The 144,179-nt window shown below is 44.7% G+C and overlaps 3 protein-coding genes and 1 pseudogene across 5 annotated transcripts in view; 2 read left to right on the top strand and 2 right to left on the bottom strand.

Annotated features, from left to right (window-relative positions):
* Positions 1 to 33,959: 33,959 nt before the first annotated feature.
* Positions 33,960 to 90,595, bottom strand: AlaRS (alanine--tRNA ligase, cytoplasmic). 2 transcript variants are annotated; one of them, XM_065444142.2, is made up of 23 exons: positions 90,437 to 90,595; positions 88,059 to 88,206; positions 85,816 to 86,004; positions 85,509 to 85,654; positions 82,928 to 83,119; positions 79,678 to 79,822; positions 77,026 to 77,171; positions 73,522 to 73,630; positions 71,285 to 71,323; positions 71,088 to 71,199; positions 70,294 to 70,418; positions 60,481 to 60,634; positions 60,229 to 60,398; positions 59,732 to 59,848; positions 55,300 to 55,440; positions 50,436 to 50,576; positions 49,724 to 49,836; positions 40,538 to 40,646; positions 39,532 to 39,651; positions 39,097 to 39,216; positions 36,854 to 36,940; positions 36,637 to 36,750; positions 33,960 to 34,257 (listed from the first exon to the last, which is right to left on the bottom strand). In XM_065444142.2, the coding sequence occupies exons 2-23, from the start codon at positions 88,194 to 88,196 to the stop codon at positions 34,081 to 34,083; spliced, it is 2,904 nt and encodes a 967-aa protein (XP_065300214.1). In that variant the 5' UTR covers positions 88,197 to 88,206; positions 90,437 to 90,595; the 3' UTR covers positions 33,960 to 34,080. The 2 variants fall into 2 exon arrangements, with proteins under 2 accessions (XP_065300214.1, XP_065300215.1); XM_065444143.1 differs by having other exon boundaries at positions 90,328 to 90,476.
* Positions 66,006 to 67,187, top strand: LOC139054919 (tigger transposable element-derived protein 4-like; annotated as a pseudogene).
* A 5,031-nt stretch (positions 90,596 to 95,626) lies between the features above and the next one.
* On the bottom strand, positions 95,627 to 111,639 carry ast (protein asteroid). 2 transcript variants are annotated; one of them, XM_065444141.2, is made up of 3 exons: positions 111,406 to 111,639; positions 100,960 to 101,164; positions 95,627 to 98,098 (listed from the first exon to the last, which is right to left on the bottom strand). In XM_065444141.2, coding segments are annotated over exons 1-3 (1,944 nt in total). In that variant the 5' UTR covers positions 111,408 to 111,639; the 3' UTR covers positions 95,627 to 96,361. The 2 variants fall into 2 exon arrangements, with proteins under 2 accessions (XP_065300213.1, XP_065300212.1); XM_065444140.1 differs by lacking the exon at positions 111,406 to 111,639 and adding an exon at positions 108,724 to 109,207.
* A 28,985-nt stretch (positions 111,640 to 140,624) lies between these two features.
* Positions 140,625 to 144,179, top strand: part of LOC135911784 (uncharacterized) — a 7,531-nt gene continuing 3,976 nt past the window's right edge. The window contains exons 1-3 of the mRNA XM_065444122.1: positions 140,625 to 140,698; positions 142,805 to 142,963; positions 143,204 to 143,425. Coding sequence (XP_065300194.1) covers positions 142,876 to 142,963; positions 143,204 to 143,425 — 310 coding nt within the window. The 5' untranslated portion in view covers positions 140,625 to 140,698; positions 142,805 to 142,875. The remainder of the gene's footprint in view (positions 140,699 to 142,804; positions 142,964 to 143,203; positions 143,426 to 144,179) is intronic.

The raw sequence follows: 144,179 nt of genomic DNA, 5'->3' as shown, positions 1-144,179 counted from the left end.
GAAAAAGACCGACTACCTGACGAGTCCAAAGCTAATTTAGTCTTTCACACATTGCCCGCCTACATCCACGACGACTTATTTCTCTGTGCATCGACCATGAAGACATCAGGACCGACGCATGTAAATGCAGGAACGCGTGGGAGACTTCAGTATGAACGCGCTTCTTCTGCTCTTTCGTATATTCCCCCTCTCTTTCAGTAGATGGCGGCGGCTCATGCTACGAGTTTATGAATCATTTAAACCAGCTCGTAATATACTTACGCCATATAATCCGATGAATCTGCATGTGTGACGCGCTGCCTGTAAGAGTGAAAACTGAACGGTCTCGGCGGAGTAAGAAAAAACTACAACGCGAAGGCCAACACGAAGGCCGAATGTGAGATGAGCTCTATCAAAGGAAACATTGTCATACGAACCAGACACTCCCGCCAGCAGTCATTTTATTTTTGTTCTTATCATAAAGGTGTGATGCAGCATGAAAAACAAGCCTTCGCCTTTCAAGCAGCATCGAGTACAACCTCAAAACGCACACCTAAGCAAACAACCTAGAAAAGTTGGAGCAGGGTGCTGCTTCCAATGCGGCGATTTCCCATTACTTAGACCTCTCCCGGCTTCCTGTACACTGCACCTTCCACTGTGGCGATCGTCCATGCACCAAAGTAGAGAGAGAGAGAGAGAGAGCAAGGACAGGAAAGCACCAAAGTAGAACCGGCGACGGGGCAATGGCCTGGAAGTGGGGGTGTGTATCTGTGTGTTGAGTTTATAAATGAACTTGGACATTTACAACTACATACGTGATATTTGCTTTTCTACGTGGCTCAGCAAACAGCAGTAATTTTCACTTGGCCCTTCATCTTATGGAGTTTCATTTGGCGTGGCCGGTGCTTTACGTATGCCGACATGAATGGGACTGATCATATTCCTACTCGCATCAAGATAAAAACATTGCCGCTCTCCAATCCATCTGGCGCCGTCCAACGAGTCGACTGGGCTTAACTTGCCTGTACTTGAGGGCATTTGTCAGGAGATCATATCGCGTTACCTAGAGTTAACAATTAAAGGTGCAGTGCACACGAACGTGGAGGTGGGCAACCGACACCATTTTTTTCCCTCCCTCAACACACAAGCCTCATCTTTCATCCTCACCTTGTGAAATTTACTCACCCTCCATCATCCTCAGCTAGCAAGAATGTGTCCTCCAACCCCCCCCCCCCCTTTTCCCACGCTCAATTTCCTGCATTTAAATACCAATTTACGCGTCCCGCGAGCTAAAACTGCCAATATTCGTTGGCACTGACAAACAATACGCATACTTGATTTTTTGTACTGTTTCTATGAACCGGCTATGGACCGGCCGCGTTCATTGGGCAGGACAGCCGATTAACAACTTGGCGATGGTGATGCGCTGACACGAGTTGCTTACTATACTTTGCGATAAACCTCTACTGCGTTTTGCCGGTACTTGCATAACTGGGCAAGGAAGCGTCTAGCAGCGAAGAATAACATAGTTAAACTTTATACTATAACAGACATAAGGTAATTAGGTTTCGCGCACATCAAAACTGAATGAAATCTGCATACTTTAATGATTTAACGACAATAAGGGTGTAATTAGAGAGTTCTAGATTAGGGTACGCAAGCCTCCATTTGCGTACGCAAGAACCCAAACTTTGATCGGGCCTTGCTGGGATCCAATCACCTCACGTACGCAAGCGGAACTATATATAGGTAGGGTAAATGGTTCGTGGTCCCGTTAGCGCTCAACAACAACACTAAACGAACAAAGATCAATCTGCCCTTTCCATACAATTTGAGACCTCTGCTCCTTTCAGAACATTCTCACTCTTGGCATGTTATTGATGGTCGTGCCAATCACAAGTTCTTGCGGATGTGCCTCGACGTGAGATTCTGCTGCAAGATAGACGCATTAAAGGTCACGCGCACGGATTCCGGCTGTTCTACACGGCGTAGAAAAGAAAGTTATGCAAAGGCTAAGCCGATTATATTTATACAGGTACTCGGTAAATGCATAACAGTAAGTTGCATAAATTCAGTAACTACAGATTGTGCACCCGGTGACATGAGTTAGCTGGTTAATAACGTGTATTAACGGGCAATATGCTTTTGAGAAGCGGTAAAATACATTTTAAAAAAGCGAGTAGCCAAGCCCGTAAAGAAATCAGCGACAACAAACTCACGGCAGCCGCGAGGGCGCGGTGATGCCGTTGTGTCGTTGCACTAGTGTGACTGCAAAATCTTACTGTCTCCCGACCGTCAGAATCTGCCGACGCGGCCGTCGGCGTTTTTGGCGTACAGAAATCGTACTACTCGAAGTGTTTCTCGAAATACTTGTTTTCACCTGTCAACGACACAGTCTCGTTCCGCCTCTCATCGTGGAGGCCCGGCTTTGCGTTTACGAGCAACTGTGCGCGAGGGTTCCAAGCCATTCGCTGTGTATCGACGCTGCTCCGCTGCGCGTTTACGAGCCAGCATGTGCTCGCGTTATAAACCACGCATCGTTGCGTGTTTCCTCGCTCCGCGTGACGCTTCTTCCGATTCTATGTGTCCTCCACATTCAGTAGACGCTTCGGCCTCACTTTGTTTGTGTTGGAGTTCGCGTCCGAAATCGATGCATAATAGCCCTGGTTGTCCCGGGCCACCTCGGTTTGCACTATGCAATGGTGCAAGACAGCAGCTGCAAAGAGCAGGGGGGAAACGCAATAAAAGCTTCGCGTTCTAAACAAATGAAAATGAAAAAGAAAAGGGAACGTAACACGACAATCGGTTGGAATCAATCAGAAAATCCTAGACGGCGGCGCAAACATCGCTGCTGCGGAATCCGAGAGTCGAGGCCCCAGAGGCAAGGGTACCAGGAATTGCTGATCAAGGCCAGGATAGCGAATGGGAATTTCCATAATTCTCTTTTCTTAATGCAGTGAAGCGGCGCATGACAAAAAGGAAGTGATCAATAATCGTGTCCCAATCACAGAAAAATCGCACTGCGCAGCAGCGCACAAACCAGATCCGTGCAGGTAAAAGTTCAAAGATGAAATGCGCTAACGTAAATTGGCGAGGAATACTTCAAGCCTGTGTGTAACGCAATTCACAACGCCAATGATATAATAGGTGCTGATATTCAGGGCAAGCAACGAGTACAGGGTCTGACAACGCTTGCTTAACTGCACGCCGACTCCGGAATCTATAGCCGCAGTGATGTATGCTGACATTGGTAAAGCAAGACATAAAATACGCAGAGATGCCACAGCCAGTGAGTCCGCAGTATCATTCACAGAGCCTCGTATCAAGGCACCCATACTAATTGAATACATTGCCAATACGCCAAGACTAAAGAATGGAATAGCCACAACAGACAGGAGTTGCTAGACGCGGAAGGGAAGAACCCAGTGATAACGAGTCTAAACATAGCAGCTATTGTAGTTGAAGAGTCAAATTTACGAAACGGAAGAACTACCGCTACGCACTCGAAAAAAAACGTGCACACACACACACACACACACACACACACACACACACACACACACACACACACACACACATATATATATATATATATATATATATATATATATATATATATAGAGAGAGAGAGAGAGAGAGAGAGAGAAATGAACGTTGAGGAAAAGACAAATTACTGTTGGGAGCCGAAACCACAATGCCCACATGGCACGACCGATTACCAAATGAGCTACTACGACGGCTGTCCCTCGGTTCGTTTTCTTAGGTATTTACGTAACACTATATATAACATCTACATAGTATCGCCGGTAATAGCTGCCAAAATTTGTGCTTTAGTGCCGCCGCTCTGCTCCCACCGGTGCTAAAGCTTTTTCTTTGTACACCTCTATTTCTGTATTTCTGTATTTCTGTATCTAAAAAGAAAGCGAAGTAAGCGCCCATCTTTAGGTAAATATAACTGAAAAAAAGCCGATTTCCCTAGCATTTCGCAGCATTGCCTGTCGAATCTTTATTGTTGGTACAAATGATCGAGGTGCTAACGCAAGGCGTTGAGGAGGCAGTAGAGCGTATATGGGCCTCAAACATAAGAGCGACGCGCAGGATCTCGGGAAGATGAAGAGGGAATGCTGGGAACACAGCCTCTTATGTATATTTATATAGAACGCTATGGTTGGAAACAGGAAGTGAGCGGTGGGGGGAGGGGGGGGGGGGCTGCATGGAGGCGTACTATAGTAGGCCAAGCCAGGTGAGCTTGTGGCGACTTTTTGACGACATCAAAACGCCTATCAACCCCGCAATGGCGTTCACATATGCTGGATTCGACAATCCTACGGAACGCACAATGGTCATGCCTCTCGCACGAAACGCGCGCCGCGCGCGAGCTCACAAGAACGCCGGCGAAGGCTTACCGAAGCGCTTGCATTTATATTAAATACAGGAACTGCTACTTTTAGAACCGATGTGAGTAGCAGGCACAAGAATCCTAAGTTTGTCGCTGGTATATCTTGTGAAATTTGAAGGTTTGGTTCATTAAAAGAGATTGGAATTACGCGTAATCAGAATGCAGGTGCTTTACATATTTATTAATGCGATTAGTATTCTTTGAGAACTTCATCCAGTATGCGGTACGTTTGTCTTTATAGCTGTCTTGTCCGTATCTAACCTATTTAACGCTACCTTGGGTCACTGAGTATACGGTCTAATTGGTATACCGTCAGGCTGCTATGCGCAAGGAAGCGGGTTCGAATCCAACCGTTGACTGCTGGGTATATTCCGCCAGGGTCCTTTAGTTGAAGGACCTTGGTTTTGCTTTTCCATGAACCACTTTCACGCCAACTTGGGACACTGGGTATGTGCTGCTTTTCAATGAGAAAAACAAATATTTTAAAATTTTATCGGTGCGGGGCGGAATCGAACCTGCGTTCTATACATAGAGTTTACTACGATAATTATTAGAGGGAACTCTGGCGCTGCAATCAATCAGCCACTATGAGAATGAGGGGAAGTGCATGATGGATTTGTTTGATCTTCGTGTTTGAGGATTCAGACGTTCTTGCGGCCTTGTTTATTACGCCTTATATACCTTCATTGGCGTAAATTTCAGAGCATTTTATACTTTTCGATGTGCCGAACACGCTACTAACACGCACAATCGCTACTTATTGCAACGGTTCAGCTTGTCGAGGTGGCTAAATCGAAACGCGCCAAGAGTATCAAGGCACTAGCTTGCCCGCGATAAATTTATGTCGCTTGTCGATGCATGCGTCCGTGGCATAATGGTTTCAATATCACACATCTGTGCTAGAGGTCCTGTGTTCGAATCCTGCCATTGGACGAGTTCAATTATGTTTAAGTAAGGAAGGATCTAAGAGGAAGGAAAACAACAGGTGAAAGGCAGAGAGGCTAACCAGATGAAGTGTCCGGCTGCTACTCTGCACAGGGGGATGGGGTAAGGGGCAGATAAGAAAACAAGAATAAACAAGAGAAGATTTTAAAAAAAGGAGACCATCAGTTTGCACATATTCTATAGTTTTTCAATGAGTCCTGTTTTAAACAGCACAATAGCGCTTCTAAAGCAGTTTGGGCCGACGTCGGCTGGGACCAGGGTCCAAGAATTCCGCCTTCCGTAAGGGGACGGTTGTCAATCATGTCGAGAGTGGTGATGAGGACTTGTCTTTGTGCATTGAAATGACGACAATCCCACAGAAGGTGCGCTATCGTCTCTTTGCACCCGCAAAGTTCACAATCTGGAATTGTGGCCATTCCTGTGAGGTATAAGAGTACGCATTCGTAAAAGCTACTCCAAGCCATAGGCGACAGATGAGAGTTATATCCCGTCGTGGTAAGCCACGTGGAAGGCCGAGCTTCAGATCAGGATCCAGGGAACAAAGGCACTGGTTTTAAAGTCTGCCTAATTACACTGGAGAAAAAAGGAAGCTCGCGAGCAAGCGCACGGAGCTTTCCCGCTGCATCTGTTTTCAACAGCGGAATACCAACGCAATCGGCAATGTTATGTGAAGATCGAGCGGCTGTGTATGCTTGCTCGTTTCCAAGGATGCCACAATGACTTGGCAACCATTGAAACACAATGTCATGTCCTGTCTCAACTGCCCGATGGTAAATTTCTCGTGTACGTGTCCACGACAAATCGCTCGTGGAATGCACGGCGTAATGCAGAGAGCAAACTCTGGAGGGCAGCCTTGGAATCACAGAAGATGGACCATTTCTGGGGAAGTTTCCTGATCGATCAATTGAATTTCTGCGCGCAGAGCTGCAAGTTCGACAGCCATCGTTGATGTCCAGCGCGATGTTCTGAATTTTATCACTGTAGATTTTGCTGAGACAAATACTGCAGCTGCTGAACTGGAGTGCATGACCGACCCAACGGTTTAAAAATGTAAGCGGTCACTGTGGACTTCATGTAATAGCAACAATGCTGCCTTCTTCAATGCTGCTGGCGGCATTTGTGCCTTCTTCACGATGCCTGTAATGCTAAGGCATACTCTAGATGAATGCAGAGACTACAGTGGCAGCGAAAGCCATGCTGCTTGGATGATTTGCCAGGCAGTTAGATAGGGAAATGTGTGAGGCGTATTGCATTTCAAAAGCTGTTGATGAGTGTAAGCGCTCCATCAATGGCGCTCACTCATAAAGAAGTGTTGTATCTTGAGAAGAACCTGATGAATGCTTTGTAATGGCTTGATAAATGCACAACGAAGCCTATCGGCTTCGTTGCGCATTTGGTTTTTTCCTACGTGGCACATTCGTTTATGTGTCTGTCTGCGCATTTATTTGAACATGTGGTGGTTTCTTGCATGTTTTTTTCTGAATAAAGTCTAGCGCTCTGCCCTGTCCCACCTTCTTTTTTCGTTAGTCTTGTTAGCGCTAGTAACTGTGTCACAGTAAATGTAGCTCAATGGTAGCAATGCTCCGTGAGTAGTCGCGACATGGCTGAAACTCGTATGCGGCTTGGTGTTGGCAGGCAAGCAAGATGGTAAAATGGTGCTCTTGCCCCACGTAGAATATGCACTTTTAGAGCATCGACTGCAATGTAGGATGTTATAGGGTAGTCACGCGCTATGGATGCAACTTAGGCTTGTATACTCTGGAGTGCGCAAACGTTCGTTTTACTAGTGCTTCCCAGTACGGACAGTCTGTATCTTAGGAAATCCATAAATCATACATGGTATACAGCTGCAGCATCGATTGCACAGATGCGCCCCAAGCCTTTCTGGCGAAGAATTGGAATGCATGGGCTATTGCAGTCAACCTCCTTTTCATATATGAAATATGTAGCGTCCGAGACAAATCACAGTCGATGATGACTCCAAGAAAACGGTGCTTTGTTTCGTAAGGAATTACTTGCCAATTTACGCGTATAACATATGGAGTCATTGTTTTGCGTGTATATGCGACTAACCGGCACTTTTCTGAGGAGTGTTCAAGGCCTTTCGTATGCAGGTAAGAAGAGCTTTTCGTGACCGCCTTCTGCAGCCTCGCTCGTATCTGCGGACGTATCACGCCGGATGCCCAGATGCCTTCTGCATAGATGGATATCTGTACCATCCTTGGCAATGATCCAACAAGGTCCAACAGTGCTACGTTAAAGAGCGTGGGGCTTAACACTCCGGCTTGCGGCACACCTTTGGTGGTTAGATGGTGGGATATCATGCCATCCTCTGTAAGCACGAAGAAAGACCTGTCCTCCAAATAGCCTTGGATCCAGCGCAGTGCACGGTCTCCAATGCCCACATCAGTCAAAGCATCGAGGATTGCTTGGTGCGCTACATTACCATATGCGCCTTTCACATGAAGAAACATCGCCACCGTTAATCGTTTCATGCTCTTTCGATGTTGAATGGATTTTCACCAAATCGAGCACGTTATCGATGATGGACCGCGCCGGAAGCACGTCATTGCATTCGGATATACGTCATCATGCTCTAAGCACCAATCAAAGCGCGTCAAGACCATCCTTTCCATTAGTTTCCCAACGCAAGTGGCAAGAGCAATGGCACGGTACGCTGCCAGGTCTAATAGAGATTTAGAACTCTTAAGTAAAGGTACTAGGCGGCTGACCTTCCACTCAAAAGGAATCAATCCATCAGGCCAGGATTCGTTGTATCTCATCAAGAGTACACTGCGGGCTTTTTGGCCACGGTTTCCAAGTAACTTGTATGTGATCCCAATGGGCCCAGGCAATGATGACTTCCTACAAGTCGCCAGCGTAGCTTCTAGCTCCTCCATAGAGAATATGAGATCCATGCAGGAGTCCTGGACGCCGCAACATTCGTTGATGTATATACAGACAGTGACGGCAAGCCAGCAATTCTTGCGCAGTAGTCCTCAGCAACGTCGATCTCATGTCGTCCTTGATGCAGGGAAAAAGACTTAAAAGGGTGGCGCTGTTGCGGAGATGACTGTAAGCCACGCAGATTTCTCCATATATGGTACAGAGACTTACGAAGATCCAAAGACTCGCAAAAGGATTTCCACTGTTAAGATTGCAACGTATCGATGTGGCGCTGGATTTTATTTTGGATCTGCCTCGCCTTCCTCAGATCGTGAATACATTTGGTGCGCCTGTATCTTCTTTCTGCTCGTCGGCGAACTGTTCGGAGCCTTTCCAATTCCCCTTTGTATTCTGTACACTTTGGAGAAGGCCTAAAAATAAACTTAGTCTCTTGCAGTGCATTTCGAATCTGATTCTCAAGGAATGACGGGTGGCCTTCTTGACATTCGTCTTCCATGAGCGACCTAAACTTCGTCCAGTCTATTCTACGGAGAGCAGTAGGTAGAGACTTGGCCACTCCCTAGATCTTCAAATAGGCAGCGACGTGATCACTTCCATGGGTTTCTATGTCTCAGAACCACTTTATACTGCTTCGAAGACACCGAGAGACCAAAGTCGAGTCCAGACAGCTGCTGTAGGTCAGTACCCGTAAATATGTTAGGCTGCAACAAAGTTCTTGGACGGAGGCTAATGCTACTAGTGTTCTTCCGTTGGAGTCCATCTCCAAACTCCCCCAGAGCGGGCGGTGTGCATTAAAATCTTCACTAAGAATGCAAGGGCTAGGTGTTGCGGATAACAAAGTATCCAGTCGGTTGCGTGTCAAAACGACTGGTTGGAGAAATATATGCAGCGACAAGAGTGAATGTAATTTCTTTGTTCTCACTGTTAAGCACACATATTGGTCGTCGTCGTGAGGCATAACTGAATGCAGCACGTGAGCTAACATCGAACATAAACGACGACCATGCTGAGGACACTACACGTTGTAGATGAAAAAGCCTCACATCCCGACAGCCGGATTGTAGTTTGAAAGTTTGGTTCGCAGAAGACGACGATAGTAAATTTGTTCAAGAAAATGAGAGGTCAAAAATCTGAAATTCTTGATCTGAGACCTCGAGCATTCCACTGAAAAAGTGATGCTTCCTTGACATCTTTACGTAACGACAGCGGTGAATGATCCATGGCGCTATTCAAGACTTGCAAGTACTGGATTCATCGCGTTCAATACCTGCGTTGCGAGCATTCGAGGTGTTCAAGTTCGTCAATAATGTACGCATAACATTCATGAATGACCTCAGCATGGCGAGCACTTGCAAGTCCTGGCCTTCTATGCGGACTGCTACGAGGTCTGCTGCAGGGCCTGATGTAAGGCCATTCGTAGTTGGTGGACGGGTCATGTCTCGTAGTTCTGCAAGTTGGCGTGGCTTCGGTAGAGGTGGCCATGCTTCACTTGAAACAGCGATGGTGGGTGCCCTTCTCTCATCTGCGCTGGTAATGCATGACGTCAGCGATTGACGACCAGTCTTCGCCGGATTGGGCACTTCCTTAGAACTATCAGTGTGTTTTCTTGACTTGCGGTGCCGGGAACGTCGGCGTCTCACTTTAGTTGCGGCTTCTTTATGTGTCGAATGGTTTCTAATCATCTGCCTCAAGATTCTCTGTTCATTCTTCTAGAATGGACAATCTTTCGAAGTCGCATCATGTGCACCCTTGCAGTTGGAGCCCTTGAAGTCCGCTGCACGACAAGTGTCAGATCTATGCGACTCGGAACACCGTGAGCATATGCCTGGGTTCTTACAGACAGCACTGACGTGTCCAATTTTCTGACAATTCCCACACTGTAGGGGCTTGGGCACGAAAGGTCGCACAGGTGACGAAAATGGCCGACCTTCACGTGCGATGGTAGGCAATCACCTTTGAAGAGGACCTTCACCCAGGTTGATTTGCCAATACGACGAGCTTGTATTATGGTAATGCTGCCTGTCGTTGTTTTGATCAAAATAGGCAGATCACTGTCACTGATTGAGGCATCGATGTTGTAAGCCACGCCTGCAGTGGTTTCCAAGCTCGGTGGAATGTGGCAGTGTACTTTGATGTCATCTAGCTGCGTAATTTTCATCAACGGATCTAAGGCACTCCGGTTAGTAACATCGATTACGAGGAGGTTCTTGCTGTTATTAATTCTGACGTCTTTTATGTCACCTGGAGCGAGAGCCTCCAGATAAACAGAGATGGCCAGTCCATTGAGTCGGTTGAGATTGTCCGCAGCAGTCTCGGGAACAAAAAGAATGGTATGCTCCGGAGCTCTTAGCGTAGGAGTCACAGTCGACTTACTTGATGCGGAGTACCCGCTGACATTTCGTCTCTTCGCTTTCCGACGTGTGTAGACCTCGAAGCTTTCATCGTCCGAAGTGACGTCGCTCAAGGGAGAGTACAGCTCGGTGTCATCGATGTCAGCTTCACTTCGAGGGCAGTTCCTCTTCCTTGGAGTAGCTTCCGCAGACGCTGGCAGGTCTGGACGGTTCACAACCGATTCCACTTCCATCGCCGAAAACGACAGCGGCGTCTCCCAGCAGAAACCAGTGAAAATCTATAATATTCCAGAGAGACCAAAACAGTGATGTGTACAACAACCACTTCGTCGTCTTCCACCTGTTTATGTAAGATTTCGTGCGTAGTATACTTTGTTGAAAATGACGAGTTTACTAAGTCACTAAGCCGTTTGAAGCCAGAAGGACGAAGTTTAGGCAAATCCATGTACTTCTCATGCTGGTTGAACTACCCCTATTGTAGTTCCCGTAGATTCTAGCGCCAGAGTTCCCTCTAGTAATTATAGTATGAAACTCTATGATTATATACAGGGTGTCCCAGCTAACTTTAGCCAGAGTTTAAAGATATGCGAATCCCACGTAGCTGGACAGAACAAATGTTATGTTGTTTTCCGTCGCTTGGAGATACTCAAACTATTCGTTTCATTCCGCCTAATTAGATCATTAGTCTTAATTATTCAACTTCTCAAATATTATAATTAGATTAAAAGTGTCAATGGGAAAATTGCAGAGCCACATGAAAAACTCCCGTTACAGCTTTCTGTTGTTCAATACGTGCTACATAAAACTGTTTTTCCGAGCGTGAAAAAAGCCCGCAAATGTACGCAAGACTGCCGCGCGACTAGCCGCTTCAGGCACTTTTCGTGCATCCACGGGCTGCTTTCACGCTCGGAAAAACACTTTTATGTAGCACGCATTCAGCAACATAAAGCTGTATCGGAAGTTTTTCATGTTTCTCTACAATTTTCTAAATGATTGAGAAGTTGATTAATTCATTAAGACTAATTATCTAATTAGGTGGAACGAAAATATATGGTCTTAGTATCTCCAAGCGACGGCAAACAACATTACCTTAGTTCTGCCAAGCTACGTGGCATTCGCATATTTTTAAACTGGCTAAAGTTAACTGGGCACCCTGTATATTCAAACATGTGCCACGCGCGGACTTCGCGGCGGTGCCGCTAGATGGCTTAGCGTGTCCAGAAGGTAGCGAGAAAGGAGCCCAATTGACGCATGAATAATATGTTTTTTGTGGCGCAAGGGCCAAGTATGGCCGAAGAGCGCCAGACCAGTTTCAATGAGTTTGCAGCGAAGCGATGAATTACGAGAGGTAGACGTGGCTGTAAACGGCTTAAAAAACGGTAGCTGTAAAGTGCGTAAAACCTACAGTAGTAAAATTGTAGCAATGACTAATGAAGTGTACTGTGGACACGAAATATATATTGAGGAAGAATGATGATACACTATGTCACAGGCGAACGATCTGCAAGAATCACTACTGCCTTAAAGTCCATGAAACGCGTTGGCCTGGGGTCACGTGCTACGCAAAATTACTATCACAGCGGCATCCTCTGGAGAGAGGATGCGCTACGAATTTATTCGGCTAATAACATGTAAAACAACATCTCTCAGGAAACCTAGGACTGTGCTGGTATCAAAAAACAATTCTGGACCGAGAAACATTACAAGATGAAGAGGCACATGTGCTGCCGGTAAGCTGGAGGAAAATGTTTCTTTCTCTCAGCTTCGGCAGTAAGAAACTTTGCAAACAGCCGGATCTCCCCGGAGACACTACGCATTCTTCTTGCAGAAGGTCAAGATTGCAAAAGAAAGATATACATGACATGGACACTCGCTCATGCCCTCGCGAAGGACGGCAACAACTAGGCGGCACACGACGCGGCTCAAGGGCTTACGGACCGAGCCGCGGTCGCAAGTGACGCCCCGGTACCCTCCGGACGTGACGATGCGGAAGAAGAGTGGGAGTGGGAGGACAGAATGACCACATGTAGTGACATCACAAAATACTATAGGTTACAGAGGGGTGTATTCCCGCGACCTCACCCAAAATTGACAAAAAAGCAGTCGGTCGCATGGCGGCAGTTACAAACTAGGACGCATCCGAATCCTGCACTCTCGCACATCATATATCCGGATATATATCAAACGGACAAATGCAACAAATGTCAATCCAGATTCACTCTGGAGCATATATTATGATAATGCCGAGGGATATGTAACAAGAACGAGAGCGCGGCCTCTAGCAACAGCCTTCGCACGCACTGGGAGGCCGCGCTGCTCAGCCCCGCCCTCGAGGATCAACTGTGGGCCGTCCAGCGGGCCGAGGATGCCGCCAGGACCCACGAACTCCTAGCCGTCACCTAGGCGGGGCCTCTGGCCCTCCCCACCAACTCGCAGGACATACAATAAAGTTATTTCCTCCTCCCCCTCCTCCGCAGCTTCGGCTTCCCTACACACCAGGAGGACGTTGAGGAGGGTCAGCCTCTCCCCACATCTACCACAGGTTGGAGGTTCATTTCCAGGAAGTAGAAAATTATTTGTGCTATATTTGTGTCCTATTCTAAGACGACAGAATGAGACATCTGTTCGGCGTGATTTTGTTGCAGAGGGCCAGAAACCTAATTGTGGCTTTATCACGTGCAGCTTATTATTTATTTCCGCGTGCCACATGCGTTGTCAGTGGTTTCGCAGTTTTTTTCGGAAGAAAGGCGTCAGATCTGTGACAGAGACAGCTGCGGTAGGATCAACCGCTTGCGATGCAATTGACGTGGCCATCTGGTCCGCCAGAACATTACCCTCGATACCCCTATGGCCAGGTACCCAGCATATAATGACATGCTGGTTAGATATATACGCTCTACACTGAACTGAATAAAGCTCAATGATTTGTGTGTTTACAGTGACATTATCGCTTTTACAACGCTTAGGGAGTCTGTAAAATATAATTGTTTTTTGAAGTTTTGATTTCCTTATATGCTTCACAGCCGACAATAGTGCATAGGCCTCAGCCGTAAAGCTACTTGTTTCTGGGTGCAGTACACCGGATTCCGAGAAGGATAGACCGACGGCTGCATAATATACCCCGGCATGTGTCTTAGAAGCGTCTGTGTAAAACTCTATGCATGAGAGATTGGACTGCAGTTCTAGGAAATGCATTCGTATTTCGAGCTCTGCAGCGTGCTTTGTAACTACTAGGAAAGATATATCACATTCTACCACCTGCTACTCATAAGGTGGTAACAGCTTGGTTTGAGGCATTATGTGATGTTCCAGGAGCAGGATATCCATTTCATCGCTAAGCTCTCTCACACGCAATGAGAAGGGCTGTCTTACAGAGTGACGATTACGAAAAAGTGTAGCACACGTCATACCGTTAACGGTATTAGAACACGGTTGTTCATGACTGGACCGAATTTTGAGAAAATATGTGAGGCTGATGTATGTTCTTTGCAGATGGAGTGTCCACTCATTTGATTCTACGTACAAACTTTCGATTGGGCTTGTTCTGAAAGCGCCAGTGACAAGGCGGACATCTAGATGGTGTACGGGATCTAGCATCTTTGGCGTGCTCTGGGCGGCGAAATTATATACCACGGCACCTCAGTCCAATTGTGATCGTATGAGGCTCTTGTAAAGATTCGTTAAACACTTCCTGTCGCTGCCCCATGTTGTGTGGGATAAAATTTTCGGTAAGTTTATTGCTTTTAGACATTTCGCTTTCAGATATCTTATGTGTGGAATGAAAGTAAGCCCAGAGTGAAGTATAACACCTAGAAATTCGTGCTCTTTGTTGACAGGTATTTGTTGTCCACAGAGTTCTGCACAAGGATCTGGAACGAGGCCTATCTTTCTCGTAAAAAGAACACAATAATTTCTGTGGGGGTTCCTTTTAAACCCGTTTTTGTCTGCCCACTTAGACACCATTTTCAAGCCTTGCTGTACCTGTATCTCGCATACTGCGACGTTATATGATTGGAAGCCTATTTGTATGTCGTTTATGTAGATAGAATACAGAATAGCCGGTGGTAATGAAGCATGGAGTGTGGTCATATTAACGATAAAGGGTGTGCAGCTGAGCCCGCCTTCCTGGAGCACACCAGTTTCCTATAGAAATGGATGTTACAGTACATTGCCGATTTTGAGGCCGTAGGTACAGTTAGATAAATAGCTTTCTGTTAGGTTTAGCATATTTCTACGGATGCCCATTTGCGACAAGTCTCGCAAGATGCCGTAACGCCACGTTCCGTCGTACGCCTTCTCCATATCGAGGAATATCGATAGGAAAATCCGTTTATGTACAAATGAGTTCACGAGAGTAGCTTGTTGGGCTAGTTGATACATGGCTATGCTAGGAGAATGCCAGAAAACTAGAAAAGGGGAAAATATCGCGAGGCAGACATAGGCAAAGCGACAGGAAGCCACCTTCATGTCGCTTTGCCTATGTCTGTCTCTCGATTTTTTTCCCCTTTTTCTAGTTTTCTGGCACTCTCCTAGCATAACCATGTACAAATGCATCACGGATATTTCCTTGAATGCGCACAATATGATCAGTTGTGGACCGACCTACTCTGAAGCCACACTGATAGGAATCAAACATATTGTTCAGTTCAAGGAAATGTATGAGTCGCCGTATAACCATTATTTTTTTTTCATATGGCTTACAAAGGCAACTTAGGAGAGCTGCCGGGCGGCAACTTGCCACCGAGGAAAGGTCTTTACCCTGCTTCAAAACAGGGACCACAATCGCTTCTTTCCATGCGGATGGAACGTATCCGGCAGCCCAAATAGTGTTGGAAAGTGCAAGTAGTATGACTTGTGTGTCAGTGGGTAAGTTTTTGATCATGTCATACATGACTGTCAGGTCCCGGTAAGGAGCTCGTGCATGCGATGAAGGCAGCTCTCAACTCGGCAGTACTGAAAGGACGACTATAGGGTTCGTTCTGTCAGCATTTACGTACGACTAGCTTACATTCTTCTATTTGTTTGTATTTAAGGAAGGCTTGTGAATAATAGATAGAGCTTGACACACGCTCAAAGTACTCCCCAAGAGAGTCTGATTGGTCTTGCAAAGTATTCCCTTGATCGTTCACCAGAGGCAACGGACGGCTTTGTTGCCCTTTTAGCTTTCTTAAACCATTCCACAATTTCGCCTCCTGTGTGTATGAATTTATACCCAAGAGGAACCTCACCCAGCTTTATCTCTTTGCCTGACGCCGTGTCTGCCTACCCTGCGATTGAATGTGTTTACATTGAATGAAATTTTCGGCATTGGGTGATCTACGTAATAAGCCCCATGCCTTATTCTGCCTTTCTCGCGCCTCTCTACAGTCTTCGTTCCCATGGGAAACACGTCGTGTAAGTGAACCACCATTCGTTTGTGGGATAAATTTTTCGGCTGCATCAATAATAAAAGCGGTAAAATGTGGAACAGCATCATCTATATATAATCGTTTATAAAGTCTCGTGGTAAATAAGTTGATTCTTTAGAATGATCCCAGTGTCAGCCGATGCTAATTTTCATCGGGGAATATGGGGAGGGTTGTCATACTGCGTTATCAAGTTTAATGTTACAGCGAAGTGGTCACTTCCAAAAAGACTATTGATGACATTCCATTCCAGGTGAGGCGAAGAGAAGCAGCGCCAATTACTAGATGTACCGATGAATACGAGTTGTGTTGAACGCTGTAATAGGTCAGGCCCTTCTTATTAAACAGGCAGGCACCATAGCCGAGAAGAAATTTTCAGTGAGTTGACCTCTCGCGTCGCATCGCGTCACTCCCCGCAACGTGTCGTGAGCGTTAAAATCACCTACAAGTATGTAGGCGTTAAATCACCTACAAGTCTGTAGGGTAGCTGATCAATGAGGTTGTAGAAAACGGTTCTTCCGAGATGATAGTTTGGGGACATGTATAAGGAAACACGCAGTGGCCAATTTATTAAAAAGAATGGCCCGAACTGACACTGCCTCAAGAGGCGTCCAAGGGCGACGTGTCGACAAGCTACAGACTTGTCTGCAACGATCGCTACACCGCCGGAGGCATTAGCCTCGTCACGCTCTTTCCGGAAGATGGTTTAATTACGAATAAAGTCTGTACGTTTCAGATGTGTCTCTTGAACACACAGCAACTTTGGATTATGTTTGTGTATGAGTTCTCTAATATTGTCGAGGCTATGAATGAGTCTCTAAGAATCTATTGCATTATTGGTGTCTCAATAATGGAGAAAGTGTTTGTGCTGTGTGTTTAAGAGACGAAGATTAGCTCACGGGGCCCTCTCTAGGGACCGTGAAGCGAGTTTTGTCTTTTGGAGCGGTCGAGAAAATCCCGCCGCTCCTCAGGCGCTGACTGCGTCGTCTTAACCGTTATGTCCATCGCCTCTTGTGCTCTTGTGAGGCGATGGACACGCGCTCTCATGAGCGATGTGTTCGCTTTGTGAGCCTCGCTTCGAGAGACGAGACCCTGGAGCTCACCAACCCGGAGGTCGATGGTCCTTCCTTCACGGACGGCGCAGCAGCGCTGGCTGCTATCGCCAAGGGGGCTGGTGGTACAGCCGCAACCACACTCATGTGGGGCGGGCTGGTGCCAGAGTCTGCTGCGACGTTGCCCCCTTACGCGCCGCATCAGCATATCCTGAGCTATGAAAAAAAGAAACACGTTTCCGCGCTTCTTGGAACGAAATGTTTTCTTTTATTTTCAATGTGATTATGTATTTTTCTTTTTTCCATGTGGGGCAAGTTCGAGAGTGCGCTGCGTGTCCACCGTCACAAGTGGGTCAGTGGAGCGTGCCACTATACAGTTGTCGGACGCGTGTTCGTATTCGCCATATTTTGCACAGGTCAGTCGACCTCGGCAGTTTTGCAAGCCATGGCCATATATCACTGACATTTGAAGTATCTTCGGGGATTTGGCATGTAGGGTCCGACACGATTTTTGGTGTAGCCTGTTTCTGGGGTTTCCGGTAGGACACTCGACGCGAAAGTGAGAATCAGATGTTTAGTGGGAATATTGACACGTGTACTTGTTAATCTTTTTCGGGTGACCGCTTTTCACCGTCTAACAAATGTTATCGCTCAGCGCGGGACGCGCCCGCATGTATCAGAAGTTTCTCGAATGTTATCGATGGTTCTTTCTGCTGCCTGTCGTCACCGAAGCTTGCGTAATCTGACTGCACGTGCTACGCGATTGTGTAGAACTTTCTGGAAGGCACGCGGGCACAGCGACTACTCTATAACCTTAGATGGCTCATGTATAAAAGCCAACTTGTTTGACCGGCAGATCAGATCTCGACGATCGCCGACCGTGTTCGCCGCTATCGCTGAGCTTTGAATGTAAATTGCTTTTGTGGGCACAAGTTCGCCCAATAAAAAGTTAGTTTCGTCATTCACAATTTTGCTGCTGTATTATTCACCGTCACTACTACGTGACAATATCCTGGTTGTCTCGCTTGATCTTTATTCTTTGTACGTGGATCACATTGTGCTCTTTCCAGCCCTCCAGAAGCTCTTCCTCGCTTAGGCTCAAGATATCGTCATCGGAGATGACTCCTTGTGTTAAGTGATCGATGTGGGGTGACAGTGATTGGCACATTACGGAATGCTACGAGATTCGAGAGCTTGCCGTGCTGTTGACTGTCGCGAACCTCAAGAAGAAGGTCGCCACCGCTCATTTTCGTCACTTTGTAGCCAGCACCTATAGTGTGTCGGTAAGACAGTTAACCACAGTAAAAGGTGAAATAGTTTCTTTTCGGGATCTTGACTATGCACCACATGGAAGCGGGGGAATTTTTCTTTGCGCTGGCTGAACACCTGATGAAAAGTTTCTTCGGTGCGCCCTCTTTTGAGAAGAGGACGATCGAGAATTGGGGGGTGGGGGGGTGACGTCTTAGCCATACAGAATTTATTTGATTTCGACAGCTACGCCAGCCGCCAATCACCAAGCCCAACAAGGGGACGCTACGAGTCCTGAAAGAAACGTAGGCGTCAGCTGTACGTAGCTACTATAACCCAATATAAAAATACCCAAGGTTTGACATACTACACCAGGTCAACCCTTAATTGTTGCCTGTGAAATCGGAAGTAAAAGGAAGACAGGAGGATACAAGAAAGACTGGAAGTGAGAGAGAAAGACGAAGATCAGATAGGAGGATAGGAAGAGACTACTACCGATTTCCCCAGGGTGGGTCAGCCCGGGGGTGCCGTCTACGTGAAGCCGAGGCCAAAGAGGTGTTGTTGGATCCCACCGATGGCACCGGCTGTTGAGATCCCACCGATGGCACCGGCTGTTGGAATCCTACCGATGGCACCGGCTGTTAGAATCTCAGCGCTGCCACCAGCTGTTGGAACCTCAGTGCTGACACCCGTTATTGCAATCGGACCGCTGGCGCCCGTTGTTGCAAATGGGTCGCAAGCCCCAAGGGTAGCGTTGGCCTGGCGGCCTGGGGCACACTGGAAGCATCCGAAGGTCCCGGCAAAGCATGAGTCGACTGCTAACAGAACAACTTGTTTATTCTAGCATCGCAAAAGAGCGGCCGGTCAGGTCGACCGAAGTGGCGAGACGGGAGAGCACGTTACTCAACAGAAGAAATCGGAGCCTCTCTCTTGGCGTCCGGGAGCAGCTGCTTTTATACTCTTGGCGTCGCGGGCAAGAAGGAAGGTCACGGGATGACACCACGTGACAGCGAGGCACGGACGGACTGAGAGACATGTAGAGACGAGTGTAGTGACGCATCAGCCGGGCCAGCGCCGGTCAGACCTCCTCGCTTCACACTTGAGGAGCTCCTCTCCCCGGCTGCCGCGCTTTGACAAGCGTGGGCACACACACACACACGCACACACAAAGACACGTGGCACTGAACATGCCGGGACGCGCTCGGCGGGGATGCGTCGCGGCCGCTCCGAACGGGCCAAAATGTCCGCCGCTTTGAACGAAGCCCCGCCGGTCCGTAGCATCTGCGCCGGCTACACCGCGCGTCGTAGGCGAAACGTAACAGACCGCCCCGCCGGGGGAAGGAGATCCCGATGGTCAGGGGACTGTATCCGCTGTCCGGAGGGATGTCGCTCGATGATGCTCATAACCGAAGTCGGTCGTCCCTCGGCGTTTCTTGAGCGCAGCGCACCGAGAAGGCTTCGTTCTCACGTTCAGGTTCACACAGGATACTGCAAAGTGACTTCGGGAGAGTTGTCATTTTTCTCTCGTTCCCAGCAAGCGTTAGAACTACGCCGAAACTCAGCCGCTCAGTCAGCAAGCACGGCACAACCCTCACTAAGCCATGCCAGGCTCTTTCCCCTTTTATACTACTGCCTAGTTCCTTACAGTAGTATAGCAGCACTCAGAACGCGTCCACAAATTGGAAAATTGCACTAGAAAGCACATCATCACTTTGAAACACTACACAAAAGCAATATGTTAAAAATCCTGCCTCAGGAAGAAAAACATCAATAACAAACAATTTTGAGGCTGATTCCCACGTTAGGGGCTTCGACTTAAGCCATCGGCGTTACCGTTGAGACTCCCCTTTTTGTAACGCACCTCAAAGGAATGTTGTTGCAAAGCGAGGCTCCAGCGCAGGAGGCGGCCATTTGTGAAAGAGATGGTCTGCAGCCATTGGAGAGGGCAGTGATCCGTCTCAATGATAAACCTCGAGCCGGCTAGGTAGCATGACAATTTCTGAACGGCCCACACGAGACACGCACACTCTTTCTCGGTGGCGCTGTACGCCTGCTCACGACTGGTCAGCTTACGACTAGCATACAGGACGGGGTGTTCTACTTCTCCATTTTCCCGTTGGCACAGTACAACGCCCATGCCTCGCTCACTAGCATCACACTGAACAACGAACCCTTTGGTGTAGTCGGGCGATCGTAGCACAGGCTGGCTTGTTAGGGCGCTCTTTAGGGCGCTAAAAGCTCTTTCCTTTGTCTCGTCCCAGACGACTGTTTGCGGCTCTGTCTTTCTTAGAGCATCCGTCAGGGGAGCCGCGATATCAGAGTACCTGGGGATGTACCTCTGATAGTAGCCGGCGACACCTAAGAACGACCGAATATCGGTCTTCGTGCGCGGTTGCGGAAAGTCTCGCACAGCGGCCACCTTTATTTCAGACGGGCGGCGACGACCCCGACCAATCACGTGACCGAGGTAGACAACCTCGGCCTGTGCTAACTGGCACTTGGGAGCCTTGACTGTCAAGCCCGCTTCGCGCAGGCGGGTTAGCACTGCCCGCAAGTGTGCCATATGCTCAGACCAGGATGCGGAGAATATCGCTACGTCGTCTAAATACGGTAAAGCGAATTCTTGCTGTCCCCGCAACACTTTATCCATGAGGCTTGAAAAACTGTATGGCGCGTTCTTCAAACCAAAACTCAACACTTTAGGACGGAATGTTCCCATTGGTGAAATGAACGCCGCATACCTACTAGCCTCTTCTGTAAGTGGAACCTGCCAATAACCCCTGACAAGATCTAGGGTGGAAATAAACTGAGCGCTACTAACTTTCTCAAGGCGCTCCTCGATGTTAGGGATCGGATAAATTTGATCCTTAGTTATGGAATTTAGCCTGCGGTAGTCGACACAAGGACGAGGTTCCTTGCCCGGTACCTCAATTAAAATCAAAGGGGAGGTATAATCACTCTCACCCGCCTCAATAACACCGAGCTGTAGCATCTTCTTTACCTCAGCCTCCATAATATCGTGCTGGCGGGGTGACACCCGGTACGCCTTGGATCGTACTGGCTCTGGGGAGGTAAGTTCTATATCATGAGTAAGGACAGAAGTCCTACCAGGCCTCTCAGAGAACTGACCTTGAAACTCTTGTAAGAGCTGGTGTAGTTCGGTTTTCTGCTCAGGAGACAGCGGTGCTTTACTGATTAAGTCACTAATGACTTGATCGGTGTCTTCCCTGTTCGTCACTGAGCATAGTCCCGGAAGCTCGACCGGAAGCTCTTCGGGAGCGTTTACCATCATACACACTACTGCTTCCCGTTGCTTATAGGGTTTGAGCAGATTACAGTGGTAAACTTGCTGTGCTTTCCGTTTTCCTGGCAGACTGACCACGTAGTTGACGTCCGACAGTTTTTGAACAATCCGTGCTGGGCCCTCCCACTGCACGTCGAGTTTGTTTTTTAGCGATGTGCGCAATATCATGACTTCATCGCCCACCTCAAAACGACGGGCCCTGGCTGTCCGATCATAATAAACCTTGGCCCTCTGCTGGGCCTTTGCCATTGCTTCACCTGTCAACTCCCGTGCCCTTCTTAAGCGTTCGAGGAGCTTAAGCACGTACTCCACCACGACTGGGTCGTCGCCCCTGCCTTCCCACGATTCTCGAAGCATGCGAAGCGGAGACCGCAGCGAGCGACCGTACACCAGCTCAGCTGGTGAAAACCCCGTAGCCGCATGCGGCGCGGTCCGTAATGCAAACATCACCCCAGGCAGACACAGCTCCCAGTCAGTTTGATGTTCAAAACACAATGCTCTCAACACGCGCTTCATGACGGAGTGGAGCTTCTCAACGGAATTTGACTGGGGATGGTGCACTGAGCTGTGTAACAGCTTTACCCCGCACCTTTCGAGAAAGGCTGTCGTCAAAGCGCTAGTAAACACTGTGCCCTGATCTGATTGGATTTCCGCAGGAAAACCAACTCGCGCAAATATGGACAGTAGTGCATTGACTATCTCAACTGAGCTGAGTTCTTTAAGCGGCACTGCTTCAGGGAACTTTGTCGCTGGGCAGATCACAGTCAAAATGTGTCTGTACCCCGTGGCTGTTACCGGCAGAGGTCCCACTGTATCAATAACGAGCCGTCTAAAAGCCTCCGTAATGATAGGTACCAACTTCAACGGCGCCCTCGATTTGTCCCCTGGTTTGCCCACCCGCTGACAGGTGTCGCATGTCTTCACAAAGTGGTCTGCGTCCCGAAAACACCCTGGCCAATAGTACTCTTGCAAGAGACGGTCCTTAGTTTTCTTAACTCCTAGGTGTCCGGACCACGAACCCCCATGCGACAAGCGCAACAGATCCTGACGGTAGCACTGAGGCACGATCAGCTGATCGAACTCCACTCCCCTGCGGTCTAGATACTTCCGGTACAGGACCCCACCTCTTTCCACAAAGCGAGCATTTTTCTTGGCGATACCTTCCTTGACAATGCAGCGTATGTTTTCTAGGCTGCCATCCTTCTTTTGCTCGGCTATCAAAGCCGACCGGCTGACTTTTAGCAACCTATTAAGTCCGTCTGACGTAGGCGCGATGAGCAAATCTGCAGATTGCTCTTCTAACTTTCCCGCATCGGGAATTTCTTCTCCAGTATCTGGTGCCTTTAACGCTACAGGCTCAATTTTATTCAGTTCGGGCGTGCTCTGAATATCAGCTTGCTGCGCCTCTGACCCTTTCTCATCGTTCGACAACGTCGGTCCCGCAACTACCGCCTTTGCAGCGAGCTCCCGAGCCTTCGATCTGGTTAAGGCCTGAACGCTAGCCTCACCAAACAAAAGCCCCTTCTCGCGCAAGAGGTGATCGGACCTGTTCGAAAATAGGTACGGGTACTGGGGGGGCAGCATAGATAACACTGCCGCCTCCGTCTCAAGTGCTCCGAAAGGTCCTTCAATAAGCACTTTTGCTACGGGCAGACACACGCTGTGAGCTTCCACGGCTTGCTTGATCCATGCGCACTCGCCCGTGAACATATCGGGTTCTACGTAAGAGGGGTGAACTACATCCATCGTAGCTGCGGAATCGCGAAGCACTCGGCACTCTTTCCCGTTCACGAGGAGGTCTCGCATGTAAGGCTCGAGAAGCTTCATGTTCTCGTCAGTGCTGCATAATGACAAAAACACGACTTTTGTTTTTGTTTCTGGACACTGCGCCGAAAAGTGACCCGGCTTTTGGCACGTATAACACACGCGCACTTGCCTCGTCTCGAACCGCTTTCTGCGTTCGGCTTCGGCTGCCGCCGTCTCCTTGCGTTCGGTCGGACTGCTTTCACTCGCATCCGCACTACGTGTGTCCCCCTTTGCTCTCATGGGCGTGAACTTCGGCCTCTCAAACTTGGAGCCAAATTCACCCTTTTGACCATCCTTAGCTCCGCGAGCCCGACGCGTCACAAACTCTTCGGCTAGCTCAGCGGCTCTAGCCACCGTACTAACGTCTGGCCTATCCAAGACCCACTACCGCACGTTGTCAGGTAACCAACTATAAAACTGTTCTAGCCCGAAACACTGCAGAACTTTCTTGTGGTCACCAAACGCTTTCTATTCTTTGAGCCACTCCTGCATGTTTGACATAAGCCTGTAGGCAAACTCTGTATACGACTCACTTTTGCCTTCCTTTCTCATTTTCCCGAAACTTCCGACGGAACGCCTCCGCTGACAGCCTGTACTTTTTTAGCAGACTCGTTTTCACTTTGTCGAAATCATCTGCCTCCTCTCTCTCCAAGCGAGCGACTACGTCGGCCGCCTCGCCGGGTAACAAAGTGAGCAAGCGCTGTGGCCACGTTTCCCGAGAGAACCCCTGCTTCTCGCACGTTCGCTCAAAGTTAACCAGGAACAAACCAATGTCCTCTCCAAGCTTAAACGGCCGCATCAGGTCAGTCATGTTGAACAATACTCGTTCTCCTGCACCGTATGCCTGACTTCCATTACGAGCGCGTTCCATCTCCACCTCGAGACGCTTCATTTCCAAAGCGTGTTGACGGTCACGCTCTTTTTCTTTCTCTTGTTGCACTCGCTCTTTCTCGTTGCTCTCGCTCTTTCTGTTCTTTAAGTTCGCGCTCCTGTCTTTTTGCCCTCTCCTCAATGGTCTCAAGGCATTCCGACAGCTCGTCATCCTCAGCTTCTAACTCAAGAATAGCCCTCAGCAGTTCTGGTTTTCTGAGTTTGTCTGAGACATCCAGACCCAACTCCCTTGCAAGCTCCAACAATTTCGGTTTGCGCAACGACTTCAAATCCATGGCTGCTCTGAATGCTGCTTTCTCTACTGCCTACTATTGTCTTGCCGCAAACTAACCCGGCAGCAACGACAACCACAATTACCAGCTCTGTTTCTGACACTAACAAAAGCCTGGCAAAACTCAGAAGAAGAAAGTCCCGCACTCACCAAACCTCGCAGCCAAGAATTCAGCGCAGTCGTTCCGCTGCAGGCAACCAGTCATCACACAGGGCTCGTTGCACTGCTCCCGGATGGTCGTTGTGCTGCTCAGCATACAGTCAACCGCATATCTTCGCTGCTGGCCTCCGTTGTCGCGATCTCACCGCTGGCAACCAGCTATTGGATCCCACCGATGGCACCGGCTGTTGAGATCCCACCGATGGCACCGGCTGTTGGAATCCTACCGATGGCACCGGCTGTTAGAATCTCAGCGCTGCCACCAGCTGTTGGAACCTCAGTGCTGACACCCGTTATTGCAATCGGACCGCTGGCGCCCGTTGTTGCAAATGGGTCGCAAGCCCCAAGGGTAGCGTTGGCCTGGCGGCCTGGGGCACACTGGAAGCATCCGAAGGTCCCGGCAAAACATGAGTCGACTGCTAACAGAACAACTTGTTTATTCTAGCATCGCAAACACGGAGGAAGGAAACTAAGGAGAGGCCCTACCGCCTCCGCGCGCTAGGAGAAAAGTGTGGCGGAAATGACGTGGTAGGTTCTCATTTTTTTGCTGCTTTTTTATTTTTTTTTTGCTGTATGGCCACGCCTTTTGGGCCACAATGGCGGCGTTGTTCTGATTTTGAGCGCTCACATGTGTTGCTCTGGTAGGGTTTCGTGCCGTGGCAAAGGCGCTGTGTGGGCGGGTTTGCGTTAGTCACCGTGTCTTGTTGCGCTGTGTTACCTGCACCGTGCTCTGCCGGATGTTGCGCGAGCGCGAGCGCTCCGCGCGCGAAACCACGCGCAGCGCGGCGTGGTTTCGCGAAAGATGTAAACAAGAGAGGAGGGTGGCACAAAAGGCGGAGCATCGCCATGAGCAACGCCAACTTCCGGCTTCACTTTTGCTTCACAAAGAGTGACGTCAGGGCCTCTCCTTGGTTTCCTTCCTCCGTGATCGCAAAAGAGCGGCCGGTCAGGTCGACCGAAGTGGCGAGACGGGAGAGCACGTTACTCAACAGAAGAAATCGGAGCCTCTCTCTTGGCGTCCGGGAGCAGCTGGTTTTATACTCTTGGCGTCGCGGGCAAGAAGGAAGGTCACGGGATGACACCACGTGACAGCGAGGCACGGACGGACTGAGAGACATGTAGAGACGAGTGTAGTGACGCATCAGCCGGGCCGGCGCCGGTCAGACCTCCTCGCTTCACACTTGAGGAGCTCCTCTCCCCGGCTGCCGCGCTTTGACAAGCGTGGGCACACACACACACACGCACACACAAAGACACGTGGCACTGAACATGCCGGGACGCGCTCGGCGGGGATGCGTCGCGGCCGCTCCGAACGGGCCAAAATGTCCGCCGCTTTGAACGAAGCCCCGCCGGTCCGTACCATCTGCGCCGGCTACACGGCGCGTCGTAGGCGAAACGTAACAGTGTGTTGCCTCCGCCGAGGGACCATAAACGTCCAATCACCCGGCAGGAGCTTAACCCCTAGGACCCCCTCTTCCCCGGATATGGCTAGGCTGCGCACGGTTAAGCGCAAGAGGGTCCAAGACCCATGTGCACGGGTACGTGGTGTCGCAACACAACAAACGCCTGCTGACGCAGACGCCCCTGCTGAGGCAACTGACGTACGTACACGCCTCACACATGACACGTTTCGGCGGTGGCAATACGCTGTGTGGCTACATTGCTTCAATGCTAATCGCATTAATGTCGACAATCATCCCGAGATGGTTTCTGCCGGAATGTTTTTATCGCAAGACCTGTATATTAAGGTGTAATTACCAAACAAAATTTCGGAGTTTGTTGGGTGGCGAATTGCCTAAAGTCGTACAGACGAATGATACGTAACCAAGCAAGCATCAAGATAGCGAAGAGCAATTTTAATTAGCAATATGCAAGTTATGACTACTCAGTGACTCAAGCTTGGGGACAACAGCGCAAAGACACAGCTACATAACAATATGCTCAGTCTAAAGAAAATAAAGGCTTTATTTTTATTTCAGACAACTCATTTCTTCCAGAAATAGAAATAGACTTTTTTTTCACATTATTCAATTGACAAAGACAATAAAAAAATAAAAAAAGACTTCGCGAGCTTTGTGGTGCAAATGATGACGGTATTAGTTTCCCTGCTTCGTTTTCGTTTTTCTAGAGTTTCCTTGTATTAGTAGGCCCGGTACAATCATACACTACAGCATACCTACACACCTGTGAACCTAAAAATTCGTATGAAGTCCCGTCAACACAACATCAAGAGAAGGGAGGGGTGAGGAGGATGGAGTAGCCCCCCTTTTTAAATTCGAAAGCATTTCTATGCCCACCCAACGAGGAAACCCGTCCGTGCCTCCGTCCGTCCGTCACGTAAGTCGATCGCTTTCAACTAGGACCCGCAGCAGCGAGCGAATTGGCCTACGTGTTGCCTCTCGCTTCAACGAGAACTAAGCGGTGGGAACACAGCGAACACGAAGCTATCAGCACTCGGCACACTCTGTGCCCATCACAGACCGCTTTCAAGATAGGGCCTGCGCGGCCGCGCCTTACGAAGCCGCCGCCGAAGTACGGTTGATAATGGTTCAACGCGGATGGATGAGGTGCTAAAGAGCGTTAACGGCTTATAATGATCGGGACATGATCAGCGCACCTGGCGCCGCCCCTGCACTACTTTGCTTGCGTCATCAATAGATCTCTCCTAGGGCATGTCACACATCGCCGGCGACGTCACAGCATAACGTCACCGGCGCACGTGCAGCGAGCCTGGTTGGCAAAACGCAGCCGCCGCCGGCTTTGTGCGTGGTACAGTCGCGCAGCGCTTGGTTACAGGGAGCTAGAATAGGGATTCTAGCTCACTGTAGCTGGGCGCCACGTGAACGCGTCTTTTTTTTTCTTCTCTTTTTTTACATGAACCTCCACTATTCTCTTGTCAGCCAGATTAGCAGTATTATGTGTCGGAGAACATCGGTGTGTGGTAAACTGCGTGATAAAAATCTGGCGACGCTAACTTTTTTTTCCCTTGCAAACATATCACGTGGTGGTCTGTGATCGATTGTGCGCTGAACACTGGCTTTTCTATGGAAGTGTGCTCCGTTTGTTCTGGTGTGGTAAAGTGTGCGGCGAAAAACAGCCACGTTATCAGCTCATCTTTGCGTAGGGAAACGGACTATGTGTGTGCGTGTACAACGCGATTAGCAATACATCTGGCTTATGAGACTGTAAACGCGCGTTGCGTGCAATAAAGCCCGTCATAGTGATCAGGCGCGGATCGAACTTCAGCAACCGTAGTTTTTGAACAGGTGAGGATGAATGGGGCGCGATGATTAGTGAGCGCATGCATCTCAGTGCCATCTGCGCTGTGCGCCGAAAAAAAAAACAACCTTCGTTTGAGCATAATCTATCGACCCCCTGAAAGGTACGACTATAAATGAGGTTCTAGCATGTTTTGACTACTGCCGAATCTGCGTGTATACATGATTTCACCACAAGGAATGCCCAAAAGGCAAGGCACTTAAATTATCGCGTTTTAACGCAGCTAGACCTCATGGGTCTTAAGTAAAACTTAACTTTCTTATTTTCTCTATTCTTATACTCACCCTCACGGCACGAATTATATGATGTGATGATGCACCTAAACATGCAAAGGTTGGGTCTAATAAAGTTGAGAGCAGCAAAAGGAAGCAGCAGACACTTGGAAGGCATCAGGCATAGCGAAGTTACCGCGCAACGGATTATGTATATATATGTACGCGTTTGCTTTCCACGTTCACTTGATTTATAATTAAAATGAAATTATGGTGTTTAACATCCGTAAGCTGCACATCGGCTTATGGGGATCACTGTAAAGAAAGGCTCCGGAGTATTTTTCACCACGTGGGGTATCTTTTCGTGCTCCTAAAGCACGGTAACAAGTGTTTCTGCATTCCTCGTTCATCTGAATTTAGGCGCCGCCACTGGGTGTGGTTCCACTGAAATGCCGAGATGGGTATGGCTGATAGTTGTAGACGAAGTTCATCTTGTATATCGTTTAACACTACAGTGTAAATGGGGCGCAAATTAGTGCCTTCGCGAGAATGAAATACAAATTCTTGTCCGAAGATCAGTTATTTAAGCGAAGTACCATTTCGGCACCGTGAAAATGAGGATCTTCTGTGATGAAATATTCGCTTTGGAAGAGTAATAAATTATTCTGGCTGTTTGATATACGGAAGAGGCACATTCTTAGGAAACCGCTACATGCTGACTTAAGGGAACCATGCACTCGGCAACAATGCTTCGTGGAGGTGAGCAAGCGGCACAATTTGCTTACGCATACTTAGATAACACCAAGAAGAGTCTCTGCATGAATATTTTAGGTCACAGTGACTTTTGCGTAGACTTTTCCAATGCCGACTTCGCCTGCTTCAGGAACCTGTCAGTACAAACTTGTCCGAAGAAAGTACCCTTTTGGCATCCTTTCACTACCCCAAGACGCCCAACGAAAGTTTCGGGGACCGACGAGCGGAACTTTTTTACGAACACATTTATTGCTTGTAAAACTTGACGCAACATTCGTTAAAGGGACACTAAAGCGAAACATCAAATCCGTTTAGACTAATAAAGCAGTGTTTGAGAATACTGCAGGCAGTCATTTCAAAATAATAGTTTTACTGTTAGATGAGAAAATGAAGGTGGAAGCATCAGTGTTTGAATTTCGCGCCGGAACCCCGACGCCGGTACGTCAGTGTGACGTCAGGGATTCCAAAGTATGTTTTCGCATTTGGGCCGTGTTGGCCGAGTAAAGGTTCCCAAAACTTCCCATGTTTAATATTTGGTTCCTTTAGAACACAATGTAGTCAATCTGTACCGCTATGTAATTAAGTAGGCCGTAGAAAGTGCCATCAAAATCGACGACGTCACAGCGACCAGGTGCGGGAACTTCAAGGTGACGTCGCCACCCGTCTTTCGTTCTTGCGCTTTTTCTGCCTTGCGAAGCGTCTTATCGTAGCAAAAGTGGTGTTTTTGGTGTCCCAGAGAGGTAATTTACTGATGCAGAAGAAATCGTTTTTCTCTTTAGTGTCCCTTTAAATAGTAAGCAGAGCCGAAATCAGTAATTTACACGGAAAAGTCGGGAGTGTTGGCAGGTATGTATAGCATATTCTGCAACGAACGAATTCAGATAGAATAAACGCTGCTCCCATCATACTTTTTTTAAGTTCCTAGAATGTATTTGCACGGCTTTCAGCGAGCGCATTTAATCACGTGAAGTGTTTATTGCTAGAGAGGCGGCTGGAGAATGTGCGGGAGAAGGGTACACAACTAAATGCGGCAGAGTAGTTGCGATCGTAAAGCGAGTGGAAAAGTGGGAAAATGTGTAAACTTTTTACAAGAGTAAAGTGGAAAAAGTTTGGATACACCTTGATTACGCGAGCACGTAAGATGACAAGGTCGACCTTTTAGCGAAAGCATAAACAAGTGCTGAAACTGTGGCAATCTAGAAAATTCTGCGGCTTTGCGTGTTAATCTAAAAAATTGAATTCTGGGTGTTGTGTCAAAACCGCTCTCCGATTATGAAGCACTTCTTTATGGGGGGGTGGGGGGGGGTTCCAGATTAAGCCTTACAACTCGGACTACTTTAGCATGCACCTAAATCTAAGTACACGAACATTTCGCCATCTAAATGCGGCCGCCGCGTAGCCTTATCCCATAACATACAGATGTACAGTCAACCGCAAAAGTTTACAAGACGCAGTATCTGCCAAGAATCTGAATTCTCGCGAAGCGTGGTCACACAGCCTCGAATTAAATGTTCCAGCATGTAGTAGCCTTCACCACCTACACAGTGATTCATTAAATACGAAGTGTCATGCCTTAACAGTCAGGAATTCACACTTGAAGGGGAAACCGCATTCCGCAAACTTTTGCTGTTGACAGTACATCATCAGGTAAGTCAGAATTTTTGTTTTTCGATCTGAATTTTCACTTGCCATGCATTGCCCCATTCGGACAACCTTACCAAGTTGGACTGTATGTACCAACGCAAGCAGTGGCTTCAACAAGATGGCAGCAACGAAAATTTTATTCTTCTGGCGTGGTCGTGCATCGGTACGTGCATTTAATTGGTCGAACTTGCAAACATACATTGTACCACTCCATTTCATGCTTCATGCGTATACGTCGCGGCACCCGTCGTGTCCAAACTTTTGTTCACGACCTGCACGTTAGTAGTAAGCCTTTACCTATAAATGACGCTGTCGTCTGCTGAAAAGCAAAGTGACGAGACTATACATATACTATATATTTCATTCACACACATAGTGAGCACGCTAGCATCGAGCATGCGCTCCGCTCCACCAGTGTTCGGCGAGGTCGTGCAGCGTGGACACGACCAGGGTGTCAACCGAATTTTATGCCGGTTCGGTTCGGGTTCAATGTTTGTGCCATGTGCGTCAACGCACATGGAAGCAAGAGCAGGGATGAACTCAGTGGACGACGAAAGTGGACTGCTGTCCTACTGTATACATGTTCCTAGTTCTGAAAATTTTTGTAAAATGTATTTCACAATTTCTCAATTTTTGTGTTATTATACACTGTTTTATTTGATGCTGGAATGCCACGTATTGTAAATAAAGCATTGACAAAGTAGCGCTGAAGCTTTGAAATGGTTTGAACAGTACCAGCACTAATGGCTGCACACATAGTAACATTGCCAAAATGTGCAACACTTCCGACCTTAGCAAAAGTTCTATTTACAACTTTCTTAAAGAGCTCCAAAAATATCTTGATTTCCATGTCGCGCAGAAGACGACAAGGTAATTTTACAGTGAACGCAGTTTGCCACCTCACGTCAGTTTAAACGGTAAAGAGTGATCATTTGCCTTTTTATGTATAAAAGCTCCTAATATATGATCAGACGGTGGCACACCTAGGATGGCAACAGAAAGCAGCTTTTTACCATGATGACAGTTTTGACAGTGTATTAGACGGGGCTATCACTCCGTGCAATACGTTCCCTTCCTTCTTTCCTTTCCCCCATCAACCTTTAACCGACACCAGTGCCGCTGGAAATAGACGGCAGGGGGTCTTTTCATTATGGCAAGGCTGAGGCCACATGTTGCTCTCTGTCATACCTTTTTCTAAACGACACAAAGAGCAGCTGACTGACTGCACCACTGCCGAGGATTGCGATTATTCACGACAACGGGATTCAGTGTACGACAGCTAAAGCAAATTCTAAATTTAAAAATTTAATTATGGGGTTTTACATGTCAAAACCACGACCTGATTATGAGGCATGCCGTAGTGGGAGACTCCAGAAATTTGGACCAGCTGTGGTTCTTTACCATGCGCCTAAATCAAATGGCATTTTTTTTTTCTGTATGAATTGGAGCTCTGTGTCCGCGTAATGTGCGTACAAATATTATGTTTGTGTTCAATCAAATGCACTTTCTGTATAGCCACTTCGCCGTAAGGCGTTGAACCTTAGCTACGAATTGCTTCTAACAATTTGTTCTCTATATTGGATGCACAGAACTGCTTTAAGTTGTGCAATGCTGTTTTAAATTGAGCAAGAGGTGGTCGTGAAGAGTAAGTTTATTGCAAGTCCTGAAACGGGCGACGAGCATCTTTCAGTATCAATCGGCCGATTCAGACTAATGCATGGTGTCAGGGGCTGCTCTAAAGGAGGGGCAGGAGGGGGGGGGGGAGGGTCATCCCCACCCCCAATATTCTTTCCTACACTGCCGCCCCCCTTATCACCTCCCCCATGCCAACATGGCGTGCCCACCTGCACCCGCAACGAAAATGAAAATTCATGCACTGCCTTGTTTGCAAACAAGCCCATTATTGCAACATGCAAGAGCGTTTGCATTGCTAAAATGTTACTTTTGCATGCAAGTCTGACAATCTCTCTAACAAGGCATTACCAAGCCAAGTTGTGAAGTCCTGGAAAACCCTTGATATGACAGATTTTGAAGCTTAGGGATTCGTGAGCATTCAGGCCAATGTGATAAGCACAGGGTTCCTGCAACCGTTCCCTTCACCACAGCAATGAAAGAAAACGCTCGTCTGTACCACTTATCACACCAATACATATGCTATTTTTACCTGCATACTAATTCATCAGTACAGTTGCCACATAAATGTATTTAGAGTCCCTGCATTTGCACCCCTCAATGTGTGCACAGCTCGTGGTAAAGAATACATAACCTTACCCCAGCACTTATCAATAGTTGACAACCCTAAAAGTTGGCATCCCTTACCTGTAACTGTTAGAGTTTATGTTCCAAAGCTGCACTGTTGTCTATGAAGGACACAATAGTGGCTGGCTCTGATTTCATTTTCCCCACCTGGGGTTCCTTAACATGTGCCCTAAGTCTTACATGCACACACAATATTTTTGCATTCTGTATTCATCAGAATGTGGTCACAGTTCAATGCTATGACATGTTCAGCAGCAGAACTCCATTGCCACCAGGCCACGGTGATGGGTTGCCCATAACCAATATAGTGTGGCCCATAGTATTTACAGAACTTACATAAAGCCACTGATGAGAGCACATCAAGTGCGAATCCACACATGCAACAAGGATTTCTCATGCAAAAATACAATCCCACAAACATCAGCTGTGACATTCTTTTCAAAGCTTTCACAATCAGCTAATTATTGTAATGGCCTTATTGTGCACTTGCTGATGCATGCCAGGAAGTATAAAGCAACGTCATGAAGATGCACAACGCCACAGCTTCAAACATTTTTTTTTTAATTAAATGTTTATGCCAGACCTTGAACCTCACAATACACAAGGCATAGTATTGTTAACATGCATGTTATTGTAACCAAGCATTTATTAGGGACTATTTAGACCCTCCGGAATAGTGAAACACAACTTATAATTAATCACTTTCTTGACATAACAAGACATGCTCCCAAAACTGAACAAATTCCTGAACCATACAAATGTGATTGAAGTAAAAATGGCGAAGGGTGTGAGACACCTAAGACTAAAACATAAAGCATGCCATTCTATTTCTCACAAACATGCTGAACAGACACAAACACACTAAAGCAATGCTATGGAAAAGAAAGAAAAGACCGACAGCAGATCACTTCAATCAGTCTCGGAAAATGAGCACATAGTCAGCAAATGCTCACAAAGGATGCTAAATATTTTAAACTATTTTGCTAAGAATGCAAAATAGCTCTGTACCAAAAGAATATTTGCCAGGGAAAAAGAGTACTGTGTAAGCTGCTAAAAATATTGTGTGTGCTTTCATGCCGTTAATAACTCTGGCTATAAAAAAGACACAATTCTATTTATTACAGAGCAGAACTTTCCTTACTTTAAATACTAGAAACACAATCCAGTAAAAAAAAGATATCTCCCAGCTTCTGTCAGCAGCATCCTGTGCGGCACATCAGCAGGCCAGCTTGAGCTTGGCAAATTCATTGGCCACCTGAAGTGCTTTCTCAAGTGAGCCCACATTGTTTCCAATGGCTTGGGCAGACTCCTCTCGGCCGCCACCTTTGCCACCAATCACTTCGGACACCTCCTTAACCCAGGCGTTGGCAGTAAGACCCCTTGCAACAATGCCCTGCATGACATATCACACAGAAACATTCTTGCAGGTTCATAATATGAATTCAGGATAGTAACAGACAAGCCAAACAACTACATAATGTTTTTTTTTTTGTGCTGTAAGTGTCTAAGAGCAAAGACATTACTGTAAAGCTAAAGTGATGTCCCAGTGGCACATTTCAGGTTGCAAGTGCACCACCCTGCAGCCCAACAAGAGGCACAAAATTATTTATGCTCTTTCTGGTTGTGCACATCTACAGCGAGTGAGAATATCCACTGATGATGACTAGATATGCATCACATCGAGTGCCTAGCTCTCCGCTAAATACTGCATCCCACTTCAGGGGTGGAACTGGGAATGTAGGTTTAGAACTTAGGAGGAAGAGCTGCTTTATGGAGCAAGTTTGGAGCAGCACAAGCATCATATTAGAGAATGTAGGAAACCACCCAAGTAAACATCTTGAAGCCGATACCAAGCACCTATAATCTCACCAAGCAGCAGTGCTAAGGTATGGGGACAGAAACCCAGCCCCAAATTAATCCTTTTCTCAATACACGAAAAGCTACAGTAACAACAAAACATTCTGCACAGTGAAATTTTATGCAAACAAATATTTGCATGAATCCCACTTCCTCTGGATGCTTCGACCCGCTAAGGTCTTTCTTCATTTATTTATTATCTCACAAAGGCCAGTTTAAGACTGAAGCAACTCTAACAAGCAAGTGCTTGTCCATTCAAGATGCACATTGCCATTTCTTTCTTTGGATCAATTTTGTTTTGAAAAGAAACTTAAATGACAATGATAAACATTTGGTAATAAAATTATACCAAGAGCGAGTAGAAAGCCCCTATGTAGCCATCATAAGAGTCAAACTCACTTATAACCACATGGTTCCCTACATCGTGAATTGAGAATAGCTCCATGAAACTCCTACATGAAAACTTGCAGAGTATTTGAAGTCTTGCGTCAAACTTCTCCCCTACCAACTTCGACCATGTGCAACAATGAGCAATCAGAGTGTATATGCTTTGTGAACCTATATGCAGTGACCATGGCTGTTACATACAAAGTAAGTTATTTCATGCCTGCAGTGCTTTATTTGTAACCAGATGACATGTGTTTGTTGCTCCAGCAGTATTCTTAGGCTTGTTGCTCATTCATTCTAGAGCGCGAGTGAGTAAAAAAGTATTGTGACAGCTACAGGTAGATCTAGCTTTGCAAAACTACTGGCCTGTCTATTTGCAAAACTACTGGCCTGGCCTGTTTGTCTGTCTGGCCCGAGTGCTGCATACATATAGGCTCAATTGTCACTTAGCCTTTTTCGCATGGTGTGATTTTCCTTGCGACATCTGAAGTACGGCAAATGGGGCATCAGGTGCATCATAGGTGCATTTTTTTCTGTTTGAGGTGCTGTACTACCCTATAAAATTTCATATGTAACATGGATAAGGAACCAATAATACAAATCGTCACTGTGACCTGCCTGTTATTTTTTGTTTTGACAGGCTAAAGAGTTCGAACATAAAGGTATCCCAAAAATTGTTTCTAGTTAGTCTTACTCTGCTTGCACAGAAGCAAACTAAATAATCCTGTACCAAGAATAATTCATTGTTCCACTAAGTGTTTCACAAACTCAAAAAAGTCACCGTAACCGGTGCATGTGAAACGGCAATGCGAAATCTGCATGTGTGAAAATCACAGCTGCAAAAAATACAGTGCAATATCACTCCATGTGAAATAGGCTATAAGCTAAAGAAGTATCTTATAAGGTGATCAGCAGATACAAGAGCTCCTGTTGCAAAACCATGGGTCCTCTGGACAGAAAAGCATTAAATTAAAAATTTAATTCTCAGGTTTTACGTGCCAAAACCACAATATGATTATGAGGCATGCAGTAGTGAGGGACTAGTGAGTATTAATTTTGACCACCAGGGGTTTTTTAGCACACATGGTACACAGGCGTTTTGGCATTTTGCCCCCATGGAAAAGCAAGCTGCCGCAACCCAGAAAAGCACTGAAGCATGATGCATAATATTGCAATATTGCTACGTATCTTAGCTACATATCAAACATACCATACATATAAAATTGTGATGCATCCAAGAACGGCTTCGTGATGCTCTCAGCTGGATGGCAATTTTCGCTTTCAAGAAATTTCCTCCACCTTACAGATTTCCGTGGAACCCATTTGCCATAAACAACTGTATCATGTAAAGAGACCCTAAATGCACATGCACTTCACAAGCACATATATTCACAAACATGCAGACCAGCAACTGCCTTATTACTTTCATAGACAGGAGTGTTACATAGACAACCTTTTTGAATTAACCACATACATATTCATATGTAAGTACACATTACTTAGCTGAAAGCTCAAAATGACAGCTTACCTTGGGCACTGTGCTTAGGCAGATGACCTTTCCCTTCTCACTGTCCTGGCTGAAGAACATAGCAGCTGCATTGGGTGTCAGCGTTCTCACTTGCTTCAATGCAGCATCAAGTGCCTGCGGTAAGTTGGACAAAGAGAGCAGTGTCTTATGCCCCTGCACAAAAGCAATATACAAAACAACGGCGAGCACTGTAATGCTACCATAACCATTCACTCACCTTTGCGTTGTCTCCAACATCAAGCGTGTGGACAATGTAGTCACAATCTTTTTTATCCTCTAGAAGCTTCTTGACAGTCTCAATTGCCTGTACATTGCAAATATAGAGTGATTTTATTTTTCAATGCAGACAAAAGTGGCAAGAAAAGCACCTCACACAAAATGAAGTTATACTCTAACCCCAATAACAGCATAAGAGAAATATTTGACCGTAATTCACAGGCACCAGCTGGATGCAGTAAAATGTGATGTGTGGACACAACACACAGTGAACAGACTTTTAATCAGCGTGCTGAACCAAACTAAACCTGAACACAGTACACACAGTACAAGTACACCCAGAGAACATGCCAAGGGCCCTGTAACACTTTTCTAACTAATCATACAATGGCATCACTATTAAATTACGTCTGCTCACGAATCTCCTGCTGCAAAAATTTTTCGAATTTTTCAGGCACAAGCAAAGGTAGACGTACCTAGTTATCGGACCGATCAGCAACTTTCTCTCTATCTTAATTTTCACTAGCGCACTGGAAGCTACACAGGGGAGACGGCAAGGAGGCGCAAAAGAGCAACGGCTTGCTGGCTGCACCGAAAGGTTGAAAGCGAGATGGCTCGTAGTGTCACCCTGTGGTGGCTGTAGTATATCTACACTACGCTTGGCATCTCAAAGGATACGCACAGCAGAAGCAGCAACACACAATTGTCATGTTTAGACCTACAGTGCAAAGATGAAATAGTTTTTGTGTTGTTTCGAGATCACAGAAAGGTATATTTTTCATTTATTTAACTCAAATGAGCAGTAATTGTATTACTGAGAATGTTCTCATGATCACGAAATGAGCCAATAGCTGTTGGGGGTCCAGCTGACTGTGGTGATCCTGCATGATGACATTGCGGCAGCGAAAGCAAGCTATTTTTCACTGCTCTTGACACAAATTTGTAATTCCCTGCTGCATGCAGTGCAATAATATTTAGCTCACATATTCGCAGGGGCCTTGTCAACAATCGGCATTGTTTTCTCACTAAGTTCAAAGAGTGTTTCAGGGCCCTTTTAACTAAGAGAGAGAGAGAGACAATTTTATTTATCCCATCTTAAAGGGTAAGGGGCTGCGGGAAGAAGGCGAGGGAGGTTATCCTACTCGCGGTAGGCCTCCTCTACCACCTCAGCCCACCTCAGGATAGCTTCCTGAAGTTCGTGGTTGTAGCTGTGCATGGCAGCCTCCCACAGCTCCCTACTACTTAAAACTCTACAAAGATTAGGAGGAGGGGAGTGGTTCTTGCATTGCCACATAATGTGGTTAAGGTCCGCTCTGCTAGCAGGACAAAACTTGCAGGCTGAAGTAGGGTATACTCCCGGGTGAATTTTGTGACGTAAGGCAAGAGATAGAAAAGTGCGAGTCTGTAGTTTACGCCATAGAACCTCGTGTACGCATGACGACGGAATCATTAAAGGAGGGAGGGTTAGGCAACCTAGGCGGTAATGCCCGCGAATGTATGTAAGTAATCTGTCTTTGGAGGTGAATGCTGGAGGGAGATTATTGGCATCTGAACCGTCCCCTAGTCTAGCCTGTGCTCGGTTCGTGAAAGCTCGAGCACTTAGGTGGGCCACTTCATTGCTGATTATTCTTGCACAATTGTTTAAAGAAAGCTCGCTTAATTTTGACCCTAGCAGCCTGCGCAGCCTATCCTGGGCTGCCAATTTCATGAAGGGGCAGCTGACAACAAAGCCAAGGTGAGCGAACACTGGAGGCAAGCAGGCGGTAAGAGCAGGCAAAGTGTTATCGTGATTGTTCTTTTGTTGCTTCTGCCAATTCCCACAGTCCCAGGCAGAAGATGACGGTCGCCTATAAGCACTGCAAATTCTGGTCTATAGGGGAGTGCAGACTAGGCACGTATAATTTCAAACATTTATTTGTGAAATGGTGTGGCCCTTACACGAGAAAACACAATATTTCAATGTAAACAAAATTTTTCAATGAATTGAAGTAAAGTGGCAATGGTTATTACTATGCATTATTAAGGTTTAACTGTATGCATTCAGATGAGCTTTCCTTGTACGCTCTAGTGCAAGCAAAGCGTGCATGTTCTATCATGGCCCTTTACACCATTGGTGTTATGGCCATATAGTGGTGAAATCAACGAGACATGAGCCAAGTGTTTGGCATTAGTAGTAGTCAGAAAGAGCAGGGAAGAAACCCACAGGACCCCTTTAAAGAAACAAAATCAAAATATGCTGCCTACCAATTGCTGTGCCTGAGCTTTGTTGCTCCGGTCAAGGTCATCAAGCTTCTTCTTGAGGTTCTTCAGTTCTGTTCTTAGCTCATCCTTTTTCCAGTAGGAAATACTTGACTGAGAGATCTCCTGTATAAAATAAAGGGTTGAAACTGCCACAAACAATGCCTAGTAGTGAAAATGAGAAAGAAAGAAAGGCAACAAGTGCCATCTTTCTCTTCATCTCCGTAGCTCATAATTTTTCAACAAAACTGCATCAAAAGACTACATGGTATTTCTTCTATGTCAAGCAAGAGTGACACAACTTTATCAGTTTTCGTACTACTATACCCGAGGATAGCTTTCCCACTAATGTATCTAAATTTGCCTACAAACTGTTGTACCTCAAATGAAACATGCTACTTATCCATGGCAAAAGATGGCCAAATGAAGCAATTTACTGACCTCTGTGAGCTCAACAATTTGCTTGACAAGCTCTTTTCCTTGGACAGCCTGAGTCACCTTCTCCACCTCCGTTCTAAGTCTATTAACTTCATTCTCGTAGTGCTCAGCTTTCTTCACTGCCTGCAGACATGGAGGGACCAGGTAATTACAGCTGGAAAGAAGACTGACAGGCAACAGTGTTGGAGAAGCAAAAAGCAGATATTTCGGCTTTGGCACTTGCTCTTTAGCCTCAGATTTTCTGGCATGTGTTCAAGAAAAAAAAATGTGTATTTGCTTTCTTTTGTTTACCTAATACAATGATTTATTTTCATGCACTCTCTTTTCCAGGCACTAAAAGCAGTGAGCATTGGTTATACTATAATGAAGCCAATTAACTCACATAACTCAAAAGACTAAGTCTGCCCTGAATTCAGATAATCTTCACTGAGATTTCTACAACAACCTGCAGACATTATTTACTAAGGTATAAATTTTTCAGCACTAGATATAAGGCGCGTGCATATTTACTCATCAACAGCTATGCTTACCCATTTTTAAATTTACATTCAGACAGCATTCAGAAGAATTTTGCATTCAGAAAGCAACTGTTCAGCAGTTGCACTAAGTCGACCACTCAGCCAGAGCCACTTCTAAGCATAATGCCTCACCTCCCATGAGACTACATAAATATACTTCCAAGCAAGGCATAGGTGGTGAATTTTTTTATAACCATGTAAGCAGGCAATGACAGACAAGAGAAACAAAATAACCTGAGAGTAGCTGATACAGCTCAACACTACACCTGCACATACAGAGCACAGTGCAAAAGAATTTGCTTGCTGAGCACCAAAGAAAAGCTTTATTGACCACGCACACTGTTAAACCGTGGCTCATGGCTCAACCATAGCTCAACTCAAGAAGCACCAAGAACTCGAGATTATCATGTTCTGTGGCCACAGAGGCACATACAATATAAAAAAGAGATTCCTCTAAGTTAGACAGGCAACATTCCCCCCACTTCACCCACCTTAGTTGCTTCAGGACCAGTAAGAGCAACGATCCTGCGAATGCCCTTGGCAATGGCTTCTTCTGTAGAAATGACAAAGTCTCCAATATGGCCAGCACGTTTGAGGTGACTGCATGAAATAATATTTCATGAAAACCCATACTAGAGCCACTGTCTCCGAAGGTAAAAGTGATAGTGAAAAGCAATATGATGCTGTAATTTTGCATATTACAAACTGAACACAGGGTGCACACACAGCTGCCTTCTGTCATAAGTAGAGGTGTGTGAATAGCAATTTTTGAGACTGAATTGAGTATAAAACGAATAGTGCCAGAAGCAAATCGAATCAAATCGGATACTTTTCTAATATTTTCTAATAATAAGCAGCCATTTTAACAATTGATGTAAAATGGTATTCACATCCTAATATTCATAAGCTTAGCAACTTTCTATCATTACATTGTGCATTATGAGGTGTTGTTTATCAGAATGTACAAAAGGAGCATCAAGAACAATTAGGCAGTTTACATATATGGCACTTTCCATAGAGTGCGAATGATTCTTGTAGTGTAGCCTGTTGCACTACGTGACCTGATGCACTATGCAAGTTCTCAAGTTTTATGCGTATGCTATGCCTACAAGGATGAAAATTATTGTACTTATGCTCCACTTTTATGTTTGATTGCCTACAGTTTACATTTAAAAATATTCAAGAACTCTTCGAAAAATGATTGTATTCACAAATAGTGGCTATTCGATTCAAAGACCGAATCAGATAAACACTATTAGATTCGTTATTCAAAAGTTCCGAATACTTGCACACCCCTAACCATAAGCAATGTCGTTTCTTTTTTTTCTTTTTTTTTATTGAGTAGCTATGCAACAACCTATAAAAAATGTAGCCTGATTTTGTTCACTAAACAAGGCATTCTCAAGGTAGGGTACGCCTACAAAACAGTGCTTGTAGCTAAGCTGCTTAGAAGAAGCAGCACCAAAGATCTACTACTATAATGAGTCTTACCTAGAGCTTCTAGTGAATTATACAATGCCTGCCTAAATAGAGTGCAGAGCCATGACAGCAGGTAAAAGAGCATTTAATGCAATAAAATGAATGACTGGTTTATATGTCAATGTTAAACTTGGAGTTTCCAGGTTTAGGATGCATATCTTAGGAATGCAACTTATTAACAACAACTGTATGATAACTTAAAGCCCCCACATTTCGATAATTAAAGGAGAGAAAATATAAAGGTACACTTAATTTTGTCAAGCAGCAATATACAAAAACACCAAATCAAGGCCCTATCATACATTACCTATATAAAACTTTATCTAATTTCATCACACCACCTAGTTCTCTGCCTTCTCCGACTGCACTTCCCTTTCCTTGGCACCCAACTCTGTAACTCTAATGGACCATCGGTTATCTGCGCTATGCATTACATGGCCTTCCCAACTCCATCTCTTCCTCTTAACTGAAACTAGAATAGCAGCTACATCTGTTTGCTCTCTAATTCCAATCCCTGTCTTTTTAAATCTTAACACTGCATCTATAATTTTTCGTCACATTGCTCCTTGTGCAGTCCTTAGCTTCTTCTCAAGCTTTCTTTGTCAACCTCCCAAGTTTCTGCCTCATATGAAAGCCCCAGTAGAGTGCAATGATTGCACACTTCTCTTCTTTATTTATTTTATTTATTTCTTTTATTTTACTTATACATAATGCAGCCTCAATGAGGCTGCAGTATGCAGGAGTGGGATGAACAACAAACATACAAACATTTATAAACGAGCTTGAACGAACTGTTTCAGTGGTAGTGAACAGATGTTGCCCGGTAATTAATTCCAGACTTCAATTGTTGATGGAAAAAAACAGTAAAGGAATCAGTGCGGGGGAAGAAAGGTTGAGATATTTAGAGCAGGGTGGCTCCTCGTACATGAGGATTTGGAAAAAGTCAAATAGTTATCTAGAGAGGAGAGGCTAGGAGAATTTATTAACATGTGAACGAATTTTAAGCATTCAAGTTGCGATGCTCTGCAAGAGGAGTGAGACCAATTAGGGGAAGAGAGTTAGATAGCGAAAATTCCTTGTCATATCTCCTACAAACAAAACGCACTGCCTTTTTTTGCACCGATTCTAGTTTTTTGACGACACAGTGTTTGTATGCATTCCATACAACGCAGCCATATTCAAGGATGGGGCATATGAGGGTTTTATATGTAAGAAGTTTAGTTTCTTGAGGAGCAAGACGCAGCATACGATGTAAGTAACCTAGTCTTTTAAGGGCCTTGTTACAGGTGACACCAATGCGTTTCGACCATGACGAATCGTGCGTTAGTAGGATACCTAAATACTTAAATTCGAAGTAATATTCTTAAAGGCCTAGGCAACAAAGGAAGGGGATGAGCGTCATGTAAAGGACATGAAAACGGTTTTGGAAAAGTTGATATTCATTTGCCATGCTTTGGACCAGTTACAGAAGTCAGCAAATTAATTGTCAAGGACAACATGATCAGTACGATATTTAATTGTATGACATAAAATGCAATAACCTGCAAAAAGGCATATTTTAACTGAAGTGTGTAGGGGGAGATCATTAATATAAAGCAGGAATAAAAGAGGACCCAGTACTGAGCCTTGGGGAACCCCTGATGAAACAGGCATCAAGGATGAGTTAGTAGAGTTGAAACATAGATATTGCGAACTCTGGGAAAGAAAGTCCAATACCCAGCCAACCAAAGATGCATTTTTTAGTGTAGTGAACAGCTTGTGCATAAGTTTAGGGTGTGAGACAGTGTCGAAGGCCTTTGTAAAGTCTATAAATATAGCATCAATACGGTCACCAATGTTTAAAGAGCTGCTGATGCCATGAACGAATTCTGTCAGTTGTGTTATAGTGCTAAGGCCACGTCTAAAACCATGCTGGAAAATGCATAAAATTTTGGTAATTTCAGGAAGTTCGATAATATGTTTAAAGATAATGTGTTTGAGTAATTTACATGAGTGTGCTGTTAAGCAGATTGGCTTATAGTTAGATAACAATTGAACATTACCCGACTTAAATAAGGGGAAAATCGGAGCAAGTTTCCACGAGGAAGGAAGGGTGGCGGTTGAGAGAGATTTTCTAAAGATGATAGATATCTGCTGCACCAAAAAGAGAATCGAACGAGAAAAACAGTCGGGATACCATCAGGACCACACAACTTCTTGGTGCCTAGGTTTAGGATTAAATTAAGTACACCCTCAGTAGACAGTGATATATCGTCGATTGGAGGGTATGGTTCAGAATCAAAAACAGGCGTTACAGAGTTGTCAGTCATAAAGACAGAGTGGAAGTAGGTTGTTAAAAGAAGCTACTGTCTGTGAATCAGAAACTGCAACATTGTCAATTATTAATGTGTCTGAGGATGACCCAGTTGGTAGGATAGCTTTCCAAAATTTTCGGTGATTAGCCAGCATTTTTTGGCAAGGTTACCTTGTACAGTCAAACTCACTTATAAGGATACTGGTTTTAACAATATAGTATTGGTTATAACAATGAGAAGCTGCTACACCATAGACTTTTGTATGTTTTCCATGGTGAAATAACCCGCTTACTACAATGCCCCGATGCCGCATTATTGGTTATAACAATGAAGTCTGGCTGCTAAGTGTCTGAGCCGAAAGGTAGTGAAGTGCGAAATCCTTGAAAATAAAGAAGAAAACGAGAAATTCAAGCCGCTGCACGATGGGCCGCTGCTCCAACAGCCGCCGCGTGCTCATTTTCCAGCCATCTCGCACGGCTCTCTCCCATCACCCTTTTACCCCTCCGAACACGAATGGGCTGCACATATAGCTCTATGCTGCCTCACCCTCCGAAACACGAATGGACCGCGCCGACTGCGCCGCAAGCAGATTGCTCGCATGTTGCTCGCTGGCTCCTCATTCAGCGCAGTTCTGCGAACAGCTTAATCACTTGCATTCGTCTTTGTTGGTTGCATCGCAGTCGTTCCTGGCCATGCGGTTTCTCAGCCTCACTTGACTCACCACCAAAACGGAAGATGGCCGATCGGCCCGCTGATCATCGATGCGCGACGTTGCCGGTGAAAAAAAAAAAAGCGTACGGCTACAGATTTGGAAACTAAGTGCTTCTAACCGATGAGACGATCGTCGGATAGCAACGGCGACGATGGCAGCCATTCGTACATGACGGCAATGATGAGGCGGTAGGGCAGGTTACCTGAATGTTGTTTTCACAGGAGGCCCGGCAGATGATACAGTACCCTTCTGGGGCTTCGTTTTCGCGAGGAACCTTCCGCTGCACTACAAGGAGCACTTGGATGCCTTGGAGAAGGATGTCGGCAAGCTTCCCGTAAAGCATGCAAGACTGACAGACATAGGCTTTTCTCGTGCAAGCCAGTAAGAAGTACATGGCAAGATGCTTGTGGCGATCTCTCCTCAGCATTTCTTCTGGATTTCTCAAGCTGACAGGCTGCCGCGGCAGCCTTCTCGCAATTTTTAAAAGGCCCCCTTTGGGGCCACCAAAGCGATGCCTTGGCGGTGCTCGCATATCGCTTGCCACGCGTGACATTTGCTTGCAGTTGTTATAGCAGTGCCATTCTTGAACGCCAACAGCCGCGGCTTGTTACACGTGATCAGAGCGCCCATGAAGCAGTTAAACAAGTGAACACAATCAGCAGCCGGGCGGAGGAAGGTGGTGGGGAGCGGCACTCCTGTGGTTCTGAATTTCACCGACTAGCTGTCTGGTCAATGCCGCACATCGCGCACTGTTATTAGTTCAGAAAATAAAGTTGCTCTTGCAGAAAGTAGCTGTTCGTTTTTCAGCTCTCTCAAGCCGGCGAGGTGCTCTTACACAAGCACTACTCGAGACCTAAGAGTGCGCATGTAGTTTCAACATGTCGCGTGTGTCTGGTTGATCATGGCATATTCGCGGCCACTGTCATCAGGTCGTTTTATCCATGTTAAAGGCCCTTCCAGTCAAGTTATATTGGAGTTCTTTACTTTGTAAAGCTTGATGCCCGGGTGCTAGGTAAACAATGCTTAGAGAACCATACCGAGAAAATTTGAGAAGCGTGACAGCTAGTAAAATATGTTTTTTTTTTAAGCTTCGCTAGCTACCTCGATTGGGATGTATGCTGACGCAGCACAACACATGGCACACGACCCCCCTGATTGTTGTCACCTGAGTGATACCTTAATAGAGTTCAAGACTTTACTAATATGTTCAAGGATAGACATACAATAATAACATGTTGTATGTATGTTACGTATCTACAATGTTCAGACTTGACTTGCCTCCTATTTCAATCGCGGCCACCGCTGTGGCAGCACCTCTAGGCTCATTGCCATTTAATATCGAGGCTATACTGAAGCTCAAAGCTTAGTGTCGACACGCCAACAAGTTTCCGAATAGCAAAAACTTGTAGAGACCTCACAGGAGAACGAGAAAACATGCCACTCGTCGTCAACAGCACATTCGCTGTGCACCCTTCAGCGAGATCCCACATACCAGCATGGCACTGTGCCGGACGATAGATAGTGCTGTGATCGCAAAATGACAGTGCCTCAATAAAATGGTCTATATGTTTGCTAGGATATCCACATATCCTTCCAGTACTCCTTCACTACACAATGCCTCCATGACTGCTAGCATCTCTACTGAATCGAATGTCTTTTCATAATCTATGAAAGCCATATACCATATAGAGCATGGTTACATTCTGCAGATTTCTCAATTACCTGATTTATGACATCGATGTGATCCATTGTTGAATGTATGTCATGTATGTTACTGTAGCCAAACCCAGCACAGTTACACTGTTGTACTGATATATGATGGCATGATGTATACTGCAGCAGCTAGCAACAATAAAGCAAGGACATCTTACAAATGCTACTGACACCATAAAAATGCTACTGGCACTATCAAACAATAGAAACGGTCCCTTCTCTGTGCAGCTTGAAGTAAAAGAGGTTTTCACCGCATACTGCACACCAGAAATTTCAAGTCAGTTCCTTTTCGATACTTTAAGAGTAGGTTTCCAGATCATAAACCTTTCTCAAGAAACTCCATTCAAGATTCTCAAGATTCTCAAGAAACTCAAGATTCTCCATGTAGAAGTGCCTGAGCACAAGGTGCAAAAGGGACATGTCTAAAGTGGGCTTATACAAGTGCAACAGAATGCACAGTAATGTGCTTGATTGACCGCCACTTGCTTACACTCCTATAGAGAAAGAGATATTCTAATAAAGTTTGTCACAGCTATTTATTTTCGTGGATGTGTTCCCTTTATAAAGGTCCCAGCGCATGCACACAAGGACTTCAAAGCTATGATGTAAGATTAATTTGATAAATTGAACTAAAAACACTATCTTAAAGGGGCCCTGAACCACTATTTATCAAAGTCGAGAAATGCATTTCAAATTAAATTAAAATTAGACTGCTTAGGAAGTACTTTGGGAAGAAGTTTTACAATGTGTCTAGCAGAAGCAGAGTTATTGGCAATCACACACAGCATTCGTGTTCGGACAGTTTTTTCGCAATCTTTGCAATGCCTATGCTTTGTATATATTTTGGCTCACAGCAACCATAACAGGAGAGCACATGCAGGCATCATGACACTGCTGTAGCAGTGGTCTGAACAGAGAGCATTCAGGCCTGTACGATTTCTACACCTTCAACATTATAAAGGCAAGCCAGTGCGAGCAATACAACAACTGTGCAAGATTTGAAGCCCACACAGCCCACAGTCACTGGGGCTACACTTTTTTCAAACAGATGGTGCAATGCTGAAGTATTTATGTTAGAAAAAGTTAGGCAAGCAGGTATGGACACAAGAAGAGAGAGAAAGGGAAAGCCTTCTTCTTGTGTTCGTGCCTGCACGCCTAACTTTTCTGACAGGAACCCCTACCAACCAGCTCAACTTTGTCATTCTAAGCTGAAATATTGACACTATAATGTAAAAGCCAAGCTAAGCCTCACTTTACGCATTACCCGTCAAAGCATCTAGATCTGCCTCTAAATTGATACTTATTCCCTCACCTTCCCACGAGAACCACTTAATAAGAAAAGATGCGACTCGTTTTTGAGGAGCTGTGCAAGCAAGAATAAGCCCTTAGGCCATGGGTTCTCAAAGTGGATTCCGCGGAACCCAGGGGTTTCGCAGGCCTCTTCTCGGGGTTCCGCAAGCCACTGATAAATTTTCCCTGGTTCCGCACTTGCCAAGTGGTTAAGACGGCAAACCATGCGCATTTCTGCCATTTGCAAATAGGTGTCGCTACCGTGCACACTGATGTATATGTTGGAGGACTAAAAATTAAATGGACAGGCAGCACAACCCAGCTGGTTCCAGTACGGTAGCTCGGCGAGCGTGGAGCACTGCAAATGCACGTTGCAATAGAGCAAAAACGGCACTACTAGTGTCCAACCGAAAAGAAGCGGCGAAGTCTTCATTGCCATAGTCACTAGCGGAAATCGTACATGATACGAGACTGACAGCAACACTGAAACGCTTCGTGCCTAATTGTGCTCTTATGCCTTTATTCTTCCATTTATTGCCGCGCATAAAACCGCGTTGGCGGCTGGCCACGTGCCTTCATAACTCCGTAGTCACCATCCATAAATGCGTCGATATCCATCACGGTTTCATACACAGCGGTTGCGGCAAACAGTAGTTTCATTTTGACTTAGTGCGAGTGTTGGCCATATGCCTTCAAAACTGCATAGTCGCCATCTATGATTACGTCGATAGTGACTTCAGTTTTGTCCGCATTTGTTGCAAAACAAAGAGTAGTTTCATCTTGACTTGGCATGTGCATTGGCTGCCTGCCTTCAGAACCACAAGGCGGGATCCATGATTGCGTTGACAGCAGCCACAGTTTTGTCCGCAGCAAATGCGGCAAACAGTAGTTTCACTTTGACTCAGTGCAGATGAAAAGCATTGGCTGCATCACGATGGACGGACGATATGTTGGTGACCAGCTCACTGGTGAAAAAATAATCGAGATGTGCGCACGATAGTATTGAAATGCGAGTCCTTAGCCGCTGCGAGCGCTAATTAGTCACGAGATGACGAGAATTGCAGCCTCCACATTGCTCTTGTGCAAAATAGAAACAGGATTTGCAGATCCATTTGGCAAATAAAAGCATGTTGATGCAGTAAGCATTGTGATACCCTCGATAATTCGGCATTCGGTTAATTCAGACTTTCTTTTTTTGGTCCTGTAAAATCCGAATTAACGATGTTTTACTGTACACAAAATAGAGCTGGCACTAAGTCTAAGACCTCTTGTGATGAAACGTTATAAGTGTTATCTGATAAGCACTGAAAAGTGTCATTCTTTCTCAGCATGCCTTGGGTGCGATGCTGTCTTGTCTTGGCTCATAACAATTGCACCAAGTTTGGACCACATGGGTTGCACGTCACTGTCAAGTTACCTGCCCAACACCACCACTGGCCCCCAACGTGTTGCACACTATGCCTAGCCTCTCTAGTAGGGGGCGGAGGGGGTTTCTTGGCACTTCATGGAGCTTAGCACGGTTCCTTGGGACCAATATGCTTGAGAACTCCTGTCTTAGACTGCTATGTGTAAGGTGCAAATATGTATAGACATAACAAGCTGCTAAGTAAAAAGCATTCTGGTTCAGATACAACTGCCTTATGCAATCAGTAGAAGCGTACCAGAAATGTTGAGATGAAAACTTACCACTGAAAAGGAAGGCTATAATGAAATGAGGCTTCCACTGTTCATCCCGTTTTTTGCTATTTTTGTTTCTCTGTGATAGCTTAGCAATATAAAAATAAAGAAAGCCGTTGCTATAAACTTTTGCAGCTGACATACTTTTGGTAGCTGCATTGATCATTATGTATAGGTTACTAATGGCAAACCTTGACTGGTCATTTCAGGGAATTCTGGCAGTGCTTCAACGGTTGTGCAAGACAGCAACTAAGCTTCACTGTGACAGTACGTGAGCTCTAATGGTGATGACAGAGCTTTATTGCAGCTTTCAGAGACTGCTTATTCTCATATTATAAATGCTGCACTACACAACCTCTTCATGTTAGCAGAGAATTCTGAAAAGACCAGTTGAAGAGGCCACAGCAACAAGCGTTTATATTTCTGCCAAAAAAGCTTCAAAAACATTCTGAAAATGTTAGTGACCGGGAGACAAGAACAGAGCAGAGTAACACAATGAAGCGGCAACTTACGTTCCTCCACAGAATTCTACAGAAGTTACAGATCCTGCAGGACTTGAAGGGTCTGCGAGCATTTCTTCAACAGGAATGCCAATAGAGACAACACGTACTGGGTCAGGGTATGTCTGCAAATAAACGCACCAATGTACAAGCAGCGACTCCACTCTAATGTGATAGCACTGCACCAAAATTTCTGTCTACTAAGCTTTAGTAGATACTAGCTGCCAACTCAGCAGTCACAATACGTGATCTCAATCTACCAAAAAACACAAGAAATTTACATCATTACCTCACCAGCCTATGTAGCTGCCATAGGACCTCCTCCGACCAATTTTGCATTAAATAGTTTTAAGTTGCCCACACTGCTTTTTAAGATCAAATATTGTGTTCTAGAATGTAGTCATTGCCAATACTTGGCCGAAAGCACCTGGTACCTTACAGTACTTAAGCAACAATGATATTTGTAATTTGAAACCTGGTGGGAATATTTCATATTAAAAAAAGAAGAGAGCTAGCAGTGATTGTAAGAGTGGCCAGCAGACACGAATGGCAGCCATTTTATGAGAAGCAAACAATGATATTTCAGTCAATGAGGAAAAGCAAAACGTAAAGAGAACTTGCAGCCTTTCTTCCATATATAAAGCAAGAATAAAGACTAAAACCAAACTTCACAAAATACCACGTAATTGAAAGCAAATTAGCCAGAAACAAGTTTTATGCTTACCTCATTAAAAACTGCTCTTAGTCCTTGAATGGCTTTTGCAAGAGCAAGAGGTGAATCCTTTGCATATACTACTCCATTCTTCGCAATCATTTCATTTGCATGTTGTTCAGCAGCCTTTACTTCTGCTGGTGACATTGGCTTCTGCATGTAATATATTACGTATGCATTCAAGTCAACTTGGTAGTTTCAATGGTATTTGTTTCAATGGTAATTAATGCTTTTACTGATGGCTAGTGATTAAGAAGACACATTGCTTTAAAGACATTGTTCGAGCCAACAATGAACTGTATGGGAACAAAATATACAGTAAACTCTCGTTAAGATGAACTCGGTTAAGTCGAATTCTCGGATATATTGAACATTGTGGGAATTGTGGGAATGTAAATATAAAGAACTGTACTTTTATCGACAGTACCTTTCAAAAAAGTATTTTCTCACAGCAGACCTAAAGTTACGGGCTTCTTTTATATGTACTGGCAGAGAATTCCAAGCAAGTGCACCGTTAAATTCCATGAGCCTTTTCTCGTACAGATTATGACATGGAGGCAGATTAAAACACAGATTAAATGCAACTCTTGTATTTCGTAAAGGGATTTTAAGCAAAGTAATTGGATCATTGGCTTCGATAATACTATGAATGACCTCAGCGATTTTCAATTCATACAATGCATGCACTAGCAACACATGCAATGAGCTACACAAGTACGTACTGGCTTGTGTACACCTAGAAGAAGTGATAATTCTTACTGCGCGTTTTTGCAGACGGAATACAGGATCAAGGTAAGTTATAAAAGTGTTACCCCATGACTCAATACAATAACATATGTGACTCTGAATGAAGGAAACGTACAGAATGCGTAGGACAGGTTATACGAAACATTTATGAGCCTTAAGAAGAATATAACATCCATAAGCAACCTTGGAATAAAGGTGTTTAATGTGAGTTTTCCAGTGCATGTCTGAATCAAAGAAGATGCCTAAATATTTGTAGGAGACAACTTGTTGTAGTTTTGTACCTCGTAATGATATGTCCAGTATTTCAGTATTGAATTTTTTCTTCCTAGAATGAAAAACTGTATACTTAGTCTCACTAAGATTATGGGTCAGTTCACTGGATGTGAACCACTAACTATCTAACTCTGCATTTATTTTATCCTGTATATCAAGCAGACTATCTCCAGTAAATACAAGAGCGGTGTCGTCAGCATACATGAAAGCCTGTGAATGCCTAAGCTTTGCAGGGAAATCATTTATGTAGAGTGAGAAAAGCGCGGGCCCAAGAAAGGAACCCTGTGGCATGCGAGTTAGTAGGATTTATGAAGTAGACGTATAATTCTTAAGTACTATTACTTGCTGCTTGCAGTTACTGAGGTAGCTTCGAAGTAAGTTCTATTTATGCGAGCAGGCGCGATGCTGCTTGAATGTCCTGCCGTTGCATGCTGTAGAACAACTTGCACATGTTTTAGCTCGTTCTGAGAGAAATTTACACGATGTCAGTTCATACAGGGTAATCAGGAAACCATTGCGTAGGCTTTCAGTGCAGCAGTAACTACAGTATGGAGAAATTTCGCTTAGTTCCGCAAGAATGTTACTTGCATCATCAGGCATGGCCTAGGTGCATGTTGTAAACTAGTTTGGCTGTGTCGTTTTCCGATTTAACAGCAGCAGCGTCTGAGAATTGGAAAATCTTCTCGCTATCCGACCGCTTGGCATGGGAACTAAAACATAAGAGTGCTCATTAACGGTCAATCGAATGCAACCCCGACACATCTAAGTGCCAATCGTTATTAAATATTTGCATCAGCAACCGGCATCATTCTCATGCATGTTAAGTCTAATAGACTTGAACACGCTATGCTATGTCTATGTTAGCCTCCTGTACGAGGTCAGTGGCATTGCTCAGCACAGCAATCATTGCGGTTGGTAAACTAGCATGATACAAATAAGTTTTGAGCTTCAGCATTATCTTTGTCATCTCTCACAAAGAAAAAAAAAGAATGAAAAACAAAACATGCTACAATGAAGCAATTAACACTGCTTCAGACACTCAACCCTTCACAAGTGTGATTCACACTGTACGGTATGTCGTTATTACCAACCAAAGCTATTTTATTCATTGGCAGAAACTACATCCAACAAACGAGGTAGTCACACAATGTATCTACAGATAATAATTTCAATGGTTATCCACTAAATAGCACAACTTATTCCGTAGCAGAACAGTACCCACGCTGTTATGATCATTGCGTATGTTTCTTAACTACTTAGTGCTTCTAAACAACAACTTAGAATTACAGTGACAAAGCTAGTCATCCTTGAGGACATAACTTTCAGTGTGCATTCATCAAATTAGCCAGTAGGTAGAATGTATGTTCACCCGAGGCATCACATTTAAAGTTATGTCACCTGAAAGCAAGAGCATCCCCAAAAGCGAGACAAGAATAATTGTTCCACTGTTCCAATTCTTCCATTACACTTCATTATAATTATATGTATATAAGTTTCTAAGTGCAGCAGATGTTATACACAAGTGTTATTAGCACAGGTTCATGAAGCCTCTTGCCTGCAGGTTCCCATGTGCTATATGTCTAATCACACAACAAGCGAAAATATGTGGAAAAACATGCAAAGGTTTGCCCAAAATCTCGAAAGTGGGTGCTGTCATTTGCCAAGTGTCCAAGCTAGTGGCACAACAACACAGCACCACAGCACATGGAGGCTCCAACAAACCATGAAGTCTCGGCTAGCACAAGTTCGTTAACATGATTGATGAGGGAGAGCATGTATGTGAGCAGCATCGTGTGCAAGAAAAGATTTACCGCCAAGCTTATGTAGTAAAAATGAACTTATCACAAGTCCTTTCAGTTACATTTTTATGCTAAGAGCCTTTAGTTGTTTTTTTCCTATGCAATGACTGCCTATGTTCCATCATACGAAAAACAATGCTAATAATAACTGATGAAGATTAACATCCCTAAGCTGTGCAATGAGCTATAAGAGCATAGGAGGGCTCCACATTAATTTTGACCACACATATATTTTATTGTTTGCCAAGCTTGAGCATACGAGCATTTCTCATTTCTTCACACAACCCCTATTGGAATACAGCCAATGTGGCAGTGAATCAAGCATGTGACCTAGTCATAAACAAAAGTCTGAAATATGAATCCTTGTGGTTCAGATCGAACTGTTTCATACAATCACAAGTACATTAGAAAAAGCCATGGTGATGTCTATACTAATAAAAACAAAGGTCTGAAATGTTGTTACCATCTTTCCATCAACTTGGACTACTGCAAGAGTGACAATACAACTATATTATCTTTCTGACAATGCAGCAGAAGCGCCACTCACAAATCTGGCCTTTAGCCCCTTCCCTTCTGCCCGTTCGGCGCTTCACCGTGCTTGGTGTTCTGTAGCACGTTTTTTCTGCTTCGTAAAGCATGTTCCGCATTGTAAGAAAATTGCTCTAAAATCTGCTACAGACATGGCACTGACAAAATGACCGATTTATTTTGTTCACAAAAGGCTTCCACGTTGGACGCAGTAAAAGAAAACTAGAAAGTGAGCCTAAAAGCAATTTAAAACGTGCAGGAACATGAAGAGCACTGTTGTGTTCTTACAGTCAGAACGCCTTTTGGACTTTTGAACATGGCCATCGAAAATTAAGCACAGCATCGAATGGGTCTGCTTCACAGTTTTCTGTGGTATGTGCAGAAAAAAATGAGGCTACTCAGAAACCTGTATGCTTTTTTTTTTAGCCTGGTACTCTGGTTGCAACAGCTACAACAACAGAGCAGAGTCTGGCGAGCAGGAAGCTTTGCATTATTTTACGGACAACTCCTGCTGGAAGTGTAGTCAGATATGGCCATCTAGGGTGCCAAACCCAAAACAACTAGAAAATAGCCTGCAATGCGCTACCTGCAATGTGCTGCCATCTATGAATAACAGCCTGAAATAGCAGTTCTTTGAGCAGCCGGCTAATCGCTGGCCACTCAGACATTGGCCTTGGCTGTCGCGGCCGGTGGATCGTCGACAGAGAAAGCTCATTAATTCGATCTCCAAGGGGACTGGAAATTTATTAAAATAAAATGGAGTTCAAACTAAGGGGAGCCTGTTTAAATATAGCGCCCAATCAATTGTGCTGTACAGCACACAAAACCAAAACCATCATCAGGCTCGCATTGAAGAAGTCTTATCTTTCCTCCACTAGCACACAACGACATATATGATGTGCTGGAAGTAGTCTAGGTTCTGTATAAAGTCCAAGTGCAATAAGATCACGCTTCACGCTGGTTGCTGTAGATGCTAGGAAAAATGTGCAGTGAGTGCACAGTAATGTGATGAAGCCTGCGCTAGGAGAGAGAGAGAGAAGGTGCAGGCGAGAGTGCTGTAACATGATCAAGTGCATATTGGGAGCTCCTTCCAGCTCATTTTTAAGTCACATGGCAAAGGAGGGCACACACTGCTCATCACTTTTACATGACACATAGAACCTTCACCTTTGGCTTGGGTTTGTCCAATATAAGGCGCATGTGAGTGAAGATTTTGTTCAAAATAACCGTAAAAGCGTGTTTTTTTAGAGTTCAAATTCACAGGAGTTTTTCTCTATTCAAATACATAGTACTCTGCCGGGACCAAAAGAGCAGTTCTAATTATCCGTCAATTCAAATTATCAGGATTTTGCTGTAGTTTCACCTCACCATCCAAATGAATGTTAAAACTGTAGCCTACAGAAGAGATACAAGTCAAAACAATAATAATTTTTTGTGGGCACATAGGTCATTTTAAGTAAGATTACCCCCCTACACACACACAATTAAAATTCAATTAGGAATTACTGTGTATTGAAATGCGAGATCACCTTGTTTGTAAAATCAAAACGCAGCCTGTCCGGAGCAACAAGTGATCCTCTTTGGTCAGCCTCGGCAGTTAGCACAGTGCGCAATGCAAAGTTCAAAACATGCGTCCCAGTGTGGTTGTTCATCAGTAACTTGCGGCGTTCCTGCAAATTGGCAATGCCAGAAATTCCCAAAGCACATTTGTCAAATGTCAAAGCAATAATTTCTCAGATTTCAAACTAACACTTTAAAACAGAATTCACAGTTACATTGCACTTACAGTAAAACCTCGTTAATATGTACCTGTTCATAACTAATTTCGGTTTAAATATAGCTGCCATGAATCCCACATCCTACCACTTATTGATCTTAATGTATTGGCTGACTACTTAAGCAGTAGTTGCTTATTGCATGTAAAATGGTTAGTGCAAGGTATTTATTTCATTTTTCAGCACATACAAGAGCAAAATTGGCAAAATGCCATGAGCACAGGCCATAGATAGCGATATTGCTGCACACGGACCTTTCACGGATTGCAGTCGCTACCGACAGAGACATCAAAACATGGTGGCCATGATGTGTTTCCTGCTCCCATAGCTTCTGGCACTTCCACGTTGTCCACAGTACAACATGGAAATGGATGATAACCCTTCTGTATCTGACGCAGTGCGTGCGTTGACTGTCATGAGAGCATTCGCAGAGAAGTTGGGCCTTATGGAGAAACTGGCTCGCAACCTTGCCGAGTTTGAGGAGTTCGTCGTCGCTGCAAGGCCGCCACAGTGGCAAGTGAATATCACAGATTTTTTGCTGCCTGCTCACAAATAAAACTTGTCTGTGTGTGTTTGAGTGAGAACTAGGACGTACTTCTTTTCTGGCTGGCAAGTCTACAGACGCTCATCTGCCACTATCATTTAATTAGTCATCGCTTAGTGTGTACCCGTCCACGTTCCCTGACAACTACGTATTAACGAGGCTTTACTGCATCAGATTCACACATAAACCAATGACAGGTGGCGAGAAAAAATGTGAAAGATGGCTTGTCTCAAAAAATAAATCCTTATAACATTTCATGTAGTAAGGTCGAACCCCATGATAATGAAAGCCAGAGACAATGAAATTCTTGAAACAATTATTTTTGTATCCACGGCAAATGCCTATAGGACTCAATGTATTTCGTATCTCTTGACAACCAAACATCACTACACCGCAATCCCGCCTTACCAAAACTTGTTGGAATGTTAGTCCCCAAATTATCTACCCGTGTAATGCTAACCAAGTGAAAAGATACTCAAATGCATTTTCTGGCCACTTAAATTGCATAAAATACCGTCACAACAAGCTTGTGTGATCGCCGCCATTTTTAATTTTTTTTGCAAAAACAGCAAAGCACCAGAAGAAATACGCTATTACTGCCATTATTGTTTGTAGATTGTCTGTTTCAAATGGCATGGCCGTATCACCACTGACCTGTAATGACATGTGGTAACAATTTTCATATCATGTGTAGTGCATGCATACTCTGAGGGTCGGTTTGCATTGAAGTTAATTGTGAGGGACAGGGAAAACAAAGTGCAGCGAAAACAAAGAAGTTCATGTCCCACCGTTGTGGTGTTTTGGCGCTCGATGTTGTAGCCACTGCACGGGCTGTCTCGCTCTACAACTGTGATTGAGAACTAGCACCGTATTGTGCCACCGAAAGTGACCGTCTGAGAATGCAGGCCTGACTGAAGCACACCGATTTAGTTTCCACCGAGCAAGCACATCGCCTGAAGATCTGGCATCGTCAAACGGAGGTTTGCCAAAGATGCCTGCATTTTGGGCCGATCACTTTCTGGGATATGATCACTTTTGTGCGACTCGGCACCAGACATATCCGCATCTATGGGTGACAAGGGCAACAGCTTTCCTGGCACTGTGCCAAGACAGCCGTACTTAGCACTGCAGGATCTCTCTTGCTCGTAGAAACCAATACATCCGGTCCAGAGTCGCACGGAATCTCGCAAAGGTTATTGTATCGCCAAAAATTATTGAGAATATCAATCCATACCAGTGTGCCATCGCTGACCAACACATGGGACACACCTTGTGCTGTCAGCAATGCGCAGTTCTGCATATATCGTCGAGCAAGGCTCACCAAAGTAGGCTAATATAATTCTGACAGTAAACTTTCGTATTTTCCATGCATTCTCTGTCTGTGCTGTCTCACTTCACAACAACGAAACTCTTGCGGAAGCAAATCTTCACGCTCTCCCCACTGATTTTATTACTGCGGGGTTCAACTGCATTTACTTCCTCCTGCACAACTTGTTTTGGGTATTTTCTATGTTGTGTGCATGTATTCTAAGCAACTTGGAGTAAGAGTGCTAGCTTCTTTTACCTGTCCACTTAGTCAAAGCGGTTTAACATGCATATTAGTCATGTAGCTTAATGTCCATCAGTGTTCAGCAAAGTTATGTAGTAATCAAGTTATACGACAGTTATATGACAATGATTCAAATTTACCTTTTCAACACGCTTTTGCCTATATGTATGCAGCTATGGCCAAATGCATGGACCCACACGGTGGCACTTGGGAGCAAACTCTAGCAGCCCTAAAATTACAGAACTGATTGAGACTACAGCATATCAATTTTTACTGCAGACAGACCAGACTTGCCCTAAGCATGTAAATTAAGTAGGGGTGTGCTAATACCATAGTATATTTCGACTCTAACATCAAATAGAATAAAAAAAGATTAGTATTGAATCTAATATCAAATATTAGAAGAATTTCCGCAAAATTTATTGCTTACAAATTTAGGGCTGAAAAACACAGTTCTGCACATGCTTGGGAATCAAAATGTAGTAAGCTATGAGTAACTTAGGTACCTAGAAATCAAGATACACAGTATGGTCTACTTTATAGGGAACACAAAATTAGAATTCCAGTACTGATTACAACTCAGTTCTAGTATGTGAAGATCGGGAAAATACTTCTTTATCAGTAGAATTTCTGGTGAATAGAATCAAGTGCTTTTTTTTCCTCTGAAACTAATGACGTTCTGTTGTATTGAATACCATTTAGGTCCTCAGTTTAATAGTGAACCTGTGTTTTGTGGCAATCTTTTATTTATTGCATAGAAACTCTTGCTTTCCAGCTTTTCTCTTAAGTACAGAAGGCCTTTCACAACTTTACAGCAGGATGGGTTAACGTAAGGGCAATCTGTGTGACAGACGATAAGACCATAATTCACGTGACTCAATCACCACTTCGCGCACAGCCGGTGCCGACGGTAAATAACAGGAGCTGTCCACACAGTTTCATTATCAGGGACGACATGATTTGCCATCTGTCAAATATTCTGATATATGGAGGGTCATAGCAAGTTTGGGCGTTGCTCGCTTGCTGCTAATATGTTTGTACGGGTGGCTCATCAGTGATCGGTTCCGAGATCACGTGTGCGAGTTAGACTGACAGTTGTCGGAGCAGCATGAAATTCGTTGCCGCATATCCAAGGCGATCTACGTGCCGCATATCCAAGGCGATCTACGTGCCTGTCAGTGGCTAATCAGCCCGATCTTCACACATACTTTTGCACTTTATGAAATGCTCACTGCTTTTGTTGCCTTCTCTCTGTCTACGTCGCATTATTATTTCAATCGGTCCTGTCAACCCGGACAAACCCCATACCGACAGAAGTGGACCTGGCCAATGCGGCACCATTCTACAAATTGCGGTGTTTGGATGCTGTGTGTGTGATCACCGCATCAGCCCAACGTCGGGGAGCGCTCGCAGTGACGAAGTCCACTACCGTGTCAGCAGGGCCGACCCGTCCACAGCAACGTCGGTGCTCCTTTTGCGCCGAAGACGCTGGGCAGCATCGGGCCCAACAAGATCCATGGCGCACACGACATGTGGCACTGTAAGGGTCTCTACACCAAATATATCAAATATTCGAAAAATCTAATAGTAGATACTCAAGTATTCACACACCCCTAAAATTAAGTTAAGATACTCAAAATTACTGTGCTACTTGTAGTGGGCACAACACTGGCTTACCTCTTCTGGAGAGACGTTTCTGCAAGATACTAAACACGAGTTGAACGGTGATACGTATCATTATGCGAAGCTTTGTATGAAGCAGACAGGTAAGCCATTATGAGCAAGATGAACTTGATGTGTAGACTTTTATGATGCCCTCCCTGCAGCCTATACTGCCCAATTTGGCCACCTCTCTAACGATACTATATTGTTACAGGTTGACATACCAGTTGAACAAAAAACACTCAGGTTGATCAATTGCTGGCAAGCCTTGCACCAGCTAGTTCAGCCTAAAGCTAATAAACAACAACTTATGTTCATCATAGTCACAACAAAAATGTGTCATCGATTAACTCCTACAGCATGACAAGTCACACCTTACCAGTATACACTTTTGCAGCACAGGCTAAAGACAGTAAACTCCTGGTACTAACCTCATCAATGGACAGCTTCAGCTTATCACCCACTTTAAGCATACCACTTCCAAGCCTTCCGATGTGAATAACATAGCCCCCTTGGACATGGACTTCATTTACAGCAAACTCCACATCCTAAAGGACACACAGAACATACACTTAAAATTAGAAAATTGTAGAAAAACTATATGAACATACTGTAGAATCCCCCCTTTCCCACCCTTGCACAGACACAAGAAATCCTGTAGCTAAACATTCACAAGGTGCAAATTGCATTCCTCAATAATAAACATAATGCCACGACCAGCAGCAGCACTAAAGTGACAAAGCCCAGAAAATTTAACTTGTGTATAAAAAGAACCAGATTATCACATAACGAATGGTTGACAGGCTACAACATTTGAACCACATAAATTAGCCGTGTATCTAACAAACAGACAGTCTGTTAGCTTTTAACGCTTGCATAAACAAACAGCTTTTTGCAAGGTATCAAAGTATACATGCAACATACACACCTCATTTTCCTCAGAAGTCATAAACCCAGTGTCACAAGACTGGCCTCCAGATTCTGCATAAAAGCTTGTGCGGTCGAGGATGACACCACACTGATGACCAGCCTCAACTGAGTCCACAAACTTCTTGCACGTTCGTAGCACAAGAACAGTGCCATAGCATGGGGCAAAATCTGCACACAGAAGCATAATTGGACAATATTGTGAGGTATGTGTGATAAAAAAGCAAAATGAGCTAGAGTGTGAGCAACACACCATATGCAGCATCCTTGTCATCCGACTTGGCTGAATAATCATATTTGGGGAGGTCGTCTGTAGGTGGCACACCTTTCTCCTGCAACTCGGATATGGCGTGTACATCGAGCTTGAGCCCAACATCTACTCTGTTGTCTCCACCCTGGGACGCCAACTAGAAAGAGCAACAAAAATAAGCAACTCTCATTTAATTTCTGCTGATGAAAACATGGCAAAGCAGCAAGCCCTTTAGCACACATACTCTTTAAAAACGTGATTGAGTTCTATCAGCAGGGACTGTGGCATGTTCCATAAACATAGCACAAGTGTTGGCCTGTTCTTCCACCCCAGCTTGTATTCCCTTCACACTCACTGTAGAAAGAGTCAACGGCTGTCACTCAGCTGTCACTCTACCCTGTCACTGTCACTCTAGCAGCATAGCTGTGAGGACCAGCATTCCTGCTTTCACAGTATGTCACAGAGAGCTTTGCTTTCACAGCAACATGCCAGGGGTGCCTATTCTGTGTATTTGCCCTTGGCGCAGGGGCCTGTGCTTTTCGGGCCACCTGGGACTGGGCATTTAAATAGTGTTGGGTGTCATCCGAGATTGGGTGTAAATAAACTTGTCCTTCATTAACTTAGGCACTAATCTGTTCCGTAAGTTATGACATTTGGTTGCTCTTTGAAGGCTGAACGTGCACACACAGCAGCCCACCAGATTACACATGAGGAAGCTGATGGAACTGGGGCTTGCTAAGCTTGAACCTGCAGTAGTTGGTACTCCTGTGAGTATTATATACTATGAAGGCTACCACAAACTTGAGACATTTTTGATTTGAACTTTTGATTGGCAACTCCCAAGTTTTATACCATGGCCCAAGGAACATTCTCTGCACTAATATTACAGTTGATAGCCTGCACAATATGAGCAAGACACCCCCTCCCTTCCCCACTTTTCAGCTTTTAAACTGTGTTTGTGGGGAATTCAATGACTCTATTCTTTTCCCTTAATGCAAGTTATGCAGTGCTGTTTCCTAAGTTACGGGCCTTTTAATACAAACCATGATAAAAACACTGCTAGCTGGAAAAAAATAGTTTCTGGAAAAATAAGTGGTGGTCACTTTGCACACAGGAACTGACAACAAATATTGAATCATGTTTGTCAGTCACTAACTACATAGGACACGTGAAAAATGAATCCCTTGGCCCCTCTGGATTCAAACTCAAATACCCCGAGTTTTGAGCCTACTACCTGAAACCACTATACCATGGCACCAACACAATTCCTCAATGCAAGGTTTAGGTCATTTTGTACCTTGATACTACTGCATATTGCCTGTAATGGATTTATACTTGAGCAATTTATACTTTAATCAAGAGTATGATTACTGATTATGATGCAGGATCTCACCAAAAATAAAAAAGATGAAGCAGTGATGCAAAACCTTTTGTCCTTGACTGCTTGTTCTTGTGTTTTCTGCACTACTAGTTACAGAAATGCAGTGCCAATACTCCAATTGCCCTGAAGAACTTGATCTTTTCATGTACAGGTGATGCATCAATAGCAAACAAAAGCGTGCCACATACAATTAACAGACAGTGGAAGTCATATTAAAAGAAATGCTCATCAGAGCGGACAAGTGCCTATAGGTAGAACTTCTTGCATCAAAACTACTGCTTCTTTCATGCATTTTCTGTTTGTTCAGGAGTAAACAGCACCTCAAAATGCCATTGGACCAGACACACTGCTTCAGAAGGGTGCGGTGGCAGCCACACAGGCAACAGCCAGTACAGTAACATTAGCTTTCTACCGCACACAGCACACTGAGGCAGCATTAACAAAATCATCAACCACCCATTGCAGTTGCTTAGTGGCTATGGTGTTGGGCTGCTAAGCACAAGGTCACAGGATCGAATCCCAGCCACCACGACCGCATTTCGATGGGGGCGAAATGCGGAAACAGCTGTGTACTTGGATTAGATGCACGTTAAAGAACCTCAGGTGGTCCAATTTCCGGAGTCCTCCACTATGGCGTGCCTCATAATAAGATGGTGGCTTTGCCAAGTAAAACCCCATAATTTATTTTAATTTTAAATCATCAACCATTCAACTGGTCCAACCATTGTTGGACCACACAAATCAACTCGTTTAGTGACGTACCCTTTACTTTCATCATGAAACCATAAGAATAGACATTTTCAGCTCGCTTTTGAGTGGTCATTCACTCCAAATTAGACAATGCATAATACAAGGCACTTTTTTTCAGTTCACTTGTAGTGGTCGATTACACTTAACTAGACAGCACTTGGCAGACATAATCTATAGTGGTGGTCTGCCCATGTCATGTGCACATACCCACAAACTAGGATTTGTCCCTGCATGCAAACTTGGGTCTAAGCCGAGCATAATCTGGTGTTTGAATTTACTGCCCCAACTAGTCATTTCTCGTGGGCTAAAATTTAATCAAGATGATCACAACTAGGTGCTCTACGTGCATCACTTATCTACTACAGTTCAGAGGATTTCGTTGTCTGGTAGACTAGGCTTCAAGTACAGTCAAGGACAATATTCCCGAAGAGGCGAGAGCAGCGGATCTTACGCCGCCGTTTATTCCAGCAAGATTAAAAGCTCCCATGCCACGCGCCCTCGACCGCCGCACTTCATATTTTTTCTTTTTGCGCAAGCTATTTCTTTGCTCACACAGTGCTACAAGTGCATTTCTAGGAAGCACAATTGTTGTATAGGCCGCATGACTACTTTGCCATTTCCAAGCTTTAGGCAACATGCATGCACAATTCCGTCATTTCCCGTAATGTTCACCAGGACACGTAAAAGTTTCCACCCCAGTCTGACTACAGAGTCATCGTGCACTACGACCCTATTGCTGAAGGCAATAGGGTCGTAGTAGGGATGTCTGACACTGGCATATGAGCGCTTCCGAGGAGTATTGAGAGGAAGCTTTAGCTCGGGTGCTCCAATCTAAATACATGTAAAAAGAGAATTCGTTTTTATCAGCAGCCACTGCAACAAACTTGATGAGGTTTGTTTCATTTAAAACAAAAACTTAAAATCTGGTGACGGTTGGTTTCGAATATTTGATTTCGGTCGTCAATTTTTTGCTAAAGATTGGCAAAAATTGAAAACGAAACTATCAAGTTTACAACTCCGTAACTCAGCAATGAAAAACTATATCACAATTCTGTGAATTGCATCTACTAGTACATCTGAAGCAGACAAAACTTACATGTTACACATGAATCTAAAAAAATTTAGCAATATGTAAATACAGCTTTTGCAGAACCCTTGTACACAACGTAACAAATTTACGTAATATATAAATTGACATACTGAATTTGTCCACTTTGAATGATCTAATGGCTGCCGTTTAAGAAACTGCGATATCCGTTCTTGACGCAAAGCTATCATTTGTAAACTTCGTGCTTCTATTTTTTTCAAACTTTCAAATTTTTGAAAATTCTTTCAACAAAATTAAGGCCCTAAATCGAAATTTTGCTTCTAACAGTCACTAGAATTTAACTTTCTCTCTCAAATGCAACAAATTTCATTAAAATCGGTCCAGGGGTTAGCTCAGAAAAGTGCTTTTGCGTTTCACATGTATTTGAATAGGCCGCGCCGGAGTTGGGCTCGAGCTAAAGCTTCCTCTTAGATATTCCACGTATCAGCGGTTTCAAGTCTTTTTGCATCTCTTGATGCTGTAGAAATATTTATTGAAGCAGCTCAGTATAGCAGCAAGGCACTACGGCTACAGTTTGTAAGTCAGGAATTACTGTCAGTCGCTTGCCATGCAAGAAATGGGCAGGTACCAAGACTTCTGGCTCCTCGGGGGATATGAATATGTCACTGCTCTACTGCTTATGATCACTTCGATTTCTGTTAGGACCGTGCTCATGTGATCATAATCTAGAAGTGACCTTCCTACAACTTTCCGCAAACTGTATTTAACTGATCAGACCATGCACTCTTAGAACCCACCCTGCCAAGGAACACGGTCAGCAGAGAATTTCCACATGATACGATGAGCTCGCAGGTAATCACCACCCTCACATCCCTGAACAGTGTAATACACAGCGCAAAGTTCATGAAAAGCACACTTAAAGGATAGAGCATTGTCAGGGTAAATCACCATGAGAAATCTATGATGTGCAACAATACGCCAGTAAGCTTTAAAGAAACTGTAGGTCGTTGAGCACAAGAGAAGCTCTGGGTGAATAGCACAAACTACTGCACAGTGAACAACACAATGTAGGATTTCTATGAAGGCTCACTTTTCAGGTAGACTGGTCCAGTAAAATCCATACCAACAACGTCAAAGGGTTTCGGCATATTCACTCGGTCTGCAGGTAGTGCTGCCACTGAAGCCGTCACAGGCTTCAAAGCGTGCACACCAAGTACGTTACCCAATCATCACTCTTGTTGCACTCAGTAAAAAGAGGTTTGCCATAGTACCTAAGGGCACACAGGTTATGCGGTAATCACGAACCTGATGCATGTCATATATTCGTCTTGGTGTTTTTTCAAACCTAAGGAACCTCAGAGCATCCCTGTCGCACAGCTTGATTCCAATCTGCAAGAAGGCTTTCTGAACGTCAGCCATGACTCCAAACTGGTGCAGGCAAAACAACAGCACCATCTTCCAACATATTGTTGCTGACGTTCGGCCCTTTTTCCAGGTGGTCGTTTAGCGAAGTCATTTCAGTGCCATGGAACGACACATCAAATCTTGAGCCAACTGACTAGCTTCGGATTTAACGTGAAGTGGCTTAGATAGGTATAGTAATTTGATTAGCAAGTATAGGAGGCATACAAATCCACACAGCAACAGTGGCGCCTGTTGTAAAAAAACACCGACCTTAAAGGACATGCTTTTGCCTGTATCCTGCGGCGGAAGCGATTTTGAGAGCCGGAAACCGGTCATGCACGGCCAGTTTTGGACACCACCTATGAATGCCAAGTGAAGTTCATGACAACCACCATTATCATCAGTTTTGCCTCGGTGTTACAGGTGGTGTCACGCACGTTTCCATCCAGCAGTGATCCGCCAGCTCTTATCCAGTACGGTGCAATTGAAATCATCGCCTGCCATCACTAGCCGCCGTACAACATATTATCGCTATTTCAGTGTGCTGTGGCCATACATTCAGCGAAACGCATGTGTTTTCCACGCCATGGCCCCTGCTCTTCACCCACCTCCCCCGAATGTGTCGAAGAAGCGTGGAAAATATTGGACCATGACGCTGGACAAGAAGGCCGCTATCATCAGGCTTATCGAGCAAGGTCAGACCCAAGTCGACATCGCGAAGGAGTTTAATATCTCCAAACAGACCTCGTCTGATTACATGAAAAACAAAGAAAAGATCTTGTTTGCAGTCAACCAGTCGCACTGCAAAACTACAAAAAATGACCAGAAAGACAACATCCGAAGCTTGAAAAGGCCCTGCAGCTGTGGTTAAAAGGAGTCCTAGCAAAGAACCTCCCCGTTTCGGGCAACATGCTCAAGCAGAAAGCCGAGATGCTCGCTTTAAAAATGGGCATTCAGGACTTCAAGTTCAACGAAGGCTGGATCCATGGGTTTAAGAAAAGGCACGGAGTCTCTTTCAAGTAAGCTTGCGGGGAGAGCGGTGCCGTGGATCAATCTACTGTAACGGATTACCAGACGAGTAAGTTGAAGGCTCTGCGACAAGAGTATGCCCTTAATGACATTTTTAATTGTGACAAGACAGGCCTATTCTTCAAAATGCTGCCGGACCGTTCACTTTCCTTTACTAATGAGGCCTGCGCTGGTGGGAAGCATAGTAAGGAGACAGTAAATGTCATGGTCAGGGCAAATGCGGTTGGCACCGAGAAGCTGCCCCTTCTAGTGATAGGGGAAGCAAAAAACTCGCATTGCTTTAAGGGTGCAAAATACCTGCCTGGGTGGTACAGCGGCAATACAAAGGCCTGGATTACACAAAGCTTGTTCGAAGATTACATCCACCATGTGGGCAGGATGTTTGAGTGCCAGAAGAGGCAAGTGGTAATAGTCGTAGACAACTGCGGGGCACACGGCGCCGTAAACAACCTGCAAGCTATTTGTCTTGAATTCTTGCCGCCGAATACAAGTGTGCTCCAGCTGTTGGACCAAGGGGTCATTAAAACCTCAAGGTGCACTACCGGGCCCATTTACTTGGTCACACACTCATGTGCTTTGACAACGGGAAGACATACTCTGTTAACTTGTTCACGGCACTCGGCATGCTAGCAGATGCCTGGAAGGCTGTTCATGTTCAGCCTTCGATAATTGCAAATTGTTTTAAGCATGCTGGATTTTGCAACTCTGAAGAGCCCATGACCGAAGAGGCAAACGGCACCGTTGATGACATCGACACCGGCGAGCAGCTGATTGCCAACTTGCGCAACAGTGGGATGGACCTTCCCGCTGCCATTACTTTTCACTAGTTTGCCGCGATCGCCAAAACAACATAGAGTTGTGCCCGGAGCTTACAGACAACGAGATTGTGCGCCAGGTGACCGCACCGCCGCAAAGCGACTCCGACGACGACACCTCTGGCTGCCCGCAACCATCAACGCAAGACGTTGTCATGGCTCTAATATTGTTGTCGGTGCATATGACGAGAACATGACGCTTAAACAGATGCAAGCAGAAGTCGTTGCAAAAATCAGGAGTTTAAAACAAGAGAAAATCTGCGACTTTTTCAGTCCAGTTTAGCTGGAATAAAGTTCGGTTTGCGACTCACAGATTTTTCGGACCGTTCTTTTATTCGGACTATTTTTCCGTCCCCTCCAAGTCCAGAAAATCGGTCGGCTACTGTACACAAGTATTTGCTTGCGTGTGCAGGTGAATGGGCTTATCGTTGTTTACGTGTCATTGGAGTGTCCAGCGCAGTACAGTTTCAATTGAAAGGAGTGTTTATCATCCCAAGTGACATTCTTTCTGAATATCTTCCACAATTGTTCTGACCCAATCAATAAGCTAATTCCTTTTTTTTTTTGGTAAATGTTTGGGAAGCAAAGGGCATCAGCCAATCGTCAACCACAATTCTATAGGCCTTTGATAAAATCGTGGTCTTTTGGCACTTCAACAAGGACTTCACAGAGGTGTGCTATTTCTATTGCTTCGATCAAATGATAAACACCGTCAAACTGACTTTCAAAGGTTGCTTCCATTAGTCTTTGACGAGTACTTCGACCTCCACCTTTCTTCCCAAAAACGTTGACAAACGTCAGCCTCTCCTAACAGCTTGAGGTTTATTTTTCTTGAGATATCTTCATTAATGGAAGTGTGCTGGCTACCGTTATCCAGAATACCTCTAAGGTGGCAGGAACTCTTGGCAACCTTTATCCAAGCTCCAAATGTCTGCAGAAGTATGTCTATGTTACTTCACTTAGTTCTGTATGACACAGCATACATGGAAGTACTGCTCGTTGCGTGTTCCAGTGGCATCGTTGCGGAAGCACGTTTAGCGCCCATTCTGGAGAACATCGGAGAAGTGTGTCTTCTTTGACAGTGCGAGCAGCTCAGCGTACATCAAGAGTCCCTAGCTCAGTGTCCCTTGCCTGTACACCTGAAGCAGCAGCCAGCCATCGACAAAAGACGTTTCTTTCTCCAAGTTATTAATTGGTGCATCGCAATCCTGCGTTGAACGTGCCTTATGGCAGAATACGCACGCTTCCTCCTTTGCCATGGCATTGTTATTGAAGACTGCAGCTGATGCCGTTGGCTGACTCTTATGGCTGCCGGAGGGCTGCTATTGACCGTCATTCAAGACACGTTGCTGGTAGGTAGTCTGCTCCCTACACTCCCCCTCAATGCGAAGGTACTTGATTAGTTGCCGAAGTTCCTGTTCTGAGCTTGGCTGGTCACTTGCACTTGACGCCTCAAGTCGACGCTGTCAGTAATATTCTGCCATTATGTCTTGCGGAATTGATTTCGTCAGCACCTCGAGCACAGTTGGACTCCCAAGTCCTATGAGGCCCCTGATATTTAGTTGCACAAAGTCGTAGAGGCTTCTCAGAACACTAATGTGCGCAGAGGTGATGATGAATTGAAGAGTCCGAAGGCTTTCCAAGTATTCTTGTTCAATAATTTGCTCACTTCCAAACAGCTCCTTCAAGATGTAAATGGCACACTCGTAACTGCCATCTGTCGTCAGTATGCCTGCAACAGCCATTGCAGCTGGGCCGTCTAAAAGAGACCGCAGGTAGTGGCACAGATCGACGTTGTTAAGCCGCAGGCTCTTATGTCCCGAGTGGCGAAAGAGGTCCGAAAACAGAAGCCATTTCACAGGGGCATTGTCGGATCTCATTAGGTCTAGCTTAGGAAGTTTCGCTCTGGACACAACGGAAGCTTTTCTCAGGCTTGTTGGACGCAACAAAGATGAGTCAGTTGGTACATTACCATCAGGCCTTGATGTCGCTGAAGTACGGAGGGTTAGCTCCTGGATGTGATTTCATAGAAGACCAATTCTTCCCACAGCCTGGTCCTCATATTCCAGCACAATGTCAATGTCAGCAGCCATCTCGTCATTAGTAAAACCACGACCAACATGTGCTTTTGACGCGCGATGGTCTTGGTGGTAATTTCCTAAATTTCAGACACCTTACAGCGTGCCATTTGATATTCAGACTCCACCTGCTTTACCATGTGACGATTTGGCCACAGAATCAAGCAAAAATAGCAATATTTAGGTTTTAATAAGTTGCCAGCATGGTCCTCAGCCACATCACCGGTGCCTCCTTAAGAACAAAAATAGTAAAGCCAAGTCAATCCAGTAGTCGCCAACCGTACCCAAACTGTAGGCAGCATCGGCTGTTTGTCGTGCGAGTGCCGCACATCCAGAGTTTGTTCCTTTATGTGTTAAATAGCAACACAGTCCTAGGCAACTCCTCCAATCAGTTTCAAGCAGCAGTAACTCCAGCCTCAATGTCTGTGCTGACAAGGGCGGTGTTGAATGAGGGAAGTGTAGGACAACGACCTTGTTAAAGAAACTCACAATCATTCAGAAATCGCACCTCGGTTGACTTCTCTTATGTTGCCAGAGGATGAAGATTTGATACATGCACTGACTGTACTTTTGTCTATCTGTAACGACAGCATGACAATGGTTGAAAAATGGACTGACCAGGTCACAGATAACAGTACGTATATGCAGAAACACTTTAACAAACTTAGGCTGTATTCTCGGATGATCACTTTTGAAGATACTGTTTTCAGTTTCGTAGCACTGGATACTTTGAAGGACAACAGTGAGCCTGGCACTGTAATAGGACAGCGTTATTGGGCACTGTGCCAAGAATGCCGTCGCTCGTAGACACTGATGTGTCTGACACTAGTCAAGCAAAATCTTGCCAACGTGATCATCTGAAAATGCGACACACCTTTTTCAGCCACTCGTGCAATAAGTCACTCATTCTCTGCCAAATCCAATACTTCAAACTCCTAATAATTCAAACATTTAGACGGTCACCATTGAGTCCGAATTACCTGTTGGCAAGTGTAAATCCTTTAGAGGCTGAGTCATGCACAGTGTCTTTGTTTTAATATTTAAAAGCCTGATCAGATTATTTATTTATAGCATGTGCAAGTAATACCATTTCCTGAGTATTATATATTTTTTTACATCTTGTTTTCCACAGTGCTGTGGAAAACATATTAGAGGGGTTCTACTGTATACCTCGAAACCTGCTTAGGCACCCTTTGACAATGAAGCAATCAATCAGACCAGATAATAGGAAGGCATCTTCACCACTATATCCAGCTACCAGTTGCAGAGTACTGTCTCAAGGGAAAGCAAAAAGCACCAATAATATCCCACCTGAGCTGCTTGCTTAGCCTTCTCATAAGACTCCATGTCAACAGCAAGGCCCTTCTCTTCAACCATCAGCTGGGTTAGATCAATGGGAAATCCATATGTGTCATACAACCTCCAAGCCACATCACCTACAGAAACAACAGCCTGTTAGCAACTTACTCACTAAAACAAGCAATAAGTAATGTCATATAAGAGAAGAAAGTGAAATTAGCAGCCCTAAATATTGCTTTATATAACATACAATGCGGCAAGGTTTTAAAGCTATAACTAATTTACAGGTTAAGTTCTGATAAAAGCAGATAACTTGTAAAAGCTGCCACTGCCAAAACAAATTTACAGTGAACAATAAACACACTAATTTCATCTCTAAGCGATGGTTTTTAAAGCAAACAAAAATGCCACAGAGGCAAGCAACAAATGTCACATCTTAAGAGGAAGAATGCAGTGCGATGTTGACAAGGGATATGTAAAGAGCATCAAAATGTTCAACATACTGTCCTAAGACATCATTATGCATAACTTGCATTTAAACATCCATCTACTTACTATATTTATTTAATGTTTACAGTAAGAAAGGAACTAGTATTTTAGTCTGACATCAGTATCCATGTAACTAATATCACAGTGTGCTTCTTATTTAGAGTCTCAGCATAATTCATAGAAGCTTTTGCTGAATTAAAAACACAAATAACGCAAGCTCAACCAGGACACACTTGCAGTATCACGCACACATAGCAATTACATGAAAGCACAATAATATAGGGAAAAGAGGCACAATAATCAATAAGACAGCTTGCCTGGCAAGAACTTCTGGTCCCCTAGCTTGCCCACAGTCTTCTCCAAGAGACGCCGGCCACGAGAAAGTGTCTTCAGAAATTGGTTCTCTTCTTCGTTAATTATGTCCATCACCTACGAAACAAAAATGCTCAGCTAAACAGCTTCTAACATTTTTCTATACACATCATAAATATTGGAAACAACCAATGGCACTTACACCTTCTGGGTCTTTCTTTAGTTCAGGAAAAACGTCGCCCTGTGTTAAGAGAAAAACTAATGTTAAAAAAATTCACTCGGTTCAAGACAAGTGTACCGCATATAGTGCTGTCATCAACATCTCCTGAACATTAACCCTTTCTTAGTCAATGACGTAAATATACAGCGCCGCAAACAAGTCCAAAATAGCCGATGCCGTATATTTACGATGCTGTCTGCACGTTTGAAAAGCACGCCAATTTTTAACTTTTTCTTTCCTAGCATGTGCTACCACTATGCGGGAATGCAGGGAATGGTTTTCTTGCGCCTACCTCAGCTTTCGTTGCATGGTTTGTATGCTCCGGCGCATCTATATACTACCGCTCGCACATTGGTGCACGCGCAGGCAGGCGGCAGTTGGTTTGGGTTTTGTTCCGTGGGCGGTTTCCGCTTCTTGCGCTTGGAAAACTGACAGCTATCTCGTTACTAATCGCTCAAAGGGCGACCGCCTGTTACTCGCTTGTTTATTGCTCACAAGGGCGCGTATATGAAGGATGCCACCGTGCATGCGTTTCTTTTTTTTTTTTCTTGGAGACTCGCAAATACTAATTGCCTCTGGTTGGCGATAAGATGAAGATTAGCAGAAGTTTGTCACATGTTTTGCTTTTTTGACAGACACACAACCACAAAGTTTTCTTGAGTGCGCTCACCTACGCAGTTCGATTACGCTATAGGCGTAAATAGTAAAACGTCGATATATCCAACACGGATATATCGAATTATTGCATATATTGCACACTTTCTATATCACTGGGAAACTTACATGCATTTTAATTTTTTATTTCTTACGGGGTAGGTCGTAAAATGGATATATTGAACTCCACAGCCCCAGATCTCGTACGCTCTGTTGACAGGCGGCGAGCTTTCCCGCAACACCCTCCAAGATAGCGGTGGCGCAATGGGCGTTCTCGACTGATCGCAGCCAAGGGCGCCATTTGAGCTTAGAAGCCTACGCATGCACCGGCTTGGCTAGTTCGACAATGTCAACGACGCATTGCATTTGTCGCACTGACTCCTCCTCGGTGCTGCGCTCTGCACCTGCTGCGCCTTGTGAGGACTGGCGGTTTACATCCACAAAGACACGCAACAGCGCACGCTTACTGGGCTCACTCATGGACCCCTTTGCAGAAACCACTTAATACTTTGTTACTGACAGTGTTTCAAAATGCTTCGATAGACGGACATGGAGATCACTGCAGAAGTAGTGGCCAAAACGAAGACGCTGCCGAGGTTGATTCCGCAAGCCCTGATGTCGCCCCACTCCCGACTTCAACTGAGGCTGCAGCTGCTTTGGCCCTTCTACGCCGCTACTGCAGTGCAATAGAGGGCACTGGCCTATCGCTTGTAGACTCTGTGTTGTAGACTCCATGTTGAGAACTCCGTGTTGAAGACTCCGTGTTGAAGACTCCGTGTTGAAGACTCCGTGTTTAAGCATGCGGCTGCCAATAAGAAGCAGGCTACACTCCTGCAGTACTTTCAGCCATATAAACAAATACTATGTGTGAAGCTTCAACTGAGTATTTACTTCGCCACAATTGGGATGCGATCGGGGATCATTGTTCGGAGCACGCATACGGTTGCGCAGCATACGATTGGTGTAAGCCACACAGATTTCGCGCAACTAACAATGTTGCATGGCCTAGGCTTATTGCGTGCGGCACAATCGACCACGTGTGCACGACTGACGTAGCTGGTGAAGTCTAGGACAATTGCGCGCAGCACAACCAAACACACGCTCCGAACAACAATCGCTGATCGCACCTTTGGTTCATTGATTGATTTGCAGAAGTTTTTGATGCACTTTTTACGTGATTTTATATATCGAATTCTGGTTATATCAGACTATTTCGTGATCACCACGCTGTTCGATATATTGAGGTTTGATTGCATTAGTGTAAGAGCAGGAACATTTGAGACTTGCGAAATATTCTCGGGTACACATATTCTAGGCTTTGAACTATGTGTATAACAATGCATCAAATTTTTTATTATTATAAGTTTATTTCCTTTCTTTATTGTTGTTATTCATGAATAAACAGTACATATATACAATTGCAAAATATTTTTTTTCGAAATAGGTCCCTCTGAAGAATATTTATCTGCAATAAAAGGAATCAACCCTGGGCAGTCGCACATGGCAATAAAAATCTACCCTGAAAGGGTTAAGCATGTTACTTGATGGATGAAAAACCAACTTACCAGAATTCCAACCACAACAGGAACAAGGCGTGCAAATGTTCCAGGAGCAGCATTCATTTTTTCAGTGGCATAACGCACAGCTCGCCTCAATATCCTCCGAAGAACATACCTGAGAAGTGTGTCCCACAAAGAGAAAATGTCTCAAAATTTAAGATTAACTTTAACATTCCACCTAGGTTAATGGGCAATTTTAAATAATGAATACATGTGAGCAAAGTCTCCTAAAAAAATTATTAGTGATCACACAAACCTCTGGTAACAGAGGTCCAGCTAGGAAGTGAGCTTGCCAAGTTTGCCCCATCAATAGTGTATGTATGCAGCATGCAATAATGCAACAACTTTTAAGGGATGGAAACAACCACTTGCTGGTGTTCCCAGCCCCAGAAAAGTGCAACCAGCAGAAGAAAGCCACCTATTAGCAAGGTTGCATAATAAAACACCACAGTTTTTCTTCCATGCGTAGGTACAGTGCCTGGAAACTATCGAGACATTGCGCACAAAACTCCTCCTTCAGTATGGCCTTCTCCTACAGTTAGGCCAAAGTGGTGGCACGACATGTCCCTTCAATTGAAGAAGCATACTTTTAACAACCAAGCCCACCTGACTATTCATCATGTCACTCTCTGCAACACTGTTGTCACTGGAAATGTCACTGGTGCAACACACTTGGCCAATTTTAAATACATATAGCATGCAGGTCATAATCTAAATGCCTTTTATTCACTGATTCACTGGACGGTGCCGTAATCGTGCCTCTGCGCCTATGTATCGTTTTCACAGTGCGATGTTGCTCGTGGTGACATGTGACTTCGAGAATTATTCAAGACAACATCTGTTATCTGTGCGATCTGTTGCTTGAATTGACGAAGTGAAGTTTAGAGAAATCATAAAACACACAAACGGAATGTCTCCGTGTCTTTTGTTTTACTTCACACCGAAGCAAGAGAGATGTACTTCCATTTTGTCTGCTTGTTCCCACGGTCGTGCGGTCACGTGCGCAGGTACTGAAACCATGCCATTTTCTACCATGTTCTAGCGCGTGATCATGCTCTGCGATCCGCTTGTCCTGCCTCAGTATTCGTGTAGCACCGAATTATACCACTAGTCATGTTTCCTTGTGCACAGCGCGCAAAATCTTGCACTGCGCAAACGAGACAACAGCTCGCGCACGATGCCGTCATAGACGTGCCAAGTACCGAAAAAAAAAGTGAGGAGCAAAAAAAAAAAATTGAAGGTGGGGCCTGTGACATATGCGTCACACGATCCTCGAAGTCCAGTATGGGAGAATGCAGGGAAGGAATTTCGCTTGCGTAGGCTAGACGGGGCGAGTGGAAAGAGCGTCTTGCTTGGCAGTGGAGCCCACTTGCTGAAATCATGGGTTCGCGACCCTGAAGTATTCTGTTAATGAGCCAATTTGAAAAATTTTTTGAGGCAGAACGCTCCCGAGAGAACAGGTAACAACTTCCAGACTATGACTAAAATTTCCTATGGGGCCTGGTGAGGGGCCCTTTAAGGTTAAACCACATGCACACTTGCCAGTGCGCGTTCACTCCTGGCCGCTACTGGTTAGACACCTTGGCAGACTACTTGATAGCGCTTGCAAAACATGCAATTTGGAAGTGGTTACCATCTGGCAGTCAAACTGGTGAAGGACAAAGCCGGCCTGCACCACGTAGCATGGTCAGACTAGCATATGAGTGCGAGCATGCACTCAAGCCCTGTTGTGCACAAAGTAAACGCTGCGCATGCGCACTACAGTTGCATGTAGGTGCGGTCTTCTACAAAGCGTAGATACGACGGCCGCAGTGGTGTGCCACCCGGAGTCAATTGGCTAAGCACACTGTGGCTCGCTAAAGACAACCGTGTTTGGCATATGCTTGGCACGTCGTAAAAGCACAAATTGGAAATAGTGGCGTCTACATTAACATCCAAATGAAAATTTGAACTGCACGTCACAGTGACATTTAGACGCAGAGTGTTGTGGGCACACGCCGCCCCGTCGTAGCCTTCACAGTTCAATGCATTGAAGAAGGAATGGGAGCACAGCGGAGAGGATGTTTGATTGCCAATAACTCCGCTTCTGCTGTGTGCGTTAGGATTTCTTAGAGTATTTCTGATTTAGTATCAAGTATTTTTAAAATAGCTTATCCTCACTTGAAATGCATTCCTCCTCTTCGATAAAAAGTTCTTCGGCCCTTTTAATAGTGGACCTGTGTTTTGCAACAATCTTTTATTTACTGCATAGAGTTTTTTTTTTCAGTTTTTCTCCAAAATACAGAAGGGTTATCCCAACTTTACAGCAGGTGGGCTACCATAAGGCCAATCTGCACGACCGACCAAAGGACTGCACACCATGCGACTCTATCATCGATCTGCACGTAGCCGGCGCCAACTGTAAAGGACAGGCACCTTTTAATTGTCAGGTTTGACGTGATTTGCCATTGTCCTCAATTGTGAAATCTGGAGGGTCATAGCAAGCGAACTTCCCCACTTCCCTACTCGTTCATCCGCCGTCTCTTGCTTTCTTTGAAAGGCAATTTGTCGGCTTTCTGAGTGTCGTGTGGCTGCTGCAAATAGAGCTGCATTGATTCAACACCAAACTGTAGCTTTAGTCACTGACGCCCAATGAAGTAGTGCCAATTAAGTTTAACTGCCTAGGCCGTGTGGCTGTTATGAAAATGAATACACACTGCTCTTGTTGTCGTTCCCTCTGTACAGCATTGCATTATCACTTCAGTCGGTCCAGTCGACTGGGAAGAATGTTGCACCAACAAAGACGGCTCCGGCCAATGCTGCGCCGTTTTGCAATGCTCCGACATCGGTAAGCGCATGCAGTGACAAAGTCCGCTACAGTGTCAGCTGGGACGGCCCGTCCGGGGTACGCTTAACAATCCTTTTGCGCCAAGAACTAAGTAGAACACTCGCTTGGGTGGCATCAAGCACGAGAGGTTCTGCGGAGCACACGACATGTGGCACTGCGCAGGTCTCTACACCGAATATATCAAACATAAAAAAATGAATACTAGTAGATATTCTATTCGCAATTCGAATTATACAAACATTGCCTATTCGTTTCGATTCAGTGATATTCGAGCATTTGCACACCCCTACTTATAATCAAGTAACATTATTTTCTTCATATCAGATAATGACATTGGTCAGCCTTCGAAGTGCTGCTACGCCCGAGTAATGAATATCTACTCATAGCGATGACAATATAAAATGCATACAAACCAAATTCCAAAAATTAACATAACAACACAGCAGACTGGTCAAGCTATTTAAATGCCTTGTTACAACTCAATAAGCGGCGCTGCCTCAATTCACATACCCAAGCTTGGCTATGTTGAAAGTTCATCAGGAAGCTTGCCAACATTTAAAAGCTATTACCATAAGACTGTATATAGATTCTTAACCTTCAAGGTAGGCAGAATGCATAACCAAGCTCAAACAATATTGTCCCAATCACAAGCACTGATTTGAGAAAGTGTAAATACCACTCACCCACGACCGATATTGTCTGGCCGTCCACCATCTGAAAGGGCAATCGTCAGAGTGCGCGAATGGTCTGCCAGCACACGATATGCCATGTCAATACCATCAGCATCATCTTTCCCGACTTTGCCAGTGTACGGTCTCACACCTGTAGCCTATGGGCAGCAGCAACAGATACCACAAAACATGTTTGATACCACAAACAAATTGAAAAAGTTGCAAATAATGCTGAATGTCCTCAATTGAAGACACCAGATTATCCTTGCAATGCCCAAGCACAGTTTCCACATCAAGAAAATTTTGAACGACTTGCTCATCTTTATTTTTGGCCATGAAAACAGTAATTAATTAGTAATTGGTTTGCTGAACTATCCACAATTTAAAACTTTCTCTCCAGCATGCCAAAAATGTTACTACAGGCTATGTGTGAATTTTCCAGTTCTTAAATCAGAATTATGAGGCATCAAGCTTAGCATAACATATATGATACATTGGGCATTACAGGGTTAAAACCCACTAGGCCTACAGTTACAAAGTGAGAAAGTATATAATTATTATTTAAAACACCACCTACCTGCCCTTCTCACAGTTTCTAAAGCATACCTCAGCAAGCTTTAAAGAGACACTAAAGAGAAACAATAAATCAGTTTAGGCTTACCAAGTACAGTAGAACCTCATCCACATGTTTAAATAACTTACTAACCGAGAAGGCATACAATCAGAAGTCACAAAAAATTTCACAGACTCAACTGTGGTTGGCGTCTACGTAAGCAGAAGCAATGCACCAATCGTTGCAGCACAAGAAGGTGACATGTGCCGAGTTGAATGGGTCCAAGCAGCTCAAGATGCGCAATGTCGTTTTTGCGGCTTTGGCAAGCTTATGTATGTACGCCTCAAAATTCGGCCTGAATGCTTTAGAGGAAAGTTTTGACATGCTCACTCGACGCGAAGTGAGCTGGTGGGGCTCAAGTGGTGCCAGATGCGCATTGTAATTTTTCTATTGCATGTGTTTTAAGACGGCAACAGGAAACCAAAACGAAATCAAGCTGGTGGACAACGCCAGAGCAAAACATGACACTCACTTCACACTGCCTGCATCAGGAAACAGCGACACATTTGGGTTATCGCCTATTAAAAGCCTGCAGTATGCTTCCAATGGTACTACGCCAAGTATGCTGTGACACAGATAGTTGAAGATGCTTTTCACAACGAGTTGGCAGCGAGAACTGTGAATGCGGTATGCAACAACCCACAAGCAGATTTACTGGTACTGGAACAGAAAACTGAGTGCATGGTGGCATTTTCACATGACACAGGCAAGCGAGCACTGCACGGAAGCTGCTCTGGTCGGCAGCTACTCCCGCACGCCTCATGCCTTTTCTTGTTTATATGGGATCTAGCAACCGGAATATGTATTGTACGATTACAGTTTGGCGATGTACTAAATGTTAGTGCCAAAATACGTTTTCGGGGCTATATCAATCCGTAAAAAAGAAGCGCAGCTATATTGGGTCACATAATGTCATTTAGCAGAAATAAGGGCAGGAAGAAGCCATGTGAGCAGCACAGACTCTCACTTACAACTGAAGTTTAATGAAATGTTTCCATGGAAACAGAGGGGGCACACATGCACAGTCAGGAGGCAGATATAAGGCTATATTCACATGCAAAAGTTCTAAAAGTACTAATGCTTTCTGAGGTAGCTTATTTCTTTATCTGTCAGTGCAACTGACGGGACACTAACACACGTGGCTGATTGTGCACAGATCTGGCTAGCCTGAGTAATTTCCCTTACCAGTCTGTCATTAGACCTGTTTACAATCGTTGCATTGTTAAAAAATGGTGTGCAACCGCAATCTTATATGCACAGGTAGGTGCATACCACCCACTACAGCCTTTAAAGACTACGAGTGCTCCGAGTCGGTCATTATACATCAACTCGTCTGGCCAATGTAAACTTTACCGCAGCTTAGCGGAATCTTGTAAACGACCTCAGTGGCACAAGTCACCACAAAGGGCTTTACATGTCTCTTCTCACATGCATTCTACGAGCTTTTCTTTTCACTCTGATTACTAGGGAGCAAAAAGAACAGTGCTCAAGCAGACACTGTCAAAATCTATGCAGTGCTCAAGCAGACACTGTCAAAATCTATGATCTCATGGCAAGCTAGTGCGGGAACTTCAAAGTGGCATCACCACCAGTCTTCTGTTTCTGGGCTTTTACTGGTTCACCAAGCCTCTTCTCAAAGTCAGAGTGTCTTTTATTTAGCATAATATAGACGAGTAATTTAATAATACAGCTCAAATTATTTGTCTCTTTAGTGTTCCGCTGAGTCCCAATTGAGCAATAACTGTTTTGGGGAATGCATAATAAAAATACAATGCCTAGGTAAGTGGGATTCACCAACCATTACAGAAAGGACGAAATACAAAAGAGGACTCAAGAGAACTACAGCACTTCAAGACAACCAAAAGCTGGCAAGATTTCATATTAATCTTCATCAGTGTCAACAATCACCAAACAAAAGAATCTCAAAGAACACTCCCCAAAGACCACAAAAAAGATTTGCAAAATAAAAAGGGTTAATATATACATAATACCTATATATATTTATATATATATATAATGGTTTTAAATGTAAGAACCAACACTACACCCACCTTCTGGATGGCCTCGAAGATTGGCATAAAAATGTCTGTGTCATAATTTGAAGGCTTGTCCTGAATGACAGACACCAATCGTTCAAATCCCATACCAGTGTCCACATGCTGTTTGGGCAGCAGTCTCAGTGAGCCATCTGTTTCCCTGGAACAGGATGGTAATATGAGTTAGAGATGTTTTTAGTGCATTAGCAAGCAACATGCTGAATAGAAAAATCCTTGGGCCAGCCTTGATTATGTTGAATTTTCTAGCGAGTCTATCCACTCAGCATACTATACAGTTAAATCTTGATATAAAGAACTTTAATGAAACGAAATTCGAGTGTCTCCTCCTCTAGCCTGTGCTGTCACCATGACTGGGCACATATGCACCCACTATCTTGGAGATCATCTGAAGCAGATGCTTTGTATGGGAGAGCCGCGATGGCTGCGGATTCATGTGGGCAGTGTTCCAGCACATGCTGCAAGTCGCGTAATCTCGAGCTTTGCAGATGCATTGAAGCGAGAGGCAGGCGAAGCATTCACTCCCCTCTGCTTGCACTCTTGATCGATAGAGTCGCACAACTGCAGGCAACACTATCAGCCATGACAGCAGAGTGGACATGACAGCTTTGCTTCGTACCGCCAACGCTTCTGAAGATACTGTAACGGCACGAAGCCGTGTTGTTGGTCAATGACTTTCAAATTCAACAAAAGGACAATTTTTTTGCAACGAAATTCATTTTCCCCACTTGCCCGATAACTCAAAAAATTTTACGGACCCTTCCATGTAAGAAAAATCTGACGGTGACTGTACTCATGTGCATAAAAGTTTGAATCACCCCCCCCCCCCAATATAACAAAATTTCAATACAACGAAGCAAGTGATTTTGCTAACTTCATTATATCGAGGTTTAACTGTACTTGGTTTTCACATGACCTATGTAGGCAGTTTAGAGATAATTTTCATGCAATCAGGTCTTCTCGGCTCAACAGAGGAGGAAGTTGTGGCAAATATTTAACTGTGAGTAGAGAAGGCACCTCAGTGCACAGTATCATCAAGTTCCCAGGAATAAAGATCTGTTAATAAAGACCTACATAATTTGAAGCTAATGTGGAAGAAAACAAAAGTAATATGTTATACAATTCAATTCCTGAATAAATATAAGAAGTTATTCCCCAGAATAATTAGTACTTGACGACTAAACTGAACTTTTGATGTATTTAAGTTTTTTGCAACCAAGTTGCCCAGGACTTTAATAAAATTGGCTACTTGTCAGGTTGATGCAATACAATAACACACAAAAACTACTCACAACTTAAGCACCTCAATGAGGGGGTCACTGGGGCAGGCGAGTGTTGTTGCATGTCGCTTTATGACATGTATCCTGATGCACAGAAATTTAAGTTTGTGGACGGGGAGGAGAGGGGAGGGCACGTGCCCAATGCGCTCCCCCACCACCACCCCTCCACCACCGGCTGTGCCTCAGATACCTCGCATTTCAAGCAATTACAGTCAAACCTCGATATATCGAACAGGCATATATCGAATTATTGCGTATATTGAACACTTTCTATATCAACTGGAAAATCGCATGCATTCTCAAATTTTTATTTCGAACGGGTCAGGCGTAAAATGGACCACATGCGCTCCATTGGCAGGCAGTGAGCTTTCCTGCAACACCCTCGAAGATAGCGGTGGCGTGATGGGCGTTCCCGACTCCTGCGGTCGCACTGAGGGCGCCATTTGAACGTAGTGGCGTACACACGCGCCGGCTTGGCTAGTTCGACATCAATGACACACTGCATTTGCCGCACTGACTCCTCTGCGATGCCGCGCCTTCAGAGGACTCACAGTTTGCGTCCACAAAGACACGCGACAGCACGCGCTCACTGGGCTCACTCATAGACGCCTTGGCAGTCACCACTTAATACTTTGTTATTGACACTGTTTCAAAATCCTTCGTTTGACGGACTTAGATATTGCAGCAGAAGTAGCGACCAAACGAAGATGCTGCCGAGGTTGATCCCACAAGTGCTGATGCTGTCCCGCTCGGAAATTCAACTGAGGCTGTAGCTGCTCTGGCCCTTCTACGCCACTACTGTGGCGCAATAGACGGCACTGGCCAATCGCTTGTGGATCGTTTAGACTATGTTGAGGACTCCGTGTTCAAGCACGCGGCTGCCAATAAGAAGCAGGCTACACTGCTGCAGTACTGTCAGCCAAATAAATAAATACTTTGTGTAAAGCTTCAAGTGCGTATTGCCTGCACCAGGATAGGGGCGCAATCGGGGATTGTTGTTCGGAGCACGCATTCGATTGAGCTGCATGCGTTCAGCCTAGGCCGCCTTGGCTTCGCGCGGCTGACGAAGTCGGTGCTGCCTAGGCTAATTGCGCATGGCACAACTGAATGTGTGCTCCAAACAACAATATCTGATCGCGCCCTTGGTTCATTCATTGATTTGCAAAAGTTTCTCACGCATTTTTACATTATTTAATATATCGAATTCTGGCTATATCGAACTATTTCGCGATCACCAAGCTGTTCAATATATATCGAGGTTCGACTGTATATTTCGCTTTGAACTTGCCATACAACATTTTACATTCTTGTGCTGCACATTATTCCTAACGTGAAAAGTGACTGACATTGCCATAACACACACGGTGGCAACTAAACTTGCTTTGACAGGTGGCTGATTTTGCTGTGGCAGGAGTTACTGGTAACTGATTTGACTGTTTCTTCCTATTGGCGCGCTGAATAATATGATGAACAAAGGGTCACTGCATGAAAATAGGAGGCAAATATCGAAAACAATAAAACAGAAAGTGAAATGTGTGAGGACTACACTGCTCAGAAAATGCTCCCACGCACGTGTTCCTGTTATGCATGGTGTCCACTACAGTGGACATTTCAGAACATGTGTTCTGCAGAATGAACTTGTCTTCACTCAGCCACAATATTGACAGGTATGCCTCCGAAGGCTTCTTCCCTCTTACATAGACGATTATATGTACTAAACCACAATGTCATGACAGTTATAAGTAAAAGTTAAGGGACAAGCATGACTTACTCGCAGGAACAACACGACACTATCTTTGAAGCAGAGTTGGGAAAAAACGGTGCTGAGCTGCTATAGAAAACTTATGTTGTCCACTGAAGTTGACAATATGCACAAGAGCTTCTTGGAAGCACTAAAATTGCTCAAAAATCACCAAAGTTTGTCTACTGTAGCGGACATCACGCAGCAAAAGGTTCAAGCTCCTCACCTGTTGTACTGGATGAACACTAGGTTCCAGATTTCAAGGACCTCAGGAACATCAGCATTGACAAGATGGGCAACGTTGCGACCACCAATACGGTCATAGTGAATTTCAGAGCATGGTCCACAAGGGCCAGTCTCACCCATCTCCCAGAAGTTATCTTTCATGCTCCCAGGCAAAATGCGATCCTCAGGAATACTAACAGAAAAAGAAAAGAAACAAGTAAGCAAAGATCAACAAAATGAAAGATAAAGGGCTCAATTGTTATATTAAAGAGGTAAGAAAAACCACACACAGAAAACTATGGAAGTCTGGATCAACCTAATGTAAAAGTAGCAACCACATGGAACATAGTTTAAGTATATTTTTAACAAGGCAGTACCACATCCTCTTTACACTTTCATTATGGCCTAAACAGCAACTTTTTTATTAGAATGCTATTATGGCCAATATTGATATAAAGAAATATTCCCTTTATTCCATATCAACAGCTTTCAGCAGAGATTAGAGCATGGCCACTGCTAAGGCTAAAATGCACATACCAATACCACATGACACCACACGGAAAATATTGTGAAGGAGCGCCAACAAGGAAAAAAGTAAGAGAATGTTTATGTAAAAGTTGTGTACAGATTCAGGTAGGCAAGATGGCCAAAGAGATGCACGTGCAATGTCCTGTTGACCGTCGTCGTCATCTTTCACATCAGAGAATCTCATCACAATATCACATCATCATATCATATATCATCATATATCATCATCATATCATCATTCTCATCATCATATCATGATGAGAATGCTCATCACAATATGTTCTACATAACTGCCACTTAGAAACAACACAATATCCTTGTCTAAATTAAATTCTGGGGTTTTACATGCAAAACCACCATCTGAATATCCTTGTCTTAAAGATTTGTTACATACTGTTCTCAATCGTAAAATTGAAAGTGACAATTACTAAAACCATGAACAAATCTCAATCTGATACTTGCAGAGACATGAACAAACGTAATCAGAGGAACCCAAAGGGCTCAAATGTACTGTCACACATTCGCTTTTAATGACCATGGAAACCAAAGGCCACTGACATCCGTGGGCCTCATTCTATCTCGCACAAAGGCACCAATGAGGCTCGTGTATTTCAATGGTCTTTGGTTACAATGCTCATTGAAAGGAAGTAAGTGGCGGGGATATTAAACAACCTTAAATTCTGGGGTTATAGTACATGCCAAAACTACAATATGATTATGAGGCCCTCCATAGAGGGGGATTCCGGATTAATTTTGAGCACCAGGGGTTCTTTACATGCACCTAATGCATGGTACATGGGCATTCTTGCATTTCGCCCCCACAGAAATGCAATCGCTGCACCTGGGATTTGATCCCGCACACTCGGGCTTAGCAGTGCAACACCAAAGCCACTACACCACCATGGCAGGTGGGTATTAGACAACCACATGATGCTAAGGTAAGCAAAGGGGGGATGCATCCTTACTTTTATGAAACATTTTCTGCATTTAAAAAACAAAGTAATCAGGTCATTCGAAATTTATATTATTTCGAGAGAGAAAAAAAATGAAATAGTACATCTCCTCTAGGCTTTTTTTTTTTTTTCCTTGGCTTCAAGTTCATTATCTGTTCACTTCATATGGCCATTCAGAGTACTTTTGACCCATTTTGTGTGATAAGTACTACACTTTGCAAATTAGTTGAAAGATTTGTTGGCACTGTAATAAGAACCTGCAATGACTTATAATAATCTGGCTGTGCCTCTCTGTTTGTGCACATGCCTGTCTGCATCTGTGATATGTTGAACACTTGCATACCAAAATTTTGGTCTTGGTTGCAACCACAATGCCACTCCTGTGACAATAACTGCATCTGCATTGCTCTGTCCTTGACTAGACCTTACTACCTACCGAATCTCTTGTGTATAACTCTGCTCCAATTTGCATGCCATGCTGCAGTTAAGAACCTTTCCTGCAACTGAAGATCATTTGATCTGCATTCGCATCCCAATGCCAGATCTGAGAAAGCAAAATTCAAATTTTCAACTTTGTTCATGGTTTGCTTCATAACAGTAAGTTCCAACCATTATAGCACACCTTAATATTAAAAGGCGTCCTTGCTGAAATGTCTGCAGTTGTTCATTTAATTGCTTTTGTTGTCATACTGTATCCTTGTATGTGTTGTATTTTCCACTCCTGTAACGGCCCTTCATGGGCTGACAGTATTATTAAATAACTAAAGAAAAAAATGATTAGTAGATTCCAAAATTTCCAAAAGGCGGGGTTGCCCCCCCCCCCCCCCACACTAATCTGCCGGCTATATAAATAAAAGTTATCTCTCTTTCTCTCTCTCTATAGTTAAACATCCCACAGCAATTTTCAGGCTATGAGAGATGCCGTAGTGGGGGGCTCCAAAATAATTTTGAACATCTGAAGTTCTTTAATGAGCACACAAAGCACAGTGCACAAGCAGTTTCTGCATTCTGCCCCCATCATAATGCAGCCACCACGGCTGATATTAACACAGACAGGCTGCATGCAGGATTTTCTAATACATCTGCAGGGCAAGGACCTACCCTAGCTTCTTCCAGATTTCTTTGCACTCAAAATCTGGCTCCAAACCAGCTGTTTCATTGCCTCCAAAGTAGGTAACATAAAGGCGATCTGGCTGTAGCTTGAACACTTCTGTGAGCAGCTCCCACGCCCAGGCACATATTTCTTTCTGCAGCAAAAAGATAGATGTTGCAATTAGGGAGGCTCCTCCCGCTTCCAAAACATACAGAAATTGTCAGCGTGACCAACTAAATGCAAACATAATATAGCGAGCTAGATCAGCAAGAGCAACATTAAATCTAAATCCCTGCTATGCAGAACATGCCTTACCTTGAAAAAGTCACCAAACGACCAATTGCCAAGCATCTCAAAGAATGTGTGATGGTAGACATCCTTTCCTACATCATCCAAGTCATTGTGCTTCCCACCAGCACGGATACACTTCTGCGTGTCCACAACCCGTTTGTACCTGCCTGCTTCACTGTTGGGGTCAACTGTTCCCAAAAAGATTGGCTTGAACTGCATATTCAAATGAAAAAAAGAAAAAGTCAGAAATTGTATCTCGTTTCATCATGAGTAACTACGCAAAAGTATTCTTTTTTTTTTACAGACGCTTAATTCTGAATTCACAGATGCCATGTGATAGTAGTAGAGCAAAATCCAGTCAAAATGTATTTGGATGCAGCGAGTTAGGAATAACACTGAACCACAAGAACTACATGAACATTTTCCATGTTGAATACATATTGCTTAACACAGCATAAACTGAGATCTCAGCACTTGCTTCCACCATAAAATATGCGTGCTTTCACATAAGCTGAGTCAGCAGTGTCTACAAGTGATTCAGCAACACAAGCTCTTGGTCTCAATCAATGATGTGCTTAGCCTCACCTGCCTTTCAAGCACAAATGACACAGTGATGCACACATACACTAAATTTGTAAACTGGCAAGTGCCCATTATTGCAAAGCCACTCTAGTTTTAAATTAATCCATAAAAATTCAAGTATGCTGAATGACAGGCTCTGTATATGAAAACATTTCTCGCTTTATTAAAACTGTTTAACATGAATTTCTTGAATTTGATTTTTCTAACATGGTTCATAATTAGCATGCTCATACATAGCCCTATCGACCTGATATTTAAATATTCAGGAGCTGAGCATGAAAACTGCAAAATCAAAATGAATCTTAGGCAGTAGCTGTGCTCCCAGAAATGTTTTTAGCTTTAGTGGTTGTATATTTATTGTATTCTTTATGTCAAGAAATACTAGTCACAACATGCGCTGCAATATTAAAAATTGTAGCCTGATTGTTGGTCTTATGAGTGGAAGTGATTCAGAATTAATAAAAAATCTCCAGAATATTATTTTTGTGGAAATTTGAAGATTCATCGAAATTCTTACACGTGAAATCATGTGAGGTTGCTGGAAAGTACTGAAAGTAACAGAAGATATAAAATATACAAAATATGTGCATTCCCCATAGTTTCATTTCTCAAAGCTAAACCATACTGAAAACGTTTTGTAGCTTTGGCTATGCAACGAAGTTAGCCACTATGCCTGTGCTATGCAGTGAGGCAGTCACTCCATAATGAAAACATTATTTGTCCAAAAGACATTTCTCCTGCCACTGTCTTCTTGCTTTTATGCAACTATACAACTGCCATGGTAAAAAAAACATCTGCAATCATTCTCGTGATTACCAACTGCTGGATCAGCTCAGTTAAAGGCATGTTGGTCTCACCAAGGACTCTGAGCTAGCACCAGAACTTCCCGACATTGTGTCAGGCGCATCTAATAATCCATCAATAGAGTGACACAGACTGTGACAAAAAATAACACTGGAAGGCCAGACTACACAGACGCTAAGGCTGTCAGCACCATACTCGCATCTGACTGAAAATTGTAAAGGCAGGACACATTAACCATTTGTAGTAGGTATGTTGTGAAGACCCTTATGAAGAAAAGGAACTAGCAGAGAACAGAACTGACATCTGCGCTTCATAACAGTTGAACACAAGGTAAAAACAAAGCTTATCTATGAGTGCATGCTGAAGTTTGAGGTCTCAATAAAACACAGCAGCGGGAGCTGAAAATATGGACAACCTTATACATTATTTTGACTCTTCTCTACAATAACACAGAACACTTGCAGCTAAAGTCCATGTTCCATGCTATTCATTTCAAGAATTGCAATGTAGGTCCGAAGCTAGACTTGGTGACATTTAAGGTCACGATTTCTTTATCAACGCTCCCAAATGTGCTGGAAAACCACAAAAGCAACAAAAAGTGACAAAGTTCAGCCTCCAAGCTGTCCAATGGGTGGTATTGCACGTAGAGAACCATTAACATAAATTCCTTGGAGCATGGAAAGTTCATGAACCAAACAGACTGCTTTTTTATTGCATAATAAGGAAATAGCTAAAGAGTTCTCAGCACGGTCAAAGTAGTCTGCTATGTTTGCACTTGACATGCCATAAGATATACCAAAAATTTCCACAAAGATCATTATGTTCAGAGACAAAAGTGCATATCTACACCTCAGTTTCACACTGAAAGAAATTGCACTAACCTGATTCATGCCAGCATTAGTAAAAAGAAGTGTGGGGTCATCGTGAGGAATGACTGATGATGATTTGACATACACATGGTCATACTTCTGGACAAAGAAGTCCATAAACTTCTGACGTATCTCAGCTGCAGAGGTCATTGTGATAGTTCTGTAAAGAAAAAATTCGCCAGAACCCATCTCACGGTGACTGTCAGTGATAATACGTTTAGCATGGAATCAATAAAGTGATACAATGTATTACCACCATCAAAACCAGTTATGTATCAGGCGTCTACTGCAGCAGGACTCCTCTTTCGCACTTCCCTAAGAACACTCAGCGCCATCTAGCAGCAGCATTGCAAAGCCTGCAAATGGCCTCCGATATGTATGGCGCACCAGTGCGTGCGAACACTGAGAAACGCTTTCTGTAGCAGCCAGGCTCTCCTATCACGCTTCTTTCTGGACACACTGCACCATCTAGTGGCCCTGCCGAGAAGGCCGCGCTTGGCCTCCAAGATGAGAAGCGGGGCACGTGCCAGTGCATGTGAACGCTGTGAAGCGTTCCTTCGCTTTCCATACCCTCTGTGGCGCATACTTAGTCGCCCAAGTTGGCAAGAGGCTCATTGAAGAGCGGTGCATACCCAGTGCCTTCATGGCACAGCTCGCTAAAGCATTGGCTTTCATTGAAGTGGCACATACCCAGTGAAATTGTGGCACAGCCTGCTAAAGTGTTGGATTACTGTGCTTGAGGAACCCTTGTGAAGTGGGTTCAACTCTGCCCAGCATCGGAGAAACTTAAAGGATCTTTTCTGTCAATGTAGAGCAGCACACACCTACTGGCACATGCCCCGTAACACAAATTGCCATGAAAGAGTTTTATTAAAGGCCAGCACAAATTGACTGGCACATATCTAGTGCTCCATCAAAGAGTTTCATTGAAAAGCGGTACTAACTCAGTCCCACATCTACAATGACCCATGTCGGTAAGAAAGAGGCTCGTTGAAGAGCGGCACATATGTACACATTGCTATTCACTCGGTAACTCAAGTCAGTCCGACAGTTGGTTTCGAACCCTGTTCTCTCAGCACAGCAGCCCAATGCTCTAACCACTCCTACACAGTGATCCAGGTTGGCAGAAAAGCCTTATACAATAGCACTTACACCTTTCCTAACTGAGAGCAGGTAGACTTCTGGCGCTTCTTTATACAATGCATTCCATGACGTTGCTGTCACAGTACTACATTTTGGCCATGGGAACAGCTGGGATATCGCTGCGCCTTAAAATTACAGCATCTACACCAGGCGACATCACACCAAATATTTGGCAGAAATACGAAACCACATCACACACACAAAACGAATTAACACTGCATGAGAAATGACATGCAAGCCCTACAGCTAGCTTATCGTGTATTTGCATACTGCAAAATCTAGACACTTTGACTGCCAATAGCAAAATAATAGTTTTGATGAAACACGGTTACGTAGGCATCTCAGATTTAACCCTGTAATACTCGAGCAGTTTCATGTCAAGGAAAATTGGAACAAATTGTTGAAATTTATTTTCGCCATGGAGAATACGTTTGTAGAAAAAAAAATGGATGTTTTGTTTCAGCTATAGCTTAATTCCTGTATTCATGAATGAATTAGTAATTGTCTTGCTAAACTATCCCCCGGAGAAACTTTACTCCCGCTCATATATAGCGCAACTGCGTGCTTTGCATTAAATTTCCCGCGCTTCGACCAGCATTTGAGGCATTACAGGGTTAAGCAACAGTAACAGCTTAAAGAAGCCCACAAGATTGCAATTTGGCACATGCAAGAAGCGGTAACAAACTGATCGCTGACTGTGCAAGCACGTCAAGTCTAATGCCACTTTCGCATATGCCAGCTTGGCAGACACGCCGGCACGATGGCATGATAGCACGTCGAGACCGGTTCTAATGTGAACTTCAAGGTATTGTTCAAGGTAACCCGATTTGAAACTTCCAGGCATGTGTACCTCAAGAATAAATCCCCGAGTCCGCTAATCCACACATGTTCCTCCTTCATGAAAAGCGCAAGACTACGTCATTCTTTTGCGTTAAAATAACTGTTTCGGATATCTTTTTATTGACGTTTTCACAGAAACTGCTTGCATGCGACACGAACTAGTTGTTCTTTGCAATTAACAGCAAGTTGTTGTTGTTGTTGTTACTATGAAGTTAATACACTGTTTTTCAGTAGCCATAAAGCTGTAACAACTTCTCGTTTAATTTCATAGACACGCGTGTTCCATCACTAAACTTACCATACGCTCAGCATGCTGGACAAAATATAGATTACCAGAAGGTGATCAATGTCGCGGTGATCAGAGCAAAAATGAGAAGGAGAGACATAAAAGTTGCTGAAGACCATACCTCTCACGACTGCGGTCGAGATCCCCGTAAAACACACAACACGTGCCTATGACAGTAACCGCACAACTTTAGCGGCTTGAGCGCTTTACAGCCGGGCCTGTGATGTTGATGATGCAACTGGCCTGGCGCGAGACAAGGGAGCACAAGCACACAAGTACATGGCCTCCGAGACCAAACCGCAAAACGGAGTCAATTTTGGGGTCCATACAAGCCAGAGCCGACTAGGAGTGTTTAGCGCCGTTTTGTGGCGCTACAATAGAACGAAGCTAGTGTAGCTTACTTCATAAATGTATTCAAATATTTAGGCACACCATAAAGGTCACAAGAGTTAAAAGGTGGAACTTGGCGACATCCTCCTGCTTCAAAGGGGCATCGAGCACCAACCAGAAAACGCGTTGCCTGCTTCCCCTTAGAGGCGCGAAAATCGAAATGAGCGCAAGTATTAAAAACACGGACGGACGGGCGGACGGAAAAAAGCTTTAATGAGAAAAGGGCCTGCGTGGACCTCAGGCCACCTAGGCATTATGTGCGGTGAGGCATAGCCTTTCCACCGCTGCCCGGGCCCGCTGGATAGTCCATAGTTGGTCGTCTAATTCCGAGCTAGTGAGAGCGCTTAGCCATCGCTCCTCGAGAAGGTCCGGTTCTATGTTGTCGTTTGCATATATTGATCTGATCTCTGTGCACTTCTATAAGATGTGTGCCATGTCTGCATGTTTGTGCTCGCAGAGCTTGCAGCTCGCGTCTGAGTATTGTCATGAATTTACTCTGTTTAAATGTGCTGGGTTTAGGAACGTTCTGGTTTGCAACCTTCTCCAATTCTTTCTTGAGACCTGTCGAGTTGTTTGTGGGGTTGTGGGTATGCTTCTCTTTGTTTCGTATAGTGTGCCAGTATGTCGTGGTACGTGACCAGTCTGTCCCTGTCGTCTTGTATCGCTACTTCGTCTTCGTCGCCTCCTCCGTGTTCTCCATCGCCTCCGCTGCAGTCCTCCCCCTTCACCGGGGGTTGTGGGGTGTTGGGCCGTCACTGTCCGAGCCGCGGTGGGTTAGTTCTCGCGCGGCTCGGTGGGCCTTCTCGTTGAAGTTGGGAGGGGCATTTGTGGTTACTTCTCCAATATGTGCCGGGATCCATTTGAGGTATTTGGGTGTGATTTTGCCGTTCTTGGAAGTCTTCTGCTCTGAGGTTCAGGATTTTGGCCGCGTCGGTGGAGACCCAGCCCTTTGTGAAGTTCCTAATGGCCATCTTGGAGTCGCTGATTATTGTTCTGTCTTGTTGCCGACCGTTGATTACAGCCAATCCGATTGTCGTTTCTTAATTCCGCTGCCTCCGACGATCTGGTCCTTACGGAGCCCGTAGTCACGGTCTTTCCTTTCGTGCATACGACCGCCAGGAAGGCACCCTTGTCAGCGCCGACACCACTATATTTTGTCGTCCCGGTTTCAAGGGTACCGGGCGGCGCCTACGAAGAGCACTCCCTCCCGCGCCCCGTGGTTTTTGAGAATCGTTTTCGTGCGGCATTTTCTTCTCTCGACATTGTGCACGGGGTACATGTTCTTCGGGATATTTTCAGTGTTTATTGCGGCTCGAACGTCTGGGTGAATCTGCGTCTTGGGGCCGTTCATTCCGTGGTAGTTTGTGCCGATCTTTTCCATGATTTCTCTGCCCGCCTTGGTTCCGGAGAGTCTTTCGAGTTGCGCTATCCTCTGAGCTTCCGCGATTTCCACCAGCGTGTTATGGGCTATTATACAAAGTGCAGATTTTTGTAATCGTCGTACTTGATCAAGGTGGCATAATAGTTCTGCGGAACCCCGCAAGGTGGAGAGAAGTAATTAATGAAGGGAAAATCAGACATCCACCCATTCATAGCAATTGCTACAAAGGAAACCCATACAGGTTCCTCGAAAGAAAAGCCTTACAGTTCTCTCCACCTTGCGGGTTTCCGCAAGGTGGAGAGAATTCTTGCCTTTCAAATTCAAATTCTTGCCTTTGCTTCAAGTTGTTGACAAATTTGACTTCGCCCTACCATCTCCTAGCCGCTTGGTTAGCTCAGATGGTAGAGCGGCTGCCCCGGAAAGGAGGTGGTCCTGGGTTCGAGTCCTGGAGCAGGACGAATTTTTCTTCAACTGCGAGGCTTTTCTTTCGAGGAACCTCTATGGGTTTCCTTTGTAGCAATTGCTACGAATGGGTGGGTGTGGCAGGAACAGCACCATGATTCTAAAAATTATGAGGTTTTACGTGCCAAAACCACTTTCTGATTATGAGGCACGCCGTAGTGGGAGACTCCGGAAATTTTGACCACCTGGGGTTCTTTAACGTGCACCTAAATCGAAGTACACGGGTGTTTTCGCATTTAGCTCCCATCGAAATGCGGCCGCCGTGGCCGGGATTCAATCCCGCGACCTCGTGCTCAGCAGCCTAACACCATAGCCACACCATGATTCTATACAGTATAATAAGCAAGTGTACATGCATGAAATAATAAAGGGTGTAAAATAATACATTCTCACTCTCGTAACAATGGGTAACACCCAGATGCACTTTCTCACAAAGCACACCTATTTGGCAACTCCAATGTAAATTCGCATCTAGAACAATACCTACGTAGTTAAATGAGCTATGTGTTTAATCAGACTATTAAGGCTAAACCCCATGAGCGCGATTTTGTGCGCGACAGCGACAAGCGACGGCTTCAAGCGACGGATCGGGCCGTCGCGTGAACAGATCGCTCGGTTCTGCAAATCTAGAATTCATCGCTCGTCGCCCGGAAGTGCTATGAGCGACTAGCCAGTAGCGCGAAGCCGGAACTGGATGTACATAACTCAAGTACTTCCGACTGTCGCAGGGAACGAGCAAACGATTGAATTTTTATACGTGCAAGGATAAGAACCTACAGCAAGACTTTCAGAAATATTTTATGCTGCTTTTTACAGTAAAACAGATCAACTTAAGGTAATAAAGCACGCGTCACGCTAGTTTCGGTGCCTATATTGCTGCCCTCATACCGGCAACACTGAGGAGACGTCGCTCGAAGTCATCGCTCGCACGGGGTGCAACTTGTAAGCGACGAGCAAACGCGACAGCCATCTCCATCGCGTCGCTTGTCGCTGTCGCGTGCAAGATCGCTTGCATGGGGTTTATACTTTACTTGTCTTTATCGCAGAGGTGTGCGACTATTAAAAATTGTTAATACAAATTCAATAGTCCTTGCCTATTTGATTTGTACTCGAGAATGAAAAATCTGACAATTTCCGAGTCACTAATTTCTACTCCATAATTTCCTATCAACTGGTTCGGCCAAGGATGCTTTGCCTTTAGGCAGCCTACAATTTTTTTTTAGACTTTGGCTAAGCAATTGTTTGCAAGGTTTGTATTGCTTCAACCCTTTGTATCCCTTGAGCGTGTGATTAGAGCAAACAAGATTTCCATTTTTCAATTTAAAATATGTCCTAAACGAGATAAAAGGTGTGCTTGCTATAGAGCTTTACAAAGAGTGTACTGGGTGAGAGGCCTCCACAAAAGCACTGCAGAAGTTTCGAAGACCAGGTGGCCTGTCTACCCCTGGTGGAAAGGTCTATAGGTTGACTACTTTAGCTTTTTCTCATTAAAGAAAGGTTTGTACACAATTGTGGAGATCACATCAGTTACTTCATGAGGTCGCTTATGAGGCAACTTACAGCTGGGGCACTGTTAACAGGCAGTTTCACAGACATGATTTTGTATGATGTACCCAAGAGAATCAGGTAAGTCTGATGCTCTGTTTGACACTGCAGTGCTGGAGACTAGTCTTCAGGTCGAGTTTTGATGGTCTATTCTGCCTTCATGAGCGCAATCCTGCATTTCAAGATCTGCATTTGCATAGAATCTTTTACAGCTTTGTACAAAAGTCAGTTCCAGTTATATTCTAATCAAGATTAGAGTAAGAAATGGGGTTGGGAAAGCCATTTAATGCATAGAGCAGATGACTATAGAACTATTACAGTAACAGAATAGGTTCCAAGAGAAGGGAAATGCTGTCAAGGATGGCATAAAATTGAGCAGGGCGAGGAAATGTGGGAATTTGCAGCCATAACATGGAGTTGCAGATGCAAAAGAAAGCAATAATCGGAGATTGCTGGGAGTGTCGTTTGACTTGCAGTGGACTTTAATTAGGCAGATGATGATGCTGACAACAGAAATCGGCTATTGTCTTCTAAGTGACCCTCTTCAAGCTATTACTGTAAAAGGAAGAGAGTCGGTACACCCGGCCTAACCCATAAATACCATTGTTGCAGACCTTGGGTAAGGTGGCTAATGAGGCACACGGACAAACGAACTCCTTGTTTTTGGTTCTTTGATCACGACTACACTCAGACTGGTTTTGTGGTGTGTGCATGTAGGACAACCATCAGAACGCCATTGTCATACCACTGGAATAAGACTATGGGACTGGATTATCTGAACGCTAATTAGAGGACCCATATTCGTCAGACTTCAAGCATTTCTGATTTTGTTACTTTATGTTACAGGTGACACTACATTACAAAGGCGAGTTTAGCTAATGCAGGAGGCAAGCTGAGCTTCTTAGTGGCAACACATGTGGCTGCTTTTTCATTCACTAGTGTACAAAAAACTGCTAATGTCTTTACTCATTAATGCAGCGCAGACACCCTCGAACATTACTTTTTCAAAGTGAGCACAGTAAACTGAAACATTGGCGAAATGAAAAGATAGAGTAAAATCATCAATATTCCGGGAGCACGCTACCTGGCAGACGCGATTTCTTTCCCACATTTCATGACCCGTATATAGGTTCTGCCATCCAAGTAGGCTATATAGGAGGGCCAATGCAGCAAGTTTGTTCACATTGAGATAACAGAGCTCCAATCAGCACACAAGAGCTGTGGTACAGCACTCACAGCAGCACACATTGCTGCTGGGATACAAAGGGTTAAAACTGTGCCATGCTGCAGTATTAAATTTTGCTTCAACGTACGGTGACGGGCGGTTCTAGTGTTTAATTACAATCATTACGATGGTGCACCAGATACAATCACCTTTCAGATGTTCCTCGCCAGACTAGTTGCAATGGCATTAGGTGTAACATTGATGAAAATAAGCCTTCTTATTTTCTATAGCAAATGAACTTAACACAACCATTATATTTTACTTTGTTTAGAAATAACATGAAAACTTTATATTCGATGACCAGGAAATTCTGCTGTTCAAACAACAGTACTTTATTGAAACATGATATGAATGGCACAGTTTAGCCTGTGAAGTGACCCTGCTGCACCCACTATTCAGTTTTCTTTAGGTGTAGAAGGCTGCTTATACAACGCTTTTTTTTTTCTTCTGAATAAGCTTGGCAAGTGGAAATGCTAAGTGTTACACCGAATGATGAGGATTTAAAAAATGCAACCTTGTTGTGAAATTTGAAAGCAAACAAAGCAACAGTAAATGCAATATTTTAAGTTGTTAAATAAAAGTGCAGGTTACAATATAAGGCAAATTAATGGCACTCCTTAAATGCGAAATAATTTTTGCACCACTGTATAAGCAGGTCACAGTCCAGCTGTGTGGAAGCAAGCAAGCCATTGAGATGAAGTCATGAGAAAGCTAAACATAATGACTAATCAGCATAACTATGGTGAACCAGCAACACAAGCTCCTCCAAAAAACACACTTTTATATGACATGTGCACACGAAACATCCAATGCACCCACTACAATGCAGTAGCAATAAAACACCTCTTTTTGACTATGCACTGAACATGAAACACCTTTTCAGCACCTATATTTATTAAAATATAAAAGATGTCACAAGATGATTCAACATGGCAGGGATGCCTTTGAACATATGTACAAATGTACACAAGGTGAAATAGATAAAAGCATTCAACTTGAAGTTTGGATGCATAATGAAGCTAATGTATAGCACACACAGTCAATCATAATCCTTCCTTCAAAAGCCCTTCGAAGCGGTTTGCCAGCAGTCCAAATGAGTCATCTTGCTGTTCCGTCACATCACAACTCTCGGCCTTCTCCCTCTTTTTCCTTCTCTTCTTTCCACCTGCAGCCGCTCCTGCAGTGAAACTGTCTTCTGGCATAAGGCCACGAATCTTCTTGTAGAAGAAAGAAAACTCTGACTCAAGCACAGTTCCTCGTCCCAAATATTCAGCAATAAAAAGATCTGGGTTTACTCGATTATCCAGCTCCTTTGTGAAGTTGTAAAGAAAAGTGCCATTCAGAGTTTTGTGAAACTCAACGTTTTTGCATGGTTCAAGCAACAGCCTGTTAAGAAACCTTGCAAACAAAAGGCACGTCTGCAGTTGACTGACCAAATACACCAGTTCAAAGTCAAAGCGCTTAGCGTGGTTGTGAGTGGGACGAATGAAGAATTTTGAAAAGTTTTTGTTCACGCAACATAGGATGTCCTGACTCAGCTGTTCTTCCACACCAGGTAGAATGTCCCCTACGCCTTCACGGCTTCGAACTGTACAGCCATTCCTGAGGAACTTGAGCTTCTCCGAAGTCTTTCGAGATGACAACTTCGTCCTTGGCAGAAGCTTCAATAGCACAATGCCCAAAAGAAATGAGCGAAAAAGGTTTTCATTAACTCTTAATGTTGAATTTTTCAGCCAGAAGCAGATAACTGTGAAGAGACCATGTAGTGATTCTGGACACTGATCTTGTATGCTTTCAACACCAAATATGCGAAAAAATAAATCCTTACGTCTCTGGTCTGTCAAAGTAGGAATTTCTTCCAACCGTGGAAGCTCCCCATAACCAGCTGCACTTAGGATGGGTTCAACAAAGCGACGAGTGATGTTCCGTCCTTCTCTGTCAAATTCTTCTACTGATGCCAAATCCTTGGACTTCGAGTTCACGCTCAATACTAGGCCATAAAGGACTTGACGCAGGGGCAGTGAGCATGCATAACTACTTTCCAACTCAAAACAATCAATCTGTGTCAAATGAAACACCTTGTGCACGGCTGCAATATTGATTAGGTATGGGTTAAGAATTCCACTAAAGTACAGTTCTGAAAACCATTCTGGGAAAGTGCTGTCTGCTGCATCCGTAAGAACCATTTTGGTTCCATCCTTCAACTTGTCAACAAATGGTGAAGTGCACACTTCATACCGAGACATGGTGTCCAAAATTACTTTGGCAGTGAACTCCCGCCTTGCAGTCTTTAGTGTCTGCATTATCTGGGATAACGCGAGATCAGAACTTGTTGTGCTCAACCAGTAGAGGAGGCCAACCATCTTAGTATGCTGCTTACTGATCTTTAATTTTTTACTCCTGAGTCGAGGAAGTTTGATGCTGTTGAAGAAGCCTTCAAACATTACACCATTGACAAAGTCATTTCCCATCAATGTAGCAAACAATGGAAGCATAGACTTATCAAAGCCTGGAAAATGACCCAATAAGTTGTCTACATGATACCACCTGCAGGACAAAGCATTCATACTTTGACCATTTTCCACAGTCACTGTCTGCAGTGTTGTAGAGATTGAGTCGAGCCGAATAAAGCCACCAACAAGGTTGAATATATAAAAGTCACTATCCTGGCTGGCCACTGGACACTCATAATGGTTAGCAATGGCAGCGATTTCCTCATCAGCCTCAAAGCTGCACTGAAAGACTGGGATGCCAAGTTCTCGCACAACATCCTTGAACACCTGCAGGTAAATAAAAAAAAATTATGTCAATGCAAGCAGGACAGCAAACATGAATGCAACAGTACCAGTTTCTAATGCTATCTATTTCATAATAGCACTCAATTAAATTGCTTAACAATACCTCAAATAAAAACAGCCCTGGATGCTACATATTGTACCTATTGCATAAACTTGTGTAAGGGCCGCACTTTTTTTTCTCACAATTTTGATTAGGTGCGGCGCTTACACGGGACCGAACCTTTTGGTCAAATTGGTGCCGGCGCAGCCAGCGACTTGTGCACACTCCAGATGTAACACTGCATCAGAGTTCAATGCACAGCTCTCACCATCTAGTAGCAGCACACAGAAGTACACAACGCACGGCATTGGGGCACCAAACGTAAGTTCTTTTCTGTTGAATCTTTTTTCTCTCCAAATTTTGGGCTGCTAAGTTGAGGTTACAGCCCTTACACCATCTTAATTTTTTTCCTTCTTATCATTACCTAAGGGGCTGTTACCAGCAATAATGGCATGTGAGCTAACGATGAGGGGAAAAATGTAAAATAAAAGAATCCTTGAAAAATATGGTTCCTGACAATGTAAAGCTTTCATTCAAAGCCAGTAGCTATTTAGAAAGCTATGTAGAAATGTAAAGGTTGTGAAATAAGTGCGCTTGGGCCAGAAGAAGAAGAAGAAGAAGAAAACTCCCTGAACAGGAAGAGGATTTAAGCACTAAGTGTTACTAGAGTCTTCTGATACTTTTTTTTTACTGGACACAAAACTACTCCATCACGCTAGGGAGAGCTTCAGACACTGCCAACAGTGACTGTGCAGTGGCACCACCGTTTCAGATGGGGCATGATGAGGGGTACTCCGTAAGCGGCGTAGGAGCTGGCTGGTGTGTTTGTGTGATTTTTGTAGTGGCTTAATGTGCTCTTTCTGCCTTTTAGCATGTGCAGAGAAGCCCACCTGGTTCTCGGGAGCTTGACAAACAACGTTGAAAACCTGTTGTGTCAACAATGTCATTCCGGCTACAGAGTGGCGGGCAAAACGAGCTTCCAACCTTCATAAAATCAATCTCTGAGAGAAAACATTACACAGACAGTGTGACTGCTGCTGCACCTGTCCTTGTACATATATATTGAGTGTCCTAGCTATTGTTAGCCAAGCTATTAAAAAGAAAGAAAAAGGTAAAAGAAAAGCACACTGCAACATACAATTATGAGACCTATGGTGTTCGGTCATCAGACCGCTTTTCTTTACTTTTGCAGCTTGGCTAACGTTAGCTGAGATACCCTACAGTTACACGCTCTTAAAGTGAGTTGAAATGTGCTTCCGAAGTTGAAATGCACGACTGTCAGCCCTTGCTAGTCATTAAAATAGAGTTTGAGGCTGTGTTGATCCTGTTCAGCAAATGTTGGGCCTAGCTCAGCAAACGAGTTCGTGCACCCACAACCGAGGGACCGGAACTAAAAGATAAGTAATTAAGACAAAGGAAACTGCTTTGTCTGAGCAATTTTAAGTGTTATATGGTGCACGCACAAGAAGCAGGAAGCGACGACATGGCGCAGAGTCAACTTCAGTACATCACCGTTCTTGATAAAAGGCAGCCAGTTGCACTCGCCAGCGCTTCCATCAACGAAATACGACTACATATAGCGGTAGTACTGTATGTATTGTCCAAGACCTATAAAGGAGTTTGTAATATTCTTACACTGATACATTAGTCTGCCTCTTATGCAACAAGTAACAGCTCCCAATAGCGTAGCGTGCCTGGCTCAGTTATGTGAGTATAGCAGGCATTGATGTTTTCAAAGAAAGCTACATGCTCTCTAACTGAGCACTGTACCCACAGGGTTTCCTTTGACAACACTGCATTGAGCAAACTGCATGCATGATCAAGAGTTCTAAAAAAAAAGAAAAGCAAAAACGAGCTATCAATAACAGCCCCCCCCCATCTCCCAGTCGTTTTCTAAGAGGCCCCTAAAGCCGCTGGTTGCTCAAATCATGCAGCTTGTCTCAGCTTGCGTGATGTGAGCGTGCTCATATGCGCAAATTGTTATATCTTGCAATAATTTGTCATTATGTCGCGTCAGTACTGTGCGGTTTACACTGTGTTTGAGGTGAACAACTAGCTGTGGCCATACTTGCCGGTGTGAAAAAATGCAGAGCACGATCTAACCAACCCTTGCCACAAATATATATGCTAAATGTCTTGAGAATGAGTAAAAAAGAAAGAAAGAAAGAAAGAAAGGGGGAAAAGGGAAAAAAAAAAGAAAGGAATAAGAGTGGCACATGAAGGAATCTCCAGCAGAAATTCTACAGCAGCCATGTCAGCGTGGGTGGCCGTTGTATTGTAGTTTGACAACAAAATCATCCAACTTGTTTGCCGATGACTTCACTCCTGCCGACATTGCTATCGGCACAGCACAGCTGTAGCAGGAAGTTGGCAGATCAAAATCGGCGTCACATTGACCTAGTGCTATTGGGCCTAAGCGCATCTAAATTATTCTAAACCACCAAAGCAAGCCGACAACCCCGGTGACCATAGTTTCCTCATCTGCAATGGTGCCCCTAGTGGCAGCTGCTGTCTCTATAGCAAACTTGGCCTGAAGTTTCGAGACCGGTAGAAAAGAAATAAATGACTATGGTGTTACTTAAATTAGGGACTACTATACAATCATTTGTAAAAGAGAAGGCTGATTTACCACACCAATTCATCTATTTAATGCACATAGTCCTGACTCTGTCATTGGACAAATTTTATTATGTGTAATTAACTACAAAAACACTGAGATAAATTTAACAATTTCAATTTTTATTCTATACTTAGCTTTCACCGATTCAAAGTGCAGTCCCAATTACCGGACAGCACAACTTACTTCATGAGCAAGTATGGGAAGAATCTTTAAGTTGGGAGCTCCGGTCTTGGCAATGGCCTTGGCAGTGGCCAAGCGTTCCTGGAGGCGACGCTGGGTTGTCTTCAGCTTGCGGTTTGACACATCATGTCCACCGTCAAACACAAGAATGAGCTCAATGCCGCATGCCTTGAAGACAGCGAAATAATTGCGTATCGCTGTTGCATACCTAGGGGATAGAAAAGCACACGCACATTTAGTTATTATACTCAAACATGGACCATGGATATGAATACAGTGAGGCAAGAAACACCAGCTGCTGCCAGTAGATATAAAGCATTCCGAGTAAGCAAAGCCTTTTAAAAGAACCCTTGTTCAGGTCTCTTCGCCTGCAAAATTAAGCAAATGGCTGAAATAGGTCCTTAAGGCATATTATTACTACAGTCATTACAGAGTGGGGCATCTTAACAGCATTAACTCTATATGCATACCTACCAACCTGTGAGCTTCAAAGTTTATAAATATCCTGCAGACACAAAGAGGAGGGTATAGCACATATCTTTTAGAAATTTGCACAGAGTATACACCTTTAGTGGAATACACACATGCTTTATTAGCAACAATCTACTCTGAGACACAGCACATAAGCAGCAGCAAACTTGGAGCAGCAGAGACTGATAAGCAACAAAGTGTCTTTAGATCAGAGTAACTCTTTCTGCGACACCCACTGTGATAGCCCAGTGGCTATGGTACAAGGATGTGTTCAATGCCGGATGCGGAGACTGAATTCTGATGGGGACGAAATGCAAAAGTGCTTATGTGCACATAAAAGAGCTCCAGGTGGTCAAAATTAGTTCAGAACTGCCCCTTAAGGCATGTCTAATAATCATGGTTTGGCACGTAAAACCCCACAATTAAATTCTTTTTCAGCTACTTTGCTCTTGCCCATTTAACCTGCTGTAGGAACTACAAAAATAAATTTGGTCAAAGCAAGATCTGCTCTGGCATGCGGTGCCTAGCACTGCCAAAAGAGGGTGGCACAAGTGCCATCAATTTCTTTCTTGCTTGGCCCCCCCCCCCTTTTTTTTGCAATCTTGTGCTGCCCGATCTTTCAGTGCTTTCAGTACCTTTAAAAATTTTTCAAGAGTGAAACTTAATTTAACAATCCTAAACAATCCTTAACAATCCTAAACTTTATGGAAAACTCTGAATAGTTGGGAGGTATACATGTTTCGTATTCCCCAGATGGAAATAAGTACTGCAGAACAACCAAACAAGAAGTGAAGCACAGTTTGCAAACAAACAAACCTCACTTGCATGTCAATGAGCAACAAGAGTGGTGCAGTAAGCACATAATTTTTCACACTGCAAAATCTGTTAAGGCAATAAAAAAGAACACCACAGATATGGTCGAAAGCACATAAATCGTGACAGTGCTGGCTTGTAACAGAGCCTTAGTTTCTTATATTATGAAGGTACAACTATTGTTTTTGTGCATGATGGTGTTCCTTTACATTTCGCTGTCATGGACTAAACTTGCCACTAGGGAAGCACAATGTGAAAGCCTACTGAGCACGCCTACTGTGCTGTGAGTCGGAATGCAATTGCAGGTACAAGCAAGGCAAGTGCACAAGCCATACATCAGTGACACAAAGCTGCGTGCAAAGCAACTCCCTTAATTTTATGTCACATGGAAGTCTCATTAGGTATTGCTTAAGTGGCCTGGGCTTTGCCTCAGTATCATGTTGGGACTTGTGGTACTGCTAGCAAATAGCAGAGCGAGTTTATTGTAACAGCCACTAGTTAAGCGTGGGCCAGGGGCGTAGCCAGGGGGGGGGGGCTTATGGGGCTTCAGCCCCCCCCCGAAATTTTTTCGTGCTGTCCATGCGCCGCCGACCAAAGCGACCCCCGGCACAGGAAATCACTCTGGATTTTGTCAAGGGTGTCTTTCTGACGCTCGAAAAGTCATTTAACCGCGGAGATTGCGAACTCGGGCTGCATTTCGTGGCAACGCCCATACACCGGGAGTCACATAACGCCAAGCAGTCCCATCCGAGCACGAAGTTTTAATGGCGCTTTGATGGTGAGCGGGGCCGCCGCGGCATCTCACTGAGGCCACGGAATCTATGGAGCGCATGGATATTAATTGCGAAACTTTATGGGTATAAATCCCATAAGCTTTTGATGTGAAAGGTGCATTGACATTTCCAAAGTTGTGCTTAAGATTTTCACTTGCGGAACTTTGTGGGTTTAATGTTGTTATAAACATTTGACGTCAAAGTTCCATTGACTTTTCAAAAGTATTACGTCGGAACATACAACGAGACAAACCAAATCAACACACTAACAGACGAGTTGACAAAGCACGCAGCGAGGTCCAATGAGACGAAGCGTTGGGGTGGTTCATTTGTGCCGTCATGTAACATAAAAAAATATGAACATTTTTTAACCTACGCCAAAACATCCATGTCAAGACACTAAGGCCAGCCAGAGTAACTACGTTCTTATTTACTCTTTCTACTTTGACTTTTATTCGCGAGGACACATTGAGCCTCTTCAATTTTTTTTGTTCTCGCTACCCTACCCGCGGGCTGCCAGAGCCAGCCAGAGCGCATACGTTTTTCTCGTATGGCCTCTACCACCGCGCGGTGAACTTCGGTGCGCGTTCGGTTTGCTCTGGCCGAGTGGATTTTCACCTGACAGAGTTTTGGACGCTTTCTGGCTAGCAGACGAGAAAAAAGAACAATGGTCGCTCGCCGCCATCACTGTGGGGACTCGAAGGATTGCACCTCGTTCCTTAAGCGGAACCTTTCCGGAAAGTCTTGTTTCGCCGGTGTACGATACTGAGCAGTATGCGTATGGTTCTGAGTGGACCAAGCGTCTCGTGTTTTCTTCGGTATTCCTTCCGTAGCCCCATTAGGTGCCAGAAGTAGGCATTCAATTCTGGCCAACATACTTTCCTATGCGTTATTTTTTTTTATTTCGGTGCCTCCGCCCCACTCATGTGATCGGGTATCACAATGAGGATGATGATTTCTTGTTTGCAATTGTGATCGGGGACGAACCTTGGTGCCACTACTACGATCCTGAAACACGGCGGCAAAGCTTACAGGGGAAACATTCGAATTTACCACGCACAAAGAACGCAAAGGCCATCATTTCCGCTGGAAAGGTGTTTTTGACTTTTTTTTCGATCGTCAGGGTCCATTACTGATAGAATTTGCTAAATCTTGAGAGGCTATCAATTGCTTTCGATATTGTGAAACGCCAGAACGGCAGCGTGTCGCAATCAAGAACGAACAACGTGGAAAATTGACGAATGGGGTCATCTTGTTCCACGACAATGCCTGTCCCCACGTCGCTTATGTGGTTAATACAAAACTGGCAAAGTTCAAGTAGGAAACGCTGCAACATCCGCCATACAGCTCAGACCTGTCACATTGCGACTTCTACATTTTGGGGCAGCCGAAAAGACAGCTCAAGGGAACCAGATACAGACTTTTTGAAGCAGCAACCCAAGGAGTTTTACAAGACGGGAATCACGTGACTCGTTAGTCAATGGGACAAATGTCTCAATTCTCATGAAGACTACTTTTAATTAAGTACCCCGTTGTTGGCTCACATTCATTTGACTTGCCCTCGTATATCTTGCAGAACTCCTGCTTTTTATACGTGCTCTCTGTCGCGACTATAACTTTGGTGCAATTACTCACGATACACGACAGGGGACAGCTACTCCTGCGTAATACATTGGGACAAACGACAGTGTCATCGAGATTTTTCACTGGCCATTGCATATATATACAAGAATGTAAGCACGGTTCTTGAATGACAAAGTTTCTTTAACATATTTGTCCTCAACTTGTTCAGTTCATTGCCTTTTAATTTTTCATATCAGCGGAATGCACTGCTTTCCTGGTTTCGAACTGATATAGTTCTAAAGTTCGTGTGACATTTTCTTTACCTAATAAATAGACAAAAATATGGAAGCATTGATATCAGTTATATTGGGCAAAATTTTTGGCACATACGAGTATATTCTTTTATGAAAAAATACATATTTTATTGCTTTGACAGTGCGTAGCGTTCAAGAATTCGTTTGCAGCATCTTTGGCAATGACAATGCAGTTATTATTCATGTATTTGATCCCTGGACAAATTGTTTAAGAGGAAGCTTTAGCTCGGGGCCAATCTGACGCGGCCTATTCAAATACTTGTAAAACGCAGAAACGCTTTTCTGAGATAATCCCGCTTATCGCTTTTATTGAAATTGGTTGCATTTGAGAGAGAAAGTTAAATCCTAGTGTCTGTTGGAAACAGAACTTCGATTTAGAACCTGAATTTTGTTTAAAATATTTTGAAAAATTCGAAAGTTTGAAAAAATAGAAGCACGACGTTTACAAACTAATAGCTATGCATGAAGAACAGACATTGTGGTTCTGTAAACGGCAACTATTATAACAGTCAAAGCGGACAAGTTTGCTACGTCAATTTGCATCTTACGTGAATCGGTTACGTTGTGTACAAGGGTTCTGCAAAAGCCGTATTTCCACAAAACAAAATTTTTTTGAGATTCATGTGTAACATATCTATTTTGTCCGCTGTAGATGTACTATTAGATGCAATTCACAGAATCGTGATATCATTTTGCATTGTTGAGTCACGGAGTTTTAAACTTGATAGTTTCGTTTTCTGAAAATGTTCGATTTTGGCCAATTTTTATTAAGTAAGTGACCACCTAAATGAAAAATTCGAAACCAGCAGTCACTAGAATTAAACTTTGTCTTTTAAATGCAAGAAACCTCCTCAAATTTGGTGAAGTGGTTGCAGGGAAAAACGAATTCCCCTTCTACATGTATTTAAATAGGCGCACCCGAGCTAAAGCTTCCTTTTAAGGAGGACGCCGAGCTGCAATGTGCCCCCTCCCCCGCGAAGAAGATGTCCGGCTACGCCACTGGCCCAGTGTATATATATATATATATATATATATATATATATATATATATATATATATATATATATATATATATATACATGGGGCCAGCGGCGTAGCCCCCCCCCCCCCCGAACAAAATTTCTGGCTACGCCACTGGCGTGGGCACTATATTATTTAGGTGTTGCAGTGTCTAAATTAAATGTGATGCAACATCTGAAGACTTTTTTTCTGATATCCTGCAGTACTTGAAGAAATACACTTTTCCTATAGGTAAATAATTCAGAATTCAAACACAAATCAGGACTTTAAGAACTGAAATAGCAGTATTACAAATATGGTTAATTGTTTTCTTATTGTTCGCCCAAACTTTGTTGTTCATGCTGTTTTTTGGTTGCATATTGTGTGCTTGTTTTTCTTAGCATGCAGTGTATAATTTTTCTCTCGATCTTGCCTCGTGAATTCCTTGTTCAAATCCCCGCCCCCCACACTTTTTTTCCTTTTCTCCTCATTCTTACGCTGTCCTGATTGCTTCGCTGGAGCGCAGATTGTACAGGGGTCAGGGCCTCAGTCAGGCACATGCTAGCGCCTTTGGTCCTGACCCTTCTGGTTTTCTGTAAGCAAACTGGAGAATTTGTGAAAAAACTTTAAAAAAAAGTTACCCTCATTATAATGAAGTAACTCTATTTGAATGATCCCTCTGTCTCAAGTAAGTGGCAATTTTGACCAAGGTGCATGCATTCTAGAGAGAATTATTTTAAGCAGAGTGGTAGATGCCTGGTCAGTACAAAGAGCGAATCTGATAAAGGGTGGTAACTTTCCCTCATTTAATCCAGAGATAAACAGCACAGTGTATGGTTCACCTAATTGCGTGACCTCCTTCTGCCTTACTTATATCACTGTGGTAACCAAAGACAGGGGAAGAACAGGGAACTATCACATTTCAATGTTATTTGTTCACAGACAAACATAACTTCACCACTGTCTGATAGAAGCCCAAGAATGCAGAAAAACCAAGCCCCCCTGTTCCTCTAGTTCTTTCTCATCAAGGCTGTATCATCATTTGCAACCAACTCTCTATAAAATAATTTTTAGAGTTTTCAACAAATTTCAAATACATTCTTAATTTATGTAGTAATGTAATTACTATGTACACAAAATGCTCCATTGCGCCTAGTACAATCCCTGCTGTTCACTTGAGCCGCTTCTTGACAGGTGTCAATACATGGGATGCTCAACTTGACACACTGAATTGAGGCTGTAGTAACAAGCAGACAGGCGTTGTTTATCTAGGATTATGACTAAGGTTGAAGGTGGGCGCTGCAAGCTTTATCTTTTTAGGTAGTAGGGGTTAGGCGAGCATGTATTATTAGTTTCTTGGTTCAAACGCTACAGATGGCCAAATCTGCATTTCTCCTTACTAGTTACTTACAGCACATTATCTTGGTTTTCTGGAAGCATGCTGATTCCCTTTATAGAGAAAAATGGCACTACGGCCTTGGTATGGAATATGGGTAAAAAAAGCGCACGCGCGCGCGCGCACACGCACACACACACACACACACACACACACACACACACACACACACACACACACACACACACACACACACACACACACACACAAGAAAAGCACTTTCAATCTCGAAGTCAGTCCCAGCCAAACACGCCAACTCCCACAAGGAGATTGGCACCTCTCTGGCATGCACCTCTGTTCCTAAGCATGACCCACTTTAAGGAAAGTGAGTCGGGGATGCAAGCGTTCAATACTTTTTCTCTGCAGGCCACTGCAGTCACAGACGAGATGCTGAATGGCCGGGCTGACCTCAGAAGTGCATGTACAGCCGACAATCTGTATCGTTGTTAAGTTTCTTCCCATTCCGTCACTTATACATCGGGTGGGCATCCCTTCTTGATTTATCGGTAGGCCACCTCCTGAGCACACGCCCTGTGGCTTTAGCATGGGTCACATGCATTAACAACTGAGCACCCTAGGGGTGCTTAGTTTACTATTTGCTAAAGGTACAGTGTTCAAAGGTATCTGCTGCCACAGCATACGTTGGTCTGCTTGTCATCTTGAGAGGGTATAGTGATGCGATAGGGACAGACGTCCTCAGGTGAGAGTGGTCATTTTTGGATGCACTTAGCTCAATGCTCGACATTCAGTGCAAGCCCTGGTTTCATTTTGCTCACTTTTTTCTCCACACTCGGCTACTTTTTATGCCTACTTCACTTCTCTGTAGCTAAGTTCTTCCATTTTCTGTTGCCGATGGTTGCACTCCTTGCCCAGCTTGTCTATTCGGGCACCGACCCTGTGGTTATTAGCTCACATTATGTAGGCTTTGTAGATAAAATGCGAAACTACTGACAATAAACTAAGTTGCTGCTCTCTAATAGGGCAGCATTCACGATTACGCAGGACAGAAGCATGGAAGTGTCGCTGGTGCGAACCATTGTAAACTTGCAGGCGGCTCAGTTGAGCAGCTGCAATTCCCTGGGCATCCCGAAAATAAAGGCTCGGACCCACTGAGGTCGAGCCTCTACTGGAGGCTGTCAACCTCAGCCGAGGTTGACTGAGTTTCCAGCGGAGGCTCGTCCTCTCACTAGAGCATTCTGCTTGTACTGTGCGGCACGCACTCGGGTGTTTCCTGTCCTAAAGCTTCGGACTGTACATACATACATAACACATAAGTGCTATTTGGACAGCAAGACTACTCAACAAGCTATGCTGCTATTGTGCGCGAAAAAAAAAAAAAAAGAATCGGCGAGTCACGTCACTAGCGTGAGCAAGCGAATACCCCCCTACGGTAACTAAAAACCACAATCGCAGTGGTCAAATAAGCAAATGTCCTCACCCATCATAGTCGCCACCGTAGACACATTCGAGGTTTGACGTAAAGTAGATCATGTAGATGAGATTGTTTCCGTCAACCACTAACTTTGTGGAGTGCAAATTCCTCCATTCCGACAGGTCAGGATTAAGAGTGAAAAATGAACTAAGGCCGTGGACACCCATGAGTGCTCGCGTAAAGCAGCCGACGGCTACGGTCTGGCCCGCTAGCGGTTAGCTTTGGTCACCTTGTCATATTGTACACGGCCATACAATCGGTTACCAAACTCGGCTAACTACGACAGACAGCACGGACAAGCACAGTATGACAGTATGTGAGCACGTTTCACCACGTTTTACCGCCGCAACAAATGCAGAATCTCGTCCACATGCAGAATACGTTTGGATTCAGCTAAAACTTGGATTGGATTACTCCGACTATTCTAGAGACCATAGTCAAGCCATAGTCCTGCTCGACAGCTTCGCTTGACTGGGGCCGTAGTCGACAAGGCGAAGCGCGCGCGCGACACAAATGCACAACGCAGAGACCAAAGAGCACAACCCAGAGAGAGAGAGAGAGAGAAACGTACGGGACAGAACAGTGAAAACATAGGAAAAGGGTACGGGGCTTATCTATGGGAAGTGGGGGGGGAGAAAGGGGGGGGGGGGCTTTCTCTCTCACTGTTGAAAGTGGGAAGGAGGGGAGTATGTCAGTTGCCCCCTCTAAAACCCCTGAAACTTCGTAAAGTAGTGCCACTCTCCTCCTCCGCCTTCACTCCTCCTCGTTTCTCCTCTCTTTCACGGTCCCTCCTCGACCATGGCGCCGCCTACGATGCTCAAGCGCAGCAGACGACCTTTCGCAGAGTGAATGCACGCATAGCAAGGCAGTGCTATTTAGGCGTTCACGTTGGCTTTCCAGCTCCGCGTAACTTCGTGTGCAGCATAGAATTTCTAGTCGGATGCTTATACAAATTCGGTAACGGCAGCTTTTGTTTCATTTTTTGATAACTATTTCTTAAAAAAGTACCTAAAGGAGTGTTAACGCTGTGCGTTGACGACTGCGAATGTATCGCGTGCCCTACAATTAGGTACGCAGCATTTGTCAAGGGCATGTCGCAAGATCTTGTTGCGAATGGTTGTAAATAACACGTTTACCATCGAATGACAACCTCTTGGCTTCCAGCAAGCCCTCGGCCTAAAGAATCCGCGCCGCCCTTACCATGTGAATTCGCGGCGCGTATCAGCTATGACGTACAAAGGCTGACGGAGATCACTGCTCTGAATGTTCGAAAGTGTATTACAAGCTACAGTGCCGCCAACGTGCGTGCTTGCCAATCTAAGCGCGCGCAAAGCCTCAGAGGTGGGCGCTGGTGCTATTATGTTTCTCGTGTCTCAACGCCGACAGAAATACCGCGGCCGATCATCGAGTCGGGACTGTGCGTACACAAGAAAATAAAATGAGTTTTTAGCATTCGTGCGCGAAGCGGGAGCGCGATAACAATGCTTGACTCAATCTCAAACAAGACCACTGTGTCCTTCAGTAATTTTTTCAGGTTAATGACTTATCACGAATAACACTTCATCGTGCGTTGGTTCGTCCGTTTACTAAATGACGTACGTGTCGCGAACTGAGTTGCACTGAGGTGCATGCATTGAGGACGGTTGCACTCCCTTCGAAGTAACATTTGCGAGACATGACTTTATTAGTGAAGTCATGATCGCGCGAAAAATCCCCCCGCCATGACGCGGCCGAAATTGCGGCAAGTGAAATGATGTTTTATCCATATGTTAAAATGATATGAAACGGCATTCGAGTTGCAATTTAACAGCTTATTTTCAGCATAGATGCATTACAGATTTGCCTTTGCAGTCACAAATCCGTGTGCACCCTTTTGTGTCTCATTGCGTAAATAAACGCACCAGCCTAAGAGTCCTACAGCAAGCGCGTCTCAATTAGGCATAGTGACTGTAGAAACTGATAGTGGCATAGGCGAGCAAGCGAACGACTATATGAGCGCGCGAACGAACGAGCAAACGACTAAGCACGAACGACGACTAATCCAGCCAGCGAACGGGCGGGCGACCGCACGTTTTCTTTGCGAGTGCTCCACCGCCGCATCTTAACCTTCGCACTCTTTAAAGCTCACGCGAATTAGCACATACGTCTCAATTACCTATGATGCGGTCGCTCGACGACGAACGCACCGCGTGACACGGTTTCGGGAGAGCACGCACGCTTTTCATCGGTGCCTCTGTATCGCAAATCCACCGGGCGACCGCCAACGAGGAACACGAACAAATGTGGCAAACAAAGCTAGTCTATCTAAAGAAGGCTAGTAAGTAACCACAAAAGGCAGGGAGTTGCTCTCCTGAGGCGCTTTCATGATCGAGACTGAAATTTTATCAAAAGGACTGCGCTGAATCTTAAAAATTTCGTAATCACGTTATCGCACGCAACCTCGCGTGTCCGCGAACTTCGCGTGTCCGCGAAGCCGGTTGGCGTTCAAAACGATTAAGCGCACCAAATATGACTAACACGACCACGTAGTGCGCATATAAGCAAAGCAGATGTTGCGTAAAAATCATGTTAAAGCGTGCGTACAAATGACAACATGCACAGTGAACTGTGCAATATCTACTACGTTATTGCCCGCAGCACAATACGCAAGCCTGGCACATACAATATTCTGAGAGAGCCACAACTTACATCACATAGTCGCGCGGAGGAAGTTGGTCGGAAGTTCTGCCTCCCGATTCGGTGAAGCCATGTCTTTCTTCTTAACCCGTTGCGCTTACCGGACAGTATCGCGAACATATTCTTGCCTTTGCTAAAGCTATATTGGCATCCAAACGCGCAGCAGGTCATGGTAACAGAAGAAGACGTAAAGCGACGTCGCACTTGCCACAAAACATCCTTCAAGGCGTTCACAAGATCAAAACAACACAGAATAGGAACGGAAGGAATGCCGCCAACAAGCGCCGCTTCTCGAGCAAAGATGGCACTGAAGCGCGACTGTAAACAAACGAAGCCGGCGCAAGGGGCCACGTGATGCCATTAGGCCAATAGCGACGCGGTGTCGGCTTCAGCCAGAGCGCTGGAGGAGGAGGCGGCATTCTTCAAAGCGTGGCACTACTTTACGAAGTTTAAGGGGCTTTTGCCCCCTCCCGCCACACCCTTTTGAAAGCGGGCACTTTCGGCTGCGCGCTGGAACGACCAGCAAAACTACATGCATCTGAAGCTAAATTTTCGTTCTTAATAGTGTGACCGCATAACTAATACTTTTATGACGCATTCCTTGCTTGGACAGCGAGGATTGTCTTTTGTGCCTTCTCGGGGCGCCCTGTAGCGGACGACGCACGGGATTCTCCATACACGTTCGCGTTGTTCCGGAACAGTTGGAAAGGATGCTTTCCAGCGACATCCTTAAAGTCCAGCAAGGGCTAGTAAGGCGTGCTCGCACGGCAGCTACCTTCAGTGGGGCCCTGGACTAGGGGCACCAACCCTGGATATCAGGATGGAAGAAGCCATCTGAAGAACCGCTAAATCCATATGTAAATATAGCAAAATAAACGTTTTTCACCACAACCACCACCACCACCATTCGCGTTGCGGAGAGCGCCTGGAGCTCGGCAGTTCCCGCCATAACAAGTGTCAGCTTGCGCAACTTGCATCATGCCCAGTTTTTTGGGACCGCTATATCCGTTTTCGAAAACACAATCAGTTTGCAACATTTAACCTGCGGGCGAGTGGGAAGTCCAAATTAAGCACTATAATCAGCCGCGCCCACCGACTGGTGTGCCTTACGGCATGAAATCGTTGGATTATCAAATGCTGGAACTATTTAATATCTTCCCCTACATAGCGTTGCAGTATCAGTATGTTATGCCCGTCAAAAATCCAATCAAACCACTCCCAGCTATAACTCGAATTTCATTGTGTAGTCACGACTTATCGTAGATATGCTCGTGGAAATGACCTTGGTCGAATGTGCAGAGCCATTTAAATACCAATAGAACACAGAGGAATTTTTTCTAAAGGCTCGTCTCACTTTTGACTGACAATTTCATTTTCAGGCTGTTTCTAAATATATGAGCTACACTGTTACTTGTTTCTCTGCAGGATCAAGAACAGCAGATATTTCATATTTTGAAAAAAGTGAAGGCCAATTTTTGTTGACATGTACCGAAAATGTGCACTGTGTATGTTGCTTATGTGCTCTGAAAACAGTTACTGAATAGTCGCTTTCTCGTAATGTTTATGCGTTATGCACTCATTTAGTTGTTTTATCCGGGTATCCTCGGTAAAATATGCGGGGCACGGTGTTTATCCGAAATACGAAGCAATGTCCTGAGCGACGAGCGCTATATGTTCATTCTGTGTAGGTTCATTACAGCCTTTGTGGAAAGTTATTCGCTGAAGCTTTCTAGGGCGTCATACTGCCGCTAATCGAAATGTCTCCCAGATTCCTAAAACAGCAGCACGAGAGACGGTTGGTATTCCGTGAAAACATAGATAATTTTAAACGTAATGCGTTGCGAAACCTTAACTTTTCTGCTTTAACTGTAAGTGTTGGAGATAATTACTGAACCCCCGTTTTCCCACGTGTTTTCGTGCATCATACGAGATACGTAAGTTTGTTTCTCCGGTGTCCTCAGCGAGCTAAACAAGGCATATTGTTTACGAGGGTCGTTTGGTAAGCATGGTAAAAATACAAGAGATGGCGCTACAATTCTGTTTGAAGCACACTTCGTATGACGGCAGAACTTGTTTACGCTGATACCATGACTGGTAACGACAGTTAGTAAGCTTCTGACATCCATTGGCAGTGATCTGTGCGGTGATCCCGCCAAAATGAAAAAAGAAAGGTGAATTTCGAGCAGTGGTCAAACATTGTTATTTCAAATACTGGACGGCTAGCCAAAGTAAAGCCGAGTTGAGCGAAGTTCATGGAGACTCTGCACCACGTGCTCTGTACCGTCACTGAAGATCATTCACTACTGGATAAATGAATTCAAATGTGGCTGAACTTCGACGCAAGATTAGCAACATGAAGCACGTCCCGGGCGTCCACTGGAGGTTACCACGCCATAAATGGTCTCGAAAATTCATGGAATTTTCACGGAGGACCGCCGAGTGAAGGTACGTGAGATAGCTGAAATTGTAGGCATCTCGACAGAGAGAGTTCACAATATTCTTTGAGAAATTCCAGATGAAGAAGGTCTGGGCACGTTGGGTGCCGCGACTGCTGATGATCGACCAAAGATGCACGAGGGCAGACATCTTGAAGCAGTATTTATCGATGCTTGATCGCAATCCGAAGGACTTTTGGCGTCGATTTGTGACAGTTGACGAGACGTGGATACATCATTATACTCCACGGTATCTTTCATAACATTTTACCACACTTATCAAACAGCCCTTGTATATCTGGCGAAAATTAGGGGCATGGTATGGCCAATGTGTAGGCAATGTCAGGGGTGGGTTAAATGCGCATTTTCTAGTAGATTGCGTATGCAAGTGGTCCACAACGTTATTAGTCTCTTTTACGAGTGATGTAAAACTTAGACGGCTGCGCTGGCATATATCTACAACTGAGGTCAAATTTTGCGAACATAAGGAGAACAATACGCCAAGTTTATGTGCGATGGTAAATGCGTGTTGATCATATTAGCGTTAAAAGATATGTAAGCACGTTATCGAAAGTATCACGCTGCTGCTATTGGTTAGGTTTCCCTATGTCAGAAGAGAACTCTGCGTTTCATATATTTTGTACTCTGAAGGAATGGGCAGCATTCAGCAGTGTGCGCTCTAAATATATCGCGTTAAAGCATCTAGGCGCCATGGTCACGGCCCTAGCTTTATTTTGACGAGGTTACACGCAGCACCCATGCACGGAACAGCGGACTCAACACCACCTTGGTAGGAGCGGCAGTGGTTGCTTTCGTTATTTCATGGTTTATGCGACAGATCGCTGGATTAGCGGCAAATGCAATGCCGCGGTAGCTTTTGCGTGTCGGTACGTTACCATTCTAGGTTTCGAAGGACCGAAAAATTTGTTTTTCGATTTTTCGAAATTCCCAATATAACGGAATAATTCGATCGTGGTCATGACTTCGTTAAATCGAGTTTCAGCTATATATATATATATATATATATATATATATATATATATATATATATATATATATATGTATACACGAGGGCGAATCAGAAAGCATTTGCCCCTATTTCTTATTAGCCAAAATAAGGATTAAGGTATATATGCAGGTAATTACCGATATACGTACTATTCTACGACCTTATACTATTTTTCTACATAATTCCTACACCCAGTCAGACATTTGTCCGATCGCAGCGCTAAATTTGAGATGCCCCTGTGGTAGTAGAATTCGTCCGGCTGACTGTGGAACCGAACGCTCGTTGTCATGCACATAGGCGCCGAATACGGGGGGCTCCAGGGCCCGAGCACCCTTCGGAGTTTTCCGCGGTGGGCGGAGCCCTCCTCCCCCTCCCCCGGCAATGCCGAAGCCTATCCCCACCACCCACCCCACCTGAAGTGTCCTTACTAGAACTTTTTAACTCATATTATTTGAGGTTTCTTTTGACTTGCCTCGACCTTTTCACTTAGAATTTTATTATGGCTAATAGCTTACTCCATCATTGTTGGCGCGGACGTGCATGGCTTTTAATTCATACTTTCCCTCTATTTCTGAAAATCCTGACAATAGGAGGACAAGCGCACCAGAAACACCAACGGCGGCTGCCCGATCCCTATTTCCTCACTTCAATATTGTTTTTAATTTACACTGTACACACTATGCACATACACAATATATTTAAATATATACACAGGACAAATTTCATTATATTTTTGAAAGAGAAGGAGGTAGCCAATTAACAATTATTTCTGAAGGTACGGATAGCCTATGCCTAGAGAATGAATATGTTACTGTATGTTCACCTCGCTTCAAATTGCTTTGCGTGCTTTTTTGACCAGAAAAAAAAAACAAACCTATAGACTTCATTGACCCCTTCGGCAGAATATATTATCAATGGTGTGTGAAATGTAGGTGAATGATACGTGTCTCAGTATTGCTGCTCTTTCCAGTAAACAATGCTAACGACTCATGACAAAAAAAATATTTCTAGTAATTTACAACATTTATTAGGGATGGAAACATCGTCACTTGTATGCAGAGGTGATAAATATATATAGGGTTATATGGTGTCCCAATGAACTATCATTCACCAAGATTTAAAGAAGAAAGAGCAATGCGTTACTCGAAGAAAATCTAGTGCATATTGTTTCCAGTACAGTGGAGTAGCTGCCAGTAATTTTTTAGTTACCGAGATTTAATTAGGTCATTGTAATTAATTACATAACTCGAGACGTACTATTCTAATTATCAAAGTGTCCATGAGATATTTGTAGGCGTAGCCAAGGGACATCTAACTGTGGTAGTTTCAGCGACGTACTAATTGCGTACTAAATTTTATGATTCATAAATAAACCCTGCGAAATATGGAGAATACTATGCGCTCCCACCCGCATCATAAAGCAGCGCCCTCGAACATGCTCCCTCTGAGTTAGCCAGGACGAAATAAAGGAAATAAAGAAAAACATCGCGATCGAGCTAGCGCCTTATCTGTCGCGCCCCGGCCAAATTAACACGTCGCGTTTGGTGTTAGTTGGAAACAAGGTGTGATAGCTGTTGTCTTAGCCTACATAAAGTGCATGGATGTTTTTTTTGTGTGTGTTTTTGCCACAACACCTGTCACCATAAAAGCGAATTGACAACGTCAGTGCAAAGGTTTAAAGGTGCGTTTTGTTTCGTCCCAGTCGCCATGTCTTTCTCTAATGAGCAGAAGGAAAACAAGACCTTTGCCTTGGGAGCTGCAAATGGCAACAAGAGGAAGGCCGCAATACATAGAAGTGTGGTGCTAGATCATACGCATCGACTATCATAAGAAATCATGGAAACATGAGAGAAACCGGCAGCATCAACAGCGGCGGAGGATTCCATCTTTGAGACCTAGCCTAAGCACGGATGTTCTACCATTTATGGCCTCAAACCCTCATGCTAGCGTGCGGGACGTGGCCGCCAATGTGTTGCGGCTGTGGCGTTCTGGGCACGAAATCCACCAAGCCCATCAACTATGACGTCAAGTTGTATAAAATGAAGGAAAAGGGTTTATTAAGCTTAGTTACACAACTCCAGTACAGGAGCCCACTCCGTGCAGGAGCAAGTTAAACGTCTCAGTTCACATCAGGACCCTCACTCTCGAAAAGTATCTGCCTTTAATCCCGTCGTCTTCCCTAGGCGTGTCGACTAGGGAATCTGAAGACTGTCCAGCAGCAAATAACCATCGTCGACTCCGTTGCGATACCACGGCCAGGCTATCCATAACCCGCATTAACTCCGCATCGAAGAGACTGGTTCAGAATTTGTGGAAGAAAGAAATCATCCGGAGACACCTGGTTCGTTCGTCGTGGCCCGCCCCGTTCTTCGCTCAGTCTGCAAGGTGAAGGGCGGGCTGAGAGCCTCTCGTGGAACCCTGCAACAGTTGGTTTACACGCTGTCTTGATGGCTGGATAAGTGCCGAGGGATGGGTGGTGATTTGACTCGTCTAATTAACTGCGCCTATCCATTCGTTGTCGTAGTTCCCTCCCGTTCATCCTTTTCTCCGGTTTCTAGGTACTGGTGGAGTGAGCGCTTTTAGTCGTTGTCCACGCCGCGCTGACGCCTGGTTAGAAGATGCGGTGGTGTGACACGTGGCAATTGTTCAATTAACACCCTTGGTGATGTTTGAGACGTAACACCAGGTACCGATTTCCAAGTCATCAGTTTGGAGGATTCGAAATGACGGCCTTTCACCCGTGCCATCTTAATCAGCACCAATGCTTGGAAGATAGGGACCTGCAGAATCACCTAGATTTCTCGAATGGGTCCTCATAAATGCCGGTGCGTCACCGGACTTTTTGAGCAACATCATGTGCACAGATGATGCCAATTTTCGCAGAAACACCCAGACAGATTTCCATAATGCACACTATTCAAGTGATTGCAATCAACACTGGGTAAAGCTCAAACGGCACCAGTACCATTGGTCGGTCAATGTGGGGTGCGTAATTTACGCTGGTGCTATAATCAGTCCCATCTTCTTCGATGACACACTGACGGGACAGCGTTACGTGGACTAAATCCTTGAAGGAGTGGTTGATGAGTTTCTCAGCGAAGTCCCGCTGTCACGTCTTCCACTTCTGTGGTATCGGCAAGATGGGGCACCAGCACACAGCAGCAGGTGAGCACGGAACTGGCTGGATGCGACTTTTTATGTACAATAGATTGGAAGGTACGGGCCTGTAAATAGGCCGGCTATAGGTTACCTGACCTCTGTACACTCGATGTCTTTCTTTGGGCTTATGTGAAAGATCATGCTTACATGATCAAGACGGACGTCAGATTAACTGAAGGCAAGGGTAACGGATGCCTGCCGTAGAGTTCTAGCGTCGGTCATCAAGAAAGTCACTGAAGATGTTATAAAGCGGACCCAGTATTGGCGTAGCTGCAGAAGGAGACCTATTCGAACATGTCCTCTAGACAACAGCTGATGTTCAACAGACCTTACGAATTCATAGCTAATAAGGGCAAACTGAAATCCGACGTTGCTTTTTTTAGTTTTTGTGCAGAAATCCCGATTGTCAATTCGGCTCATATAGAAGTGATTTATTTTCGTTCTTGAACGCATCGGTTTCGCCTTTTCTCTAGATGTGGGTCGCTTCTCGGCCTGTTTGTTTCGCTTTTATTTTTTTGCCCTGAACCTGCTTTTTCAGCGCGCATACACATTCATGAAAAATAAAACCGTCACTTTAATTTGATTTTGGTCCGAAGCAAGTTTATGGCGCGAAATATACCTGCGCGCACACTCTTTCGATGCGGTGCGAGCAGAGCCGGGATTTTGAAACATTCCATGCCTATTTCATTGTTTTTTGCATTTCGTGCCTCGTCAGAGTGGCTCTTCGGCCGCGTTATCATGGCGCTTTTGTTATCACTGTGATCAATCGCCCTTGAGAGACGGATAATAAGTGTGTCGTTGAAATGAGAGGAAGGAATAGCTCCAAAACGCGAAACCTGCTGTTGGTGCTCCTTCCGTACCATTATCACGCTGATGCGCTGTCTCTTCGGGTTTGCGACAGATATGCAGTTGCTTTCAATCAGCTTATTTGAGGGTGTTGCTTTATGGGGATGCGTGTGGTAGCGCAGTCACGTGGTATTTTTGATATTTCGGGATGTTTATTTGCCAGGGGTAAAAGATTGTACGCCCTTAGTACGTCGTTGAAAACACCGCAATTAGCTGTCATTTTGGGGGTGCCTATGAATGCCCCGTTCACACTTTGACAATTAGGACAGTGCATCTCGAGTTAGATAAATAAATGCAATTACCGAAATAAATCTCAGTAACAAGAAGATTACTGGCGGCTGCAGTAACGCTACTGCTCTTTTTTTAAGTCTTGGTGCATGGTAGGTGGAGCACTCTGAATAATTCACTCAGTAACCGAAATGAGCCCAAGCCGGATTCACTCGAAATCAGGATCAACAGCAGTCATGCGCAGCAGCGCATATACTCGGACTCACAGAAAATGAAAGAGAGAGGCTGTGGTTTCGCCGGAAAGGCGAAGCAATATTAGTGATAGCCAAGTGTACCACGATTACACGAAGGAAGGTTACACCTCTGAGAGATGCCAGATTCTTAGTGGTGCGAGAGGACTAAGGCTGTGAAACTGAACTGTCTCCTAGCTATTATGAGGTCTTGTAAATTCCCATATATATATATATATATATATATATATATATATATATATATGTGTGTGTGTGTGTGTGTGTGTGTGTGTGTGTGTGTGTGTGTGTGTGTGTGTGTGTGTGTGTTCGGAAAGCTGGTCGAGCCCCAGTCCCCCCCCCCCCCCCCCCCGGAATAATGAAAACTCTCCGACTATGGTAATACAAGTGTTCACGGCTTTTTGGGAACTGACAACCACCTCACACTTCTCAAAGCGAGACACTCTTCCCCATACGTGGGCTGCAGTCCACTGTGAATTTCGATGGGCGTTCGTCCCTTGCTCTATAGAAAATGAATCACACTTAGTTGCTCGTATGCCGTGTACAGCCGCCATCTTCAACAACTGACAGCAGCGCTGTGCCGCGGAGCTACCGGTAGATAAGGCCGGACCCAACGTTATTTCGTTATTTGACTAGGTCTAGTAACGTTGGCCGGGCCGGTCCAAGAAAGGTTCACCACTGGGAATGGATATCGTCACTTCGCATTTACAGCTGTAATTTGGCAAAAAAAAGAAAGAAAAAAAGTGACAAAGAGACTGATTTGCCCTATATATATATATATATATATATATATATATATATATATATATATATATATATATATATATATATATATATATATATATATATATATATATACAGAGAGAGAGAGAGAGATTATAGCGCTTGTGGTTTGCCCCCCCCCCTTCCCGAGATGTAGTTGGTACGCTACTGACGGTGTGAGACAAGCACGCCGGCAAAACATTGGGATGACACAGCACAATGACTTGCGCACGAACGAAAAAGAACATAGCCAAAATAAGTCAAAATTACAATGAGGCGAATTAATATTAATTTTTCGGAGATTACAGAACGCTAATGTTTCACGTGAGAAAGCAGCAAACCAGACATTCATTTCCATGTGTCCGCTTGTAACAGCTGTAGTAAAGGTGGTTCCGTAACAACAACCTTCGCTCGTTTCTCGTACCGTCATGCACGGCTTGAGCAGCGTGGCTAGCTGCTGTCGCATGAGCCCGCGGTTACTGATGGGCCAAAGTGGTTCCTCCGAGGCGACACGGGCGTCTGGGTCGCAGACTGTGTCCAATGGCCTCGCGTCCGTTATGTGCGGACGTTACGCAGGGGCTTAGAGGCAGAGCCTGGCGGCAATTCGACAGACATCCAAATCATGTCCGAATGTCCGTGCACCGTTTCGGAAACAAATGGGACATCCGTCGGACCTCTGTTCTTAAATGTCCGACCATGCACGTCCCGACGGTATATAGCATATGAACCTTTTTCAGCTTATACATGAAGAATTGTCCTCCAAAAAGCTTCGTTTTTTAGTTTCTTCGTAAGAGAATTATGTTTTCATCGTCTGCTGGAGTTACAATTTCATGCTATCATTTCTGCGTCTCATGCGTGTCTTGCGAATATTCTGACGCCATTTATTTTGATAGCTTCAATTAGTTGAATATGCCACTTAATTGTGCCTTCCAGATGGTCTAGAAGAATGAGGAGTACACTGCACTTCCGCGTGCGTGCGTGCTCGTGCAGTGTGCCCGCAGTGTATCAGTTCTTGCTGTGCGAGCGCTCTGCTCTTTACACGTGTCACTCAACGGGCGCTGCGAACGGGATCGATATTCATTGTAGCAAAGACTGCGCAAAAGGCCCTGACATGTCCGTGAAATGTGCGCAGCATGTCCCCATGATGTCCCTCGCGAACTTGCAAGGGATGTCCGCAGGATACGGAAAGTGCGACCAAACCGTCGTGGGAGGGACATCCGCAGGACATATTCAAGACATCCTATATCCATGTCCTGGCTGTGGATGTACACAGCATATCCACTGGACATCAGTGCAGCAACTGTGAAGATGTATCACTGCTAATTGCGCGCGAACGTGCTTTTTACATAGCTCAAGTTCACCTGCAACAAGGAACCTGTGGTAGAAGCTAACCTTAAGAATTAGTGTCACGTCAATGATGCACGTTAAAGAGAAAAGAGAAACGTTTTCTAGATGGATCCCGGCTTTCGTGGTCCGACATTGCGTGGAGCAATATATTGCTACAAAGCTCAATCCGATGGCGGATGAGAAAAACGCAAACGGGAATAATTCGTATCAGAATTGAAGATAGGCTCTGAAGAGTCCGGTTAAGCTAAGCGGGGTAAGCTTGATTGATTTGGTTTTCGTCAAACGATACAATGCTTTTTGTGCGATATATTGCTACTTAGCGCAATCCAATCACGGATGAGGGAAATATGAACAGGAATAATTTCTATCATAATTGAAGACCGACTGTGAGGAGTCCAGGGGAGCTACGCGGGGTAAGTTTAGTTGATTTTCGTAGAACGATACACTGTGTGCCTCTTTTTCCCTACAGTAATTGCTGTAAAACAGGCACAGTTATTTGATATCCATGTCCGCGCTTCTACCACCCAGCATCCGCCGCAGACGCGTATGGTCGCGTAGACGCGTACTGGCGCGTGCGTGTGGTTGTCGATAAAAGAAGGAAATAAGCCATGATCAGCAGCACACTACTGACCATGTTGAGGTGGCGCTTAAATTTGATGACAGGAAATGAAAGATTGTGCGAGTTTCGTCTCAGCATTGTAAGACGGCACTAATCAATCACTGCAACTGCAACGACTGTAACGTCTCACCTACTGCGTGTAGTGCAGCGAAGCCTAGAGCTGGTGGGAGCCAATCAGCAACGAGAGCCTGCTGCGTGTTCTACAGAAGAGAGGAGGGCTCATCTATTGTGCGTGACGCTTCAATTCAGTTGCGTCGCGCGGAAGGCGATCAGAGGCGCGTATACTCATTTCAGCTTATTTATTTAATATCTAATATACTTCTTCCCCTTTTCGTCCCATACTCAAGGACCAAGTTTCCACCCTTAAGAGACGCAGAACAGGTGCGATCCGCATTTATTAAAGTGTGGTTGATAAGTCTATATATGCCATGGGACCGGGACAGTAAAGCTTGAAAAGAAATTATTGTGCACTGTTCGGCGGTTGATGAAGTTAGTGTTTGTTTAACTGGAATCGATTTGAATCGGAATACATCCATTAATTGGTACTTGTAATTAAAGCTCGTCCTAGCCTTTCGAGAAATCATATGAAACTACCGGTCACGCGTGTGATCCACAGCGCACTTTTGCCGTTGCAGTCTGACGTCAATGAATTGGGCCAGGGTAAGTAAACACGCGAACCAATTTTCCGCATTCGCCTTGGTTGCGCTGATGCGTCGCGTTGCTGTGTCGTTAGGGGTCGACACGGCAAGCCACGAGAGTGACCCGACGACGCGGTCGCAGCGGCTCATCCGGAGGTTGGCCGCCGCCATGCGTATAAACGCGTTCAAGGCCTCTCGGAACCGCGACCTGGCCCCGCTGCGCATCCTGCACTGCTTACCCACATATCGGAGCCCAGAACAACGGTCTCGTCCCTTTCGCTTTCCCGCAGGTGCATCTCATTACGCGCTTGAGCTGCGCAGGAAAGGCACTGGAGAGATTGTCACGTGAAGCTGGCCACCCGCACCACCTACCTCTCGTTCGCGTTTGATTCGGACGCTTTCCAGCCTGACGCCGTTCTCGTTGCAACCGGCGAGCCTGGCACCAGGACTTTCTGCGCGTCCACTCGCTGCGCAAAGGTGTCGAGTTACGCCGAACAGTCTCGAAGACTGCCAGTCTGCATGTAGCTAACCGTTGACAGCGTGCCGCAATGGATGCCCCGAGATCCGTTCGTGAGTCCGATTTTTCTTTCCCCATTTTCGGGGTGCGTATGCAAGCGTACTTCGCCGGATAACTATTTTTGGCTTGAGCTTCTTGGCTCCCCGTTTTGTGGTTATCGATAATACCTTCTGCTTGGTGCACGGGACGTGCGTCATCGATAGGACGACTTTCCAGATCGACGGCGCAATGCACTCGTGCTAGTGGGCTCGCGGGGCAAACGAGCGTGCACCATGATGCGTTGACTGCACAGGAAGCTGCGGTTTGGAATCCGGCTGACGTCGCAGTTATGCCGCCATGTCGGGATGTTAGATAACACCTACTTACCTCAGTCACATACAAAATATTTAAAAGGCAGTAATGGGGAATCATGATGTGGTTAATAATAATAATAATAATAATAATAATAATAATAATAATAATAATAATAATAATAATACGCAGGAAAATGTTGCAATTAAATTATGGGGTTTAATGCCCAATTCAATTCACACGCGTAATAATATAGACACTGTAGCGCTTGTGTGTTGTTTGAAGAGGGGGAGGGGGTGAATTGACTTATACAGCCTGGAGTTCTTCAACGGACTCCCACAACAACCACTGTACGTGAGCGTCTTTGCACTCCGCGCCTCCATTGGAATGCGGCCACCGAGATTTCGTGCTGAGCAGCACAACGCCATAGCCACTGTAAGCCACCACGGCGGGTGAAAAAAAAATGATATATTGAAATAGTCTACAGAAACGGTCCACACCACTAAGAACTTTTGTGCAGAAACACGGCGACAGCCGTAGTCATAACGCCACCTACAAGAGAGGATAGAAGGAAAAGCTATAGTATACTTTGGAAAGAATTATACGACTCGCCATTGTAGGTTATGCAGATTTGTAGGTTGTGTTTCCTGTTATAGTTGGTGTTTTCTGATCTTTGTGCACAAGCACATGCCGCACGCTGCACCAGCTTTGTGTGGTGGTGGTGGTGGTGATGATGATGATGATGATGATGATGATGATGATGATGATTTACTGGCATACCTTTCAAAATGGGGCGGTGAAAAATAGTCACCTAACCTGCTTGAGTTAATCAGGTGCGCTATACATGCTTTTCATTCTAGCATTCTTTCTGTATGTCTCCTTAATCTTTTTTCTCTTCCTCGAAACTTCTCCATATACCTTGCACCGCTACCTATACTTGCAACGGATCATGTCGTATCAATCTCTTCTCTTTTGCCCTCCCCAAAATACTCTAAATGTCTCTTGTTTATCTCGACTGCTGACCGGTTGATGCTTCCATCCATTTCACATACAAGTGCTTCTGGAAAGGGTACGTTACCATACGGGTCTCACCGGGTGAATCCCTTCGCATTTCATTAGGATGTGCGGATCTTTGCTGCAGCATACACATGCCTCAACTTGTTGCGACAATTTTATACGGCATGCTTTTGTCCTTATCCAACCAGCTCGAGCTGGTTGGATAAGCACAGATTGGATTGGTAAAAATTTTCCCTTCTAATTTCTTTCTTCTCATTCCTGTAAATCTCCATGGTCTTTTTTGTCTCCAGTCCGTGCATCCAGTCCACTTTCTCTGTTTCCGTCACTTTCTTCTTGAAGACTCCTGGTTGTCTATTTACATCTTCAATCACCCTGTGCTTGGTTGCCAGCTTTTTTGACCTCTTCCTCCATTCTGTATCCACGCTTTTCAGGTACAGATACTTGCGCCCATTTATTTTGATCCATGTTCCTGAGTCTTTCTTCAAACTAGTTTTGCTCTGCGCTTCCCTGACTTCAAAGGAGGCCCAACCCATGTAACCCCGCACTGCCTAACTTGTGGTTTTACAGTGGGCTTCCAAAGCCAACCCACCGACTTATCTTTGGTTAACTTCCAACCCCGACAAGATATCCGATTTTAAGCACAGAATGGCATTTGCGAACGTTAGCCCTGGCACTGTTACTCATTTCCACATTTCACGGATCACTTCATATTAATGCGGAAGCCTTAAGTGGCTCGTTGCAATGGCTCATACCCGAAAAAAGCGGCGTCTAGTCCAGTGACGCAAAAAAGTAAGTGAAGCAAAAAATATCATCATCAGGAATGGCTCATACCCCCGTAAGCAAGCAAATATGCAATGACTGAATATGAATGAAGAACTTCACGCCATCTTAGGGGAAGTTCTTTCGTTTGAAACACTTGCTCAATGGCATTAGTCAGCAGTACCTTGCTCTTTGGACAGATGTTTTTGATTAGCGCGGTATTGGGATTTCATCGGGTCCTGCGGCCGTGTTATTAGGGGCATTTGCTTCTGCTTCAGAAACGCCTCCATTTTCTTTTCTATGTTTTTTGAGGTCTCTGTTATTTACGTTTCATTCATTTTTACAAATTCTGATGATATTGGTTCGTGTTTTGCGTTAGCATCTCTCCCAAATTAAGGTCAAACTTTATAGATCGCTACCCAGGCTACCTTTTCCATGTCCATCAATCATCATTTGGTCTAGTCGTTCGTCGACCGTGTCTGATCCTAAGGCGTAGCGGATAAATGACATCCTGTTTGCGCATTGCCACTTTACCTGCCCATGCCACTTATTTTCCATGTTAACTACTATAAGGTTCTGTTCATTGCACAGATTTTGCACTAGGGAACCGTTGTAATCAGAACATCCGTCTAAATAATCCATGTGTGCATTCATGTCTCCTATACTAATATCACCTGACCCGATTTCTTCAACTCATTAATAGCGCTTCTACCTTTGTGTCCTGAGTGCGAGCGACTTACTGCAAACATTGATGAAAGATACATTTTTTAGAAAGTAATTACACTTTGGGGGCGTAATAGACATGTACACGGCATGAACGCCAAAAGCTCCTTATCCCTCCCGCTGGCGTTTACATGCTTAACCTGAACGACCATGGCAGATTTCAGAAGGCATTATGCTGCAAACAGTGGCTGTAGAAACGAACCAAACATCGATATCTTGCTGAACCTGAATATGCAGATGTCTTTTTAGACCATACATATTGTTCATAAAGAAAGATATAAGCGCAGCGAACATGGAATTCTTGCAGAGGTGTCCCTAGGCGAGGTAGACATACTTCGGTGCTAATAGCATTAACTTCAGAAAAATAATTACCACAAATTCAAATATTTACTGTTTTATTAGTGCCTTGGGAGCAGTTGTTTAAATGGCGAATTTGGAGGCAGTCGCATTTTAATGCACCTTCATTTTTTATGAACCTGAATATAGCATCTAATTCGAAATATTGATCGCCAAATGCAAACCTCAATCGAGGTAATATCGAGGCCCTTGCGAAGCAGGTTGATTCCCGCTCACTTCGGAGAAATTTAACTATCTTTTTTTTTCCTCATTGTAGAGCGGCTCATTCCCAGTGGCATACGCCTAGTTACCATACTTGGCGTCAAAGACGTTCATTGAAGAGCGGCACACACGTACTGGCACATTGGCACACACGGTGACCCAAGTTGGCATAGAAGAGGTTCATTGGAGACCGAGCACAGACCGAGTGGCACAAAACCAGTAGGCGTCACTGGTTTTAATATTTAAACTCTAAACTCCCTAAAGACTGTTTAAACTCTAAATAGGCGTCAAATGGTTTCTTCGAGCAGCGGTGCCTTCCAAGTCCCGCATCTGCAGTGACCCATGTCGACGTGAAAGAGGTTCGTTGGATAGCGGCATGTTCACGCTGCCGCATACCCAGCGCCCCAAGTTGGCGCGACGCTCCGTTTCGAACCCAGTTCCCTTAGCACAGCAGCCCTATTCGCTACCCGTTCGACCATGGACTACCCGGTGACCATGGTAGGCAGGAAAATTGTTAGAGACAAACATACACAGATAACCTAACCTTACCTTAAACCTAACCTTAAGAGGAAGCTTTAGCTCGGTTGCTCCTATCTAAATACATGTAAAAGGAGAATTCGTTTTTCTTGGCAACCACTGCAGCAAATTTGACGAGGTTTGTTGCATATAAAGGAAAAGTTTAAAATCTAGTGACCGTTGGTTTTCAATTTTTGATTTAGGTCATAAATGTTTTATTGAAAATTGGTAAAAATCGAAAACTTACAAAAAACGAAACTGTCAAGTTTACAACTCTGTAACTCACCAACGAAAAAAGATAATACAATTCTGTGAAATGCATCTAATAGCACATCTAAAGCGAAAAAAACTGGTATGTTACACATGAATATCAAAAAATTTAGTAATATGGAAATACAGCCTTTTCTGAACCCTTGTAAACAACGTAACAAATTCACATAAGATATAAAATGGCATATCTAATTTGTCCGCTTTCAATGATCTAATAGATGCCGTTTACGGAACCGGGATATCTGTTTGTGATGCAGAGCTATGAATTCGTAAACTTCGTGCTTCTATTTTTTTCAAACTTTCGAATTTTGAATATTCTTGTAACCAAATTCAGGACCTGAATCGAAATTCCGCTTGCAACAGTCACTAGAATATACGTTTCTTTCTCAAATGCAATAAATTTCAATAAAATCGCCCCAGGGGTTATCTCAGGAAAAGGTTTTTGCGTTTTACATGTATTTGAGTAGGCCGCGTCGCAGTTGGGCCGAGCTAAAGCTCCCTCTTAGAAAGAAACATCCTGTAGGTAAGGAAAGTCGGCCAAATGGATCCGTAACATTCGGAAAAAGAGTGAATCTCTAGAGTTGCCACAGTTATCCGAGAAGGAGGAAATGATATAAGGAATCATAACTGGCTTAATAGCTAGCATAAGCTAGATTCAACATGATTTCTGCTTGTCTCTGCACTAGAGTTATGCAGTATATGCTTACGAAAGGTACTTGGAGCGTGTTTATGGTGGAAGTCTCCAGACTATAAGTAATGCATAGTTTTCAACTGCAAAATCTTCTGCGAATTCTCAGTTTATTTTTTCTATAACCGTTTAGGGTTAGCGCTTCACAAACAATTCACTCGACTATATATGATATAAGCAGAGACAAAAACTTTAATCGAAATGCCTATTTTTTCCGTTACGTCCTTATCATGCCTATTTAACATATAAGCATGAAATGTATAAACATTTCTGTGGCACTATTGTTATGCCTATAAGTGCCTATATTGATGCTGGTGCCTCTACTGAATTTTCAGAGCCCAAACATGCCTTTGTTTCCTCTGTGTTGTCCTACTCTTCTATTGTTTATAATGTTATCACCCGCTGGGGAAACTTTGATGAAGGCAGCCGATTGTTACTACAAGCACTTTGGCGCTATAAACGCTGTTATTAACAGCTTTTCAGCAGACGCGAACAACGCTGTGAGAAGCGCTGAAACTGCGCTATACGATACACTGGAAGGTGACTTAGTATGCTTGTGCGCTCACCGCACATTTTTAGCCGACATCATCGATAAACTTGAATGCTCAGGCGCAGCTCTAACTCGGAATGAGGGGCTCATTTTGGATGCTCAGGAAAGGTTCGCCACCATCTCTAATGGACCTGCAGTTGCCCATATAGTTCGAAACATGAACCTCTCGGACAAAAAAAAAAAAAGCCTCGACTTTTTGGTACCGACAGATCTTTCAAAGGTTCTGACCGGCGACTGCAGTTTCAGAACGCATTGAATCTCCTAACGTCCCGAAGTACAAATGTGTGCCGCTAACTTCGGTGGACATATACCATATGTCGCCCTTTCTGCTTGGACCACGTGTCCGCAGTATTCAATAACTAAATAAATATAAAAATAGTGAGCGTTCCTTTCCTGCATACACTTGTGTAATACACAGCGAAAGAAGGCGCAACTTGAAACCCGGAAATCTTGAGATGGTGCTTGTTTGTCACTGCTTTCACAACGTTTCTTGTGGTGTCTAGTCACACTAAATTTCATATAAATTTTGTAATGTACGCAGCTGGTCTCGTTACGTTTTATCTAGAAAATAAAAATGAAGTTCGCAAAACAGAAACTTAGAGGGCTGAGTTTCTTGGAAAATCGTATCTCAGATAATCACAGCAGAAGGTCTTTTTATTTGAGCCTCTGCATGGTGGAGAGGCTAGAGGACAGTATTTGGCGCCTATTTGCCTTAAATGGCAGCTTTAATGCCTGTTATAGTCGCCTAAAACAGCAATTTTGAGTGCCTAAACATTTTATCTGTAGTAATCTCTAGTGCCTAAACATCCTATCTCCTGCCTAAAGAAGGAGAAGAACGCACGATTTCTGTTCTGGATCCTAGCAAGTTTATTGAACTGAAGGAGGGCACAGACTCCTGGGGTGTCGTCGAGTAACTCTACTCAATGTTCAAAACCGGAGATTGTTGCCACAACTTATGCGGCTTTCTTTGTCGTGGACAGCGCTGTACGAGTCTCAGTAGTCTACACCATATACTTGATGAGGAATTCAAAGCTGCTTTAGCGAAGCCGAGGAAAATGTGGTGATGTTGAAAGCTACATTGTATAAAAGCACCTACACCCTCAACAAGAGAATGTCATTCAATGACCCCCTTCGCACTCCCTAAATCTTAAGGAGTTACTTTTTTTGTAAGTCATAATAATAAAAAATCCGCCTATACTACACCCTTAATTTGCGGAAGTTTGTCAGACGGGCGTACACCCGTACAGAGTGCACAAGTGGAAACATGTATGTGAGGGACGTAGATATACATAGTGCGGTAGAACTTCACTCTATGCACAAATATTTTTTTGCGCATTTTGTAGCCTATCTTGTCCTCTAACAATAAACGTCATCAATCTTGCGTATACTGTACCTCCTTTATTTAATGATCTACGATCGCTATATACTTTCCTGCTAGGAACGCTTTGCCACGCTGATACGTGCTTACCGTTCGTAACTTGAAGGTAGCGGAGCCGCAAAAAGAAAATACAGGCAAGATAGACGACGATTATTGTTGGAGAACAAGATAAGCCCCAAATGACACAAGTTTCCTTTGGAGTGATTGATGACGGTTATTTCTGTTTTTTTATGTAACCACTATCATTGTATATGAATATTGGATCATTGTATTTTAACATATCGTTGTGGGAAAAAGAATGTTCAGCAAAGTGAAACTGAAACTGATAGCCATGCTGAATGATTCCTACCAGCCTTTCGATGGTATACTAAATCAAGAGTTACGCGTTACTCACCACCCGGAGTATGTAGAGCATATCAGATTTGATAAATGCGCGTATATATATGGCGGCGTAATTATAGTACAAACTACAAAGCACACAGACGGTCACCAAGCCGATCCTATAGGTGATCTGCAAAATATATCTCTAAGGGTGTGGTTTCTTGGTAACTTACGGTCAAATATGGTCAGCTTTGCAATGATATAGTAGATATGGTAGGAAAGAACATTGAGAAGGGAGCTAAGGATCGTGGAGCGAGCGATGGAAGGATAAAATATAAGCGTAACGCTATAAGGCACAGGGTGGCAACGGTACGGATGAGAGGCCAAGTGGGAGTAGCTGATTTCCTGATAGAGGGAGGAAGAAATCGAGTGCGACAGAACGTGTAATGCGTAGAGTAGGTATACGTATCGTACTATTAGAGTAACGCAATGGGTGCCAAGGGAAGGGAAGCGCAGTCGAGGACGGCGGGCAACCTAGGTGCATGGTGTGATGAGATTAGGACATTTGCTATCATGGGATTGAGTCAGCTGAGGGGTAAACTGGATACCGCTGGGAGAGGCCTTCTCCCTGCACAGGACACAGATTTAGATGATGAGGATGATCGTGATGCGGGGGTGGTATCTCTTATGACGTCACGCAGATTCGGTTGTGTGCAGGGTCGCTTTGTTGATCGTGATTGGCTGTCTAGTGCGCGTAATAAAGCTAACATTTCCCTTAAAAGACATGGTTGATGCCGTAGTGGGACATGTGACGAAGTCAAGCCTACATCGCGAACTCGATGCAAATATGGGCGCAAAATACCTTTCCTCTAAAAAATACCCCTTAAAAGTACATAATCCGACAGTGCACAGCAAAGACGAAGTAGAATAACAACAAGACAAGACAAAATACTACTGAAAACGGAGCATAAGTTGCAACAAAACAAGACGAAGTGTCATATTTCGAATGACCACTGTTTCTTGTTTCATATGAATATCGTGACGAAAATCCTCTTTAAAAAAAATTGGCATTCTCACGCATATGTGGGAATATGTTATAAGTGAAGTTTTCTTGGATGTTTACTGAAATTTTTTCACTTCTCCTCCTTCACTTCAACTTAGCTCAACGCTCCTCCATTTATTCACTTCACTTCTTTCTTCGCACTCGGCAGCCGCTGTTGGCGGCTTCGTCACTTCTGCGTAGCTGATTTCAATTTTTTTTTTGTTGCCGAATACTTTGCTGCTCTGTAATTAAACGCTCCTTGCTCAATGCACGCTCTGGTTCCAGTCGGTTCGCTTCGCTTCTTTCTCCACACTCTGATTTAGTTGCCGACCGTTCTTCACTTCTGGCCTCTTGTTCTTCTTGTCTATTCGAGCACCTACCCAGTGGCACAAGCTGTCTATTCATGCCAAATACAGTGGCCCAAAGCGTTATACAATCGGCAAAACAGCAGCAGCCAGCACCCGCAAAGCGGGGAGAAGAGGCAAAGAAAGCTTCGCTTTAATATAGGAATATTGAGAAATGCTACAAAAGTTTATCAGCTGACGGGAGACTTTTCCCAGTATAATACAGGAAGTAATTTAATACTGAAGGAAAATGAGCATAAACAGTGGGGCCACCGTAAAATTGGGCAATATGTTGTTTTTCGATCGAGTTTCTTATCATATATATGCTTGTTTTCTTTCGTCTTTTTTTCGTGTTTTCGTCTCATAATTATTGCAATACGAGACGTATTACTGTATTGGAACGACTGAAAGCTGAACTAGTTGGTAAGGATTCATAATGCAAAAAAGGGTAAGGCGTGCAGACACGGCTACAATAGATGTGGACAACACGAATGCTGACTATCAACTGAAGGAAGCACGAAAAAAATAAAGAAGACACAAAACTCATCTGCGCATGCTCTGGAATGGCAGCACCATGTGTCAATCGGGTACACGTGCCGGTCTATGTGAGAGGTAACTGTTAAGGCATTTAATCTCTTCCTTATGTAAGATAATCGAAGGCTGACTCATGCACGCACTTCCACCATTATTGATATGCCATGCATGCAGGCACGTACCCAGGATTTTTTTTTCGAGGGGGGCCCCCCAACACAAGGTAACTTTTCTATGAAAATGAGGGGGGGGGGGGGGGGCTACCTTTACTTGTACAAACGTGAATAATGCCTACTGAACTCCATACAGCCATACAAACCCGCAACAGAGAAATGAAACAAGGTGTATCTCACACTTACGCCTGTGAGATGCACCTCTCCTTTACTTGACAAACAAGGAACCACATCAAATGGACTCGCGCAGGAAAGAAGCGCATGAAGAACACTGCCAAGAACAAATAATAGAAAACCTAAAATAAAAATTTATAGTAGAGTTTTTTCAACTAGGTCTGGAAGAATTATAGAGAAATATATATTTGCGGAATAATCATAGTTCTTTTGAATCCATCGTTTACTGCTTTACCAAGTGGCAAAACCGACTCGTATTGTTATTTAGGAAGTTCCGTAACGATGCATGGCGGCCGGTCCCGTACAACCGCGTAGAGCGCCGGACGCTACGGTTCTGGACGTACTGCGCCCTCCGCGGAAGGTTAGAAAAAAATAAAAAAGCACATAAGCACAGCAGGGAAGGGGCTACGTCAGGCAGCTCCACTGATAAATGTAGATGCGTCATTCAAAATACACGGAATGATTCCCCACTTCCGTCGGCGTTTTCTAACACTTCCTTTTTAAATAAAAAGATGTTGATCCATAAATATTTTCATAAACAATGGTTATATTTCTTAATTTTCGCTTATCCTTCCTGTTTGGCTGTTGCCTCGGCTCTCTCCCTTAGAAGATCGCGTAATTTCTGAACTCTTTGTGACTCTTGTTTCCAGTTGCCAATTTGCTTCCGATGCGCGTGACAATTGCATAGATGCTGACAACTGAACGTATCGGGAGTTAATTGCGCGGGCACCGAATCAATGAGAAAACTCGCCTTCACATCCCAGGAGATGCGGATAATTAGCGCCATAGAAAAGGAGTGAAAGAGGCAGCAAAATGTTGACCGCCGATTAGCTGTCAAGTCTCGAGCTCGATTTGGAGGCGCTTTAGGAATATGTGTAAGGAGTGGTGGTGTGGGCAGGGGAAGGGGAGGGGCCGAGAGGTCCGGGCCCCCCCCCCTTGGGTATGTGCCTGCATGCATGCCTCGACCATAAGATGCGTATCTTTATTCCCATGTCTTATTCCTAAGTTACAATCTTGGTAGTCTTGGCGATGTAAGGAAGGATTAGAAGGCGATCCAACGGTTAACGACCTTTTATGTTCCATTAGTCAGTGTTCGCGTTGACCACTTCTCTTTTCTTGAGTCCGTGTCCGCACGCCTTACCCCCTTCCTTGCATTATGCTTTACTGTAATTGCGCCATAACACTTTCACTAGTCCGGGCCCGCATATTCACCAAACCCATGCGAGAATACGGATGTCTATGAGTTCTTTCAGTTCTATCTGTTTTTGATTGTGTATTTGCGCGAACTTATTTATTAAAAATATACTAGAGGGGAGCAACGTTTCCGTCCTGTGGTTACAGCTTGTTTGTAACTGTCGGCACAAGTGGGAGGGCCCCCCTCCGTTTCTGTCTTTGGTCCTCTGTTCCTAAGTGTGAAGATGCATACTTGAATGAAGTATTTAAGATTCGATATATTATCCTACGCAAATGCCGTACACGGTCGCTGCGGCGATCGTCTCGCTATAGTGTGCCAATATCCGGCCAATCTGGAAACTCTCTTACGCCAAAAGGGCTCGTATTCACAATAAATTATCTAACGTAAGCGACGCTCGCTATTGGCCAATGCCACTGAGATTGCCTCATTATTATGCCGATCGGCACTATGAAAGGTGATCACCGTACAGATGATCGGCCAAGGAGACAACGCAATTAACATCTTCTCTTACGCAAGAGGAGTTTTGTGAATACAGGCCTTGAGGTTACAGGAAGTTTACCGTTCTGAACAATCATCTATTGTAAGGGTGCTCCAGAGTGTGAAAAACGCCTTTTTTAATACGTGTGAGGACGTGAATATGGCACGTTGGTGTTGGTGCATGTGTGTTCGACCCTGGCAGCCTAGTCTGTAGCTGTTTTGTTCTGGCAAGTAATGCAACGCCACTGCGTCAAAAATTTCTTCTCTAAGTGAGAAATCCCTGCTAGATTAAGAGGACTACCTGAAGCCAAGGTTTCCAGCTTAGTACCGGCGCGAGCATGCTTTGTTTCGAACTTGTCAAATAGGTATGTTCGTTCGTCCCAGCAAGAACTATGCCGATTTTAGTCATTATCCCCTCCCCCCTCTCGTTCCTCCCTTCCAGCGCATACCGCCCCTATTTCCTCTTCACCCCGTGCAGCGTAGCCAGCCAGGGAAGACTATTGTCAGAATTTCTGTTTTTTATTTCTCCCCTTCCTCTCCTTCTTCAGCAACAACACGCTTCTAATGTCTTTGTGAAGAGCGAGATAAACTGTGGTAATCAAAGGGTCTTGAACGCGCTGTTTTCGTCCATGCTCTTCTAGAAGACGTCGATACTTGCTTTTTTACATCCTTGTTTGTAAAAAAAAAAGGAAGAAAGCTAAAAGCGCATGTTTCTGCTTTGTGCCCAGTATGGCAGTGGCTGTAACAAGGTATAAAAAAGTCGCAAAAAAAGAAGTTCTCTGCATGTACTAGCGCAGTAAAATATACTATACTGGGCATGTAAAACAGGATTTTGATGGCAACGCAGGTTTCAGGAGCTCTTCGCAAGATTCAAGGCGTGTTCCAAGGCGGACGTCTGACTCTGAGGAACAGACGCCCCCGTGTGTGCCGAAGCACGCCCCCACTGCATCCCCGACAAGAAAGAACCGACCCAAGAATTTGAAGGTAGCCTTCGAGAGTGTGGATGTCGACACAAGACTGAGCACTTTTCATTCCGAAAATGGCAGTGCTCGCTTCAGGACACCGCCGTCTAGAACACATCGACTGGAGGAATTCAGCCATGTGCCCACAGGTGGGTTACGGATGTCCCTTGTTCGCACGCTCTGACACCGCCGTAGTAAGCAACGATTGGCTGCTGGGTTGCAGGGATGTCTGACTCACTGCCCTCCACGTTATATCCGCGAATGGCGTGCCGCATGAGCACACCGGACCTCCGACATGATCAAGCGACCATCGCTGGCGCGCAGCACCGACACGCTCGTTGTGCAGAATAAATGAGAGAACATATGATAACGCATTCTGTGCATGGCATGTACTTTGACCAGAGCTACTTGAACAGATGTTTTCCGGAGCGTTCCGATATAAGCGTGGCGGTGTCTGTCAGACGAACTAATAATGGTTAAGCTATCTATCCCTTGGTCGTATGATTAATAAAAGACACCATTCATTTTTGCTTGGCTCTCCTAAAATCAAACCTTTTGCACACACATGCGTCAAATAGTGTACGTGGACTCCATGTGAGAAATACACAATAAACTTGCTCACGCAAGAACAGTACGGACTAGTACTGTACCACCGTATCATTCTGCGTACAAATTGTTTTGCTTATACAACGGGACGTGACTCATGGTAGTGAAACCATTTAATGATATCTCTTTTCACTAACACGCCCCCCCCCCCCAAAAAAAAAGGAAAAAAACCTCATTGGGGTCGGCGGGGAGGTTGTTTCACATATGAACAAAAAAAGTGATGCGCTATTTATTAGGTGGCATCATGCACTCGCATCCGTACGTACATGCTTGCGCAGTTAGCCGAATTGCAGCCTGAAAACAAACATGACCAGTGCACCTCGCGAACTTATCTGTGGATGTTCGACGCACGACATGAGAAAAATAGCGTAAACTGAAAGAGAGCGTGCCTCCTTGATTCTTAGTTGAAAATTGGAAAAAAAAGAGCCGTTTAAAAAATAGATCCATAGAAACGTTGCAGCAGAGGGGATGGGTGCTAGGAGCAGACACAACATTGGTTCAATTTCGTCGTTAATGGTACCGTTCGAGGCAGTCCCTCATGCCCGTAACGGCATGATGCACTGCTTTATGGTCCATGGTCTTTTGGTCCCATGAGGGACCAAAACCTTACGGTATTGCGAACAATGAACAATATAATTTCTTCCATAATTACCTGAACCGAAATTTTGTACGTGCACCATGCATGGAGTCGAGACGCCGTGCGATGATTAACAGTGGGTGAAACAGGAAACCCTCATACAGGAGTCAAGTTTCGACAATGGGACTTTTCTTCGTCAGGACCAGTCTCTTTGTCGAAACTTTGGTTACAGGCTGAGGCTTCTCTTGTTTGTCTACTGCTAATGAGTTTAGGTTTCCATGATCACACGACTTCTTCACCTTGACGGTCATACCGTTTCCGCTGCGAACCAAAACGAGTGCTTTCTGCAGTGTTAAGGACAGGCTCAAAGAGACCCAGTTTTGCACATAGGCAGGGCGCAGACTACAGCTGCAACGTATGGGTCATTACGCGGCCATGACTCTGCACTCACGCATAAAGCTACGCAACCATTGCGTTATATATCTATGTGCTCTCGCCTTAAGCCTTGCAACCACTTTGTAAATAGATGTGTGCGCGCGCACACTCGCCGTAACGTCGCTGAACTGCAGCGCGACGTTTACGTTCAGTAAAAGAGACTGTTTCCCAAAGCTTACAAATGGCAGCATGCAGCATCTTCAGCAGACAAAACCTTTCATGCACGGGGCGCCCTGTTACTCCCAACGAACTACGATGTAGATCAAACGAGTCGCGGGTAAAGTGACCAATTACGGAGCGCTCAGGAGAGGAGTGGGAGGAAAAGTTTAAGCCCGGAGACAGGTGTTTTATGTTGGAAAGTGGGATTTTGCACTCAAGACCGTCGGATGCTGATACTTTCCTGATGGGCGCCGATGTGTGACCAAATTAATGGGTGTTTTGAGTAATGGGTGTTAATGAGATTTTCCTTGTAGAATAATTTCTCATTAAATCGACAAAGACTATTTGAAAATAATAATTTGCGACATCGAATCGGGTAAAGGGCTGCCATTTTGTAGCGCTGTCTTCAGCTCGATTCTATGCCACTCTTACCATCCATCGTTCAAGGCCGGCGGATCCCACTGATAACGCGGGCGGAACGTCGCTCTGACCAATTGACGAAGCATGAATTAACAGTACGAAAAGGAATAGCATCGTAAAAGGCATTGCTACAAGATCGCGACTAAGAATGGTTCCGGGCAGGAAAACAATCGCAGAATGTTTCAAAGGAAAAAAAAAATGATGGCTCTCCCGCAATCGGGGGTATATATGCAAGCATGAAATGGCTACAGGCAAAGCAGATTGGTTGGAGATGATACTAGCCATAATATTAAAATGCCTATAGGGCATGCTCACAACGGCGTGGTGTGGTGTGCACACCACACCACAGCACACGAACCTGTTTCGAACTGAATCTCATTGCAAGGGCCCTATAACGTAAAACTATTCCAATATGTTTTTATTCCAATCTCCTGACGTCAAATGTGCGTAACCACCGACGCAATCATCGGGCGGTCCCCCGCGGGGTTGTCTCAACAGACCAATCAAACGCTCTCCTCGTTCATAGGATGTCACTTTTGTTTGCTTGAAAAACGAATAACATTGCCTACACAGAGCGGCTTGTCTGAACTAATTGGCTCACAAGAGGCGAGGAGCACGCTCAAGCGGAGAGGGATTCGATGGGGCTGAGCCACTGCACGGAAAATCGATAACTGGATGAAGAGGATGGTGCCGGCGTCTGTGACTGGTCCGTTTTTCCTTAGCTTACGGTGGCTCGTCGACAGTTGCGGCGGCATGCAGCGGAAGCATAAGAATGACGCTAAAACGGATCCACAGCAAAGAATAGTTGGCAGAACGAGGTCGTAAACGTGCCGAAACTGATCGAAAACGTTACACGGCCACGCAAAAAGTTTTATTACACGCACATACACTCATGCTCTCCGGCAGGTGCGAGTAGCCAGTGCCTGAGCGATCTACGGCAGCCATCTTTTATTCCTTTCGGAACGGGACAGCCTGCGGCTATTCAGAAGAAAATTCAGTTTTGTTCGGCATATTAATGCATCTTTAACGCGTACACGTCACTTTGACGCGGTGAGTTTTTGCGCTTTTGGGACGTCGCGGGACAGGCAGGTGAAGTGGGTGCAGCCCGAAAACTTTTGACCAATAGCCGAGGGCTAATGGCGAAAAGGCATCGAATCAGAAATAACTATTTTTCCTTTGTTCGGTCAAATCATGTATAATCAGTATGTAGACGTAATATCAGATGGGGAGCTATCGTGGTTTTCGTGACGTCGCGTGACGACAGGTGAAGTGGGGGTGGTCCAAAAATGTTTTCACCAATCGCGGAGGGCTGATTGCAGAATTGGAATAGAAACGTTTGGAATAGTTTTACGTTATAGCACTTCATGTGTCGTCTCGGCCAAACAGCCATCCGCAGCGCGCCGGACGCTGACGGCTTGCTCACGCAGCGTGGCGCCATCTCTCTAGCCGGCGCAAAACCCGCGCCGCGGAACTCACGGACCGCTTGTGTTGAACAAGCAACCCTGTCTCAGCGCCAAAAAATGACAATAAAGTGCATGGTGTCCTGTGTCTGCTTTTGAACGTCGCCTATTGGAAATGACAAATAAAACTTCAGCGTACTATAGAAGTCACAACTTGAGTGATATTGTGCACAAACATTAGGAAGATCTCGGAAGCAATATTTTTTGTAACTTGTTTGGGCGGTAACTAGCGTATGTAATGCGATCCTGTACAAAGGGTTGAGGGCCAGAAACCGCATTTTCTTAAGTTTAGACTGGTTGCCCGATTGATCTCGTTCTGTTTTCGCAACTTGCCCGGATGTTCTTGCTTGAGTGCCCGGATAGCGGTTCTGGCTTTTGGTTCAAGGTCACTTGAACAACGTTGCCGACAATTGCCGACAACGGTTGCCGACAACGGGAGCTACAAGCATTTCATGCTTAAAAACAGTGAAGTTAAGTATACGTGGCTATTTAAGTTGGCAACACTCTATTTCTCAGCTTTGCACCTAATATGACTATCCACACAAAGTCCATCTCAAATGTGTCTGCGTGAAGAGAATGTCTCCTGCGAAAGGAAGGCAGTGTGTACGCAAAGGAATGCCCCCGCCCCCCACCTCAGCTCTAGTTTCATGCACCTTTTCTTTTTCTTCAGTCTTATAAAAGCTATTCGTAGCACAACTTTTATACCTCTGCTATCGCATAAGTCAAGCCCCACAAAGCAGTTGTTCCCGTACAGGCTCACACGCCAAGCATTAAAAGAAAAAATTTACAGTCACCGAAGAGTCCTTACGTGATTTGAATGCGGAAGCTTTTCACTGCTCTAATTAATTGGTTACGTACATGATACGTGACGTCATACATCGTCACGTGTCCTTCACAACTCTAACTTGATTCACCTTGCTCTAATTTGTACTAATCTTAATCCACCGTAATCCACTTTAGTGCACCTTGATTCACTTTAATTCACCTTCATTCACTTTACTTCATCTTAACTAACTTTACTGCCCCTTAATCACCTTACTGTAACGTCGCAGCCAGATTGCTGCAACGTTATGTGTGCAATGACGCACGCATTAGGCACACCTTTAGTCAGCCAGAACCATGGAGCCGCCTTGCGTCGGGGAAGCCTGCACGCTGCGCCCCTCGGAGGTCCGGGTTCGATTCTCACCCAGACCCGAATGTACGAAACCTTCTTTTCAAATCCATTAATTTACTTTGTTTGCAGGCACCTGCCTGAGAAATTCGACGTCAATCCGAGCATTTTTGACGTGTTTTTACTCTTTGCGCCATCGGCCAGTTTTGGTGCTATCTATTGATCACGCCGAATTTTGTGCCTCATGGGACATATAATGCGTTCGCATTAATAAACGCTAGCGCCTCAACTCCTTCCAGATGCGTTGCGTTGCCGCTGAATTGTACCCTGGTCCAGTGCACTCTTTCCGTATGTACAGCTCTGGCGTCTCTTGAAAGCCAAGAACAGACCTACTAGATCACAACGGTTGACGGGACTGCACCTTCGTGTGATGGCAGTCTTAGACACCGGTTAAAACAGAGGCTGTCCCGTTTGGTCGCCACCACAGGTCGCAGGCGAGGGGTGGCGTCGGCGGAGCCTTCTCCGCGGCCCAGCCGACGCGCGTCGGTCTCCTCAGCGGCCAGCGACGACGGCTGCTACCGGCGCATGGGAGACGTGGTGTCGCGGCGCACGTTCCCCACCGTCGAGCCACAGGTCGCCGACGCCGTGTACGCCAATGTTCCACTTCTGGTGCGGGGAGACGAGCCAGCACCGGCCCAGGGTTCGCCCGCTGGCTCTTCGAGGGAGTCGGTCGGCTCGGCGCACGTCTACGGCCATCGAGGTATTTGCGGCGCGGAGAAGTCGCAGTGAACTATGCTTTTGTGCGTCGCGAGGGGTGCTCCATGTTGTGTTGACGTTTACAGAGAGCCAGCGGCGGAAGAATATTAAGAGCAGTCGGTCGCTGCGCGTGGAACATAGCGGAAAATTAACTGTTTTCTTTTATTGAACTGTAGAAATAATCATGGATTGGGGTTATGGTTATTCCTGAAGTTCATTAACACCAGTTGGTCTTCCGTATATGCATACATTTGCATATGCATACACGTGCACCAGACAAAGTCGTCGAGGAAACAGAATGGTGATTGTTACAACGTTTCGTCCTGTCCAACACGTGGGAATACATTTCGACTTCTTTTTCTTCTTTCCAACGTTTTTTTTGTCTTGCTTAACTATCAGTTACGGTTTCCAGGAAATTATCGTTCCATTACGAGTAGCCTCCCCTATTTTGGAGGTCCTAGAATTGGCTAGAAAACGGCGCTCCCATACGATTTGACGTCATCGAAGGGAAGCAGACAGGCTGCGGACATAATTAAATGTTGACTTTCTTGTGCGTGCGTACCTGAATGTCCAAAATATTTAGTCAGGAGGTTAATGTATTCAATCCGAGCAGGACATTTATACAGCGCCCGCAGTAGGGACCTTTCTGTTTTTTCGCCGACCAGTGGGGGAAACCGAGCGCACTGCCCGCAGTGGGGTATCGAAGCCGTCGCGTTACCAAGACCGCGCCTAACTTTTTGTAGCGCATTTAGGGGAACTTGAAGAATTTCACGTCACTTTGCCTTTATAGTTATTGACCGTTCGCTTTTGCGGCGCCAAAATGTTCCCTTGTTTGTTTTCTCTCTGTAGTCATTATTTAGTTCCATATTTTTATTTTGCACAAGACACACCTGGCGACGTCAGGGGTTGAATTCACAATGATATCGTTCGTAATGTCTGACTGGTAGACTGCCATCACTAATATATATATATATATATATATATATATATATATATATATATATATATATATATATATATATATATATATATATATATATATATAGAGAGAGAGAGAGAGAGAGAGAGAGAGACGACACGATAGGCAGAGAGGTTAACCAGAGTAACTATCCGGTCAGCTACCCTGCTAATAGTATGTTCGCTGTCACTACTGGATGGCTTTTGTTCTTACAAACTTAACTAGCGTAACAATCACTTGAGAATATGGACCCCGATTGTTATTACATCACGAGTGTTGCAATTGCTGTATAAAGGCCTCGTCTTTATTAGATGTGCACGAAGCAGCGAGAGCATTCTCAAATTGTCTCGATGACAGCCGGTTGATCTATAGAATGCACAATGACGCCCCAAAATAGGGGGCTGATTATTTAATTATTGTTACCCGTGCCATTAGACTGTTGACAATGTTGCCACTATCGCTACCGTCAAGTTGTAGGTACATTTATGTTCAAGTGTGTGTGTGAAGGGGGGGGGGGAGGGGGGAGGAGGTTGGGACTCACACGTCATGTTGGGTCCTCAAATTATAGTGAAATGCAACGAAATCGTGCCAAACGCTTTCTCGTTCAATAATCTGTGGCATTACCCACAGAGCATTTCATTATGAAGAGCTATCTCTGATTGGTCGTTTGCTTTGCTAGCCAAATCATCCTCAATCGCATAAAGCCTGCGTCCGTTCTCACGAATCTCTCTTGCTTACGAACAGGGAAAATACGGGGAAGGCGGGAGATGGAAATTCAAGACGATGAGTAAAACGAGAACAAGGTTTCAAGGTTTTCAAGGTTTTCACCTTGTTCTCATTTTGCTCATCGTTTTGCTTACGAACGGTGGCATTTTGCATCCGTACCTCAGCTCGCTGTAATATGACTCTTATCGTTCAGTTCCCTTTTATTCTTATCCATTGGGCCAGCTGCCAAATACTATAGCAATATACGTAGGCCATGTTATTGACGAAGAGCGAAAAAAAGTTGAGGCCCTGTTGTAGTGACTGAACTCCCCTCCTCTACATACTTCCCAGTATCCACTCGGCAGTCAAATGTATGCAGCGCAAAAAAGAAACACGTTGAATTTGAATGATGGACGCCAAGAATGAACATTAATGTGCCTCTTCTAGGATCTGCGGCCCCACTGATTCCGTCAAAGAAAGACGTTTCCAGGCCGAAGTTGCGAAACAGCGGTTCTGAAATGGGGGCTGCAGTTTCTGCCGACAAGTCTACGAAAGTCTCCAAGCCAAAGCCCTTCGATTTCCTGCCGTGGTGCTTGTGCTCCAAAGGTACGCTGAACCTAATGTGTATTACGTCTTCATTGTCGCACGAAAATATTTTTTCGCGTCACAGCGAGACATGAACGTGTTGATATTTACTGTACATGACTTCAGCCCATCACCCCCGGTACATTGTGTGCAGTTAACTGACAGCAGCCCCTTCTTCGACGAGACTGTTACGTTGTCACTGAGGCTGATCAAACCTCAGTGCGGTTTCAGCAAGTGTTACGAGATCGTGCCACTGTGCAGGGAGCACTGGGCGCTCAAGCCTGCCGTACGGAAAGCCGCGTCAACGACCGCGACTGCCGGCTGTGGCCGAGGAGGCATCGAGGCGCAACTCGACTGACATCGGGACACCCGAGGGTGAACTGGGCTTCCTGCAGCACCTGTGCCTGTGTGCAGTGTGCCGCGCCCAGATGCAGTCCTGTCAGCTTTTAGCGCAGCTCGTGAGTGAAGCCCAAGGCGCTGCCGGTGAGTGATGGTGCGTTATCAGGGGAGGCATACTGATACACTTGCGCTTATAAAGAACATGCTCAGTTAGTTTTAGTGTACCTGCAGCGCAAAGAAGAAAGAAGAAAGAAGAAAGAAGAAAATTCACCAGCGATAACGATGCTCCCTAATGCGAAATTTGAGCGCACATCTATACATGTTTTATTTACGCGATATGTATATATATATATTGGCTGGCGCAGACAATCTGTCTCGTGTGGCACATTACAAACGGAGCGAAGTTTGGCGCGAATGCCTCGCTAATCAGGATATGGCGAGAGGCAGCGCATGGGTGACGCGTGGGCGCGATTCACAGCAGCCACCACAGAGAGACCTCCGCTCATGCAGCGCTTTGTTTCCATATATGGTATTGGTCGACGCGGTCGCTGCAGGCCACCGGTGAGAAGACGACGGTGTGCTACTCTGGCGCCATCTTGTAGCGGTCGTTGCCGCAGAACCCATTTTGCGCAGCACTACGCTTTTCTTCTCACGCTTTCGCGCATCCTCTTCCACTTTCATCCGCGCACTCTCTTTGCTATCGCCATCTTCCATCCCCCGCTGCGCTTCGTGTTTGCTCTTTCATCCTTCGCTGTGCTCGTTCACTTGGGTACACCGAGGGACGCCGACCCTAAACGCAGGAACGGGCGCCTAAGAGCCGTGCTCTAAAAAAAAAAACAAAAAAAACCCCCAGTAATTTGTAGCACAGAAATGCTCTGTTCCTTCCTGTCAACGCACT

The sequence above is a fragment of the Dermacentor albipictus genome, chromosome 1 (genome assembly GCF_038994185.2).
Source record: "Dermacentor albipictus isolate Rhodes 1998 colony chromosome 1, USDA_Dalb.pri_finalv2, whole genome shotgun sequence".
Taxonomy (NCBI): domain Eukaryota; kingdom Metazoa; phylum Arthropoda; class Arachnida; order Ixodida; family Ixodidae; genus Dermacentor; species Dermacentor albipictus.
This window is presented reverse-complemented; position numbering and strand designations above follow the sequence as displayed.

What these genes read in the sequence shown, in the direction of transcription:
- AlaRS (XM_065444142.2), bottom strand. Translation starts at nt 88,196, where the DNA reads ATGACCTCTGCAGCTGAGATACGTCAGAAGTTTATGGACTTCTTTGTC. An exon ending in TGAAGCTGTCCATTGATGAG is followed by an intron (nt 55,441 to 59,731) that starts GTTAGTACCAGG and finishes GCCAATTTGCAG; the next exon opens with GAACGCCGCAAGTTACTGAT. An exon ending in GTTTTGATTTTACAAACAAG is followed by an intron (nt 50,577 to 55,299) that starts GTGATCTCGCAT and finishes TATTACATGCAG; the next exon opens with AAGCCAATGTCACCAGCAGA.
- ast (XM_065444140.1), bottom strand. Translation starts at nt 108,884, where the DNA reads ATGGGTGTCCACGGCCTTAGTTCATTTTTCACTCTTAATCCTGACCTG. An exon ending in TACGGTGGCGACTATGATGG is followed by an intron (nt 101,165 to 108,723) that starts GTGAGGACATTT and finishes TCTATCCCCTAG; the next exon opens with GTATGCAACAGCGATACGCA. An exon ending in TTCCCATACTTGCTCATGAA is followed by an intron (nt 98,099 to 100,959) that starts GTAAGTTGTGCT and finishes ATTTACCTGCAG; the next exon opens with GTGTTCAAGGATGTTGTGCG.